Raw genomic sequence first — 121896 nt, 5'->3', positions numbered from 1 at the left:
CCAACCTAAAAGAGGTCCAAAGTTTGAACGGTATACTGGTCTTTCTAGCTTGCTTTTTACCATGCCTAGCATAAAAGCAAAACCCCTCTTTAGGATATTGAAAGGAGTTTAGAACTACACTTAGACCGAGGAATATGAAACCATGAGAGTTGTTAAAGTAGGAGGTTGGAGAACTCCCTATCCTTAGCATTGGCTTTGTACCTAAGGATATCTCACTCAACGATTCACTTAATCCTCGTCATGGAGGAAGGCAAGGACACTATTCGATATATTTCACAAGTCAGACCCTTCAACTTGAAAAAGAGTGATACCTTACTATAGAAGAGTCTGTCTTAACTATAACCTCTTCAGCCCGACGACTACACCACCACTTAGCTTCAACATTTGTGTCTGTAAAGACTATCCTACCTAGCATATCCTATAAAAGCCCAAGCTTGTAGGACACATGTTAGTTGGTATAACTTTTCGAGTTTGGACTAACCTACCAAAATTAAGGACCAATGAAATCATAATTCCTCCCATATTTCCTCACTAAGCTCCCATCTAAAGGGAACAACTCGCATGGTGGTCCCTCAACGTCGATGGGTCCTCTAACAATGAGGAAAGTGACATAGGAAGGATGACAAAAATATTTGTGTTCGTCGATATCTGCGATGGATAATTGGTTCCCACGATTATTTATTAGCTGCACATAACGAATATTTTAATACCCACTATCATATTATCTGTACTTGCAAAAGATTAAAGTAAATTTAAGGCTTAATACCTCTTTTGGTCCCTCGAAAGAGGGGGAATGTTCATAATCATCCTACCTTTTTTAAAATGTTCAATACGGTCCCAACTTTTAAAAAAAATTGGTCAAATTAATCCTTTTTGGTTACGCCGTTAAATTTCTAATGATACAGCTGCCACCCTGGACAAAAGTTAATGACGTGTCCAGTTTATCTGACTGCGTGGCAACCCTAATTCCCAAACCCTATCTTCCTTGTGCCGCCAGCACCATGGGCGACCATAGGCCGCCGTCAGCCACCCTGCCGTCTTGCTGCAACCTCGACATCACCCAACACCAGCGTCGCCGTCGGTAGCCACCACCGCACCAATACAGAACGCGAACGCCAAAGTCGTGAGTCCTCTCTCATCATCTTTAGCATCTTCCTCGACTTCCATCTCCACCATGAGACACTTTTCAGGTCGCCGTAGAGTTGCAAGGACCGCCATCCACCATGACCATTGTAAGAGCACTCTCTCGCACACACCTGTAGAAACCCAAACGGAGAAATCCCCAATTCCAAAAAACTTTCAAAACCTAAATCACCGCCACAGCTCTTCAATTCATCTCCTCATGAGTTTCACCCAACCTTGAGCTAGCCATCAACGCCTCCACCAGACCTAAATCGCGTCATCTCCCACTGCGATAAAAACCCACCATGGCCAATGTTCATCATCTTCTTCGCACGGTAGAACCATCACGCCGCACCTCCAGATCGCAACCTGTACACCATGATTTCTCCACCTTCGCAAACCGCGAGCACTTGCAAGAAAAGAAATCCAGACAGAGATTCCATATCCAAATTGTAATCCTGATCGCGCAACCATGGTTTCTAAATCACGACTTTAGGGAGCCTGAAACATGAGGCGAGGTTGCGGCAAGATGACAGGGTAGCTGACGGCGGCCTACGGTTGCCAATGGTGCTGGCGGCACAAGGAAGCTAGGGTTGCCACGCAGTCAGAGAAACTGTACACGTCATTAACTTTTGTCTAGGGTGGCAGTTGTACCGTTAAAAATTTGACGTCGTAACCAAAAAGGATTAAGTTGACCAGTTATTTCAAAATTTGTGAGCGTTTTGAACATTTAAAAAAAGGTAGGACAATTCTAAACATTCCCCTCTTTCGAGGATCAAAAGAGGTATTAACCTCAATTTAATTTATATTATATTAAGATAAATTGAATTAAAATTTAAATTAATTTATATTTTATTAAGTTGAATTTAATTGAAATTAAAATTAAAAATTTATTTTATCTAATTTATATTATATTTTATTTTTTATAATTTTTTATATATTTTATTTTAAATTTTTATAAAATAAATTTTTTAAATATTCGTAAGTATCACATATATATATATATATATATATATATATATATATATATATATATATATATATATATATATATATATATATATATATATACACACGTGAGTTTTAAAACTCAAATATTTTTAAATAAATATCCGATGAACATCAAATGAAAGTTTTTATTATAAATCGAACAGTGTATAGATATGGTTCCTGTGCAATCCAACCCCATTCATTGTCATCTTAGATAAATAAATTTAATTTCACTTTGTACACAAAGCAAGTTGAGATATAAGCATTGGTATGTATATGCTGTTGATAAAATAATATTAATTTTGCAATTTAAAAAATTATAATTATCACTTTTAAAGAGATTTGATAGGAATTGATTCACTTCAACTTAGTTACTGTATTTTTAAACTTGATTTATTCTATTCATGGACTATTTGAACTGATTTATTAAACCAAATATATTTTCGTTAGCTATATATTTTATAATTTATTTGAAAAAATAAAGTAAAGCGAAAGTATTACTAAATACAGCAAGGGTGCAAATAGTAAAATATTGTTCTTTTAAGAAAAAAGGTTTCTTTGGGCATCCATCTTGCCCCGTTCTCAGTTTCGCAAATCCCTTCCTCCGCCGCAGGATCTCACTCTCAATACCATCCACCGCCAAGAAGCCGTCACCTTCTCTCTGTCTTTGGTCGTTGAATCTTTCTCTCTCCCTCTCTGTTCATTTTTTCCCCTTAACCTTTCTTCATCAATAATTTAATTTCTGTTTCTATCAAATTTTAATCACTCACATTCCTACAAAAAGAAGGTTCAGGATTGGAGATTATAGAAAATCATCTCAAGTCATGGAAAACAGTGCGAAGCATTTAGACGAGGACGTTATCAAGGAAGAGTAGGTTTTTTTGAATTGTTCCTCTTCCTTGAAAGTGCATCAATTTATGTTTGCTTCAAATTTTCTGATACGCAAGAAATAACCTTTATCTTTTAAAAATCTTGTCGTTTTTCGCAGAGAATCGCCTAAACTTGCGGCGTTGTTGAAAGAGATGAAGGAAGGGCTCGATACTGTGAGGCTTAAAGTTCAATCTCTAACTGCCAAAGTGAGTGGTCCTTTTTTCAATTCAAGCAATTTTTTTTAAGGACTCCGTTAACGTCATTTCAAATTCATAATATTAAGATTTAAAAGAAGTTTTTCTGTTGTTTGGACATGAAGTTTCGCAATTTGGGCCTTTTTGGGGATTCTATTAAGTTTTCTGTTATAGCTAAATATACCCTGATATCAATGAATGATATGATTATTATTATTGTGTCTCTCGATGCTTCTTATACCAGGTGAAAGAAGGTCAGTATCCTACAGCAGATGGATTTAGCTACCTTGAGGCTAAGAATTTGCTGCTTTTGAATTATTGTCAATCCCTTGTTTATTATTTATTGCGGAAGGCTAAAGGGTTATCAATAGAAGATCACCCTGTTGTTCGAAGTGTTGTAGAGATAAGATTGTTTTTGGAAAAGGTATAGTTTTATCCTTCTGTGTGTTGATCTTAAAGGGCTTCCATGTGTATATTTACATTGTATTATGTGTTAAACATTTGACTTCCTGGTTTCCATTGCAGATTCGGCCAATTGACAAAAAACAACAATACCAAATCCAGAAACTAGTGCAGGCTGGTGAAAATGCAGCCAAAAGTGATATTCAAAGTACGGAGCCAGATGCGTCCAATAAGAGTGAGGATGCATCAAAGTATCGTCCCAATCCTGACATGCTAGTTAGCAAAGTAGACTTAACCTTGCAGGTCAGTCAGTGTATATGTGATATTATAAATGGTGTAAAATTTGGTATACGCAGGGTGGTAATATCTTGAAAAGGGTATTTTCCTGGTCTATCTAACTTTTATTATCTGATGTAGGATGGACATGATACATATCAACCTGTAAAGTTTGCCCCTACTTCTATGGATCTAGAAAAACCTTCTAAGCATGAAAGAAATGCCTTGCGAAGAGAAAAAGAAATTCTTAAACAAGCTAAGCAGAGTGATTATATCAGGACATTGATGAATGATATGGAGGAAAGACCTGAAGAGGTAAAGTTATTTTTAGTGCTGAATCATTATGACTTATAGTATGCTTGGGTTTCAGTTAAACTCCTTTCAAAAGTATTTTCAGACTCAAATGTACAAAGAGAGCATCCTTCTCGAAAGTACTTTTAACTCCTAAGAATATTTTTTGAACTATTATCCGAACTTGCATTTAATGATTTTACGTAATGGTTTGTTTTGGCTGCTCACTACTCTACTCAGGTGAGGGATTTTGAGGGAGCTAGCAAAGAAGTTGATAGATTTGTCTCCAAGATGGAGAAACGTGCTCAGCAAGAGGAGGAGATGTTCACTCGTGTTCCTCTTACGAAACAGGAGAGGAAGCGAGAAAAATACTTGAAGAAATCAAGAAATGGGTATGGGAAGTGTTTGGAATGTTTTCCTTTTGTTTCTCCATTCCTAACAAGTAAAAAGAATTAAATGTGTGATAGTATTTTTGTTTAAATACATTTTTTTCTCTCTTAGCTTTTGTGCTTTTTCTATTTCAGGTTGCAAGGTCTAACAGAAAGTTTCTATGATGAAATCAAAACATTACCCTTTGAAGATAGAACTGAAGAGCAAGTAATGGGATCTGGTAAAGGTAGCAGCAGAAAGAGCCGAGTACACAAGCGAAAGGTATGACATTTTATTCTTTGAAATTATTATGTGAAAATTGTAGACTACTTTTTTGAACTTCATATACGAAATTTTGTTTAAGTCGAATTATGTGGATGTGGTTTATGTATTGTTGCATCTGCATTGCATATGATCAACCAAATTATTTGATGATTGCTCTAATATCCACTGTGTGTAATAAAAAATTATTTAAATAAACTAATGTCTTATTCCTCTGGAATAAGCGTGTAGAGTTGGTTATTTGTCTGACTAGTTTTGTAATTTTCGAACCAATTTTTGGTCATGGAGAGTTATACTATATGTACAGTTGTTTACTGATAGTTCTGAGCTGTGTGCTGAACACAGTAATAAAAGTGATACTATGATACCCGCACAATACGAAATAAAGTTAAAAATGCCCCTTGAGGGAATTTGCTCACCACCAACACAAATTTTGTATGTATTTGAAAATTTGAGTTTTATCCATCAACAGATACACACTTTCCCTTCCCTTATGCTTGGCTTTTAATTTGAAAAAGGACTTTTTAGTGTATGCATTATCAACCGACGTGATTGCATTGTACTGTTACAGAGAACTAACAATTTTGGCTTCTTTGCAGAGGAAACACTGAAGGAGGAGATTTAGGATTTTGACCTAAAGGGTTATGGGAGACTGACCACCGCATGCTGTTGGAGGAAGTAATATTAGGTTGAATGCAAAGGAAATGTAAAAGCTAGTGTTGGGTATTGGGGAATTCCTTCATGTTTGTAGATTTATGTTTGTAGGTTTATTTTTGTACTTTATTGCCATCCTAATTAGCTGATGCCCAATGGGGAACGTGGATTGGAGATTTTGGAAGCGATGAAATAGTGTTTTTTGGTTTATTATTACCATTGCACATCCAATTATGTGATGCACGTCTTTTTTGGTTTTACCTTTATGTCCGAGTGGAAAAATGCATAGATATTAAACTGAATATATTTTTTAATTTGTTATTTCACGGGTCTAGGCCATTGGTTGGTTCTTTTGTACATGACCCAATAGTCTCTCGTATTGTGCTAGATGATAATCAAATAGAAGAGTTAGTTTGATAGTCATGAGAAGATAACACCATATAATAAGATTTTGATAAACATTTAATATTTGATGTATATCATAATTAAAACACAAATATGTTGCAAGATTGGAGGCAATAATAATGGTGGTTATAATGATAAATATAAAGTTTAATTAAGTTAAAAGTTTTTTTTAATTGTTTTCATAAATAAAATTGTTAAATATTTAAAATTTTATATTTTTGAATTAGGTGACTTGATTGTTATTTAGTATTGTCATTTGTTTGGTTATTTGTGTTAATGTATTAATAAATGTGAAATTTTGAAGTTAATATAATATGATATTATGATTAAGGTAAAATTATAAATGATTTTTATTAAAACTCTAATTTAGAACATACTGGATGATGAAAACCCGTTGTTATTACTTACATCAATAATCATAGTAACGATGATTTTTGTAGGTTATGAAAATCATTAGAGAAAATTACAACTTCATTATTTAACATGTTTTAATGAAAATATAAAAGTAACTAATATTATTTTTAATTAATTATAATAACTAACATTTCTTAACAGGTAGACATAAATAAACAAAATAGTGAAACAATATAACAACTACATTATCTAATTAACCAAAACTTAAATAACATTCAATTTAAAAATATATAGAAAATTTGATCACATAATAAATCGGACTCAATTGAAAATTCTCCTTATGAGAAACTAATATAATGAGAAACTAATACTAATAATAATGAGAATAGTGATGATAATCCTAAGGATAATGATGAGGATAAGAATAATTATGGTGACAATGAGAAAAAAAGGGTGAGAGTGAGTGTAGTAATGTTGATAGATTTGATGGTTATTGCTTGTGGTCATGATATAGTGACAGAGGAATCATGGTAATACTGATAGTTAAGATTATACATGAAATGACAACCTACCATGCAAGATAAATAACAAGACAATAAATTGGATAAGGTGATTATTATCCTATCATATTCTATCTGGACCTAAAGTATTGCATTGTATAACATGGCAGCTAACAAAACTTTAGCTTGGAAGTCATATATAATTATTAACTGGGTGGCTTTTCATTGAAATACCTGTTCGGACAAATTTTTCTACACATTTCTTAATGGAAAAATAGGAAATAAATAAATAAATTTAATTTCTCTTCAACTAAGATTAACTTATACACAAGTTACAAGTAAAAGAATTAGATACAATATATGGAAAAAGTTATAAAATTTATAACTTAGCTTACCACATAAGCTAATTTAATTTGTAAAAAAATCTAATTCCAATTTTCCCTTTTATATTTGTCTCCAAGAAGGAGCTTGTATTGAAATTTATATAAACATGCCTCAACTCTAAATATTGTGTTAAAAAGCGAATTTAAAAAAGATCACTTAAAAATGTTCGCACCTTGCATTTCTGTCAACTGCATTTTTCTGTTATGTATTAATGTACATGAAAATATACCAGAACAAGTGATCAGAGATATATGCATAATCTTAAGTTACAATAATCCAGTGGAAGAACGAGGAAGTCAGCCATCATAAAGCAACTAAGTGACACTCAAAAGTGGAAACCGAACAAATTTTCGGCTCAAAAGAATAATCGCAAGGATAGTGAGTATGTATAATTCGAGCACGTTGGAGAAAATGTATTTCACCGTGAACAGTAGTACCTCGAGGCTGCTGATATTCTTTTGGGCAGGGTGCCCAGCCGATAGTTCATCCTCAGAACTGGGACGGTTTCAGTCCACTTCAGAGCTGTTCCTCACAGGTCGAGATGTGTTGTACAGTAAGAGACCACACAGAAGAATTCCACAGCCAAGCAAAAAAAATGGGCTCAAGCTTGTTCCCTCGGGAAGATATGGTAATGGTAGAGAAAGAATATAAACAGATATGGGCACTGCAAAAATCATAAGCACACGTAAGCTAAAAAACTATTAAGAAAACCTGAGGTACAAAAGACCTTACAATTCATAGTTTAGAATGCAACAAAGAAGAGTGAGATGCAATGATAACGAGTACCTGACAACATTACTAGAAGAGAAGATACAACTGCAGAAGAAGTTTTTACTGCATTAAGGAGGGATATGTTGAATGCCAAATTGGTAATTATGTAAAGCAGTGGAAGTAGGGGAGCGCCATCACAACCTAAGCCAGAAATTGAAGAGGAATACACATTATATTAAAACTTAAACACAAAAGAAAGTTAAACCAAGGTTCAAAATCATCTAAAGGGTACAAGACAAAAACTATATATAAATTTATTGATTTCTTACAATTATGAGTTTTAATTGTTTTATATAAAAATGTTAGAAATAACTAAACTCCAAGTAATCTAGTTATAGACGGGGTTAAATCATTGCTTATATACTATTCGGCCTTTTACCTGAAGGACTAAAAGTATCTATAATCCTAGTACATAAAAGGTAAGGTATCGAATATGACATGAACCTTGTGATAGCCACAAGATCTACCCATCGAGATAAGAAAACCCAATGACATATAGACCCACTTCAAATTCCATACCATTAATTAAAACCTGCCCTTGTTATTTTATTTATTAATGCAATTTTGAAAATTCAAGGTCATAAACCCAGGAAAGTAATCATACATACATAGTAACTAATCTTGATAGTGTTTTAACAACAGAAGGTGTAATAAGAAACGCAGACAAGTACTAGAAAACCACGTGAGGATATATATGTATAATTGCATTGCTACCAATTTATTAGATCTTACCTGGTTTACCTAGAAAACAACCGGCACCGCTTTTAAAATAGGAAGGAAGTTCAGCAAATGGTATGCCTTTCAATTTTGAAAGTAAAGGCAGAGACAGAAATACGAAAAGAGCCTACAACAAATATCACGTAAACCATAAATGTACGTTTCAATAATTAATCAATTAATAAACATAAACAAGAGACTATCTGGAACTTGCGCCAATAACCATTAGGAAAATTGCCTTGCCAATAAACAACTTAAGTAAGGACCTAATAAATAAGTATTTATTACGTAAACATTTAGGTGTAAGTTGTACTTACAATTGAAGAAGAAATAGGAATAATCAGTTTTCAGGAGCTATTCTAGAAGTTTGTTGTCATAAATTGAAAAACAGCTTATGAACCTATCATCTCATAAATTCTCCAAAACACCTATATGCTTATATAAGTTATACCCAAATAAGTTTCAAATTAGCTCTTCCACCCTAAAATGAAGTAGGGCTGCTTATGAAAACTTCAGAAGAAGAAAAACACACTGCCAAGTATCGAAAGCTGACAGAGTATCACATCTCCATTTTGATAAAAATTAGAGATGTGCACAAACTAATCCAAATGAATTCAGACAGAAAAAATTGAACTAAAATAGAAAACCAACTTTTCCATTGAATTGGATATAAAGTCTGTTTTTATTTATTTATTGATTTTTTTTTTCATTTTTATCGTCCCTGTATGTTTTTTTTTTTTTTTTCATTTTTATCGAAGTTAGAGGTGTGCATCATATAAACCAATCCAATACATACAGTAAAAAATGAACTAAAAGAAAGAAAGCCAACTTTTCCTTCGGTTTTTAGATAGTCTCTATTTTGATTAAGGTCAGAGATGTTCATATACCAATCCAACTGAATACAGACAGTAAAATGAATTAAATAAAAAGAAAATGAGCTTTTTCATTTGGATTGGATCGGTATTCTGTTCAAATTTTAAAATTTCATCTTATCCAAACCAAAAAACTTAACTTGTGCATCTATATACGTTTATTTATTTAATTCTTAAATTACCGTATTTAGAAATTTTAATATTGATTTGACTAATGTTTTATAATCTGAAACTAAAGTTTATATATTATGACGAATGTGACGAACACTTTGAATTACTTTTACAAAATCTATTGGGTATTCTGCGGATTTATTTACGGCCTCCTAATAATACCAAAAGCTTGATCCGATGCAAACCACTTTAACTAAAACAAACAAACTTTGGATAGAATCAAATGACTTTTCTTCTGATTTAATACAATCCACATAAACCCTCAGTCAAAATGTATATGACTAATGCACAGAAAATAGATGAAAAGAAAAGGCAGGTCAAGCAGAGTCCAGAACTTTAAAATAAATGAATAAGAATACTTAGTCGTTCATGTCTATTTCATCGTGGACAGAAGCAAATGGCAGCAACTCATGCTTTAATGTAATTCATGGTGCATTGTTAGTATTGGGAACTGAAGAATGGAACTTTGGGATTATTGTATATATCTTTTGTAAGAAAGATATTCAATGTTTTTGGGATAGTGAATTCAAATCTCTAGAATTAGCAATATAACTCTTACCTATAAGAAATGTTTTTGGGATAGTGAATTCAAATCTCTAGAATTAGCAATATAACTCTTACCTATAAGACAAATATTAGCTAATGTTTCCTTCATGTTCTTTTACCATTATATGTTTTGTTTTGGATGAAGGAAAAAGAATATTTAACAAACATGGCCCTGAAAATTCCTGAGATTTATTATATAAAATATAACCAGATACTAACATTTTAGGGCAAGTTCACATGTACTACAACTAGTACACAAATAGCTTACAATACTCTAATATAATAAGATTCATAAGACTACAACAATCCAAGTATTCTAACAGTTAGTGTTTGCCGTTTGTTGGGGACAAAAAAGAGCAATACATTTTGAAATCATATAAAAAGATAGAAAGCAAGCAAATAATTTGAACTCATGTAAGTTGTTTCACAGTCATTATTCAATTAAAAGAGGAAGCAAAGCAACTAATAAGAAATCAGTGATAAAGAAAGAAAAAGCTAACAAAATACTGGAAATAAACGCCATTTGCAGAATTTGAAAGGTACACTTAGTTCATTGCAATTTATGTTGCAAGATGTACCTGAAAGCCAGATCCAAACGAATTGACCACAAATATGTCCAGTGACTTGTGCTGCATGTGAACATGTAAGGGACACCAAATCATGCCCATGAATAAAATGTTAATGGAATATGTAGTCCCGTGACCTTATATCCTTATATACCACCTTCCCCAACCCCCACCCAAAAAAAAGGTAAAGGAAAGCATACCTTTAATCGAGTAGCTGAGTCAATGAAAATATACTCCTGACATACAAGAAAACATTGATTATAATGTTCCCCAAGAACGATTAACTAAAAGTCAACAGCTGTTATTGACTAACCTTGATTACAGAAGCCAAAGCTTGAAAAGCACATGAAATTATCATCAATGCTGGCCAAAAGAACTGAATATCAGAGAGCATTTGACCAGCATTTGAGCCACTGCAGTGATGGGAAACAAATTATTAGATGGGAGCCATTCCATTTGAAGTGAAAAAAGGAATTTCCTATCAACTAGCATGAGAATTTTACCCCAACAAGAACAACAAAAAATGTATGACAAACATCACAGCTTTTGAGCTTCTACAGACTATTACAAGCAGCTACTGACCTAGGCTGCTTAACGTTTTAATGAAAGCATGCTTAAAGTTTTACATGGAACAATATTACTCAGAAGGTTAGAACAAATGAAGCTTTGATATAAATATTTCAAATTTAAAGAAATTGTTTTGGTGGTTAATCAATTCAATGAGTGGTTAACCATTCCTAAAATGGAAATATTTTGCCAAGAAATTTGGTAACTTTCCCACAATTATTTACCCCTTCAGACCAAAAAAGGGACAATAAACTTACAATATTTTACACCAAAGGAGATAATGTACATAGTAAAATTCTTTCTGTTTATAACAATTATAAACTGATCACAAGTAACTAGTCTATTATTTAAAAAGTAAACTATTTCAGCTCAACAAAAAATGGGACACCAATCGGTCCTTTAGAGGCCCAAATTGATGTTACACATATATCTAAGGGAATACAATGACAGGTCCCTCATTTTTTTTTCAACTGGAAAGGGAGATTAGAAGTTTAGTCTGATATTTTCAAGTCAATATCTTTTATCAAAGTTCATCACTGCACACTTTTGGGAATACTTGATTCACATGGGAATCTGACCTGATTAGTGACCTCGGCATGAGAAACTGAATATTGGAGAGTACAGATAGGGAATATTGAATTTCTCTGTATTATAAAGTCAAATTACCTTGTAATAGCCACTATGACACCGGAGGCTACAAGTAAACACCCAATCAATTGATTGATTGTGTACTTTCTTTTCAAGAGAAGGCTGGAAAACATTAGCTGCCAAACCAAAAATGTCTGCAAAAAGAAGAATTCATAAACTGGATTTTGAGAAATCAATATTACACATAATGATGCATTAAAATAACGTATGTAATAATAAAGTCTCAGCCAATGCATAAGTCACAAATAGCCACCAGTGATGAAAGGGAGAAGATACCACACATTTTACAGCAATATTATCATTCTCTTCCTTCTTAGTTGGAATAAAAGGACAGGCCCAGAGCACAAACCACAAATGTAGCCATGCCATCAGACCATACTGAATAAGTTTAAAAATAATAAGCCCCCTACACTTTAGAAGTGACTGCTACGTGATACTATAAATATGGCAATGAAATGCTTTATGTGCGATGCCATCAGAGTGAGAGATAGGGCAGCTCAATCCATGAACAAGAATGGACTGTCCTTGAAAAAGTAAACTGGAAGATGCTGGCTGTATCAAAATATTTTTGAAAGACAAAAAATGAGAGTGATTGGTTTTAGAAAACCTTTGGTCAGTAGTGAGAAACAAAAGTCTTAGTTTCTATGATGCTACAAGCTAATAAAAGTCAACTCTATGATTTATTGTTATTACCAATAAATTTACCGGTTTAAATCATTGATCAGTGCTATAAGGTCCCCTATTCTGAATATATTACAAAAAACCATCATGCTTCTCAGAAACCATTGACTACACTGAATCAATGGTACATCATTTCAATCAAATTCTCAAATCTTAACTGCTGCTGTGTAGTATGACATCTGCGTCATGTAAAACAAAAGAAGATTTTCTCCAACAAGACCTTACCAAAAGTATGCCAAATGCAAATCAGAAAAAAAAGTACACTCCACAGCTACATAAAATAAACGGCAGATGTATACTATTTAAAAGAAAGACAAACATGTATTTTTGTTTGTCACCCCCTCTCATCCTTCAATGAAAAGGGCTGCTCAAAATATTTCAGATACCTGATTCAATATGGGTATGACTGGTCCAGGAAGTAAGGCTGCAGAGGGTAATCAACATTCATTTCAGAAACATTGAAAACAAACACGAAGGGTATGTTTGGCAGAAAATTAAGAGCAGAGTTAAAATGGAAAGATGTTGATTTTAATTCATTGTAGCTTGGCAGAAGGTGGAAACTCATTTTCAAAGTACTCATCACAAAAAAATTGCAACCTCCGCTTTTGTTCCTTCCTCTAGAAACATTTCAAACGTCCCAGTCACTTTTTTCATTTCACACTCCTCTATTACTGACTATTAACACTATAAAACCTAACATATTATTTATTTAGTCAAAAACTCAGACAACTCCAATGGGATGTGCGACCATGGTACTCCCTCTGTTCCACAATGGCTGCACTTTAAGGTATTGCACATCTATTAAGAGCAACAATAGCTACATCACCTTTTTAAACAATTTTACTGAAATAGCTTCGCTCTATCCAATAAATATATTATTTTTAATAAGAAATAGAAACCAATTAATTTGAAGAAAAGAATTAATACTTCATTGAAATGTGAGAACATAAGTTAATTTATAACTTTTTTTTTAATGTGGCTAAAATTGCAGTCATTCTACACGCACACCCTCAACATTATAAAAAAAAATGGGTCTTATAAATAGGAGTGCGGTAAGGACAGTGAACACTCAATAGACACCATTAAAAGCTTTTAATCAATTAAAAAACCACTAGAAGGAGTTTAATTTCATTCACACTGTGACATTATAAAAATATTTACATTGCCATCTACAGTCAAGTATAGAAAATTTGTTGAGCTTTATAGTAACTATTATAAGATCATCTCTGCTTGATTGAAAGTATAAAAATCTTAGTGGCATGGAAATAAAACACGGTTAAAGACTAAAACACAAGCAAAGTCAGTACCTCCAGCAGACATTCCAGCAACCAATCCCAAAGCTTCCAGAAGTCCAATGGCGACAAAACGCAATTTCGGAATTGCCATCATCTCATCGGTTACTATTCTAGCCCGGTACCGAATATACAAGATGGAGAAATATATAACAACATACCTACGTTACACAAAAACTACAACTGTTCAACGCACTAAGAAATCCCCAAAAAGAAACAGATTCTCCTAGAGTTAAAACAGCAAACAAATGCATTTACAAGCAGCGACAAAGAGGTTTACCCAAAAGTTATGAACTGGGCGAGAAAAAAAGGGTATTCTTTCATGGGAACAAGGGCCAATTTGTAAAGCACGCGATTGGCTACCGCTGTTGTAACGGTAACAGTGGAGCTCAATAAGACGAGGTTGGTGCCACTTCCCGATGAACTTGCGTTTGAAGCACGAATTCTGAGTGCGGTTGGGTGGTGGTGGACATGGTTGCGGTTGAATCGAGCGTTGCCGGAAAAGTGCAACGGTAGCTTCGAAGACAGTGACATTGAAACGAGAGGCTGCAGCTTCGGATTGCAGAGCGCGAAACTGCAACGGAACGACGACGTTGAATAGAATGCCATGCCAAACAGTGTTGTTCTTACTTTCAACCAACTTGAGTCATTTCTGCTAAGTAAAATAAATGCTCCTAGTATATATATTTTTTATAGTAATTATTGGATTATTGTTGGATGAAATTTGTGAAAATATTTATAAAACAACTTCACTCTATCCTTTTTATCTATGTAAATTTCACTGAAAAATAATAAAAAGTGAAGTTTTCTTCAAAATAGTGCTGTTAAAATTATTATTCGATAAAATACAATAGTATATTAAATTTTTAATAGTAAAACACAAGATCTTCAATTTTTAAGTGATAGCAATATCTTTACTTTTATAGTAATACATTTGAGGAATTTTATTATGAGATTTTAATTTACTTTTTTGTTGCTGAATCAAATGTATTACATCACTCTTAAAAACTATAAATTTTTACTCTAAATAAAGTTCTTCGTAATTATATTTTCTGTTGATTATTGGTATTTGAAAAAAAATCATTTTTTTATTACTGGATCTTAAGGTTTTATTTAGATGCAGAGTTTTAAATTTTATGCATATCAATATCATATTTAAATAAGATGGTTTTATAAAGTTTAAGTTTTAAATTTAAGAACCAGATACTATCTTTATAATAAAGATATGCTAGTAGATGAAAATGATAGTAATTTAAAATGTAAGATTTAAGGAGGGTATTGTAGTATTCGTTTATGTATTTTCATTTTGCAAGCTAGTGTTTTAGTACTGTTAACATATATAATAACGATTTTCTATAACTGAATTTTATTAAAAAAAGATATTTAAATATATTGTATTATTATTAAAAACCATTATAAATAAATAATATTTTTAACACATAAGTTGTGTATCAAATTTATACTATGATACGCGGTTATTTTAAACTAATTGATGATATATTGAAAATTAATTTAGTAATATGTGCGAAAAATATATATTTAAAGAAATAAATTGTTAGTAAAATTAAATATATAAGTAGAATATCTGCTTAAAGTCTTTTTATTTAAAAAAATATCTTAAAACCATTTTCGTTTTAGATAACTATTCTTGTTTATATTTAAAAAAAAAAGGGTCACAATATACTATGTCCTTAACAATTTCTTAGTACCTGCATTTCCGATCTATTAGTCGTCACTGTTTTCTTTTAGTTTAATTTTCATATGCAATTAAAAAATAACTACATTACCAATTTGTTTTAAAAAACTTAAATGCGATTTTTGACTAGTAATTATAAAAACTAACAAAGTTTTCACATATAAGTATGTTTTCGAAAATAAAATAAAAGTGGTATTTTTAATTGGAAAAAAATTCAATTTAGTAAACGTATGTATGTATTATCTTTTATAATATATTTATTTATGTTGACAAAAGGAATGTATAATCTCTTATAATAAATGGTATTGATTGATATAAACAAAGTTTTGACTTATTCTAAACAGATAATATAATAGCCTTTCAAGAAAAAACAAAACATTAAAAAATATAAAGAATATGAGAGAAAGCAAACTGAATGCAGGAAGATTTCTGATATATTTAATAACGAACCAAAAAATGTTTAGCTTGAGTTTCATCATCTGATCAACAAAATTATCCTGTACTTTCTTATATACCTGACTTGAATTTATCATAATTCTTTTTCTTGAAAAAACTATAAAGGACTAAACAAATACTTTCGTTTTCAATTTTATATAAAAGAAAGCACACAATTTTAAGGATGACATTTTAATCTAACTTCGATATTTGAAAAGGTAAATAATCAGTTTTATTCATTTCTCCAATCGAGAAAAGATTAAATAACCTTACTATATTTTTCCGTTGAATGAAAAGAACAATTTAAGATGATAATAGTATACAAAGAATTAATGAATTAAAAGATAATTAAATAGGAAATGTAATCTAAGATTTTCAATTAATTTCCAAGGTTATTTATTAGATATTTTTCCACAATTTTAATTGATATAAAAACATAGTAGTTACAAATATTCAACATAGAATTTGTTGCAACGTTTAACCAATTTAAATCAATACTTATTTTTTTCCTCCATATTAGGAAACTTTAATATTAAACAACAATTAGTAGTAGTAATCGTAATAAATAAAATAATTCATACAAAACAAAATATTTATATTCTTTTGTTATTTTATAATATTTCAAATGCTAAGATTTGAGGAAAATGGAAATAGAAGAAACGAAATGAGAAATTTAATTTTATTATGAATTTTTTTCATTACTATATTTCATTTCTAAATAAGTAGAAATAATCACAAAAATGAACGCGTATATTATATAAAATACAAGAAACATTCTAATTATGGTATTCAAGAATAAAATACCAACACTAATCGTGAATCAATAATATATTTTAAGTTTTCCTTAAATCAAATTATACACAACTATCTACATTATTCAACTTTATGCAAAATAATGTTTTTAACACACACACACGTGGAATTCCCAATATTAAAATTTCTACTAGCAAAAAAAATACAGAACAAAAATATAGTTATAAAGCAAAAATAAGAAATAAAAAGTAAAACAGACAAAGAATGTGGTGCTTATCTTCCAACTAATAATAAATTTTAGGAATGATGGAAACATTGAGGAGATCTACTTGTCTTTGTGGAAAAATGAGTCACCCGTTGGTGCCAAAGGCACACTGAACAGGTTATTGAAAAACCGCCGAAGCATTTCCCATTGCAAATATAGAACTGTACAGCATATTAACATGATATAATGTTGAAAATCTTGTCAACCCCCAGTAAAAGCTTTTAAATAGCTTGTAACCTAAAATTTAATACAGTTTGATTTCGTCCCCCACCCCTCCCAAAAAAGAAAGAAACAAAAAACTTGTCAACCAAATCCGAATCCCTCGTTTGCTTCATGAATGGCAAGCAGTAACCTCTTTTCCAAATGTTGTTTAGAAGGATATTCTGGCAAATCTAATTGATTGAAACTGCAAATAAAAGACTTCGTGTTACTACTAAAGTCAAGACGTTAAAATAATCGATCCATCAAGTGATTAAATATAGTTCAGAACTCTTAAAAAAATGCCTGATTGAAGCTACAATAAAATGAAAAGTTGAAAAAAGGTACCAAGTATGTGCAGAAGGCAAGTGATCAGAGCTGCCATATGCCTTATGTATCTGGAACCTCTGGGAACCTGAAATTCCTTGAAGAGCGCTAAAACCCTCTAAAGGCACCTGAAATTTTGGTAGCGAAAATAAGACCCCTTAATTATATAATGCATGATAAATAAACAAAACAAGGAACCATCATAATTTGATTATTATAAGAATGATATTGGATACTGTCTTTTGATGTAAACAAGTATAGATTAGATCAAGGTGTATATTGACAGGAACAAAACAATCAGCGCATCTTGTCTCCATCACAACTCAAATCACTAAATTAATAGTTCTCATGAAAACAAAGTCAACTACTTATACTTCTCCCTTAAGTTGTCTGTTGGAAACTTATCCACAGGAAACTTGATTGGGAATGGCAATTGCTGCATTAAAAGGTAAAGCCAATTGTGAATCAAAAACTTAATTAATTCTGAAATGTGTATGTTGAATTAGGAGGAGATAATATTAATTATTGTGTCTATTGAGATATCGTAAGGATACAAAGTTTTGTCACCAATTATTGTATTTATTTTCTGTGGTGGTCGAATTCTATAAACGTATCCTCTTGTATTATTTAGACTAAGAACTTGAATCATAATTTCCTCCATATATAGAAAATCTGAGGAGTGTTTTTTCACTAAAGCATTTCCACTGAAAAACAAGTATTCAACATTCTCATTATTGTGAGACATGATTCTCGATGTTTTGAAAAAAATTCAACGCACAGAAACTGGATTTGATTAAATGTTGCTAATATTTAATTGAATTCATCTTTTGCATCCAAAAACCAAGGTATTGAGAAGGAAAGAAAATTAATCCAATGTAAAGGCACATGCAGCAAAGCGGCCATGATTCAAGCTGGAAAATCACTGAAAATTGTTATTGTAAACAAGACGTAAAGATCATAAGGTTTAAAGCTCAAAACCGATACCTTGGATGTGCCTGTCACAAACTGCAGCAATCTAGCTTTGTCTTCTTTGCTGAAACTTTGAACAACTTCCCAAAACCATTGTATAACTGGTGATGCGCCACTGTACCCAGAATATTCTGTATTTGCTCTCAAGTCATCCACTGAAATGAAATGTAGAAAAGATTGTTAAATTTTCTTTTCCAGAATTTGAACACTATTAAAGATAGCCAGCATTGAGAGAAAATAAATGTGTGGCATCAATAAAGGTGATGTATACTGAAAAAGACGCACAATCAATATCAGGAAGTCCATTGATCAATAATTCCAGCTCTTTGTCATTGAATATAGATATCAACTCCCTGGGAATCAATTCATTGAACCCTTCCAAGAAAGCATTTATTTGAGGACGAATAGCAGTAGTCAATCGATGCTCAACAACCAAATCAACATATTGGTGCTTATTCTCCTCTGTAACTTTTATATTCCGTCCACCAGGAATCAGCTCATAATCAGTTACCTATACAAAGCTCATTAAAATTAGATCCTAGATAATGTGCAAGTTTAATACATAAACAAAATCATCTCAATAGTTTTGAAATAAAGTCAGAACCTCTGTTCGCTCATACAAAATCAACTTTTCCTCATCTGCATCAATGCTAAAAGTAAGATCCAGAACATCACTGATATCATTCTGCAGTTATACCATAAACATGAGACAATTTTCACAACGAATACAAAAGTATATTCCAAAGACTGAGAAGGCTAAAGGAAAAACTACAAAAGGACACTTGCCTCAAGCATCCATTTCAAATTTCTGAAATAGGCAGGGTCAATAGCTTCAATATCATGGTATGTAACTTTGACCCCTAGGATGTGCTTATAGAATGACCGAGTAAAATGGACATCCAAGAGCTGACCATCAAATAAAGCTTTTCCAACCTGGATAGTGTAGAAAGGGATAAGTAAAAGGTATATGCGACCACTAAACGCATACATTAAGAACATTTGTAAGAACTCACCACTCTACCAACAAATTTGAAATAAGATAGATGTTCTGTTTGGTAAACAGAGTTAGGGTTTGGCTGAAATGTTGATTCATTGCCTACTGTAGTAAAGAGCAGTGCTCCTCTGTCAAAAATAACTCTGGACAACAATTGATACCATTCCCGTGTAAGCCCACCTGCATCGATACCTTCTTCACCTTGGAAATGAACAGTCAACCTTCCCTTCAAATCTTGAGTTGATCTCATGCGAAGCTGGTTATATGAATCCTCAAGAACATACGCCCTTCTCACTGATATTCTTAATGGGCTGTGGTGATGGTCATGTTGATGTTTAATTTTTGATCGGAAGTGGGATCTCTTGTTATCAAAATCAATAAATCTTGGAGTCTTCAGCATAAGAGAAAAAGATTTCTCCAGCAAGCCAGGATTTTGCCTGATAAAAGCATTCAATAATTTCCTATGCTTTTCTGAAAACTTGGCAAAAGCAGCATGTTTCTCATCTAGTTTTGTAGCAGGTCCAGATGTTTTCTGCCGATTACCAGATGTGCTGGCATCTTCCACATCAGATATTACAGGAACACTTGTAACAGTACTAGCATTTGATTGAGCAGGATGTAGCTTCTCACAAAAAACAAAAAATGACTCTATGTATGGTAAAATATTTTGAGAACCAGCTGGAAGTGGAGGCATGACACTGGATGGTTTGGACACAGATGTTCTAGATGGGGTAATAGACTCGGATACTGACTCAGAGTAGGCCTCTATCTTGCTTATACAACTGCTCAGCTCATGCCACAAGGGCTCTAAGGCTGAATTGATTCCCCAAACTTCAGAAAGGGCAGGAGTTATTCCATCATTCTCTTTTTCAGCCAATGAGGTAACAAGGGAACTCAAGGCTTGCAAAACTCTTAAAATTGCAGCACCATCAGAAGATGTTGTACTGAGAAGAGCTTTCATTGCCTCACTAAAGGTGCGCAACTCGTCCATTGCAGATGAAGTCAAATTTCGAACTGCTTCTGCCAGATGAGTGACAAAAAACTTACAGTGAATTGGAGCAATGGCCACCAGTTTTTTCATTACCTCCGCAACAAGACCATATGCATTGTCAGACAAACTGGAACAAATACAAGAAACATTAGATGAAATCTACATTGCCAAATTCTACAACATTGCTTTTAGAACAGTAGCCAGACCCAATAGACTTTGAATTATGGAGTAATAATAAAATAAAACATAAATTGGAACAAGTGTCAAGACCCAGGTAATGAATGGTCTAATTAAAAAACGGAACCTCATGCCAGGAAAACTTATGACTCGTACCACTCTCTCAAAGTAAGAAGTTCAGATATCAAAAGAAAATACATCAAATTAAGGCAAACTGAAAAAATCCCAGATAAAAGAATTAACTGTAATCTAAAATCATATTCATAACCATACCCTTCTAGAGCAAGCAACGAGCAAAGAAGCTGAAGTTCTGCTTGTGGTAGATCACACAATACTTGCTGAGCCTGACATTCCTTATTACTGGAAGCTGTGGGTTTAGAGCATTCATTGACTTGAGGAGACGCCTCTGGAGCAGAAGATATAACTGAATCAATATTCACGTCAACCACCATTGCAGAAATTTGCGGACCCGATACTGGCTCAGTAGATATTTGAGACCTGTCAGATGAATTAGACTTGCTTCTAGCACTTTGAATGATAACATCCAGCAAATTTAGCAACTGAAAACAGAAAATCGTGTCAGCACTCCAAGCATGTACACAATTGGATGTGCTAAAGATATCAATAAATTCAAATCATCACCTGCTCAAGATGAGCTATGCTCCTCAAATAAAGGGGTTGTTTCAAGAGACCCAAAAGCATTGCAATAGATATGTATCCTGCATTTGTTTCATCTTCAACAACCATCACAGCTTTGCCACGTGCAACATCAGCATTATCTGGTTGTCTCACTGCAGGATGATGCAGCCTAAACTGAAGCAAAATCCTTGCCACATATGGATGATGGCGAGCAAGATAGGTGAGTGTTTCAAGTATTCGCCGAGAGAGTAATGGGGGAACTCCTACACAATTAAAAATATACAAAGTATTAATAATTACCCACCATTGGAGAGTGGGAGGAGGGTGCGAGGAACATCTTTCAAATAACATCGACTGTGACTAGTTAAAACAAGCATGAACAATAATAAAACAGAAGTCCCTTTAAAAAATTAAAACCAGGAAGATAAATTCAAAAGCTGTGCACTGACTAAATCTATAACTGTATATACAAACAAAAATAAAAGTCAATCAAGTTTTCTTACCATCAAAAGATTGAGGACGTGAGTACATTACATTGCTCTGACAACCATATAATCTGTATGGAGGTTCAACTGCACTAAAATAACTAGCCGGCTTTCTTACATCAAGCAACAGTAAGTCCATCAGAATTTTCACCAGGGAAATTCTGGTTTCACTATGGGCACAAAGATTTAAAAGAAGCCTCTGCAATTGACCTTTATATAGTGGCTGAAAAAATTAAGAAAAAAATGTGTAACCAATCAAGTTGTGCTTATTTTGAAAGTGCCTATTCAAGAAATACCTGAACTATGCGAAATAGCCTAATCATGGCATGCAGAGCTTCAGTGTCAACTAGAGGTGCTCCATCAGCTTCAACAAATTTAGCTCCAGCAGACCTGCGTGAAGTGATGTTTCCCCCTGCCCCATCTGGGCCAGAACCAATACCTTCACGCCTAGAAGTTTCACCTCTGCGACTTCTGGGATACATACCAAAGAGGGTGCGACTGTATCTATGTGCAAACCTTTCCCGCAACATATTTGCCTCAGCAACAAGGGCAGGTGTAAGGTTGGCAAGGATAGCATCAGAGGATGTTAATAGAACCTGAACAAAAAAAAAAATCTTCAGATACATGCTCAATTTTACCAAAAAACTGGATTCAACAGACAAGCTTGCCTCTTCTCGTAATTCTGAAGGAAATGTTGCAATTATTGAGACAGTATCCATTTCAACAGGTTGCCCTTCCAACTCCTGAGATTGATGTAGTCTCTGTGCTTGTTGCTGAGCTAGAACTTCAGCTCGAATGTCTGGGGGAAGTGCTGCAAGGAACTCAGGATCAATATCCCCATTGTTTTGTGACTCAGCATTTGATGGTTGAGCTACTTGACCCTGCTGGGCTGAGAGAACTTCCGCACGCAGCTCCTCAGGAAGAGCATCCAGAAAAGCAGGATCAATTGCTGCTGATCCAGCATCACTGTTCACCTGCTGCTCAGCTGCTGGACCTTCCTGATCTGCATCTCGGCTTGAATTTTCTGAAACTTCAGTAACACTGTGGAGGGATGCATCCCTTACACCTACAGGAGAAGAATGACCAAAAGGCACAGTTGCTCTTCTTGTACGTGCAGCCTGTGAATCACCTGCAATCCTATCTGCAGAAACCTGCCTTTCTCCACCGTCATCATGACCATCAGCACTTCCAATCTCAACATCTAGGCTCCGAAGGCTTTCACCAAAAGTTGCCCCACTACCACTACTCTCCTGACTCACAGCTTCCACATCTCGCACGGCTGCGTCATTATTATGCTCAAACTGCATCTCAACTGCCTGAGAGTGAGTGTTTGATACATCTGTTTGCAGAGTTCCATTCCCTACAGGTCTGATATCAGCATTATTATCAGTGTTATCAATTGATGCAGGAGTCACATTACCACCTCCCTGAATTACATTGTTTTCTACTGGAATTTCTAGCTGTGAACTTGCAGAATTGTGCATCTGGCTGACCTCAACTTTATTCTGAGGACCTGCTTCTGCTACATTATTATCAGATGACTTGTCAGAAGTAGGTCGCCTCAATTGAGAGACAAGGAACTCCTCAAGGCCCTGCGGTACAGCACCAGGATTTGACCCACTGCTTTGCGGGTTAGTATCACTCCACAAGTTCAAGCGGTGTCCATGACGTCCACTTCGCAGTGATCGAAAGATATTATCCAACCCTGTTGAGCTCTCTGTTATACTATCTGTAGATTAGAAAAAATAACATAATTGTGGCATTACTGAATCGCAGAACAAAAGGAAGGGGAAGACATTATTATAATAAAACATCAACAACAATTTGATAAAGGAAATGACCTGATTGAACAGTAGATGGGTGGAATGAGGAAGGACCAACTAAAAGTGGATGACGTGAAGGAGCAGCATTATCACCACTCCTGCCCAAAAGGCTGTAAATAGAGGTGGTACGCCCTGGACGTCTAGATCCAAAAACTTCAACTGGCATCACATGAAGAGATTCATTTGGAAAACTGTCTCTTCCAAAAACCTCAATATGATCAAAAACATTAATTCCATTAATTCCCTCCTCAAGTCTTAGTATAACACCATCTTCATCATCCTCATCCTCATCTTCCTCCTCCTCCTCCTCCATCACTTCATCAAAATCATCATCAATTTCATGATCCTCATGGTCAGTGTCAGGATGTGGTAAGTGATGGACTTCATCTTCTTCCAAATCATGGTGTTCCTCATCATCTTCATCATCTTCATCTACATCTTCACCCTCATCTCCAGACATGTCACCCTCATCCTCATCGTCAAGATTTTCTTGTCCATGAGATTGGATTTCAAATTGTAGCCCCACATTTTCAATTCCAGTTTGATGGCCTCTAGCATCCTCACCAGTTTCATGCATGAAGTCATCTTCGTTAGCGGGAGCACAGCTCCCATCAAGATCATGATCCTGATCCATATCATCAGTAACAGCTTCAGACCCACCATAAGACTGGATCACATTGTACGACCCAACACGGTCAACTTGAAGGGAATCGTGATTGGCCTGAGATATTGTTTCCATGGACTGAGACTGAGATGTGTGATCAATATTATCCATTCTTCCAGATTGACTAGGATCAGAAGGCTTTGTTTGATTATCACCCTTTCCTGCAGTCAATTCAACTGAATGAACATGCTCCTTGGTTACTAATTCAAGAGCTTTGATAATACCAGTAGCAACTTTAGACGAGTCAGCATGGTCTAAGTCCAAAACCTGTAATGTATGAGTAAAAGATTTAACTAGACCAGCATCCATGAAAGTTACAGAGGACTCAGATGATATGCTTGAGCCAGCAGGTGTCCGGGCAGCCAAAATATCATTAAGTAGATCAACAAAAACCTGAATTTCATTGCCTGGAGGCTTTGGCATAATGCCATTACATGAATCAACAAATTCATTAATTATGTGGCTAATCTCAGTAAAAACCCTCCTCCTTGCCTCTGAAGACCGAACACAAGCAGCTACCATAAACTGATTGGCCCTGGTTGCTAGTTTCTGCCTCCAATCACCATCAACTTTCTTATCCTTTTTTGAATTTCGAGAATAAGGAAGAAAATTCCGAAGAATATGGTAGAATATACCTCCCGCACCAACACTAGAATGACTCTTTTGATTAAAGCCCCTATTATTGCTGCTCATTTCAGCATCCCGCCGAAGCAGAACATGAACAGATGATGAGTACATCAACAATATCTCCATCAGAAGCTTCAAAATAAATACTATCTTTGCAAGTGACGCAGATGCTTCCTCGCTGCTGGTTTCATTTCCCCCAGACACAGTGGCAACAGCTTTTCCTTTCCCCCTAATTGCAGAAACGTCAATGTCCATCTCACTTGATGCAGGGGAGCCACGGGTGACATTTGAAACATTATCATCCTTCAGAGGTGGGGCATCAAATGTGCATATAGATTCAAGAAAAAGTTCTATCACATTAACAAAACTTTGAGTGGGCTTTTTGTATTTGACATTCTTTGAGTTTGAATCGTGAAGTTTTCCATGCACATTCCCAGGCGCTGCTGAGATTGTACTTCCCAAAGAAACTTTTCCATCATTATTATGTGGTTTATCTTTCTCCAGTGATTTATCCTTCTCCTTGGATTTCTCTTTATCCCGATCTTTCAACAAGACAATGTAAGGTCTTTCACCCACCATTTCAACTTGACAAACAGATTGAGCAGCTTCCATAAATATTATTGGATCCCGGGAAATTACCGAAGCCAAACTTAAAAGGAAATTTCGTGGATTGACCCTACCATTTGGATGGCGGTTAGATGCAGCTACAAGACTGTGTTTTATCTCAGATTCCATTGCTTGCTGGAGAGTTAGTGGATCTTCAATAACATGACGGACAATACCAGCAGCAACATTGTCAAAACCAGGAAAGAGGCTACTGGTTGGCAGAGAAAGAAGTGAACTTAAACCACCAGCATCAAAAAAGGTAAGAGCAACAGAATGATTCCTCGTAAGATTGGAACAAAGTAGCAAAATAGCATGCATTGTATCTGAGGGAACTTGGTTCTTCATATAACTACAAGCTATCTCGACAAGCCTCTTCTGTTCATGTACATCTGCATACTTGGTAGAAAGTCCCAATGCAGATTGTAATTTGTGTTGCTTATCCTCATCAATGAGAACTGATGTCTGCTGAACATTCACAGCTTCCTTCTTCAACAACTCTGCAATTTCAGAATTCAATTTTTGGTCAACTTGCAAAAGCCTCTCCAGTGCAAGAAAGGCAGCTGCAACCCATTTTGGCACCTGATGTTTCTCCCTGCTACCAAGACTAGAATCCCACTGGCAGAGAAGATCTGAAGTAATATTTATCAAACCACTCTTTGAAGCAGCTTCCCGTGAAACAACATCCTCATTAAGAATCAATGCAAGAACATGAAATAAAGCAGCAAGCATGGTATTATTTCCATTACCAGAAACCAATCCGCATTCCTTGATCCGATCAACAATAAAAGTGACAACATTGGATCTATATTGACCGTCATTCTGAGAGCAGATCATCATGAGCAAGTCACGGACAGGAAAAGCAAGAGGCTCCTTTTGAAGAAGTTTAGTACAAGTTGATAACAATTCACCAACAGGAGGAAGATGGACCACCTCTTCCTCAAGTTGAGGAACGCAGTCACTTGCAGCCGCATCCTTGGGCTCTGATTCAGAGTTTCCAAGGGACATGGCTAGTGCACGTGCAAGTTCATCATCTTCTTGAGTGTCCTCTGGATGGGAGAACAACCACTCCATTGCCAATTCCACACTATTTGATCCAACATGCCTCAAAGCTTCTTCAGCTCTTGCCCTGGAAAATCCCATCTCTACAATGGTTGAAATTGTTGTTTCATTAGGAGGAGGCCCAGTAATACGAGCATTGCCATTTACATTTTTTACTTCAACCCCTGAATAAACATGCCTAATGATAGAGATAACATTAGAAATAAATTCATGACTACAATCAACGAACTGGGAATGAGTCCAAACTGGGAGCACAGCTTTCAACACCATAGATTGGAGGACTTTAACAAATATCTCGGCATCTCGTGGAAAGGGGGTATCACCACTAAGGGGTTGTGCAAGTAAAGGCTTTGTGAAAGAAGATAATATGAAAGAGGAGGTCACTAGATGGTTCATAAATTTACCATAACTAGCTAAAGAACCATATATCCACAAATGATCTGTATCTTCCTTGTCATCATCCTGCTTTCCATTCCCATCATCAGTTTCCATTGGCGATGCAGGAGTCCGATTAACTGCAAATAGCAACTGACTAGTGGCTTCAAATGTAGTCAATACTGATTGAATAACTCCATGCCCATACAAGCAATTCAGTAAAATGGGATTGCAGGACTCGGGCCTTTCCATTAGAATCCCATCTATAAAATCAATGACTTTACCAAAATAGCGACATTTTGTTGATATGGATGCTTCCTCAACATGGCCACCAAAATTCATGTGATCTAAAGCAATGATAGCAAAAGTAGAAGCCACTGATTTTGAAGCAGGGCTCACACTCACAATATCATCACGACGGCGAGAAGGTTGCAGCATTACTTTTCCTAACTCTTGGAACAAATGTGTTATGTGAAATGAAAGTGATCTAACCATGTCACAACAGGAGGTATAATACGTTCTCTGCTTGTCACATTCCTTCTTATTCACAGTTCCTGGAACATCTGCAGACTCAGAAGAATGCAACTGATTACTGGATCCTAACCGCCTGTTTGTAGCACCAACAGAATTTGATCGGTGCTGAGAACCAGGAACACGTCCTAGATCTCGATACAGGTTAATAAGGTCAAAAAATTGTGATTCTACACTCCATCCTGAAGTCCTCCTCCTGAGTAAAGGATCAAGAAACTGCCTGATAGAATTGTACCTTTGTTCTGCACTTTCATTTGCATCAACATCTGCCTGTGGTGAATCAGTAGTAGAACAAGAAGCATCATCTTCTATATCAGGCTTTACATTTTCAAGAAGAGCAATTTGCCACAAAACTTCACGGTGGATGCGTCCAATGTTTTCAAGAACATCTTTATTACCATTTCCAAATTCGGTAAGCAAAGCAGTCACCCATCTGTTGTCTTTGGATGCAGCAAGAAAGAGAAGAAACTCAACCAGGAAAAGTGAAGAAAATATGTTATCAGTTGTCATCTTTGGATCCAGTAACAAAGGTCCGGAAGATGCACCAAACCCAGTTAATGCTACATTCAAGTGCTCTCTAAGAGAGGTACAGAAGGCATGTGCCAAAGGAGTGGAGTGATGTTGAGCAAAACCCTTAAAGACCATGGTGCTATGCAAAGCAATAGACATGCCATCCGAGGATTGTGCAACTGTAGGTCGTAAAAGCAACTTCAATAAAGCTTCAATTCCTGATTTTTCTACAAATAGCCGACATGTTTCAGAATTTTCCATAGTACGGTGAATCAATACCATCAAATGAAAAATGCAAAGCTGAATGAATGTCTCATCATCTATCCCTTCAGCAGTAGTTTCTGTGGTACCTACAAGGCAACAATGACTTTCATTTTCTTTGTCTTCAGAATTGGTTTCCATTGCACTGTCCTCATTAGCTTTTCCTGAAGAAGAACCTGCATCAATCCCATCTCCAAAGGATGCAATTTTATGGATGATTTCGATAATCATGTCAACACCAGTACTTCTCAAAGAAGACACATGTCGAAGAAGTTCCTCCACAGAATTTGCGAGAGGAACAATAGCTTCGTTCATGGCAAGAACATACTTTCTGCTTGTAAAGATGTTGGAAAGAAACTGCAGTGAAGAAGTTTCTCGAACAATCTCTAAGCCTTTGGCATTAAGACAAATAGCCCCAAGGCCATTCGGAATGCATGTTAGAGCCTTTGACGAAGGAAGTACTCCAGATACAACTGAAGATAAAAAAGCATTGGGAAGACCCATTTCATGTAAAGAAGAAAAGCATGTAGGATCTTTGTGAATTATTTCACTCATAACAGTAACAGCTGAGTAATAAATGTCACCTCCAAACTTATCTACATTCTGAAAAATCATTACTAAGGTTGCAGGTAATGAACTATCATGGGAGTGTTGAGATCTAGTAGAGTTTGTAGGGGCATACGTTGCAGAACCAAGAGCCTTAAGAGACACTTTTATCAGCCTCTTCTGAGAGTAAAGCTGATGAGTACTAAGCCTAGAGCTTTCACCGGTGAGCATCACATTATCATTCTCTCCAACCAACCCAATGACTCTATGAACCTCTATCTGCAATCTTTGAGCCAAAAGCTCGACACCTCCCAACTCTTTAAACAAAGATACAGCTGAACTACTGCAATCCATAAGTTTCTGAAGGGTTTTCACTGCTAAACAAACAAGATGAATATGAGCAGGATCAGAATCCTCCAAAAGAGGTAAGAATGTGGGTACCATGCCAGAACCTCTGATGTTACTTCCAGAAGATGACGTTGACACTGCATGCAGCAGATAAAATTGAAGAAGTGCCTCAACAAAAGCAAAGGAAGTTGGATCGTTTGAACTCTTCAATGACAAAATAGCCCTTTGAAGTACATTCAGTAGTATCATGCGGTTCCCTCCGGTGAAGTTCATACTAGATCCACTCAATATCCGTGCACGTTCATGAGATGAGGTGTATGCTGCTAATTGGGCCCCTAATGCAAGCATTACAAGTGTTCTTATAGATCCAGATATGGTTTCTTCAGATCGCACAACTCTAATTAATTCATTGGTGTATTCTGGTTCATTAGCAAAAAAGGACACAAGCTCATCATGAGCATCACTTGACTGAACCAACACAACAAAAGCAAGAAGACAGATCCTGCTATAAAGCCTGCTTATTCTCGCAGACCGAAAGGCCCGAGCATATCTAATTCTTGTGAGTAATGAAAATCGGAGCTCTGGGGGAACATTATATTGTTCAATGCATTGCTTCAACATTGTCAAATCATCTTCTTTGCGCAAATGCATATCTGCTATGTGAATAACTCGCAAACTTGAGGAAACTGTATCAACACTTTGTTCCTTGCTTTGAGCAATGGGTCCATGCAATTCAAAATAAAGAGTAGAACCCATGCAGTAATTGGATTGGTCACTACCATTCTCTACATCTGAAGGAAACAAACAGAGTGCTTCATCCTGAGCTTTCTCATTTGCCACAATACACGAATACAAACCCATGCCCTCCTCCTTGCTTCCCCACCCTTGTGCTAGGGACAGGAGATAGCTATTCACTGAACCACAGCCAACCATTTTCGCACTTCCATGAAGCTTAGAAGGATTTATTTTTACAAGTGCTGCAAGAGTTTCTAATGTTGCAATAATAATCTCAGGATCTGTTGATGCTAGTAAAAGCTTGAAGTGCTGAAAACGAAGGGAGATAAATCAGAAAACAATAGTATCAAATAATACACAAAAAAATCACTTGACTAAAATCTAATGATAGAGTGAAACATGAAAATGAAATAAGATTATCTTAAAATAGGACCCAATTTCTCTTCAGATTACCTCCAAGCCATCAAAAGAACTCTTGTTTGGACAGTTCTCTAAAATTATTTGTATCACCCGCAGTATTTGTAGAATTGCATGTTTTGGTAATGGAACGTCAACTTCTAAATTATCAGACAATGTCAGGTCATTTCGACATGATAAATATGTCTTGAAATATGTATCAAAATGAAGCAGCAATGGTCTCCAGTGATGAAAATTCCCCTGATAAAACAAATACATAAGTCTATGAGAAGAAAAAGAAGAATACTTTCTGCAGCAACTCGTCATTCTATTACCTTATTATACTCCCACCGAAAGCCAAAGAGGGGTATTGCTATATCTTGTAATGGACATTGAATGACCTTCTCAATGAAGGCTTTGATCTTGAGAGGCTGAAATCAATCAATCACATAACTTATAAGTTAGATAGAAAGAAGGGAGATAAAAACAAAAAATTTAAGCCAAAAGAATTTCTGAGATGCAGAACCATGAATCATCAGGACATGTGAATAGATAGAAGTGAACATGATGAACATATATATTAATGCTAGTGCATCTAAAAATGGAATTTGTGAAGCGATGTTGAAGCAAATTCCTATCATACTTATTACATGTCTACAAACCATTCATGTTAATCAATTTCGGAAAAGGAAAAACAGTATTGATCAATTTAGCAGAATAATCATAATAATAATAACAATAGTAACACTCAGCTTTAGAATATAAAAAAAGGGCATTGAGATATTAGTTTTACCAAAATGAGCATCTGCACACTAGCATGCAGCACACAAAATTTATAAGAACCCAAAGGACATTGTCACTCAAAACAATGAATGCACAAGAAAACAGAACGTCAAAATCCAAACCTGGATAAAAGCTAGAAGATGACATACTTCCTCATATTCTAAGTAGGCATGTTCACACTTTCACATGCATAAAGTCACAATCACAAAATGTAATCAAAACCAAAATTTCACTCAAACGTGAAATGCCACCATTAAGTTTAAGAAATATATGCATGAAAGGTTAAAAATCCCTACGGCCACCACTTCTATTGGTAGTGTGGCACTCCAATTCATACACTGACAATTGACTACTGCTTGGAAGCATAAAAATGAGGCTATACCCCCATCAATCATCAATAATATTCAAACACTCTATGGACGAAATTTAGGCCACGCAACAAAAAATGATATAGAAGGCTCCATTGCTAATTTATTATCTACTATGTAAGTTTAAGCCCCTCATCACTTATTTACATGCTGTCAAGTCAAAAATAGTATGTGACTGAATGACTAATGGAATAAGCAGCTAGTAGCATCAACAACACACAGTTACAGTATATCAAAATCAAATTCTAAGTTGCATAGCTATTATATGCTAGGCAATCATACTGTAACTGACACTTTTGCTCTAGTGGATATTTTAAAAACATCTTTATTAGATTTTCTACTTTCCCCGAAGTAACTGTTTTATAGGCATCTTGTATAACATTGTTCTTTGTTGTGAAAGAAAGCTAAACCAATTTTATAAATAATGAATACAAGAAAATGAAAAGACAATATGAGATGCAAGTTTTGCAAAACTTCTTGAGCGAGCTCAGAAAAAAAGCAAAATTTACCCATAATTTTTTCCACACATGCACTATGGTGGGAAATAGATGGTTCCTTTCCTTTATTCAGAATAGAGATCTTTTGAGAGAGAAAAAACAATCATTTCCCCCAAAATTAGCCTTTCCCATAGCAGTCTAGATTTTCTTCTGAGATTCTAGTACTGTTTTCCCGGTAAAAACTTTAAAATACATAATATTAATATATTAAAAAAGTTTTTAGAATATTTTAAACATCAAAATTAGTGTCCATAAGTGTATTTTAAAGACTCAATAGAGAGATAACACAAAAAACTCAGCAGAGAATCTAAATTTTTTCCACACATGCAATTGAGCAATTCAAACTTAAGTCACAACAAGTTACGCTTGTTAGGGAAATCGCCCAAGTTCCTGTTAAGTCTATATTCAGCCAAAGTCAACTACCATATTCTGCTATTCAAATAGAACTAAATTAAAACTAAAGCAGCGTAATGCAACAGCATATAGATTTCTAAAACACACGCTGTTGATTTGACAATATTTTTATCACTGGCTACAAATCAGGCTAAATCTGAACCCAACATCTTCACTTAAAATATCATTTCACTTTCCTAAAAGCTAACAAGTTAATCTTTTCTCGAAAATACTCCTATTAAACCAGAAGACTTTAGCCAAATGCTCACTTAGGCTCCGTTTGATTCCACCAATGACAAAGGGAATGCATGGAGTGTGAAAATGGGAGTTTGGATGGTGTGATGTGCATGGAAAGTGAGAAAATCAAGAAGGATATATGCAATAAACTTTCTGCACGAAAGTTGAAGAAAGATGACATAATAGATTATGTAGTAAATATTATTTTATTGATATTCACATTCATTTTAAACACATAATTGATTATAACTTCTGACACAATCGATAATGCTATTTTTATTCATTTTTTTATTATAATGATTACAATAATTAATAACATAAAATCATCTTGCTTTCTACTTATTTTCACTCTTTCTAATAATTGAGAAAAATTCATTTCCCCCTCTTTTAACTCTCCTTCTTTCTCTTTCTTTCCTTTTTCACTCCTTTACTTTCCAACACGCCATTTCAATTTCTAACTATAGCACATGCTATCACAGGTCTACCGATGCTAAATGCAAACAAGGACGCCACCAATTCCTTCAATCTCTCTCACGCATGCATAATACAGCCTTTGAGGACTCCAAATCAACGAAATAGTGAGAACATGAAAACCAAAAAAAATAAACAACCAATAAAAAAATCCACAAACGTCACCAGGTTACAACTGCTTCTTTGCAGAATAGCAAAATAGACACACAATCAACTCAAGACTGAACAAAACGCATTTCCCAATTATGATAACAGTTGAACGAAAAAGAAAAATACACAAAAATAAACAAAGAAAGTACGAGTGATAGAGAGATAGAAGACTGACAGGGTCATAGTCGAGTTTGACGGAAGGGCCAATGGAACCCTCGCTCGATAGAAGTTGGCGCAGCCTCGAAGGCAAACTCGATCTCAGGCTTGCCATCTCCCCTCAGTTTCGCTACTTTGAACTGCAGATTTAATTACGATAGAAAAAAAAAAAAGCAAAACCACAAAACGAAAACAATTAGCAAATAAAACGACACGGCAGAATCCACCCATCCCCCGCAGTGTTTACAACCGGCGCAGAAATTGAAAGAAATCGAAAATTCACCATGGAAAGAAAACGCAGATCGTATTGGAAGAAGAAGAGAGAGAAAAGTACCTGAGAGATGAGAGAAGAGAGAGTGAGAGCATACACATAGGAGTGTGAGAGAAGAAAGGGTTGGGGTTGGGAATCGGCTTTGTTAGAATAAAATTGTTGTGTTTTGTAGAAGAGAAAAAATTAGCCCTTTTTTTGTGAAGCAAAGAATAGAGTATAAATAGTGGGAAATGGTGCAGAGGCTCTTTGTATTGCTTGCAGGTGCAGGCGGTGTTCCAAGAATGGACTGCCAGCGTTTTCCATTATTGCCCCTCCATAGTTTGTCCGCTTTTCTTTTCTTTTGCCATTATGCAATGTTAATAATCTTATATCTTTCTACGTCCTATTTAGCCTATGTAAGACACTCGGTAAGATATATTCCATAAGATTTTTACATAAAAATGTTAAACTATTTATTTAATATTAATTAGTTATTTTATAAAATAATTATAATATTAGATGTTTTTGTAACGTTAAGATCAGTTGCATTTTGCATGTGTTATTTCTCTACATAAAAATCATCTAAACTAATTATTTATTAGAAGAAACTCATGCATCCCATTATAAATTTATACTATTATTTATATTATTATTATTATATAAAGGATTTTTTTACTTTTTAATATTCCTTTTTAAATTATAATAGTTAGTGTTATTGTTTTTAAAAATAATAATTATTTTTTATTTTATTATTTACTTTTAAATTTAATATTTTAAAATCAAAACAACTATTTATAATAAAATTATAAAAAATATTTATATTATATTATATATATATATATATATATATATATATAAAATGACACAATATTTTCATTAATATAGAATAATGATTTTTTCTTTTTATATTACTTAATACAGTATTAGTTTTTTTACTGAAAATAATAATATTATTCAACTTTATTTGTGGAATTCCTTCCTCCCTTTTTTTTCACAATATTTTAACCCAAATTCGGAGTCACAGCACAACCAAACATTCTGATGTATTGCATTTGTTTTTATTCTTATAATATTCTTTTTCATCATCCAAGATTTTTCTATCATCTTATAATTGTGTTTTTTTTACAGTAATACTTTTCTTTTCGAAATTCTGGTTTTCGATTATTTTAATGTTTTTATATTATATTATTCATTTTATTTGTCATCAACCAAATGTAACATTGTTATATACTAATTTATGATACAATATTACATTAAAAAATAAATCGGAACGTATTCATAATTCAATGGCGAAAATAACCAGAGAAATAAATATACAGTGAAAATGATTTCTTTTTATACATTTCCAAAAATAACAGCATCATTTATTCATTTTGTTTTAAATGTAAATTCAGCAACACTGTTTTACTATTTGTTACTTCATTTTGAATATTCAATTAACAGTTTGGTATTATTTCTGTTTTTATTTTTCATTTTTCCTCCAGCTGTTTCTCTTTTTTAATGTTGTGGATATGTACATATCTTTACTTCTTTTGTGTTTATGTAATTAAACAAAAAGTAACGATATTATGAGTTTATTTTTTAAAAAATCTGACCTTGGTTGGTTTAAATTTGACGGACGACATATTTTAAGTATGGAATTAATTGTGATATTTAAAGTCCTAAGATACTATTCCAAGTTGTAATATTCATTTTTTACCTTCTAAAAGAATTTCAATGATAAACAACAAAATTTATTCTAGATAAATTATAGTTGCCACAATTAGATTAATGATCAAAATCTCTTTATTTTTCTAATAACTAAGAAAATACTCATGGATTTCTTCCTTTACCTACTAATAACACCACACGAGCCCTTAGGTTTTGTCCTATAAACAATGCTAAGTTTTAGGAAAATTTAATTCTAGCAATAAGTATACACATTCAATCTATTGAAGTTAGATTATATTTTTATACAAATAGAAATTTTTGTTTATTCTTTGTAAAAAAATAAAAATAAAAATGATAAACTTGGTTACTAATATGTTCAATTTTGTTATGAGAGGTCTTTAACATAAAGCTTATCCTTTCAGCCATTATATACTTGCTATCAAATAAATAAGGTATTTTTTTCCTCTCCTGGTTTTACAAACTAATTAACCATCTAATATTTATAGTTTTAATCAATTTTACATAATAACAATATTAGGTAAAGAAAAATGCATACCATAACTATGAAAAACTAAATTTTAAGTATGTCGAATTAAAAATAAATATTAGCTTTTGGTGAGCACCATGATAATAAAATGAAAATAATAATAATAATCATTAGAGTTAACAATGGAGAATATATTCAAAAAGGTTTCTAATTTACCAAAGGATCGGGTTTCCAGTGATTGGTGTAAATATTGTTTCAACCTGAAAAAAAATTACACATTTCAATGTAAATTTATTGCATGCATTGAATGTGACCACATTTGACCAATCATGGTTTAGTTTTTGGTTGAACTGGTCAGAGACACTAATCTGATTTGAGTTTTGAAATTTCTTGTGAAATTAATATGTTTGAACAGGAAAAAAAATTAGCATTTTTTTCAAGAAAATAATATATGTGTGTGCATTGAAAAGATGATGAAAAGCTCATTTACTGTATTCATTCCTAAATATTGTATTTGAACTAGATATTTATTTGTATAAGAGTCTTTTCAAATTGTTATTAGTATTAATTAACCACTGACCTGATCTAATACGTTAAAAGTGGTCAAATTAATGGATATATCAATTTGTCTCAAGCGAATATGACATTTTGGTGATCTAATAAACAAAAGTTGAGGCAAATTTTTTAACATATGCAAATTATTTTAAAAATTATTAAAATGGAAAAAAATTTCAAAAAATTATAAAAGTAGGTAAGTCGTAATACTAAGGTGAGACGACTTCGTTGTAAAAAAATCATATACTATAACACGTCTTTAATTAAAATATTTTTAAAGTTAAGATTGTGTTAAACTAATACGATTTTAATTTTATTTTAATAAAAATCGTACTATTTAAACTAAAATTGTGTCAAATTAATATGAATTTAATTTAAAATGTTTTAAATTAAGTCGTGTCAATTTCGCACAGTATCAACTTTAAAAATATTTTGAATTAAAATTGTATTGTTTTGATATGATTTATTCACACTGAAATAATACACTACGTATCCATTTTTGTAAAAAAAAAATTATAGATCTATCTTCATTTTAGTATTTTTCAAAAAAATATAATTAAACCAAAATGGTGATTTTGTATTGACCTATCTAATTCACCTATCTTTATGGCATCATCAATTTATATGTTTAATATAATTAAAAGAGAATAAAATGAACATAAGACAAAATAGTTTATATATGCTAAAGTTTTTAATTGCTAATTTTAATGTTGTGGGTTTTTATTTGGGTAAGTCAACATGTCATTGCCTAAACTGTATTTCTTCAACAAATTCATTAAGAAGTCACTAACCCACCATGATCACCTTTTTCTTTTCATGTCGTGACACTGTTTTGTTGTAACATCACTTAGATAATAGTGATCAATCTAATAATATTACTTAGACAGTGTGAAAAAAAATATATAATATTACATTTTTATTAAATATGAAATTTTGATTATTTGATCTTGCAACATATATTTTAAGTTTTTTTAATACGTGTTTACAATATTAAACACAGTATTAGTGACTGATTTGATATTTACACTACATTAACAATTATTCATGACATGATTGGAATTTTTGCACTAGTAAAAGGATGATCAGATTTTATTTGTCTAGAATCTTACAGATAGAATCATACACTTTCTTTTGAATTGTTTTATTCATTATCATGGCATTATAACGACTACGTATATTACAATCACAACAGTATTTTCTAATCAAAAAGCCTAATCAACACACAAAAATTAGGAATAACTTGGTATACTTTGTTTTATATATATATATATATATATAGGTATGTTAACTTATGTAATTTATTAAATTGTATTAAATTTTAATTGATAAATTTTTTTTTATATAATATGAATTCTAAATTTTAAAGTTAAAAGTATTTGAATAATTTCTATTTTATTTTAATTTAAAATTAAAAGTTATTAAAATACTCATGTATTTAAAGTATATTTTTCTAATAGAAATTTTGTTGTCAATTAAAGTTTATTGAGGTTTTATGAGTTAGCAAATCAATATATATATATATATATATATATATATATATATATATATATATATATATATATATATTATTATATTATCTATATATATATATATATATATATTATATGCGTATGTTTATTTTTTTTATGATAATAAAAATTAATTAAATTATTATTATAAGATCAAATATAAATAATTTTTATTTATTTTGTATTTTAAAAAATGGTCCATTTTACAAAATAATCAAATAATTTTAAAAAAGTTACTTAAAAATATATACATTGATAAAATAATTATTTTAATTTGAAAATGTTATTTAAAAATTAAAATTGGAAAATGAATATGAAGAATTTTTTATATTTAGATTTAGATATAGATATAATTTGGAGAGGAGACAAGTCTTGAGTGTCTCCATGATCTGCCACTCTGGTATATAGAATTGTTGAAAAATGTGATTTTTTACAATTAAACTTTGTGATTTAAAATCTGTAACATTTAGACTATTTGAACAGTTAGAAAGTTATTTGATAATACAAACTGAAAAATAGTTTATAATTTAAATTAATGATTTAAGATAATATTATAAATATGTATTTATTTATTGAATTAAAATTGAAATTTAAAATAAATATTAGAAGGGCTATATATTAAGAAGATAAGAAAAACTCAAATTTCAAATTAGAAACAGTAGTTAATAAAAAATATAAGGTAGACAAATAAATTCATAACTTTATTGAAATAAAATTGTACTAATTTATTAGTTTAATAAAATTGTACTGAAAAAATAATGTTTTTGCAATCAAAGCAGAAAAAAAAAACGAAGTATTGTATAGAGTTAGTGTACATGTATTAGGGTTTAGGACATTTGAAAGAAAAAATGATATTAAATTTCCATAAATGATGTTTTGTAGGCTTAAACATTTGGGACCATAAGGTACATTTTACAGAAACAAAATTTACTTTATAAAAAGTTTAATTAACTTATACAAAGAACAGCTAGGCGACAAAATAAAGAATTTAACGAATTAAGGTGGACATGGTTGTGTAAATGTGAGGGTGCATTGGGGGCAGAATTGTAACTTGGAATTTGCAATGAATTGAAGGCTTTGACACGAAACCTTGAAAGTTGAAATTGTGTGCAACTCAGTTTCTCATTCTCTGAAATATTGAATTAATTTCTTGGGGTTTGCAATTTCCGTCTCAATGTCCACCAATCCTCACAAAGGTGCCTCCTTCTATGGTGATGCTGTTCATTATCGATCCAGGTTTGGTATTCTCTCTCTTACATTCATCACAAAGATTTTTTGCATTAAAATTGATTTTTCGACAATTGCAGTGAGGGACTTAGCACCCGACCCGTTGCATCGTCGGATGAGATCCAATTGAGTATCGACCCAGGCATCGACTTCGACGACGAAATCACCGGTCTTCGTGGCCAAGTTAGAAGATTGAGAAATGTATTTCACTATTTATCTATTTCCCTATGCCCCTTTTGTCCTTTCCGATTCTTAAATGATGTTCGCGTGAAATGAAACTTCGTATGTTTCTGCCGCAGGTTGCTGAAGATATTGGTACAGAGGTCAAGTATCAGAGGGATTTTCTGGAACAATTGGTATGTAATTTTGCTGTTTTTTGTTACTTTTTGCTTGTTTCGAATTTTGGGCGGAGAGCAGAGTGCCGTTGAAGGCCCAGGACCCCAGAGTTGTCTGCTTTATGATTAAGGCAATACTGGAACTATGTGCTTTAGACGTTTTAAATTCTACAGATATTGAAATGTGAAATGATAGGTGTGTCTGGCAAGAAATGTTTCTCAATAAAAAAATCTTGCTTCTAGGTCCAATTTCTTATAATGTTGATGATCATAGGACATGAAATGGAAAACCATAGTGTTAATGCTGCTACTACATTTTGAACCTCTGACCTGAAAAACAATTCTGGATAAACATGGAATGGTGGTTGCTCGAGAAGAGGACGGTGTGGAAATCCTGCGGCAGTTAAACAGTGGTGAGGGAAGCCAAGCTCAACCGAAAGACCACAACGTCAAATGATTTCTGAGCTAGTAATAGACATAGCTCGATACTCAGATTCGATTGAGGACTTATAGACCCGGGAATGCCTTTTACACTTCCTAGAGATTAACACAGAACCAATAAACACACACCAACTATTGACTGATTTCCATGTATCAAAACAACCAGCCCAATTTGTATCATTATAGCCAACCAAACTAAGAGATTGCCTACTAGTAAAGATTAGGTCTCAAGTATAGGTGCCTTTCAATTAATGACTGATGCAATGAGCAACAACCAAATGAAGACGGTGAGGACTCTACATAAATTGACTCACTTGCTGGATAGAAAAGGCAATGACAGGACGTATGATCATTAGATAATTGAGGCTACCCATCAATTGACCGAGGAATGAACATCTCAAGCATGAGATTACATATTTGTGGGTATTCTAAAAGGAGCCTAATAATGAGTAGCAAAACAATCACAATGGATTTGACTAAGATAGGCTTTGAATGATTTTGATACTATCTTAATAAGTAAGTTTATGCTTAACTCAATTTTATAAAATTGACTTGTGAGGTTTGCACCCCACTTATATACTGTAATTTGGTCTTATTCATAGTTAATGTGGGATTTTCAGCACAACTCCTCACCTCATGGAATGAACATCTCGAGCATGTTATTAAATATTTGTGGGTGGTTCAACAGGAGCCAGTCATTAGGTAGCATAACAACCCCAATGAACTTGACTAGGACAAATTTTGATACCATCTCAGCAAGTGGGTATATGTCTGACTTAATCTCCTAAAACCAACTTGAAAGATGAGATTTACATCAAACTTTTATATATATGTATGTGTGTATATATATGTGTGTGTGTGTGTATATATATATATATATATATATATATGTATGTATGTATATATATTATGATTTGATTATATCTTTAGTTGATATGAGATCTCTAACAATTTTCAAGAGTAACCAAACGGGCTTTACAATGATGATTAAGGGTGTTGTCAGAATTCAATGAATAAACCCATTTGCAACCAATGGGCTTAAACTCTTGATGGTTTGAATTAACCATTCATTGTTGACCCAATCAACATCTTTAACTATCAGGGGATAACATGTAGGAATAATTGTGCCAGATTAAATAATAAGAAAATAAATTGGTCCAAATTCGTACCTATTTAGCCACGAGAAACCTGCTGTGAGCGTTACAAAACTACTGGAGCAAGGATGGGTGATCGATCAGGTGTGAGAAGGGACATACTAGGACTTCACTTGGCATAAACTTTACCCAGTTTAGATAATTCTTAAAATGAAAAACACCAGAAAAATCAGAAAGAGAAAACAACATTCCAAGAGATGTGTAAACAATTAACAATAGTATCATAACATAAAAGCCCTTTGTGAATGGTACTATAACCTAGAAAAGTACACTTGACATGTTAAGCCCCTAGCTTATTACGTTCAAGAGGGGGAAGGTGGACAAAACATAAACAATCAAAATGGTGAAGATTAGTGTGATTAGGATGTGCATGAAACAAACCAAAGAAAGGGGAATCGTACCCAATAGCCTGGGAAGGAAGGTGATTGATTAGAAAAATAGTTGCTGATAGATCTTCAACCCAAAACCTGGGAGGGATAGAGGCTGCAAGAGGCAAGGGATGTGTGATCTCAATGAAATGCTGATTTTTATGTTTGTCAATGACATTTTGCCTAGGCGTGTAGGGACAAGACTGCCAAGACAAAATGAAGCGGTTATTGTAAAAACTTCAGCTTTAGAATGAAGAAAGTAAACCCAGGTGAAGGGGTTGTTGTCATCAATAAACGTCAAAGTATTTATAATTGGCATGGGATAAGACAGGAGAGACATCACTTCGAATAATTTGAAAACATTTTTCAGCCGATGAGCATGGGTGAGAGAGAGAAGAATTTTGTTTTTGGTATGTTTGCACATAAAACATTGAAATGATAAGTTAGAAGTTATATGTTTATTTTCCAACAAACCAGATTTTGTTAAATGGGTTACAACAACAGAGAGACAGAGAGAGAGTAAAACCTTGGGTTTGATGGAGATTATATAGTTTTGAAGCATTATTTTACCTTTTAGATTGCCTAATCCGAAAACTTCAGGATTGCTCAACTTGTAATGTTTCCGGATTAAACAAAAGATATTTATGTAGTTCCGGAAAGCTTATATGTCCTCCAAAGTGTGTTTTGAAAATCTTATTAGGGAAGCATCGTTCCAAAAAGCTTGTTCTGGAAGATTTTCAGAATAGATAATTAGTCACCATTTAAATATACCATGGAGAGTAGAACGGGCATTTAAAAAGTTATGTGGGTGCAGATAGTAATTTTGGGGATGTAGAAAGTAAAAGCCTTTTTTTAACCATGTGTCAGATGGGCCGGTATTGCTTTGGGCCGGTCACTAAGGATTATTCTGCTTTAAATTGCATTAAGATAACTGATTAATGGAAGAAGGAAAGTTACGAGTAATAATGGTTTTTCATAAATTGATGAAGACTTTTGTCCAATATTTTTATGATTTTCGTAGTAGTATGATTTTCTACTACCGAAATGAGTACAGATGAAAATCTTTTGGGTATTTTCTGTTGAATGTTGTTTTATAGTAATTGATCAGACATTGACACATTCTCTCCTTTTTGGCAAGGAATTATCCAATCGTCTCATTAATATTTTGATTGTCTGTTTCAATACAGCAAATGACAATGTTAAAAGCTCAAGCTGGAGTGAAGAATAATTTGAGAAGATTGAACAAGAGCATCGTCCGAAATGGTGCCAACCATGTTGTTCACGTGATTGTTTTTGCATTACTTTGTTTCTTTATAGTATACCTCTGGTCAAAGGTGTCCAGAAAATGATGGCTCGTACCTGAAAGATTGTACTCAGGGCCTTCCTGGGATTACTCACCAGTCACTCTTATGCCTAATCATCTTGTACATAAAAGCTACATTACCTGTTCCAGTTTACTGATAAAAATTCTTCGATTTCCGAATTATGTTTCTTGGTCGAAGCAGTAAAGCTAATTTGTTTGCTTAGTGGATTGCAAAATCCTCTTTTCTCTTCAAAATATATTGTTTATATTTGATAAATGCAGTTAATAGCATCCTTGAACTTCACTGAGTTTATGGTGCGACAATAGATAATAACCTATTTGGATTGAAATCCCTCAAAATGGAGCTATCTTGGTTTGTTTTTGTTACCAAGTGCACTGTTGCATGCTAAAAGCAAATTGCGAATCTTTGTACCACGGGAATGAAATCTTAATCTAAGACTTTGAAACACAAGTTTTTTTGTTTAAAATAAGGTTTATTATTTCTCCAAATAGAATATAAATAGATGGGACGTATTAATATATTAAAAGACGTACGAAACTTGTACTTACGTTTAAGTACATTACCTATGTATTCCCGGCATCACAATCTTGATCTTATTAAATAAATTTTGATCGAAGGAAATTTAAAAAAGTAATGTACTAATGTCATAAAACAGTTTTAATTATATGTCCATACGTAACTGTTTAAAAAGTTCTAATAATAGTTCTTCTAAAATACTTAATAGTATAAACATGTATAACCATCAAATTCGGAAATCATTGGATAATACTGCAATCACGGCAAAAAGTATTATAGCAATTTCTTGCCTTAATAAGAACTTTATAGCAATTCAATTTTGTCATATGTAAAGAAGATATGTCAATAGGTTTTAATAATGAGAAAGGACAAAATATTCAATTTGCTAAAAAGTAGCGATTTCAAGAAAATGATACATTACCATTCTATTCACAAATGCTGTACAATTATTGCAGTTAATCATTATTAGTTTATCAAGCAAAGGGACAAAAAAATATTGCAATTAGATCTCACTATAAAGCAACTTGGGGAGGAAGCGGCACCCAGGCAAACCTTCCATAGGAGTCAGCATGTAAAATTCAGTTAAGCCCACTGTGTGATGCGTTGAGGAAAGTAGATTCTATAATCCCAGCAAGAACAGTCAAGTGGTATATTTGGTGTCAGCCTGTCAGTAGGTTAAAATGCTTTACAAAGGTTGTTAGGCTTCATGTTAGATGAACCTTGTTGAACTATCGGACCTGTGGGACCACACACCCTGCTCCTCTTTGGTTCAGATATCCTCACATGCGAAATTGCAGAGGCAAGCACATCAATCAACACCGATTCATCCTGATCATCTGAAGTGCAACTTTCGGAGAATGAACCCTCGCTAAGTGAGTAATTATCTATTCTATTTCCTCCTAATCCTGGTTCAGGAACGGCAACAAACTGTTGAGTTGTTGCGCCAATTTGGTTCTTCAATTTTGATTTGATGGGTAGCATCGTCAATGTCTGTGCCGTGTAGAACAATATCCATGGATGTCCTGAGAAATTAAACCATAAGGTTAATATAACACGCAAACAGTCAACTTAAAACTATCTCAAACATTGAAGGTATTGTAACTTCTTGTCCACAAAATATTAGGGTACAATCTTTTAACAGCTAGTTAAAGACTGATAAAACAAGGCTATTTACTTAAAGTCATTGTGATAACAAAGATAAATTTGAAGTAAACTTGCATATACTGAGGTTTGATTATTTCAATGAAATAACCTGTGAAAGATAAAACAGGCAATCTACAATGCATTCATAATATATAATGAACTTACTAAGTACTTCGTCAGCTGATATCCTAGCTGAGATATCCCTTGTTAGCATTCTCCCAATAAGATCTCGCGCAGGTTTAGATATTGATTCCCACATCCCAGTTTGGAAATCTATTTTGATGGTCTTAATAGCCTCAAAAACTGCTTCCAATGAATCTCCTTGAAATGGAAGACTGCCAACCAACAAAGCATGCAGAAGCACTCCAGCACTCCATATATCCACCTTCTCAGAGTATCTGCCTAACAATACTTCTGGGGCAACATAGGCAGGGCTTCCCGCCAAACCAGTCAAGTTCTGACCTGAGATAATACAACTATTTAGAAAACAAGACATGGATAACTGTTTGATGTGTGAAGCCAGACTGGAAAAAAATTGCCAAACAAAAAAATGATATTGCATTTAAATGCAAACAATGTGGATCCTATCGCTTTCAAAATTCGTCTGTTTTAAGATGAAAGTTCATTATGATGAATTCCTTCGATTAATGCACGGAAACGGGAATAACAAACATGTGGTAGGAACAGCAGCATATCTACGTAAGCCCTATACATTTTTTTTTTCTTGATAGATACTGAACTGGATATATTTTCACAAAAGTCAGATTGGAATCGAAGTTAAATAATCAAGACAAGTTTCACATGTTACCTTCGGAAATTCTCATGGCCAAACCAAAATCTGCAAGCTTTATTTTCCCAGATGCGGTGAGCAGTATATTTTCAGGTTTGATATCTCTGTGCACAACTCCCATGTCATGACAATAGTTGATGACCAACATCACTTCCTTGAGTACATTGGCAGCCCTCTGTTCTGAATAAGGACCATCCTTAACCATCTGATCGATCAGTCGTCCCCCGGAGCACAATTCCATTACAAGATGAAAGCAATCAGCTTCCTCATATACTGCTTGTAGTGTCACAACCCCAGAATGACCGGACAAGTGTTGCATTATCTCAACCTCTCGGTGAACCGTCTCCTCCCCCTTCCTCAAGGTCTTACATGCATATTCTGCTCCGCTAACCCTGGACCGACACAGCCAAACAGACCCAAACTTGCCTTGTCCAATCGTCTCACCAGTCAGATAATCATCCTCAATCTTCTTCTTCCTGCCCATCTGGGTAGCAACATCGATGCATCCAATCTTCCTCTTAAGCCCTCGCCCCGGCGTGATCAACGAAGACGTCCCACAAGGCGGGGCAGTGGCAATGCCGGCAAGCCTCCTTTTAAAGGAAGCAGCAGGCTCAGTGGCAGCATCCTCCTCCTTACAACACCTCTTCTTCAGCCTAGAACAATCCTCTAGCGAATAATGGGACTTCAAATTCGACGAAGCAGAGCCAAGATTTGGAGACAAAATAACAGGCAGATCCGCAGACGCATCAGCCTCGCTTCCTTTCCTTTTCTTCCTCATTACATCGGTTAACGTTAACAAACTATCACCACTCTCAAAAATCTCAGGATCACAACAACCCCATCCGCAAGCAAACCCCTATTTCACACCTTGATCAGTCTTCTACAATCAATACAGAGAGCATCAACAATAATCGAAAACCCGTCCGATAAATACATACACATATATATGTATTATATTCGCAATCACATCCAATTTCAAGAAAACACCGTCATTATTATACGGCACGCAAAAAGGGAAAGGCAAAGGGAAAAGGGAAAACCCCCGTTCCCCCGCCACCAGAATGAGGAAGAGAAGAACCAGAAACTTTTTGGTTGCGTGTGAGAATTAACATTTTCCCAATGATCAAGCGTGGCTTACTAATAATAAAACAGCAATAATTGGACACAAGAAAATTAGCGCGAAAAGAACGAACCTCTTAGGTTTAGTTAGAGCGAAGGAGGGTCTCCACTGGAAGATTAGAGAGAATCGGAAAAAAAAATGCGCTGGAGAAAGAATAAATGGGAAAAGGAAGAATGGCGAAGAAGATTGGTGCAGAAACCCTAAAAATCTTGGATCCAAGAATTGGGGGAAATAGGTGAATAAGAGTTATCTTGATGGTGTTATGTTTGGTGAAAAAGGGAAGTCTTGGTGTCGTGTATGGTGTGGTCAAGTGTCTTCTTTTTCTTTTCTAAAAACCAAACCTAACTTGGTTCACCGTAGGGTTATCTTATGCTGTGCCCGCATCCACGCTAAGTTCATGGAACTGCTAATGCCACTGTTCTTGGGCCCACACCTCACGTGACTCCACTCGCTCCACCTCCATTCATGCGTTTTTCTTAATTACTCACGATATTTTACAAAAGGGTTAAATATGTTTTTAGTCTTTAAATTATTGGTCGTTTCTGGTTTTCGTCCCTCTTTTTTTACAATTTGGTCCTCATTTTTTTCGAAACGTTCGTTTTAGTCCTCGGAATTTTGGTTTTAGTCCTCATTTGTTGCTAAATGAGGACCAAATTTTTAAACAGTGTTTAGTTTTTGATGACTAAAACGAACGTTTCAAAAAGAATGAGAACCAAATTGTACGTTACTTTGAAAGAGGGACGATAACCAAAAACGACTAATAGTTTAGGGACTAAAAACATATTTAACCCATATGCCAAGATGAATTAATATATTCATTTTTAGTATTATTATATATTCATTTAGTTTTATGTTTTCACGATAAAATAACAGTCAACGTCTACATTAAGCTATACTTTATAATATATGGACTGTAAGATTGTTTGGTTAATCACAAACCAGAACATTGTACAATTTACTGTAACTTAGATAATTGACATCAATCCTATATTCAAAAGAGTATACTATTTTTTTAATCCAATTTAGTTCTTATAAAATAATATTTATATTCGAAGCTTGATTCAGACAATTATACATTTAAAAGGCTAGAGTTAAGAGAATATTATATATTTTTTTTTGTTAAGTATTCAAGTTTTTTATTATCAACAAGTAGGTGATGAACTAATTAACATAAATATTATTTTAACGGTTTTCATGTATGCTAAATTTGACATTTCTCCACTTCTTAAAAAATATCCGAATAAAATTTTATGTGGAATGTAGTTTCTATTGAAACGCCACACATTTTAGCTTAAGTTGATGGTTCTTAATTGTAATCGAGGGTTGAGCATGTTAATTGTATTGGTGAATACATCATTAAATTTGAGAGTAGCCTTAATTGGCATAAACAATCCATATGGACAACACATGCCTAAAAGAGGTAAAATTATATTCCCATGGAGTGACTCACCCTAGAAAGAAATAGAAAGATTATCAATTAAAATAGAGAAAATAAATAAATAAAAGTGAGCTTAAATAAAATAAATCGTACGTTATTCACAAGTTGGATTTAAGAAGTTGTAGTCAGGGAGTTTCTTTTCTGATTTGTACGACAAATGTAGTGAAAAAGATATTCTGATAATGTCTTTAGTATTGATTGTGAGTATATTTTTCAATCCTAAGTTCAAGTCTTCTCTAAAAATAAATGTAATTGTGAAAATTTGGTATATTTTGTGTTATTAAGAATTCTACATCTTAAAGAATTTAAAATCTTTTAAATACTTCAGGAGGAATTAGTTTTAAATATTTTTTTAATTAAAGTGTGCTTTACTTTTGATGATATGACACTTCCCTAAAATTGTTGTGCATTTCATGAACTTTCTAAAATTTATATATTGTTTGGGACTAACTTTTAAGCTCCTATTCAGCCACGTCGTGTTCAAGAAAAAAAAAAAGAATAGAAAGGGAAAAGCCGAATATGGAAAGAAACTAAAAGATGAAATGTTAGGTCCACCTAAAATCTAATATAATTGAAATGTGACGAGAAATAGAAAGAAAGAGAAGCTTGCATGGTTCAAATTTCTCCATTGCCATTTATCGTACAGTATTTTATTTTACACTACGTAGTGTTCAGAATTATATATAATTTATGTGTATATTATAGAGTAAATAAAGGAGTTTATAATTTAACTTTTTTTCATATATATATATATAATGTTTTGGGTGTGAGATCAATTTCCGATGTTTAATTACCGACATATTGTCTAAATTGTTTGAATAGTATTTATAAAAAATACTTCTTATTAATGTACTGATGCATGTGTTATATATTTCATGCTCGCCGCTATGAATAGTTGATACCCGCGAGAAATAGGTAGCGAGTAATAGATCTACAGGTAATGAGAATTTAGTACTTACTTATTAACTAGTCGGATTCAGGTATCATACTACATGTACCCGTTAGATATTCATTACGCATTAAGAAAATGAAATTACATTTGTATCCTTATTAAGTTTAAATTGTTATTGAGGTTTTACCCAAAAAATATTTTTTTTCTACTAATAATTCATAAAACACCATCAAGCAATTACAAATATTTCAAAAAATAGAAATAAAAAATTACATTATTGTAACATATAAATGTCAAAGTTACTTCCAATGTATATAAATCTTTGCGTTTTCTCATCAAACTCATTCATTAGAGGACATAGGAATTAGAGAGATATATACCCTTGTGCTTTTCCCCAACAAACTCATTATTCATTATATGGTATAAGAATTGGAAATTCACACATTTAACATATCTCATGCATACATATATGTGACCTTTGCACTCTTTTTCTAAGTGAGGTTGTTGGTTTTTTCTCATATAGTTTAGTATTATAACCAAACTTCTCCTTCAAGATTCTATCATTTACGGCCTGAAACTTATTTTGTTTTCTTGTGAGATTATTGTCACTCAAATAATTATTTAAAACTTTATAGTTTTGCTTCTTTCTATATTATCTTTATTTCTTACAATTTAATTTGAATATCATTTAAAAACTCTCTCGTAAGCATGAACAACTTCCCATGAGTTTGGTAAGCCCTCTAATTAGAATTTTTTTTAAAGGAGATTTACATTTAAATTTAGAACTATCAATGAGTTAAAACTCGTGAGTCAATTTAGCCACTACAGGTTCGAGTCGTATTGGATTAAAAAGTTACAAATTTTGACACGGGTTAAAAGTGAACTTGACTGATTAAGAACTCGACTCATCCGAATTGAATCTGTAATGAGCCAAATTGACTCACAACTCATGCATAAATTCTAAACATTAAATTATATTAAACAGAAAAAACTATTATATTATATTTTTGTAATTTTGAATAGTATTTAAAGTTTTAACATCATTTTGGACTATACGTAGATTTAAATTAACTCACTAAGTGACTAATCTATGATAAGACAAATCGAGTCGGATGACCATTTTTTACAATCCTAGTAAAAATCCTATGTAGAAAGCATGAAATATCTTACTAATTAACATTGACATCAATTATAAATATTAGGAGATAAATAAGATCCACAAACGACCATTTTGGAATTTCATTATGATTTTATATATTAAGGCATTCAATAGTGTTGTCAAAATAGGTTGTAACCCACGAGCCAACCCAACTCACCACGAGTTTGAGCCAAGTTGGGTTTAAAAGAATGTAATTTTTTTATGCAGACTAGTTTTCAACCCGGCTTACTTAGAACCCGACTCACCGGGTTGAACCCAACTCACTTAGAACCCGACTCACCGGGTTGAACCGGTGGTGAGCCAGTTTGGCTCACCAACCTACCTAATTTAATTTAATTATTTATTGTTTTGTGTTTTAATATTATTAGTTAACATTTTTTTATTATATTATAGATGGTGATAAAAAAAATGTTTCAAGAAAGAAAAATATTGTAGATTTATCTATTCAAAGTTCTAATATTATAAAAGGACAAGTGATACAAAAATTATCAATATTAAAAACTTATTTATTCGTCTTTTATACATGTTTTTGGAGTATGCTTGAATTGTATGATATTTTTTTTATTTTAAATTATCTTTGGAGTTTAACATCATTTTAGTATAATATTTATTTATATTTGAATTAAAAAATATTTTATTTTTTTATTTTAAAAAAAACTTATAATTAAATAAGCCAGTGAACCAATCCGTTTAACCCACCAACCCGTAATGGATCGAGCAGAGTTCAAATTTTTTCAACTTGCTAATAGGTAAACTGGGTTATATTAGCTACCAACCGTGGTGAGTGAGATTAAAACTAACTTAAATTCAAAAACTGTTTTTAAATCATTACCAATATATCCCATTTCAGAAACTAACTTTTGAGATATAATTAATGTTATTCAACTTTAGTCCTCGGGACGAGTTGTCTTTAAAAAAGAAATACAAAAACGCTAACGAAACTAAGACAAAAAAGATTGAAGGTTGTAGATAAAACCAGTTGATACACTTAGTCATTTTTTTCTTCCAATATCTACTTTCGTTTACTCTTAGATAATTTATTTATTTGAACACTTATCTCAGCCTCGTTGTGATAACTTTTTTTCTTCTGAAATCAACAGAAGATCCCTCAACGTCTAGGGATGTATGCTACTTCTAATTGATTGGTTTATAACAAATAACTAAATAATATCTATATAGACACAAGAATGAGAGAACTGCAAGTGTTTGGATTTTAATTCGGAAGTCAAAAAGAGAGGAATACGATGGCAAAAGAAGAATTAGTGACTGAAAGTGAACTTTAAGCCTGAGTTAACCCTACAAAACAAGTTTATAAAATAAGGTTTTTACCAACTTATAATTTTAAATTGACCTTAGTTTTAGTCGATGTAAGAATTCCAACATATTCATAAATATAGAAATAGGAGAAATGGATTGCAGGCAGAAAACTCGAGAAAAAAATGTGATCAACATAACGGTAGAAACAAATATCTACACCATGACTGGCCTTGTATCTTTATACAGTTGGTGCAATCTGGAATGGTAAGATAAAAACAATTGGTGTAGCAAATATTGGTTGTTTGCCATATAATTATTAATACCGTACGCATATAATAAAAATTTAACATTTCAATCATACGGTAGAACCCTATAAAACCACTATGATTGGCAAGCATACCAATTAGCACAGTAATATTCAATAAGTAAGCGATAATCTCCATGGAGACTCGCACACACCGTTCACTAACTACAGTCATGAGAAATATGATTTCAATTGATTTGCTAGAATTTAAATAAAGAAATAGATCAATAAGCAAAAATGATGATGTAAAGGTTATAAAGGTATTTTGTAAAACATGTGGCAAGTAGCAAAACACGAATTGACCATGGTAATAACATGTTATTGTTTAATCTTACCAAACCCTTTCCCTGTGCAGTAAACCAGTTCTAACAAGTTTACAGTTCACTTTAGCATCAATCCATAATACATCCAAACCTAATGCCTTCGTGAGAAAGCACAAGTTTTTAAATTAAATTGTAAATCTCTTGAATGGCGAAACCAAACAACTTGCATTAAGAATAAGGGTTTTTCAAAAAACTACTAAAGTTTTGCTGTATTCCTAGATGGAAAACCTATTAGGTACTCTTCATCAATCAAGATATAAACACAATTTTCAAACCATAAGCCATGTAAAGGACATCAACTAAATACAAACAAAAGAATGAAATCTGATAAAGAATACTAAATCTAGACTAAATCTTAGAGTAGATGTATAAATGATGAGTGCATATTTATACCTTTATTTGGCCTTTAATATTGGATTCTTAATTGAATTTTGTACTCTAATAGAATATTTTAATTAGGATTTGTTATAATTGAGTTTATTTAGGATGAGATAAAAAACATGTTAAAAATAGTTTTTTAGTTGCATAAATACTCTTTGAATATTTTAAAGTGTGTTAGTGCAGCTCCAACTAAGTTGAGCTCATTGAGTTGTGAAAATAAATTGGTTAAAATTTCATGACACTTTAAAGATAAATCCAAGAATAGCAAATAATCAAGACTACAAGGAGTCTATCCAAGCATAACATGAAAAAGTGAAGAAATTTGGTTAAGCCAAGAAGAGAGAACAAACAACAAAATTTGGATCTTACAGTTTTCTCTATTTTTTCTTCTAAAAGGGATTTGATAATTGATAAATGTTTATGATTAAAGATAATTTGGAAAATATATATCTTAAGATATTTTATTTGATATTGTTAAATAATTACCTTATTTAACTATCAATAAATATCAAAAGATAATATTTGTCAAATCTTTTTTAATCTAACAAATATTTTCTCAAATATTTTTAAATCTCCACAACAATCAAATATATCTTAAAGATATTGTATTATTTAGAAGATAATGGAAGGAGATTAGGTTATCATAAAAAAGATTATAACAACATAGAAACATGAAAGAAAGCCCAATCCAATTTCTATATAAAGAGGCCTAAGAAAACACATTAGGGAAGTTAAGGAATAAATTTGTTTGTTCTTTTTATTATTGCTGTAATTTATTTTTATCTATGTCTTTTACTTTTTAATCAAGTAAAAATAATGATTTTTACATTATAGCAAGTTAACATGGTCTTAAATTTACGTAACATATCAATCATAAGTCCAAGAGTTTTTAATTTTAATTGAGAATTTATTTTGATTAAAGTTAACATGATAGTGCAATTGCATCAGTATTTTTTAGTCATCCCAACATCAATGACTAGCTACAGACAAGAGTGGTTTTTGCAATCTGGTTAAAAACTTCTCAAAAAATTTTGTGCTTTTCTACTAAAAACACAATAAATGGTGAAAAAAAAGCCATTATGAAAGGCTTTTTCTTCAAAGTATAAAGAAATGGACCTCAGTCATGCCATACTGAAACTACTGTTCTATAATTACGAAAATTATATTTCAACAAGTTCGAAAATTATGGGAATTGAACATCAATGTGATTATGAAAAAGCTTGCTACTTGTGGAACTTACAAAAATATATAACTAAAGATGTTGGGTATCTAGTAAGCAGCTGTATTAAAAAAGAACACATGTTAGTTTCTTTGACTGATTAAAAAATGGTCTTATCTTCTTAGGTACGAAAAAGTTAAACTTGTTTACTAAGGAAAGGATTACCAAGAATGAAATCAACTTCCAGGTTACTGCTTCACCTCCAAACTTTTCAGCCTGAACACATTCACAAAACAAGAATTATTCTTAGGAGGGAAAACTGCTCAACTTGTAACAAGCAATCAGGAAAACGTAATGGAGCAGATGTTACCTACAAAGTGAAAGCTTTAACAATGGAACGTGTCTCATCATCCATCTCAATCTTATCTTCATCCATCATTTTAAGGATATGTAAAGGTGGTTTGTTGGCATAAATGTGCATTCTTAGCAATATTTTATACAATGGTAAACTAGCAAGACCAAAATTATTGATATATGTAATATAATTGTTTGCATATTCAAGATTCCCATCTTTCTCCAAAATCTCCGCAATGGCCAGCACAAGTTCATGTGGTGGCCTCCAATGACAATTTTTTGTCATAGCCAAAGCTTTTTTCATTGCAATAAAAGCCTCGTCTATTTTTTTCCTATTCACGTATCCTTCTACAAGAATTTCCATTGTCTTATAGTTTGGACAGCCACCCTTTTGCAACGTGTGGAGATGTAATGATTCAGCTTCTTCCATTAATCCATCCCTCACATATGCACCCAAAAGAACATTAGAGACTCTGATATCATACTTCTGACAATTAGATTCCCATTCTGAGAAGACTCTCTCGGCTTGCAGAATGTCCCCGAGCTTCACCAAGGATGTTAGTATGCAAATGTAGTTAGCACAACTGATTCTTTTATCAACTGCCTTACTAGCTTCCCATAACCGCAAGACTCCCTCCTTATCCTTCAAAGAAGCATATAGTGTTATGAGGAAGAAGTAACCGAAGTGATTACAGGTAGTCAGTTTCTTTTCAGCATCTTTGAGAACCAGAATGGCTTTCTTAGGTTGCCCTGCTTTCTTGTAAACATTGGCCAATGTAGCAAGACTACTCCATCCCACTTCAACGTTCTTGTCATTTTGCATTTGTCTAAAAACTGCCTCTACTGTTGCAATCCCATATCCTTCTTCCTCACTATAGGCATTCATCCAAAGATTGTAGGAGAGAACGTTGCAGGGTATTTTATTCCGCTTCATTTGCTGGATAACAAGGGGCACCTTCCTGTACTCACAGGTCACTAGATACAGCTTCATCATCTCATTAAAAAGGTGAGGACTCACCACTAGCCCCAACTCATAGAGCTTCACCATTAAAGCCTCAGCCTTAGTAGTATCCCTATATCTTACATATCCACAAAGAAGTGTGAGACAAGCCGCCTTCTTTGTAGCCGAGTCGGGTAGATTCATAAAATATTCTTCAGCTTCCATTAAACCATAATTTTCAATGATTAACTCCAATTTCATAGCATGATCAACTGGGATCATACGGAAATTCTTCTGATTTTCTATCCACTTAAATAACTGTAAAACAATAATTGACAAATTTCAATTGCTAATCTAATTTACTATACACTGTCTCAAAACCTAATTGCATTGTAACGACATGCTTGCCACAGAATGAAAGAATCCCTTATCGGAAAATGTCGGTTATGAAATGCCTTGCACAGTAAATCCTTGAAAGTGGAGCAAAGTGGCTGGCCCAAAAGCAGTAATGGTACAGTGGAATGCAGAGCAGTCAATGCAAAAATAGAAGACTTAATGCAAACAATTTATACTATATGCAGACTAATGCACTTTAAGACATTCTCACCCCTAATTCTCAAAACGCATTATTTAAAAGGCACAATCATAGTTAACCTATGGCATTATAAAAACAATAAGTCAATACAACAAGAGGCATGACAAATAAAGAATGCAGCACCAAATCAATTGCTAAATAAGTTTAGGCCTCTAAGGCATAACCTATAGATTCGATGCCTAAAAACAAATATAAGCAAGAATTATCCTTATTTTTCAATCAAACTCATCATCTCCAATATATCTTGAGCTTTCTTAAAGATTATTGCTATCATCAATAATATAGTCATATCTCATCCTCTTTCTTTTCATTTCTCTCCACTTCTACATTTTGCGCCCCTTTTTTCCGCTCCATCTTCAATAATATCCCCTGCCCTAGAGCTTCAATGCCTCGAAGTTGCTCTCTTCAATTTTGTTTGAAGTTTAGTAAAGGTTGTACCCTCCCTAGCCCCAATTATGTGAGCAAAAACTTCCCAAGACAAAAGTATTTTCACAAAAACCCAGCTCCTCTTTATCAGTGTCTCCGTTCCACCCATTTCTGCAACCGGTCACTCATAATAACCGTAAACAATGTCATTTATTAGAATGGGACCATTCACATCAAGAACGTCAAATTGTTGTGTTAAGAGTTTTGCTATACTAGATGAAAACCAAGTCTTCCATCTGTTGCTGTTCAAACTTGCTTCTCTTCATATGAACCTATTGTATAACTTCAAGCATATTTGTTTTACTATTACTATAAGAAACTTAATAACTTAGACTAATTTAAATCTAGCTATATTCTCAAAATCGGGTGCCCAAAGCGATGAACAAAATTGGAAGCAATAAACGGCAGAAGAAAATCGAACCTCAAGGGCGTGGTGGTAGCGCTTCGATTTGACTAGGGTTCTGGCGATGCTTCTGAACTGGGAGGGTGAAACATCGTTGCCTTCGTCCACCCAATTTTGAAGCACCGGCAATGGATTCTGCTTTGGGGATTTGAGCTTGCGCAAGAACGACACGTGCAACGTCGAAGCGCGTGAAGCAACTGTGCTACAAAGAGTTCGTGTCCCGACCACAAAACTGATGCAGTGAAATTTTCCGTGTTTAGAAGGTAAATGGTAATGAGGAAAGCTGAGAGCGAAGAAGGGGTTGCGCGTACCGTCTGACTCCGGCGGAGAGGGGGTGGTTCGCCATCACCGGGCAGATGAACGGACGGTGCTGATTCGTTCTATAGGAATCGATGGGTTTGCCCAAGTAATTTCCTTTTCCTTTCCATTTAATATAAATGTTAAACCAAAATAATGTTTTTGTCCTCAGGATACATTGATTTTAAAAATGTTTATTGTTAAAACTGTTTTATTAACCGAAGTGAAACATTTTTAATGAAATTTATGGAATAAATATGTTATAAATATTTTAATGATTATTATCATGTGTTCATAGTTTTATTTGTTCTCATAATTATAAACAAAATACTTAATTTCATAGTTAAAAATGAAAATACAGATAGCTAGTGTACTTTTAATAAATAGAAATGTATTCTTTAATTACAAAACAAATGAAATATACTTAATGCCAAAAATCTTATATTTATTATTTAAAGGGTTAAATATGTTTTTAGTCCCTAAACTATTGGCCGTTTCTGGTTTTCGTCCCTCTTCCAAAGTAAGGTACGATTTGGTCCTCATTATTTAGAAAAACGTTCGTTTTAGTCCTCAAAATTTTGTTTTTAGTCCTCGTTTTAGTCCTCAAAACGTTCGTTTTTTCGACTAAAACGAACGTTTTTTAAAGATTGAGGACCAAATCGTACCTTAGTTTGGAAGAGGGACGAAAATCAGAAACGGTCAATAGTTTAGGGACTAAAAACATATTTAACCCTTATTTAAAATTATGTTTAAATATAATAAATTGTTTTATTATTAGTTTTCTGACATTAAACTAGATCACTTAATTAATATAAAAGTTTAAAAAAATGGATTTTGATTGATATTTTATTTTTTATTCTTTTCATGCAATTCATTATAAACATCTCTAATAATATTATTTTTAACCAACAAAGTTTACTGAGTCTTTCGTTTTTTAATAAAATTAAATATTATTTCAATTAAAATATAAATTCATCATATTAATTTTATAAATATAATTAGTATTCTTTAAAAAAAAAATATTTACTTAATACTCATTGAATATTTTATATTCATATTCATAAAAGATTGAAGGGATATGCTACTATAAATAATAAATCTTATTTATACCATAGAAAACATTTAAGTCATAGTTATAATCTTATTATTTCTCTTCGTATCCACGTTTAAGATTATGATATTTTATTTTTTTATAAAACATTGTTTTCATGTAAGCAAGAGTATGTTATTTATGAGTAATAAAAAATAAATTTAATTCATATTAAAGTTGAACTTATTTAATAATTAATATATTTAATATGGTGTGTTTGTTTTGATTAGTGATGTGGATAATGAATAGTTTTTTAGTTACACTTAAATATTTTATATTTATTTGATATTATTCTTATTTATTTTTTATTTTTTTCTTTCTTTAAACAATACAAAAGTTTACACTTTTTTGATAATTTTATCCTTATAATCTGTATTAAATTAATGTAAAAATGTGTCGTAGTGTTATTACTTTTGAACACAATAGATGCATTTATTTTTTCTTTTCTTTTATTTTGCAATGGTATTATGTAATGTAACTCATTGTGAAGAAATAGAGGTGAAAATGGTTTAAATTATAGGATTTTGAGTTGTGGACCAATGGAAGATTTTGCATTAAATCTAGTTGTTTGAGTTACTAGCAAAGTCTTTAGTTGACTGTTTTTTTTAATGCTCCTTAGAAGTATAAATGTGTGTGTGTGTGTGATGATGGGACAATACGAGGAAACAATCATGCAAAAAGGGAATGGAAACTTTTCATGCTAATGAAATAGTCCAAAGTTATAGCATTACTTATATATACCCTAATGCCTTCAAATTCATATAAATTGGTGCATATCTAAATCAACATAAACTTGCTTTATTTAGTTCAAATCTTACATAAACTTTGTATATGATAATAACAACATAGTAATGATAGAAAAATGAATTAAAAAGATATTTTTGAAGTTATTCTTGTTAAATGAAAACATAATGATTTTTGTCAAATAAAAAAAATTATAATTATAAAAAAACTTTATAAACCCGTATTTGTTAATTTAAATTTATTACTATGACAAAAACTATTTTCGAATATCCAATTAAATCCTAACATATTCTTTTGTCTTTTAGGGTGTGTTCACATGAAGTGATTTTCCTGTTCACGAAGAATGGCCATGACTGATTTGCGAGATCTCTCGTGTTCACTTTAGCAGATATGCGAAGAAGAGAGAGCGAAGAATTGCGAGATACGTTCCTTTTTCTAACCCGCGGAAGTGCTCGGATTTGGAAGGAATTATTTCAAAATGTCATATTTAACCTTTGCCATTTCTGAAATGACCAAGCCAAATCCAAAGTAATACTTGTAATCTTGATACCAAATTTTATGTATTCGATTCAACTCGGTTCACCCAGAATCACCCCTCTCCACCACCTACCAGTCTCACCTTTCCCTCACGCTCCACCACTGTGAAAATTCCTCTCCACCTTTTCAGCACCACGTTCCACGTCACCTTACCTCCTTCTCTCCCTCCTTCAAAACCATGTCACCGTCACACCTTACTCCAAAGAGAAACACCCCATCATCACCATGCGTAATGTCTCATCAGCTCTCACGCCGAAAGCCACAACACCATTGCGAGTGAAGATGAAGATGGCAAACACAAGGTCCTCGAGCGACCAGCTTCAGGGGCTTCTGACTGCGAGCTTCTAGCTGCAGCGTGCGGCAACCGCGTGGCCCATCATCATGACCCACGACAAAGGGTGGCCAGAAAGGAGAAGATGTTAAATGATGGTATATGTTTTGAGGTTTCTGGATCATTGTTTGGAAACCATTAAAACAAAATGATGAAGAACACAGATGGAGAAAAATTGTTGTTTGCATGACTTTGTTATGCCACCTGCCTAGTTTTTTTACCAACATTGAAAAGGTAATAAAAAATAATAAGTTTTATTTTATATTTTAAATGCCTGCTATTATTAATTAATATTTCATTTATTAGGATGCTATTATTAATTAATACTTCATTTATTAGGATTAAGTGAATAATTCATTTTACTAAATTATTATTGAATTAATTTTTATAAATTATTTTTAATAATTATTTTTATTTTTTTTCTCTTAATAAAGATTTTTACAAATAAATATAACATAAACAAATATAATTTTATATCACCTTAATACCTAGGGACATTTCGGTAATCTTTAATTTCTACCAATTAAACAAATTTTTTAAAACTGTCATATCAATAAAATACTACACTAATTTTCACAAACTTTACCCCTAAATTCACTCTCAATTACCTTCAAATCCACTCAAATAAACACACAAAAAAATCACCCTCAAATCCCCTCAAATCCACTCAATCACTCTCCCCCAATCACTCTCTCCCAATTACCTTCAACTAAACACACCCTTAAAGTGTTATAGTAGTATGACAATTTGTGAGGGTCTAAATCTAAATTAAGATTATTTTTTTTATTTACTAATAAAATAATTTTATTCAAATTTTTTTGTTAGAATGTTTTTTTTATATAAAATTATCTATTAGATTGTTATAATTAATTTTATTTAATATAGTATGGCTAAAATGGTAATAACAAATTATTTTTGTTTTCTAAACAAAATTATGATTTATCGAAAAAAAATGTTATTAACTCATTAAATATACTTTTCTAGATAAAAAAATTAACAATTATTCATAATAATTTAATTAAGTTTTTATCTCAAACATAATTTACAATTAATTTAAAAGAAACATATTAGTATTAATTTTTGTTTGGAGTTTTTTATTCTTGAAGACCTAAAACAAAAATTTTACTTACCTAACCTTAAGTCGATCAAGTACAGCTATTATAATTTCTTTGTAGATGATCTAATCATAAGGAAAGATATTTTCTTTAAGAAAAAGCAACTGCAAAAAGACCACTGAAGACCACTGAAGAGTTTAAGAATGTCAAATATATACGACGCGTGATTTTATCATATCATCACCTTTTTCATTAACCTACGGACAAAAAAGCACGATGACTTTTCTTAGCTCGGTGACGATAGTTATTTTGATATTAATCTTAATTTATTGATAAGCTAAAGTCGGATCCAAATCAAAAAGTACAATAATCAACCATTATATATATATATTATAGTAAAACATCATACCTTAACTTTTACTATAAAGATAGTCAAATTGATTCGAATGAAACTTTTGAGCAGGAATAAATGGGTTGATGGAGTAGGGACGTTAAAGTCTGGTTGAATAAAAAATTGCTAATATAGTGTTACATTTCATCAGTCAAGAGATCTATCAGTTTAAATATTTTTTTTCTATTTTCTGAAATATTTTTTAAAGACAAATCGTGTAATAGAATTCCATGCTCTGTATAAACAATAATTGATGTGAGTATGTCCGTCGGCATACTTGGAATTCGAATACATAGATTCTTATCTAGTATTGCCGTATATGTGACCATACTTTTTATGAACAACACCACAACCAAACATAGTAGAAAAATCTATACTACCATAATGTTCTCCGAGATTTCACAACAACCAATAACATAAACAGTACATTCTCATTTTTCAATCACTCCCATTTCAGGCATCTCTGTTGCTTCCATGTCGCTGCTCTTCTTTTTCTTCATCTTCTTCTCATGTTTAATCTCCCCATAGAAGTAAGACACCATGCCCCAGAGCGACAGAAACAGAGAAACACCCTTCTCAGCTTGAAACTTCTCTTTGTAGAAAATAACCGCCAACACTTCCGTTACGGGTAGCAGCACCGCAATCAAAATACCAGAAAACAAAGACGACGCACAGAAAATAACCCCAATAGCTCCCAAGAAAAAAGCTTGCCATATAATTGCACTCCCCACCAACACAACGTAATAATTAACTTCCCCGTGCTTGAATGTTTTAGCTTCTCTCGGAATCACCTGCCATAAATTCAGATGATTAATAACAAAATTAACTATTTTTACGGCTAATACGTTGTTAAGTATACCTTAAAGTCGTTGTTAATGATCATGCCGATGAGGCAAAAGAGAGTGGCGGAGAAGCACATCACGAACTGAATCTCCATGACAAGGGAATAGGTAATGGGTTGTTTGGTTTTTTTGTACACCAACTCCACCATGGGTAACACGAAGCCGTACAATGCTGCAGCGATTACTGTCATCACGAACCCCATCACGTAGGCCTTCACGGACTCGCCGGGGGGGCGGTCTCCGCTGCTGTGGAGCGCCAGAACGCCGGCGCCGACGGTAAGCAAAACTACTGCGTTCACGGAGTACGAGGTGAACTTCTGGCGCACCAGCAGGAACGCGAACAGGGCGGTGAAGCCGAGTTGTGTGGCGATGATGAGTGATGACGTGGACACGGGGAGGCGCGCCACGCCGTAGGCGTAGAGATAGTCGTCGAGGCCGGTGAGGACTCCGATGAAGACGGAGGCCGCGAGGAGAGGGGGTTTCATCGAGACCGGACTGGGTTTAGCGGTCCCCGCCGCTACCGCCGCTGCGCGGCGGCGTAAGTAAGAGACGGCGAGGGGGAGTAGCATGAAGGGGAAGCCGGCTGTTTCGAGGAAGCTGGAAAGCCAGACACGGTTGCCGCCACGGAGGAAGTAGAGACGCATAACGAGGGGGCCGCCGGCGGTTCCGACGGCGAGTAAGAGACAGTTTATTATGAGAAGAATCCGTTTCATGGTTCTGTTTTTCTCTCCTTCGCTTCCTTCGGCCATATCTGCAGTTCTAACTCTTCTTCTTTCTCTTCTCTACTGTTGCCAATGCCAGAACATCTCCAACAATGTTGAATGCTGATCGATATGTTTGAGGGTTTTATATTGAATAATTTTTGTGTTTTTAATAAAATTAGTATTTTTCTTAAATACCCATTTTTGTTTTTCTTTTCTTTTCTGGACAAGTACGTACAACTACTAGAATAAATACTAGGTGTCTAAATTATGGATCTGAATCTTCATATTCTATGTTATCTGTTTATTTGGTTTTTTCTGTGGTTCTGCTTTTACACTGCATTCATTCGCCAGATTAAATTGGATATAAACTATTTTTTGTTTGTAAAAAATGTTAGCAGATAAACACTAAGTATTATATATAAAATAAAAAATGTATTATATATATATATTGATAATTTATAAGAGAATGACTATGTTAGTGAGTACATTAATATAATTTTACATATAATAATCTATTCAACAATTTCTTTATGTATAACTATATTAAATTGAGACACTAGATTATATATTCAATGGTTACCAATACTAATAGATAAAAAGTGAGTTGAGTTTAATTGAAAACTAAAATGTGATTTATTTTTGTTTGTTGTTTGGCAATTGGCGACCTATTGTGTTTGATGACAGCTGCTGTAACCCTGTTATGCACATTGACAGAATGTGACAAAAAGAAGGGAAATAACGATATTTTGACATACATTATACTTATTTCATGCATATTGTAATAAAAAAAATTATACTTGTAAAGAAAAAAAAAGAATGTAATGAAAAATAATGTTAAAAATGAGTGTGAAAAAAATTGTCTCAAATACTATGGTTTGTTTGGTATCTGTTGGATCTACTTCGTCCACCAGACAGGTTTTGCAAAGCCGGACAATTGAATTAGAGAAAATAAATTAGGCATATTGACTTTTATGATAAATAAATGGAAAATGCAATTTATAAACAACTAGTCTTCTGACCCCGCATACGCACATGCTTTTTGTTGCTTATATGTGTTTTTTTTAATAATAATATATTTGAAAGATAATATATATGTATAAATGAGTTTATAAGTATAGGTAGATGTGAATGTTATAATTGTATATAGTATGTAGGTATGTTATTAAAATGGATTTATAATTTTGTAAAGGAATAACTAAATTATTATCTAGTAACATTTAATAAATTATTAATTGTAAATAATGAGAGAAATGAATGTTGTTTGATATTTCTTTTTATGTATAAGGCTTTTTGAATTAAACTATATTATTATAAGTTGGAAGTAATAATTCTTAGAAAATTTAATAAAAAAAACCAATGTAATTCATATTCATTTATGAATTTTTTGTTTTCACTTAAGAAATTAACAGAATAAATGGAAGCTAATGGCTGAAATTTGAGTTGACCTGATATTATGTATTATGTACGTAATTTTAGCTTGAAATATAATTAAAATTCACAATGATATGATAAATGTATAATATTTGCAATTTTTTATATCTTATGTGTTAATAGTAAGAAATCATATTGTCTTAATATATATATATATATATATATATATATATATATATATATATATATATATATATATATATATAGATAGATAGGTTTGCTAATGTAAGTAAGTTTTTTTTAGTTAGTACATTTTAGCAAAGTTTATCAAGTTTTAGTAGATAAAAGAATCTTCATATATTATAGATATTAAGTTTTAAGGTCAATGATATTTAAATAATTTTTATTTTCAAAAATTAAAAGAAAAAACTCAAACCTTTACTCACCTCTCTCATCGCTCATTTCTCTCAACTCTTTCTCTCTCACTCCAGCCTTAACCTTCTCGCTGTCATTCCTACATTATTCTCATAATATCGTTATTTATCATGCACTTATTTACATAAAGAATAAATGATAGTTATTTTTTTTATTATACCTTCATTAATCACAATCATCCATGTATGTCAAACATTCATCACAATCATCATGTATGTCAAATATGTTAGCTTTTAAGATTGGATAACAATTAAAGTTTATGTTTTCGTTACATATGCCTATGGAACTCTAAAGCAATTATTCTTTTTGTGCTGTAATATTTTGTAAAGACAACATTTGTTGGTCTGAATTATAGCGACATGAAGACATGTGTCCTTTGCTATTGTGCTACCAAATTCTGATTAGATGTTATCTATTTCATCTAACTTCCCAAAATATTTCATATCTTATCAAATTGAAATTTGGACTTTTGTTTGAATTACGTCACACGAACTTGTGTTTCTTTTTCTGCAAGTTTCAAACCTACAAAGGACAACTAAGGTGTTGTTTTAATGGCATTATGTGGTTTTTGGTTGTAATATCATCAAATAAAGGAAGTCACAGATAAGGTGGCCACATAATAGTCATAATAGTCAAACTTTCCTGAAGATAAACTATTGCTTCTAAAATTAAAAACGAAATTTAATAATAATGAGAAGGGAAAAGATATAACATGACCCTCTAATAAAAAATTAACATCAACACGATCAATTATTTTGTTATTAAAGTGACAAACAGTAAGAGCAACAAATTGCGGTGTGGTAGATGACCTTATGTGGGTGAGAGTGAGGATGAAGATGAGAGAGAAACAAATTGGATAAGGGAGGGAGGTGGGTTAAGGTTAGGTGAGTGTTTCTCATTTTTTTATTTTTTTTATTTTAAATTAAAAATAAAAATTATTAAAATACCCTTGTGTTTAAAGTATGTTTTTTTTATAAATGAGAATTTTTTTGTCTATTGAAACTTGATACACTTTGCTAAAATATACCAACGAAAAAAAGAGCTTACATACTTAGCAAACCCCCTCTCTCTCTCTCTCTATATATATATATATATATATATATATATATATATATATATCATTAATATTGTTATTTTAAAAATAAATAACCATAATAATAAATAAATATAAAAGAACTAAAAATAAGTTCGAGTTTTTGAAAATTTTTATACCATATAACTATATGTTAACGAAGACTATTCCCCCAACGTTACCAAATAAAGTGATCATGTAAAAGAAACAAACAAAACATAAAAAACACAAAAGAAACGACAAGGTAAGCTAGCATGCAAAATGAATTATTCTAAAATGTTTAAATCATATCAATTATAATCTAAGTATGTATAAAATACAATAACCTATATATATTCACACAAATAGTTGACACTAAACTCAATTATCTAGATATATACTTTTGACATTGAGTTTCACTGTAGATGTATATAGTTAACAACGGATCGAGTCGAGCAAATATGTTTTATTTCATTTAGACCATCCAGCCACTCCCTATAATCTAATGTCGTCCGGATGTTAGATACATTTACTATTTCATTTCTCTATATATTATTAGTATTCTCAAGGTTTAATTAGGCTAATTTTTTTAATTTTGAATTTTTATAAATATTATATATATATATATATATATTATAATATTAATATTAATATTATTGTTTATAACTAAAGATATGCATCTAAGTATTTGAAACATAAATGAGAGATTTTAACAGAAGAGATATGTAAGTTTGACTCATATCACACAAATGATTATCTCTCTCTATATATTCTTTTAACATCTTAAATATTATAAATTTTTTAACACTTTCTTTTCTCTTCCACGCTACTCCTATCTCTTTTATTAATATTTTCTATACAATATTAAATACAATTCGATTTGGATGCGTTGAGGTGCATACGCAATACAATCTGTACCGTTATATATAGATATCATTTTTCTCATTTCTTTTAACATTTCTCTAATTTCTTTTTAACATAACTTAGATGCAAATTCGTGTGCGGTATTATGTTTAATCTATTATTATAATATTTATTATTTTACTCTTTCTACGTCCACAAAAGGTGCATGATACAGTCAGCTTTATGATAAAAGGTCAATACCTAATAGTCATGAGGAGATAGAAAAAAATGTTATTCAAAGTAGTTATCATGGCTTATTGATGGATATATATATATATATATATATATATATATATATATATATATATATATATATATATATATATATATATATATATATATATATATATATTCTGAAATAAAGTAAATGATATTTTTCATATATTCTAAATATAATATTTTGTAAATTTTTTTTTGAACTTCTTGTATTTGTTTATAAATGAAAATACTTAAAAAAATATATAGAATTTATTAAAAAAAAAATCTCGGGATGACAACAGGTCGAGTCGAGCACGGATAGTACTTACCCGCAACTCGATTCGAAAAAAAAAATTCACTTGCTACCTGCACGGATACCCGCTTAAAGATATCTGTGGATATTTTAAAACCTGCGGATACCCGTAGTGTAACATCCCAAAAATATAGTATAAAACCATATACGAGAGTAATCACATATTAACAATACTACAGATCAGTTCAACACTAAGTAAGATAACAATTACGGCCGAACGACCTTACATAACATCAGGAAATTTAAAATCGTACGCTAGCTATCACTAGACCAAACGGTGTACAAAATAAACTATTATCGAACGGTCTTACAAAAGATAAAGCTAACAACAAACCGAACGTTCCTAAGGTTCGACCTTCACTTATGTTGCATCTTCCAATACTTCTTCCAGCAGCTCTTCTCCTTCTGCTCACATCCACATGGATGATCATTGCAACAGGACAAAGACAGGACGCACAACACAAACAAAAAGGATAAACACGGTAAGCTTATGTAATTGAATTTATTCAATAGCAACATACAACAATCATACTTAAACCAACAACACTCAAATCATCATTCCTACATCAAGGCATGCAGTTAACGACCACTTGACTCTGACTGTCCGGACTGTATGAATCTTGTGTAGCTACGACGTTCGTGCATCCGGGTGATGTAGTAAATGAGATACCCTCAACAGCTGCCACCCGAGGTTGATCCGTTCCATCCAAGTTAACCTTATGGACTAGGACATCCTGTCATTCCCACACATGACTTACTCCTCTCTACATGAGAACGAGTAATCATGGAATATCAGGATGAATGCCCGCTAAGCTTTGCCCACATTCATACTTTACAAATCAATAACTACTTTCTGAGATATTCCTCCCTGGAATACTCGTTCATAATCAAACTATTTCATTCATATCACATTTCAAATTCTCTCATACTTTATCATCCATATATTCAAATGAAATAAGATTATACGCTCTTATCATAGCCCAAGTATGACTGGAATAACGCTTCTTAGAAACTAACATGACTAAGCACTACTCATCCGCTTCAATAAACAGACCCCTAAGAGTTCAAACCGGACGCCACGAAGCCTAGACCAAGTACTAAAACTCTAGGCCAAACATCTTTTAAAGACCAACATTGTTTAACACTAAATACTAATACTGATAAGAAACTATGAAGTAACGAACGCTATCGAGTTTGAATGAATACTCTTATTCTAAGAACGATAATAATATATTACAGAAAACAAGACCCAACGCTTGGTTTAAGATCGAGCCCTGTAGAAACCAAACACTATTATACGAGCGCTGGTACAAGACCAAGTACTTATTAGGAACGAGCGCTACTGAGACTGAACGCTGAATACGTCGGTCATAGTTTATCTAATCCTATATAATATTATAGAAAGACTCTTAGACATTATCCCTAAAGCATGAGAAATCAGGTAAGACCATGCACTCCCAAGAATAACCGAACGCTCGCTAACAACGCTCGACCACACTACCACCTTTACTCAGAATACCACAGTTTGAATATCAAGTCCTCTCTCAACTCAATTCACAACGTATATCAGTCATCCATCCACCCATCCAAATGAGCAGTACATGCATATTTCATACTCATCAAATAATTCAAACAACATATCATGCAAACATACCAACGTTCAAACAAGAATATTAATCAAATTATATAAGCTTCCCTTACCTCTATATGTAACCGAACGTTCAACAAGGCAGAATAGAGCTCCCCACCACCAAAGGCCTAACGTTCGACAATCCCATTTTAGGAGTATTGAATCAAACAGAAAGACCAGAAAAACTCATAATTATATGATTTACTCAGGCGACCAGAAATAGAGGGTTGCATGTGAGACTAAAAGAACGTGCTTAAAGAGAAAGAAACTCACCGACTCAGAATCACAAACTGATCGGTTTAAACGAAAGCTCTTGACGCTGGGAGTGTTCACACGGTGCCTGAGAGGTGATCTGAAGAAGAAAATGTGAGGTTTTTTTAGAGAGAATGTGGAGATTTTAGAGAGAAGGAGGAGAAAATGGTTTCAGCAGTTTGGAGAAGAAGGAAGACATGCAGAAAAGTGGCACGACATTTGAAATTTTGCATTAAGTACTACCGTCACCCAAACCGAACGGCCATTCTCCTGCAGCCACCTGTTTTTCACTAACTGAGACACTCACTCTCTTCTTGGCACATGGATCCCACTACTTGGGGTTTTGAGTGCATTTTAAATGGGGTCTGACACGTAGATACCCGCAAATATCCACAAATATTTAAAAAATATAATTTAAATATGTAACATCCCAACATATAGTAATTTACCATAATCAGAATTAATTACATTAATCATATAAAACAGTGCAGTCTTACAAATCTGAACTAGCGTCTAATTGCCGAACGGCATAAACATAAAGAAATAACGAACGCTTAAACAAGCAAGAGTTCAGGGACGAACGGTCTTACAAAACTATGACCGAACGTTCACAAATAACATAAATAAAACTAACTACCAACACTCGCGAGCGCTCTAAGGCTCTGCTTTAACTTCTACCTCCACCAGGTTAGCGTCTTCCAAAATTTCTTCTTCTAACACTTCTTCAAGTGACGCACCTCCATCTGCTCACATCCACACGGATGATCATTGCAAAGACAGGACGAACGTACATATACAAGGCGACAACACAAGGAAACGAAAGGGTAAGCTTATATAATTTAAATTATACAACAACATATTCAATAAACATATCATTCCACGCAATCACTCATGTAACATTATATGACTATATATACATATATTTAAGACGACCGTCCGGACTGTATGATCTGTGTAGCTACAAGCGTCCTCACACCCAAGTGGTGTAGTAGCCGGGATATACCTAATCAGCTTCCACTTGAGGTTAATCCTTCGCCCCTGCTAAGTGAGAGATACGAAGACCTCCTGCCATTCCCACACATGACTACCCCCTTCTACGTGAAGTTGAGCATCACGGAATATCAGGATGGACCAAGCCTGGCTTAGCTTATCCACAGTCATACTTTACCAAATTTAATATTCCAATATATATAGGAGACGTCCCTCCATGGAACGCTCGTTCAAATTTCATACTCACAGAATCACTCAATATAGTGTTCGCAAGGTAAGATCTTATAATTTATCATCATTCTCATATTTAACTTTAAGAGCATAAAATAACGAACGTTCAGTCCTTTGAAGAATTAGGACGAACGTCTAAAATAAGTACTGGATGGACGAACGTGACTTTCTGTTGGGTCAGTTAAATGAAACGACTCAATTTTGAAGGAGTACTGATACTTAGAAAATTTTATAATAAAGATCTTGAACCAGATTCAATATATATGCAGGATGGATAATAATACTTAGAAATTTTCTTTGAAGGAATTTGCACATGGAAGACCGAGACTAGTATTAGAACGAACGTAAGAATGTGGATATTCAAATACTTGAACGAATGCTATTTACGTTCGTCAGGGAATAATATTGAACGTTCGGTTTAAGACCGAACTCTTTATTAAAGCGGACGTTCGGTATATGACCGAGCACAAATCGTGACGAACGCTTGGCAAAAAGGCCGAGCGTTCTTTAGGACGACGCTCAATATGGAACCGAGCTCTCTTTAGAACGAACGCTCAATATCAAACCGAGCGCTCTTTAGGACGACCGTTCGACATGAGGTCGAACGCTATTAAGGACGAACGTTCGACATAAGGCCGAACGTTCTTATTTCAGCATTGTTTAAGTTAAGGCATACGACACTCTATGTTGAGCCGAACGCTCAACATAGTAACTCAATAAAAACGCTCGCTCTCACACCGAATTCTTCCCAAATGAAAGAATTCAATTCTAAGTCTTTTGCAGGGAAACCGAACGGTAAAAGACCGTACAGTGACGAGCGTCATTTATCAAAGGAAAGATTTAAAGTTTCAGATTTTTCAACCTTAACGAAATTTTCCAGATTTCAAATTTATAAACTTTTATAACTTTCACTCCAGATTTAATTTACCTTAAACATCATCATCATATAGATCTCAACATTTAAATCATTCTCAATATACAATATCCATTCTTCATTCATACATAATCAAATCAACATGCATTTCAAACCATCAACAACATATATATTCCATACAACCAGTGATCGTTCATGACAGATAAAGCAAACCAGAAACCATATCAGATCTCAGTAAACTTTCATAACAGCTAAATCTTCAGATGTATCACACATGCAAACCAAAGCATATAACATACCGTATAAATTAAACATATAAGCTTCCCTTACCTGGTTAGCAGTGAACGTTTAACAGTATATCTTGAATCTGCCCAACTATGACTTTCTACCCGCTAAGCTCTTCCTTACGCTCCTTAACTAAGTCTAACCAAAGAAAACTCAGAAACTCAGATTTTATCCTTGCATGCAACTGAAACAGCGTTCGTAGTAACTCCAGAACTAGGATATGGTTGGGAAACTTACCGGTTACAGGATCAAAAGAGGTTCGGCTCAAATTGAAGCTTACTGGCCCGTGAACGTTTCTACGGTTTCAGAAAGTTGATTGGAGTTGAAAGGAGTGAGTAATGGTAAAGAGAAGATGAAGGTTCTTAGAGAGAAGTTGGAGAAAAATGGAGGTTTTAGGTTCTGGGGAAGACGAAGAGTGCGTGCAAGTGAGAGAGAGAGTTTCTCAAAACTCAGATTTTGTGGATTTCCACGTCAAAACGGACGAGCGTCTCCCAGCCTGCCACCTGCACACCGAACCCTGCTTTGGAAGCTTCTCCCGCGACACGTGGCGTGCGTGCATGCAGAGATTGGTGCGTTTTTAATGTTTCCAGAGAAATGATTTTTGGCTCAGTTTTCCGTGCACAGCAGAGATGAAATCAGAGTTGGGAGTGGGTTTTTAAAGGGATTTAAACATTGATTGTGGTGCAAATTAATTTGATTTGACGCAGAATTATTATTGCTAATTATAGAGGGTTTTACATTCTCCCTAACTACAAAAATTTTCGTCCTCGAAAATTCATAAATTACAAGTAAATAAATGCGGATACAAATCCTTCATTGCACTCTCCACCTCCCATGTTGAATCACCAGTCCTAGCGTCCCACACCATCTTCACCAAACGAACGTCCTTGCCTTTATAGTACTTGGTGCGGCTATCTTCTATACGGACTGGATGCAGCTCCAACGTTCGGTCTGGACGAAGCTGGACGTCCTCCAATTCCAGTACATGTGATGGATTCGCTATATACTTCCGAAGTTGAGAAACGTGGAAAACTGGGTGAAGGTTTGACAGTTGAGGCGGCAATGCAAGCTCGTACGCTACTGGTCCGATCTTCCTCAGAATCTGGTATGGTCCAATGAATTTGGGAGACAGCTTCTTTGGACGAACGGCTCGGCCTACACCAGTAATTGGGTTGAGTCGAAGGAACACATGATCTCCAGCAGCGAACTCCAACGGTCTTCTCCTCTTATCAGCATAAGATTTCTGCCTGCTCAAAGACGTCTTCAACCTCTCCTGAATATGCTTGACTTTCTCTGTCGTTTGCTGGATAAGCTCGGGTCCAGTGAGCACGTTCTCTCCTTCCTTGAACCAACAAAGTGGCGTTCGACATTTTCTCCCATAAAGTGCTTCAAACGGTGCCATTCCAATGCTCGCCTGGAAACTGTTGTTATACGTGAACTCCACCAGTGGCAAAACTTCATCCCATGCGCCCAAGTGATCTAGGACGCACGTCCTCAGCAAGTCTTCTAACGTTTGGATAGTTCTTTCAGACTGGCCGTCCGTTTGTGGATGATATGCTGAACTCATTTGTAGTCTGCTTCCTAACTCACCTTGTAGAGATTGCCAAAACCGAGATGTGAATCTCGTGTCTCGGTCAGAAACGATGTTTGAAGGCACTCCATGCAGACGGACGATCTCCTTAATATACAACTTAGCCAGATTCGTCATCGACATCTTCAAGTTCACGGCCAGGAAGTGGGCGCTCTTCGTTAGTCTGTCCACAATCACCCAAATCGAGTCATGATTTCTGACCGTACGTGGTAGATGGGTCACGAAATCCATGGATATGCTATCCCACTTCCATTCGGGAATTTCCAATTGCTGCAGTAGGCCGCCAGGTCTTTGGTGTTCCGCCTTCGCTCGTTGACAGGTTAGACAAGATGCCACAAAACGAGCGACATCGTTCTTCATTCCAGGCCACCAGAACGAACGCCTAAGATCTTGGTACATCTTAGTCATTCCGGGATGTATGCTAAGACGACTATGATGTGCCTCTTCTAAAATAATCCGCTTCAGCTCTCCATCATTAGGAATGCACGTTCTACCAAGGTAGCGTAGCATACCGTCCGTCCCAGCATTGAATTCCTTAGCTTTATCTGAACCGAGCGTGCTAAAGATCTTCACCAACTCTTCATCCTCACGTTGCTTCATCCAGATACGGTCAAATACATCACTTGATATTCTAAGGTTACAGCACTTGATACTGTTCGGTTCTAACTCAAACTGTAACCTTAGATTTCTGAAACTCTCTACTAAGCTCAACTCGCGCACCATCATGGACGACACATGCACCACCTTTCTGCTTAGAGCGTCCGCTACCACGTTAGCTTTCCCAGGGTGGTACAGTAGCTCAAAATCATAATCCTTCAGAAATTCTAGCCAACGCCTCTGTCTCATGTTCAACTCCTTCTGGTCAAATAAATATTTGAGGCTCTTGTGATCACTGAAGACTTGGAACGTGGATCCGTACAAGAAATGCCTCCAAATCTTCAGCGCAAAAACGACCGCTGCCAACTCCAGGTCGTGCGTTGGGTAATTCCTTTCGTGAATCCTCAACTGACGAGACGCATACGCCACCGCTCGCTTCTCTTGCATCAAAACACAACCCAAACCTTGGTGAGAGGCGTCGCAATATACTTCGAAAGGTTTAGACGCGTCTGGAATAACCAACACTGGAGCGCTCGTCAATTTCACTTTCAACTCTTGGAAACTGGCTTCACAACGATCGGTCCAGGCGAACGGCTGGTCTTTACGAGTCAACTGAGTTAGCGGCACCACTATCTTAGCAAAACCCTCAATGAAACGTCTGTAGTAGCCCGCCAGTCCAACAAAACTACGTACCTCAGTGACCGAACGCGGACTCTCCCATTCCAGTACCGCTCGCACTTTCGCTGGATCTACTGAGATGCCTCCAGCCGACACCACATGACCCAAAAACTGATTCTCCTTCATCCAGAATTCACACTTAGACAACTTGGCATATAGCTCCTTCTCCCGTAACACTCCAAGTACAAGTCTAAGATGTTCTTCATGCTCGTCTTCGTTCTTGGAATAGATGAGAATATCATCTATGAAGACGACCACAAACTTATCCAAATAAGGCCTGAATATGCGGTTCATATATTCCATGAACACGGCTGGAGCGTTCGTTACTCCAAAAGGCATCACCACATATTCATAATGCCCATAGCGAGACCTGAAGGCTGTCTTCTGGATGTCGTCCTCCTTCACCCTGATTTGATGATACCCGGATCTCAAATCTATCTTTGAGAACACTGCAGCCCCATGCAATTGATCCAGCAGGTCATCTATCCTTGGCAATGGGTATTTGTTCTTGATGGTCAGCTTATTCAATTGCCTGTAGTCTATACATAACCGAGAGCTGCCATCCTTCTTCCTTACTAACAGCACGGGCGCTCCCCAGGGTGATACGCTCGGCCTAATGAATTTCTTCTCTATCAACTCTTCAATTTGCTCCTTTAGTTCAGCTAATTCAGCAGGCGACATCCGATAAGGCTGAACCGAGATAGGAGCCGCTGTCGTCACCAAATCAATGGTAAACTCCACTTCACGATGAGGGGGAAGTCCAGGTATCTCTTCCGGGAAAACGTCCGCAAACTCTTGCACAACCGATCGTCCATTGCTGTCACTAGTGGACGATCGTCCTAAATCCGCATTCTCAACTTCTCCATCTTCATGAGTCATAATGAGAAAACAGCTGGCGCCTTCCACAATGTCTTCTTTCAGTTGGCCGAGCGTCACTGAAAGAACTTCTTCATCTTCACCAGGGAAGATTAATTCCTTCGCTCCACAATCAATAAGAATGCGATTGGCAGCCAACCAATCCATTCCTAAAATCACCTCCAAACCTTGAAGAGGTAAGCAGATGAGGCTAACCTTGAACTTACGCCCTTCCACTTCTATGGGACACTTGACGCACATAGTGGACGTCCTAACCTCACCCGCTGCTGGTGTAGACACCACCAGATCAAACTGCATCTCGCTCACTTCTAATCCCAGCTTTTCAACACACGCCTTCGAGATGAAGGAGTGCGTTGCCCCCGAATCATACAAAGCACAACACGGTCTACCAAACAGCATACATTCACCAATTATAAGGTTACCTGAGCTCGCTGCCTCAGCGCTCGTTATTGCATACACTCGCCCACTCGCTTGGGCTCGTCCTCCTCTTGGCTGATTCCTCCCAGCATTCGGCGGCCTCATCACAGCACGCCCACTCATATTGCACTCATGATCCAAGTGCCCATTCCTTCCGCAACGGTTGCAGTGCTTTCCTCCCACCAACTGAGGGCAAGAGGACCTATAATGCGGTCCTCCGCACCGGAAACAAACCACACTTCCCTGTCCAGACTGTCCGACAGGGACTACTGCTTGCGATCCGCTCGTCTGAGAAGGCTGGTTTGGACGAGCGTATGGAGGTCTCCTCTGGACAGTTCCTCCTCTTGACACGATCGGTCCCCTACTCAGCTGTTGCTGCTTCTTCAACCGTTCCGCCTCTGCCATATTCTTCTCCAAAACCTTGGCTCGCTCAACCATAGCAGGAAACGACCGGATACATAAACTTGAAATCATCACTTTCAGGTCACTTCTCAGCCCATTCTCAAATTTTCTGCACTGCCACTCCTCACTGGTGGCCATCGTATTGAACCTCAGAAGATGCTTAAAGGTGTTGGTATACTCCGACACTGACTTTGCCCCTTGCGACAGTTGAAGAAACTCAACTTCCTTAGCGTAACGAACGCTATCTGGGAAGTATTCCTCATAAAATTTGCCTCTGAAAACCGCCCAGGTGATGGGATTCTGAGCGTCCGTTAAGATGGCTTTCATACTCGTCCACCAGTGGCTAGCTTCACCAGTCAACAAATACTCTGTAAAAGCCAAGCGGCTTTCATCTGGACACCTCTTTGCATCGTAAATACGCTCCATGTCTCTCAGCCACTGGTCCGCCTCATCAGGAAGGCATTTCCCACTGAATTTAGTCGGACGATGCTGGAGGAAACTCTCCAAACTCCATTCAGCTGCAGGCGGGGCAGCGTTGGAAGAAGACGCTCCCGGGGTGTGCCTTGTAGCAGCTAAGATCTCCATCAGCTGTCTTTGCGTCGTCTCAGAATTGGCACGAGAGGCCTCCAAACTCTGCATAGCGGCCTGATTTTGCTGCATCAGAGTTGCGTTCTGTTCCATTAAAGTGGTGTTTTGTTGATGCAGTCGTTCCACCACTGTTTCCAACAACCTGGCGTTGTTGGATGTATCAGGCTCGCTCGGTTGAGGAGGAGGAGGAAGTCTAGGTGCCATTAGTTCTCTGGATCAGAGAAAAACGAGCGTTAGTAATGTTCAAGAGTTAAAACAATAACTCATTAACACATAATAAGCACACAGCAAAAACGTAGTGCACTCATAACCTACAGTGTTCCTTAAAAGAACAAAACTGCTCTGATACCACTAATGTAACATCCCAACATATAGTAATTTACCATAATCAGAATTAATTACATTAATCATATAAAACAGTGCAGTCTTACAAATCTGAACTAGCGTCTAATTGCCGAACGACATAAACATAAAGAAATAACGAACGCTTAAACAAGCAAGAGTTCAGGGACGAACGGTCTTACAAAACTATGACCGAACGTTCACAAATAACATAAATAAAACTAACTACCAACACTCGCGAGCGCTCTAAGGCTCTGCTTTAACTTCTACCTCCACCAGGTTAGCGTCTTCCAAAATTTCTTCTTCTAACACTTCTTCAAGTGACGCACCTCCATCTGCTCACATCCACACGGATGATCATTGCAAAGACAGGACGAACGTACGTATATGATGCTTCCCTTTATCATTTTTACTTAATATGCGACATAAACTCACACTTAGAGTCTCAACACAGAGAAATTTTTTTTGAGATCAAAAGATAAAGATTTCATGAGTTCAAAAGATGAAGATTTCGAGAGATATGTGCTATGCTACATGAACAATAAAAGAGAAAGATGCACACAATGTTTTAAATATGTGAAAAATGTGAAAAGAGGGTTTGTGAAACAATAAGGGGAAAATGAATTTTTTCGGCTATTCATTAAAAAACCTTTGACACTTACATGGGTTTGAGAAAACCCTACTATTATTAAAGGTTATTCTAACATTTGTTAATAAATTTTCATTAAAATTAAAAATTTTAGTATTAGTATTTGTCAAATTAAGGTGGTACACAAGTCATCAATTTCAAAATTCACAACCGAAGTATAAGTAGATTAATTTAATGAATGAGCTTTAATATTTGGATTGGATACATAGTTTTAATGTTAACCAATTTTTGATATCATCGTTTTGTGACCTTTTACAAGTTTTAGTTTATTTCAAACGACTTAGTTGTTAAATAAAATCCAATAAATCAATGACTTTTCTTTTATTTTCAAATGAGTTATATTATTGTAATCAAATGTGTTGATTGCTTATTTTCAAACTATTTTGAATTGTGAAGACACTTTGTTTTTCAAACAACTTTATATTATTTTGATATGATGTAATGATCGTTCATCATCAAAGGGTCTTGGATTGTAATAATCATCTATTTTTCAAACAATTTTTATATTTTTCTTTGATATGATATGATGATTGTTCATTTTCAAACAATCTTGTATTGTAATATTCATTTTTTATTTTTCAAATGATTTCATATATTGTTTTGATATGATGTGATGATCGTTCATTTTCAAATGATTTTAGATTGTTTGGTTGTCATTTATTTTCAAATGGCATGAAACAACTTTGGATGTAATTACTTTATAAAGCATGAATATGAAAAATATTTTTGTTTAAGAATATGCCTCTAAAACCTTAATTAGAAAACCTTCTTTAAAAAAAATCGAGCTAAAAAAAGGAATATATGATTCTTATACATGATTCAACTATAATACATTACCATAAAACTTTGGTCTAAGAATAATTTTACCCACTTCCTATAGTAAGTGTCAAATACTTATAAAAAAGGAACACAAATTTCTTGAGGAGGAAAGAAACACCTATGAGAATTAATTATCAATGTTGATTTGAGACAAGAAAAATATAAATTTATAGAAGATTTATGATGCTCAAGTAAGTAATAAAATAATAAAAAACCAATATAAAAATAAGTATAATAAATGAGTAAGTACTTTTTATAACTTTAATATGTGTTTCGGTATAGATGTTTTCCGGTGTGTCTTTGTTGCTTCTAGACGCTCGCTTCTCCTCAATTGTTGTCTCAGCTCCTACAGCTCGTCTACTTTCACCAACGGAGGGAGAAGTTGAGGGGGAAGTTATGGAGCCTCAGCTCTCAAGAAATTGATTATATCATCATTATAGAATATTATCTAGAGTCCATAAAACGTAAGTAGAACGTACCTTGCCTTTGGCCCTGTCATTTATTTATGTGTTTCATAAGCCGAATAAAAACAACCTTACCTGAAAATATGGTTAGTTACTCATAAATATCTTAACCGCTTAAAATATGTTTAATTAGATATTTTATCCAATAAATATCTCTAATCAAACTATACAATATGTATTTATAAGCTTTTTTAAACTTTAATTAAAATAACTCAAAATATTTTAATAAATAAGATATTTGATTAGATTGTCTAATTATTTGTAATTACGATAAATTATATAGATATATGTTTATAAATATCCAAATTGAGCAGTTGTAAATTACAAGATATGATTAAATCAATTCGATTCATGTAATTATTATATGATAAATGCCTATTGTTATAAATATAATTATTTATTGTATTAACAATCTAACAATCTGGAATCCCTTATTTGTCCATTATTTAACAAGGCGTATAATTATCTCGATTTAACCACGAGCGATCATCGTTATGTTCTTTTAATTTATGATTATGGAGCACTTATTAATGAAGTGAGTTGTATCAATACATTAGTAATAATTAGGAATAGTATAATAATACTCAGTTGAAGTCCTTGTAACCAAAGCACAAAAAAGCTTCAAAGAGTTGTTGGTCGGTAAGATTTTCTAATGTTAGCAAGAAGAAGGGATTGGGTTAATTGCCATTTGTGTTTTTGAATAAGAATCATATGTGACCGTCCATATTACATTAATTTTGTTTAAAACAATATAACTAAATTGGTTTTATTAAACCACATTATAAACTTTTTAAATTATAACCATATTCTAAATTTTTTAAATTATAATTATATTATCACAAGTGTACAGTTCAATATTTTGAAAATTACCAAGTTCATTATTTATACAAAAATACTTACGTCAGCGAGTATGTGTGGAAATTTTTTTATGATGAATAATTAGTATTTACAAATATTTACTGTTTATGAATAATAAATATTTTAATATAAATAGAATAAGAGTGAATATTTTATTATTCATAAGTCTTTATTATTTACAAAATATTAAAATAAAATTTTTAATTTATATTTTATTAAGTTGATTTTAATTAAAATTAAAATTAAAATTATTTTATATTTTATATTTTATTAAATTAAATTTAATTAAAATTAAAATTTAATTTATAGTTAATTTAATTTATATTATATATTATATGTTTTTTGTAATTTTATTTGAAAAATTTATAAAATATCTTTTTTAAATATGAATATATACGAATTTTAAAATATTTATAGATAATTTTTAAACCAATATCCGTATAAATAATGGTTGAATTTTTTTTATTGTGAGTTAAATAATAAGAAGCACATATCCAACCGTTGTAATTTTTAATTATTTAAATAAAGATGTTAGATTAATGTATTACCGGTGAAATCGGTTAACTATTAATTAAAATGTTATTTTTTTAGAAAAATGTATGTGAGTAAAGTATATTCGCAACACACACTACGTTTATAGGCTTAAATATAATTTTCAAGTAATAATTGCATAGTGGAGAGGCAATAAGTATATAAGCGTGTCTGAATTCTAGAAAAAGATTTTATTACAAAAAAATTCTAGAAAAATAATACGGAAGATAAAATTATCTTCTAGATTACATATTTTGAAATTTGTTTTTATGTAAAAAATATGAAATTGGGGAGACACTGTTAACTTCTTTTGCAATCTGAATTGTACGATTTAAAAAGTTTTTTAATAACAAAATTTGAAATTTTTTTTTAACCCAAATGGACAAAAAAGAGATTTTCAAATTCCTGAGATGCATAAGAAAAATATGGAGCTGCAAAAAGAAATACCCAGCTACAGAATAAGGTCGGGCCCATTTACCAAAACCTGCACCATCACACACTATCACACACTGCTTCATACACTTTTCCATTTTTTTTTACCCTTTACTGATATTTAAACAAATATAAATATACCTTGATTCTTAAACGATTCTCAACATCCAGATATAAACGGACGTGGATATTCATTTACAGATGTCGATATTTGTCCAAAAACGTTGACATCCGTTTAAAAATATATATGTTAATCCTCCAATATAAAGTGTACACGCTCTGGTTCAGTAGGGTTTATGTGTCAACAGTCGTGAAATATATATGCCGGACGAAGAACGAAAAGATTGAACAAGTTGGTCGTTAAAAACACCGTGAGGTTTATGCATCAATAACAAAATTATATGTTTTCTCTTGAAATGGGCTTCTGAAATTTTACTACTGTGTTACTATTGATTAAAGGCGTGTGTAGAGGAAAACCTTTTCTCCGCGTCTCTCCGTCTTTCTTTTTGTGGTTTGCAGAACACAGCGAAAGCAACCATGGCGGAACGAAGCAATGAGGAAGTTCTAACGCTGGAAGCGCCACCGTCTTACAATAAACCTACCAGCTCGGACGCCGAAATTATCGACGCATTACCTTACATTGACAACGACTACACCTACCCCGGGGTCAAACTCGAGGTTGACCGTCTCGTCGAGGATGAGATGCGCCGCATCTTTAAGAAACCCACATATTTCCCCAAAGATTTCCCTCCTCTTCCTAGCTCCAATTTCGAGGTTCTCTTTTTCTCTATTCAACTTTTCTTTTGGAAGTTTAAGACGAGATATAACACTTGTAATTTCGATTCCTAACCTCACTGTTATTTATTTTTTATTTTTCAGTGTTTTCTGCGCAATTTAATTTATACTATTGTCCTTCATTACTCCAATTCTATCTATATCTATGGAGTTTATGTGTGTCATATATATATATATATATATATATATATAACTGGTTTGGTTTGGGAAATGGAGAATGATGTTGATGGATGTGGAAATGAAAAGAAAGAGGAAAAATGAAAGGGGATTAGAGTTTTAAAAATAGAATAAAATAAGTAAAGGTAAAAATAAAAATGATAAGATTAAAATTTAGAAAAAATTGAGAAAATGTCAGGAGAAAATGGGGGTGGTGAAAGGAATAAGATTCTAAATTAAAATAGTAAAAGTAAAAAATTTTAACCTAAAAATATAATTAGAATTAAAGAAAATTGGAGAAGTGGAGAGAGAAGGCATGGTGGTGGAGGAAACAACACCCTATAATTCTATTAGCAAAAAAATCATTACTGAGTCCAATGGTCCAAATCCTAAAATAAGAGAGGTACTTCTTTATTTTCATTTAATAATTAGGAATATTATTTTTCAAAGTTGAAAAAGAACGCTCTGTATTTTTTTTATTGTCTTAAAATATTAACTATAAGAAATTGAACATAACAATATTACATAACAGGAATGTAAAAGTGATTATATCCACAAAGATTGAACTGTAAGTAATATTAACATTGAATTTTGGATTCACAAAATCTTTAGAAACGATTATACACTCAAATATTTATTAAAAGTGTCAAAGACTCCTTTTGGAAATTAAACCTTCCGGCCCAAAGTATGAACCTAAAAATAGTTCCAACGTTCATCTCAGTTATCATAAAATAACTTAGTAAATGTTGAAGTGTGATTTTACAATTCAATTATCTTTTTAATTTATGTATTATTATCTTGTCAGTCCTTGTAACCCATATAACAATGTAGGACATAAATTATAATTTTAATTACAATACATATCTTTTTACAAGAAATTATCTTTTAACTAATTATCATGTAGATTTTTTCCTCTAAATTTTATTTTATAATATATATATATATATATATATATATATATATATATATATATATATATATATATATATATATATCACTAAATAGGGTATTTTGTAATTTATTATTTTTCTGGTCTATTGATAAGCATCAACTTGAAGGTTCGAAAAAAAAACAACGACAAGAAATAAATTAAAATTTAAAATTGTTGAAAATATGAAAAGTAAAAGAAAAACATGAAATAATAACATTCTAATGAAGATTTAAATGAAATTATTAAATTGAAGAATTTGAAAGTAGCAAGTGACAATTTAGTTAGTACTTATATACGTCATATTTTTGTTATTAGCTATGTTTTGATTTTTTTTTTCTAATAGTTCTAAACATATTTGTTTGTTATATCAACACGATGATTCAATGAAATCATAATGAGGCGATATAGAAGTTGTCTGTTTAAGAAATTTAATTTAATTGCAAAAGCAAACTCAACTGCATTCTATGTTGAGATCAGAGATTGGTTATAATGTAACGTAAAACAAACTTAACCATTGATGAAAAATGAAGAGAAAAACTACCCGAGAAACTGAATAATATTTATTCACTGTCATGATATGCAGTCTTCAGACACAGTGAGAGAGAAACCACGACCACCAAACCAGCGTCTATGTACAAGTGATGAGGTTTCCTACTATGTTTTATTTCAAAACCAAACATGCTAAATCATATACGTATATACGTATCTCCCAAATAAATGGAAAAGCTTGAAACAATCAAACAAACAAAAACAAAGACTTTAACAAGAACGTATCAAACAATTGCGTGCTGTCACTTCATCACAGTTCCCACTAATCTTCACGACACATATATGTTTTAAGGTTGTACGAGACACAAACTATGTGTCAAAAAAATTAGGTGAAACCACGGCAATTCTGAAGTAATTAGCTATTAGCCATAGTTGTGATGGGCATGATCATGAGAGACTGGGAGAGGTTCAGAAGGTGGGTCACCGGCAGCATCAGCAGCACCGTATCCAGGTTCTTCAATCTGAATGGATTGATAGGAAGTGGTGGCGGGTGGTGGTGGTGGTGGTTGGTTATATACTGGGGCATATTGATGTGGAGGTGAAGTTGTTGGTGGTGGCGGTGGTGGTGGAGGATAGTCGAGGGGCTTCTTTTTGAGTCTTGCAAGTAAGACAACACCAAGGAGAAGAAAAGCGACCAAGATGCCTCCTAGAGAAACGGAAACTGCTATAACAGCTTTGTAGTCGTGTTCCACTATAATATGAGGAGGAGGAGGAGGAAAGTAGGGTGTGATTGGAGGAGGAGGAGGAGGAGGAGGAGGAGGAATGATAGGAGTATAGGGAAGGCATGAACAGTTATAGGGAGTGGGTGGTGGAGGTTTGGTCGTGGTACAGTTTGGAGGTGGAGGTGGTGGAGGCGGTGGTGGAAGGGGTTTTGTATAGTTTGTCATGTTGCAGTGTGGTGGTGGTGGTGGTGGTGGTGGAGGAGGAGGAGGAGAATGGTATGGATAATAGGGTGAAGATGGTGGTGGAGAATATGGAGGAGTCATTGATTGGGATAAGAGAATGATGATAACACTCTTTCTTTTTCTACGATGGATGTTTGAAATTTTAGCTGTTGATATGAGTGTGATGCACTGTCTATATATATAGAGCATGACAACCTCAGCTCAAAGTAAACAAACTGTTCACAAACATACATATAAACTATATATTCACACTTTTTTTTTTGGAAAATGTTATTTGGACAACAAAAGTTTGACACAATTTTGACAACGGCGACGTGGCAGCTGTGCATTGGCTCAGTGAACCGGGGTGAGGGGTATTTTGGGTTTTTTCTGGTTTGTTTTCAATTCACTGAGCCAATGCACAGCTGCCACGTCGCCGTTGTCAAAATTGTGTCAAACTTTTGTTGTCAAAATAACATTTTCCTTTTTTTTTATCAATAATTAACACTTGCAATTGCGTCAGTCTTTACATAATATGAACTCATTTTTCATGGACTGGATTTAGTTTTATGGGATAATAATAGTTAGAAGAGAAAGAAATAAAGCAGCTTGCTTAAATGTTAATATACATATAATTTTATATATCTATTTCGATGCATATATATATATAGATAGATAGATAAATAAACAGATTAATAGATTGATAAATAGACGATACAGTTTTCATTAGGTAAGTTTGGGTTTTGAAATGATAGAAAAATATTAGGATTTAGGGTTAGAGAAACATGTGTAAGACTCTTTTTATATCATGATCTATTAATTATAGAAACTAAAAACTTATTAAATTTTATAATAGTTATTTCAAAGTATTGCTACAGTACTTAGACAAATTAAGGATAATTTTTAATATCCAGTCAAATGTTAACCATGTTTGTGTATTCAATTCTATGTTTCAGTTATGGTTTTCATGTTTATTATAATTCACCCAGAATTTTGACTTTTGAATAAAACTTTGTTTGAATTTAAGAAATTAATTTTTTTAGTTATTATCATAAAATCTTTATATTTGTTTTCTTTTACCCAATAGCGTACTTTTTAAGCTATATTAATTGTTTGGATAAAGAAAAGGATTATAACTACTACTTTTTTAGTTGAAATTATTTAAAATTTATCTATTATGTTTTTTCCCTTTAGATTCAAAATTTCAAACTTGTTTAGTATATATTCCACCACTTTTTGTCTTGTCCAAATCATTCTCCAACGAGGCATTAGCTTATCAGATGGTTTTTTTATTGTTATTAAATTAATAGCTATATGCGTGATATAAATTTTATATATTTAGAAGTTGAATTATATATGAACTTCTCCAAGAGGAATCATGGTTTTGAAGAGGGAAGGTTTATTAATTTTTAAAAAACTTTTACAAGAAACATTAAATTATAAAATCATTCTAATTCCTAATTAAACGAATAGCTGGAAAGAGACTGAAAAAAGAGAGTATAACTAGTAGAAGGTGCAATTAGGTGGTTAGAAAGGTGATAAAAAAGACAGTTTTATGACACGTGTGTCATTAGCCATTAAGGAATCATTCGATTAACAGTATTAAACATTTATATTCTGCATCAAACCTATGAATGTCTTGTTTGAGGAAGCTTCATGGATTAATTAAGCTGTGTTCATATTTCCGCCGCCAAATCAATAGAGTGACGTAAATTGGGCATTTAGAAACGCCATGCATAGCTAACTGATGACATTCCTTTTAAAAGTATAATACTGTGTTAATTTTTTGTAATAGTGGGCAACTACGAATAGATTAAAGCAGAAAAACATAGACAAAGGAATATGTTTCATGTTGTTTTAAACAACTCAGGAAGTGACGCCCACGCTAGGAAGCACCACCCCAGAAACATGTTTTCAATGAAATTCAAAGTAAAAGATGAGTGAGTTTCGTGTAATCACCACCAAAACTCAAATGAGATCATTACATATTATGCTTAGAAAACACTCACAAGAGGGTTATCCATTTTCAGAATTCTTCCCACGTGCATGCAACTTGCTTTGCTTTCATACTCATAATAACGTGCACCAACATTAATCACTATATAATACACACTATATTCCTTATTTGTTACATTTTACTTACATTCCTGTTTATAAGGAAATCTTGTACCAACATAGTTGGATATATATATATATATATATATATATATATATATATTAGTTTTTGGATGAGCAAAGACTTTATGTTAAAATTGAATAGTTTGATTAGAAGCATGTGTTCAACCAAATATTCAACAAATTATATAAGTTGGAAATCTCACCTCTAAAAGATAAAACTAGTTTAGATTATATAAATTAGTGTAAATCTTATTTTATAAATCAGTTTTGTGAGATTGAGTTAAGTTTAAACTTTAATTTTTAACATGGTATCAAAGTCGTGAGTTAGAACCTAACCTAGTGATATTTCTTATTTGTTCAGCTTATTGTGCCACATTTTATCAGAATATTTTTTGGATATATTGTTTCACTTGTTATTGGACTGCTATTGAACCATCCATTAATGTCTAGTCTCACGCACAAGTATCTTGATATGAGAGGGTGTACTTAAAATCCAATTTCTAACAATATACACCAAAGACAAAAATATTGTTCAGCGAGTATAGCGTGATACTTGTAGATATTTAAAGAAAAATTTATTTTATAATTTTTTAAAATAAAATCTAAATAAAACTAAAAAAAGATATAAACTGTAGTATAAATTAAAATTTAATTTTAATTAAATCTATTATAATAAAGTTTAAATTAATTTTAATTAAATTAAATTTAAAAAAATATAAATTTTAATTTTTTAAGATATTGTTGGTATATACCATCAAACCTATTTATAAATAGGTATTAAAATATCAGTCACTAAACCTAAAACTCTCATGAATTTGCTTTTGGTTCTACTCCAAAAAATCTCTTACCAATAGATGTATCTTATGTGTATATAAATCAATGATCATCTCTTGTTTTATCCGATGCGGGATTTTGTTTGTACCCAACATTGACACAATATTTTTGCCATCCTTAATCATAAAAAAATTGATTTTCGTGTTAAATTTCACTTAGTATAGTTTTTTTGTTTTTATTTTTAGATTCAAGTATTAGTAATGGTATACAACATTAGCAACAATATTTTTCGTATTGAAAATTGAACTATTTATGTGTTTATATATATATATATATATATATATATATATATATATATATATATATATATATATTATAATTTAATTTGTTATAAAAATATTTTATCATTAATAATGAAAATCACTTTAATACTTTTTCACTAGTTAATTATATTAATATAATTTTGAAATGATTATTTACCAACAAATTCGGCTAGTTATAAATGAGGATATTTGTAATTCATACTCTACATTCATTAAATATATGACACTTTAATTAATACAACAAGATATAGTGGGAATATGAAGCACGTGGGTTGGATATTATACAACACACTTTTGAATAATTTCATTACTACATAAAAAATGCATTCACAACGTTAATGAAAAAGCATTAGAACAGGGATTAAGTCCATATGTATAATTCAGTGTTATTGATTCTTGTATATATATATATATCAATAATAGTTAATATACTATTATATTGTGTATATGGTTTGTGTTAAATTTTATTAAAATTAACTAATAATAAGAAAAGAAAATCATATTTATTAACAATTTAGTATATTTTAATCAAATCTTAAATATTTTAAATTAATATAAAAGTTTAGTTCACGCAAAAGAGTCTTTAACAGATTTTAAATAACGAATAATTGGTATGTTTAGTTTATTTAAAAACAATTTTGAATCTCACAATGACTTTTGAGAAAAAAAAATGTTTGAATTGGAAGCTGTCAAATTAATATTTATTTCTGTATACCCATTTATATGGGAAAAATCATTAAAAAATATGATAACAAATTGGAAAACATGTCTTTAACAACTATATTTTGCCAACTTTTTGACAACGCCACATGGCGTTGTTTTATTGGTTGGTTTTAAAAGACTTTTTTAAAGGTGGAATTTGTTCAGAAGGACAATTTTGGAATGAATTTGGATAGAAACTCCTTTTGGCAGTTTATTTTTTCATATTCACTTGCAGTTTGGTTTTCTCAACTCTCTCCACTATTGAAGCTTCCATCTCTCTCCACCATTGAAGCATTCATCTCTCTCCACCGTTTGGGTTCTCTTCGTTCCTCGCTTTTCTTCACTCTCTGTCCACCATTGAAATGTTGTTTCTCTCTCCCCTTTGAGTTTGGGTTCGACTTTTCTTACTTCGTTTCTTGGGTCATTTGGTCACTGTCGAGGATTTTGTCTCTCTCTTTATCCATTTCCCCATTTTTTGATGGTGTGACTGTGGGCTCGTTGGCGGTATATATCCCTCGTTTTGGAATTTTGTTGATTTTGGCGTGCATTGTCGTTGGCGACATTTTCGTGGTTGTGTAAGTCTTTGGCTTTTGTCTCCCATTGTGGTTGGTGGTATTTCTCCCAAGGTTTGGGTTTTTTCGCACACCGTCGAGGTTGGTATCACCAAGGTTTGGGCTTTTTCGCACACACCATCGATTCATTACCAAACTTCACATTAGAAGTTGTAGAAACCATCAACCATGACCAACAAGGGTCCTTCATTCATAAAATCTTAAAAACACTCATAACAAACAAAAAACCAATCATGGGGAGCGCGATTGTCACACCTGGGTAGCACAGATCAACTTTCAGTACAAAACTGCAAATTTAACCTGGTAATCGATTACAACCTTTCTGTAAGCGATTACAAGTGCATGTCTCCAGTGTGTATGGTGCAGGACCTAACCTGCGTTGCTAGGACCACCCAGGATTGGTCTTCCCTACACAGAAGACTTACCAAACTTCACACTACAAGTTGTGAAAACCATCAACCATGACCAACAAGGGTCCTCCATTGACAATATCTTAAAAAGACACTCACAACAAACAAAAAACAATCATGGGGAGTGCAATTGTCACATTTGGGTAGCGCAGATCAACTTTCAGCACAAAACTGCAATTTTAACCTGGTAATCGATTACAACTTCTCTGTAAGCGATTACAAGTGCATGTGTCCAGTGTGTATGGTGTAGGAACAAGTTAGCTCATTGAATTGTTGAGAAAAAATGTCATTTAGGTGCTTTCATATAAGTTAGATGAGCTCCATAAGCATTTTTGGCCAATTTCTGCCGTTGTAATCGATTACAGGGGTCTTGTAATCGATTACCAGAGGAAAAAGGGTAATTTGTACACAAACGTCAACTGTACTCCCCAGGTAGATGAACACTGCTCCCCAACTCTGTTTTTCTGACCTTTGCTACTTGTTTTGTTCTTAACTTTCTCCACCGAACTCCAAATGACTTGATTCTTGTTTTTTGGAATCTAGACTCAAAGAACTTTCCAACAAAACAAGAATAAACTCATTTGGAGTTTGGTGGAGAAAGTTATGAGCAAAACAACCAGAAAAGGTCAAAGGTGGTAGAAATATATAAAACGTTAACTTTAAGGAATTAACTGCACCTACTTAGATGTCCAAAAATTATAAATTAGTAGTCATTGGAAAGATTTTTTAGTCTACTTTCTAATAAAAAAAGAATCACATCATTTGGAGGTCTGTAGAAAAAGTTATGATTAAAATAGTGAGCAAAGGTCAAAGTTGACAGCATGGGTTATGCACCTCACCTCAATTGGAGAAAACCACCTAAATGGACATTTTTATTTTGAAGAAATCAATGACCTAACCTCATTATTGGTGTAGGGAGCTCACCGAATAACATTGAACTCACTCACCCATCTCGAAAAAGGAAAAATTCAACAAAAATAGAGAATGGGGAGCAATGTTCATCTAGCTGGGGAGTACAGTTGAAGTTTCTGTACAAATTACCTTTTTCCCTCTGGTAATCGATTACAGGGGTCTTGTAATCGATTACCAGAGGAAAAAGGGTAATTTGTACACAAACTTCAATTGTACTCCCCAGGTAGATGAACACTGCTCCCCAAAGTCGTTTTTGTGTCCCTATAAGTGGTCTTTTCTATTTTTTTTTGCATGGATGACTCACCTTGCTCATCATTGATGGTATCAAGTGCATCAAAAAACAATTTGGCCCACTCAATTGTGGATGAAACACATGTTGCTCATCATTGATGGTGTCAAGTGTATCAAAACACAGTTTCCGCCCATTCAATTGTGGAGGAAAAAACTCCTATAGGTGTTTGAACCAAGGTAGTTCAAGTTCATGACAATTTTTGCACAACTCGTAGAGGAAGAACTTATTAACTTCCGCAATCAATTTGATCGACAACCATCTTCTTAGATTACATTTCATTGTATATTGTTATGTATCTTTTCATTTCAAAACTTGTTGTTTCATGAAATGTCATTACGTTTTTTTATTAATGTATGTGCTTTTTAATATTGTTATAATTTTTCATTACTCAATACCCTTCATTATTTTGTTTATATTTGTTTAATATTGAAGTATTCCAACTTGAAGTGTTCCATTAATGATCCATCCATAAAACCTTCAAAAGATAGTCATAACGAATCCAAAATATTCCTGGGGAGTGCTTAAGCCACGTCTGGGTAGCACTCTTCAACTTTCGGTACAAAAGGAGATTTTCTACTGGTAAGCGATTACCAGCTCCCTGTAATCGATTACAACAACATCAGTTCTTTGTCAATGGTGCAGGAACTCACTTCTCAACCCAGAAACACCTTAACTTGGTCTTTCAATGATGACGAACAAACAACTGCAAAAATGGAGGAGGGAGAACACTGCTATGAAGAGAGAAGTTGAAATGAAATTCAAATCCCTAAAATGGAGAGAGAAGACAATGATAAGGAGAGAAGATAGAGTTCGAAAACGAAAAGGGAGTTTCAAAATTCAAACTTCAACCCATTCCAAATGAGATTTTGAATTAAAAAAAACATTCAAATTCGACCAATTAAAATTTGACACATGGCGTTGTCAAATTTTTCTCTTGGCGTTGTTAGAATATCGCGATCCAAGAAAACTATAGTTATAATTACTACCATATTCTTGTTAAAAAGAAAAAGGAAAAAGCGGGTTTTCAATTACTTGAACTTTTGAAGTGTAATTTTTGTTTGGTTGTAGAATAATGAAAAGAACACGAACCAAGTATCTTATCTTGAGAGGGAACCTTTTTCGCGTTTGATTTCTCACACTCCCGAAAATCTACTGACGAAGCAAAGGTGTATGGAAAATATTTGTAACGAAGAACACAATCCTCTGATAAAGTCAAAATCGCAAAACGGATCTAACAGTAACATTCATTCTCTCCTCTACCGATCATGTTCCGAATACAACAACCTATGGAAAATCGCCGCCCCTTCAATCCTCACCCGCCTAGCCATGTTCTCCATCACCGTCGTCACCCAGTCCTTCGCCGGCCACCTCGCTGACCTTGATCTCGCCGCCATTTCGATCGCCTGCACCGTCCTCATCTCCGTCACCTTCGGCTTCATGGTACCAGCCACTTACTTATCATGTTTTCTATCACTATTTTTCGCTCTTATCTACCAACATTGTCTTCGTTGTGCTATTCCTTTCCTAGTTGGGTATGGCCAGTGCACTTGAGACGCTATGCGGCCAGGCCTACGGCGCCGGACAGCATCGGATGTTGGGCGTTTATCTGCAACGCTCGTGGGTTGTTCTGTCTCTTGCCTCGATTCTGATGCTGCCGCTGTTCGTGTTCGCGACGCCGCTGTTGAAGTTGGTGGGGCAGCCCGTCGCGGTGGCGGAGCAGGCGGGGCTGGTGGCGGTCTGGTTGATCCCGTTTCACCTCAGTTTCCCGTTTCAGTTCACACTGCAGCGGTTCCTGCAGTGCCAGTTAAAGACCGCTATCGTTGCTTGGGTTTCAGGGGCGGCTCTTGCGATTCATGTTTTAGTGAGTTGGGTTTTTGTTTATCGGATGAGAATTGGGATCGTTGGGGCTGCACTTTCCATTGGTTTCTCGTGGTGGCTGTCGGTTTTGGGAATGCTCGGGTATACACTCTTTGGTGGGTGCCCGTGTTCGTGGACTGGTTTTTCTGCTGAAGCTTTTGTCGGTCTCTGGGAATTCTTTAAACTCTCTTTGGCTTCTGGCATCATGCTTGCGTTAGTGTTTCTTAACTTATTTCTGTTTTCCACTTTTGGTATTGTTTGGATAAACGCGTCTGCTAAAAGTATATAAGAAAATGTAGCTTCTGGTCATGTTGTGCATAGAGAGGATCCTACTATAGCTTCAGGCTCCTCGGGTACATGGCTTGAGCGTGGAGTTGTGTACCTTCCAGACTTGTTGGGCTTGGATAGAATCTAGCTAAGAGAAGTAAAGAATGAATTTAAGGTTGAGCTAGTGTGTGTCTGATGTTACTCCACCCAGATAGTGAGATCTGATTATCTGAATCTTGGGACGGCAATGAGGCGATCTCTGGTGTCCGCTTGTTGGATTCTTATCCACTTCAGTATCCGTGAACTTGATATTTAAAGATGAACAAATGATAATTGACCATGAAATATATTCCACGACGCTATCTTGAGATTTCACTCTGATAAGTTGTGTAGTAAATGTTTGGATTAAAGAATTATGATGGTTCTTAACTTTGATGTCGATATGCTTATTAGTGTTGTTAATGTGACTTTGCAGGTTAGAGAATTTCTATTACAGACTGTTGCTTATAGTCTCTGGATATATGCACAACACTGAGATTGCAATTGATGCTCTTTCTGTTTGGTAATTTGTGCTTTCTTAGTTTTTTCTTTCTAGTTTAGCCCTATATTGATTTATTGGAATATTTGCTGAATTAAAGTCAAACCTGCCATGGCAGTGTCACGATATATGGCTGGGAATCCATGATACCGCTTGCATTTTTGGGTGCAACAGGGTAAGTCACTGGTTGTAAGTCCCCCTTTCTCACTCTCCCCGAATTGAGGTACATTATTGATTTTCGGTAGGATAAATGTTTAACTATATTGAAAAATTAGTTAGCTCAGGGGTGGGGTGGGGTGAGGTTGAGTATTCCGTGATGTGTACTCCAATGTAATTAATGTCCAGAATCAGGACCCTGCAAATCCTTACAAAGGATCTTGGTGTGATTTTGTTGATTGATTCTGACGAGACTGTCGACTGATAAAATTTTGAACTTTGATTTGCTTTGAGAGTGTTACCCCCTCTCCTCAGTGAAAATGCAGTTGGAGATAGTTGTATGTATTAGCGGGAACAAGGAGTAAGTTTTGTGATAGAATAATTCAAAAGGGTTTATACTTTGCCTTGTGCTGCCGTTGATCTCTACTTTGTTGCATGTTTCTGTCAAAAAGATGGAGACTTGTTAAAAATAATGTGGTGACTCATGAGATCTTGATTTATCATTTAATTTCGGTTAGTTTTCGAGAGTAGCATTGTTTTCTTTCCCTTAAATTTTATTAAGTCCTACCATATTCTGATATTAATTCTGCCTTCTGTAAACGTGTTATTAAGTCTCCAAATTGTTATAATCTCCCCAAAAATTCAGTCAGTTTATCGACTCAGTATGTAATTTTCTGTAGTCTTGCAACAACAATTGCATTGGTTGAACTATCGTCGTATGAACATACACATTTTTGTTGAAAAACTAAAGCATTTCTAGTTTTGAGATGCTACATAGGTCGCTTGCTTTATCCTCTAGAAAAATGAGGAACCTCATACTAAAGGACAAGAATGACAGATTGATATTCCTGCCTCAAGTTTTGTAATATTAGCATTAAGAATATTTTACTAGTATCCGAGGAATTTAAAAGCTTCCAAAAGCTTACAACATTCTTCTTATCTTCAATAACAAGTCCACAAGTATCTTTGGAAGTTTTCAAGATTTCCAATATTTTAATCTGAAATCTACCCACTCACCGTTAGTTTACATGGAACTCCTTAAAAAATCTTCTGGTTTTATTGGAGACATTGGTCAAGTTCAAGGGAAACTGTAGAACTGTATATTTGATTCAGTATATTGAAACATCAGCTTGTCTCGGTCGTCTTGGTAGAGGTTGTATCCAGTGTCTGTAAGTCAGGTAATAATCTGAAATATGATTTCTTCAATACTATGCCGAGTCAAATAAATAACCATACAAGAAAAAAGTTCATCTATTTATGTGAAAAAAGAACTCCCCCTCGATACAAAACCAACTAATTTTTCAACCCTTTAATCATGTAACATTCTTCAACTCAGGGTTCGTGTAGCAAACGAGCTTGGCGCAGGCAATGCAGAAGGTGCAAAATTTGCAACTTTGGTTTCTGTGGTAAATACTGTACTGGTGGGATTTATATTTTGGTTGGTAGTTGTGTTCTTCAACAAGAATCTTGCCTTGATCTTTACATCGAGCTCGTCAGTTATCCAAATAGTCAATGATCTGGCAATGTTGTTAGCTTTTACTGTTCTTCTTAATTGCATTCAACCAGTTCTTTCAGGTGAGAAAGTATATAACACACGTTATAGTATAAGCACTCAACTCAAATTTCAATTTGACATTGTCGCTTTTTGCTGGTATCTGTTGGTCTTCAGGGGTGGCAGTAGGATCTGGTCGTCAAGCAGTGGTGGCATATATAAACATTGGCAGTTACTACTTGGTTGGAATACCTCTGGGGATTCTCCTAGGCTGGTTTCTTCCTTCGAGTATCGTTGTAAGTTTACCATATCCTACTCTGCTGCAGACACGACTTAAATGTCCAATCCACTCTTACATAAATTAAAATAAAGGTCCTAATGAACTTTTTATTCAACGATAAACAAAATAGGATGACAATATGATTTGAGTAGTTTTTCATAAACTAAAATCAATTTATACATTTTAGGTTTTGATAAAGTCAAATGAAGATATTGCTGTAATCATTAATTTGATTTGGATTTATGTAATAAGTTTGGTTCTACTCAAGAGTCAAAGTTGTATTATTTAGTATTACTTATTTCTCAGGTTCTATCCTCAGTATTGGTTCTAAATTTGGTTTTTTCCTCTCGTGTCTATAATTAGCTTCTTCTTTAATGTTGTAATAAGTATATTCATCGATCCGCGAGTTTGTTTATGAATAAAAAGGGTGCCAAAGATGTTATTATACCTCGCAGTGGACTAACAAAAGTTTGAGACAGTCTTAAACTAGAGCATTAAGTATTCATCCTTTGTAACCATGGTAACAATATTTATTCTTGGTGTAGGGAATGTGGAGTGGAATGATGAGTGGAACGGTGGTTCAAACATTGATCTTGGCTACTATTACGATGAGATATGATTGGGAGAAAGAGGTATGCTTTACAACGCTTGGACATGAAATGAAACGGTTTTGTTTCACTTTCTTTGGTTTCATTTTCATCCATCAAAATTAAACTACATAATGCACTTCGTCTACTTAAAAAACGAGTCTGTAATATGTCCAGTAAATAGCAACTTTGAAGCTAATATACACTGTTTTCGTTTCTTTGGTGAACGATTACAGAAACTTGTTAACAGTTATGTGGTTACTTTTGGTTTGTAGGTTCGGAAAGCTCAAATTCTCATCAAAGACAAAGCAACATCCAACCAATAACTAAGGTGAAATTCATATTTAATGACCGTGAAAATCAACCAATAATTCTTAAGTCACAGAATTATTGTACTTAGCTAATTGCTACTATTTCACATAGGCGACTTGAAGAATTTGCTTAATGTTAATTGTTTATAGGTCCTATTAAAACACACCATTTCTTATGCTTTATACAATTTAAACAACTTTTATATGGTGGTGTAACTCTAAGTAGTTCATTAAATGAATTCTACAAGTTATCTTACATCTGTTTTCTTATTTTTCATTTACATTTTACGTTTCTTATCAGCTGGTGTTGGAAGAGAAGTGTTCAATTTTACACACTTTCTTTAGCAAGCAACACGAGCTTGTATTTTATTTTTATAAACTAAAAGCATATGTTAAACCCAAGAAAATTTTACGTCTACTCTACTGGTGTTTCAGGATGGATTTGAAAGGAGATATTACTGACAAGGTGGAGAAAGGTACAATTCTTAACTATGTAAAATTAGATCCGTTATAACGGCAAAAATTAGTGGATAATCTTGTTATCAACTAATGTTCACAGTTACATTAGACAGATGTATTTTAAGTTTTCAATTTACAAGAGAAGATAATAACATTTAATGAAGTATCCGCTGATAATTGATTAAGACTTATGTTTAGAAATAGTAATTTCTCAAAAGGATTTCAGCTGATTTATTCAATAAAGTTCAATACTAGTCCAGGGTTGCATTGGGACAATATCGGAGCAGCAATTCTTAGATTTAAGTTTAATGTGTACACGATATTATATATATATATATATATATATATATATATATATATATATATATATATATATATATATATATATATATAGAGAGAGAGAGAGAGAGAGAGAGAGAGAGAGAGAGAAATTTATATTAATTTTACTTAACGTATCAAGAAGATTTAAGGTTGATTTGACGGGAAAAGCATATGGAAGGAAAAAATATGTTGTAAGTTCCAATCCTTCCGTTAATAAAAACTAATTTATAAATAATTAACATTATTTATCAAAAATGATGCGATGTGATTATTATTGAGGTTAAAAAATTTATTTTCATACGACCACGTTTTCACTCTTATGAAAATTAATTTTAAATTTTAGAGAAGTTTGTCTGATTCTTTTCTTTTTAATCACTTTTCTATTAAGAAAATAGTTTATTATAAAAAAATTGTTATATCAATGGAAAATTGTAAACACAAAAATTCGTTTATAAAGTAAAATGCTTGTTTATTAATTTTACTGCTAAATTAGAAAATTTGTTTGTAATTAGTGAACAAAAATCTGTTAAGTCTAAAACTTTTAGTAGATATTTTTATTTTTCATCTTTATCATCTTTTGTCATTATTGCTGCCTCTACTATCTTTGACTCCTCCTTCTCCTTTTCTTCTTTTTTTTCTCCTTTTCTTCTTTTTTTCTCCTCTTTCACTTTATCTTTAGTATTATTGTCATCATTTGTTTTCCGTTTTCTGTTCTTTCTCTTCTTCCTATTTCTCTTGATACTTTTCTTTTTTGTTTATTTTTTATTTTTCTCATCCATTTCCATTTAAATGATAACACATTTTATTAGATATATGAAAAAATTGACGTTTATTTTATTAACATACCTATTGATAGACTTTTACAAAAAATACAATTATCGACGAAAATAATGATGGATTTTAAAAAATTCTATTACATATAGATTTGGTAATGAATTTAAAAAAAAAAATCATTATCAACGAATTTTATCATCACATGATCAAAACTAAAACTAAAGTAGAAACTTTGACTTTTATTTTATCGACAAAAATATTTGTCGATACAAAAACTTATGAATTACAAACGCATTTTACTCAAATCAATTACGACCAAAATATTTATCAATAATTAAAATTAATTAGTAAATTCTAATGGTTTTTTTTTGTAAAATTTGTTAATAAATTTTATTTTATCGGTATATCTTTTTAGTTAGTAAAATTTTGTTAGTATATAGTATTTTTCTTGTAGTGATTCAAAGTTTAGAAATGACTTTCAAAATGTATTTGACGTTAAAATTTTGGATAAAGTTGATAATTTTTGCTTTCATGTTTTCTTATTGAACATGGAGAATTATCTTATTTAACACTAGTGCAAAATAAGACTTTAACGTCTCACATTCAGCATCAACATATGAAAAAGTCAACATTAAAAATGATTGATGACATTTTTGTATATAAATGTTCAACTTATACGTCAAAATGTTACTTTTCATACGTTATATTATATGTTAGTAAAAATTCATTAAAAATTTGGGCAGAAGGGTAAAAATTTATTTACTTTATCTTTGCGCGAAACTTTCTTCTTTGCTTAAACTTTTGTGAGACGAAACTCTCGGCGTCTAACACATGTAATCTTTCTTTAATTTTACACAAATGCACGTTGATAAATTATTTTAGGTATTATTTTTTTTCGTTTTGATTGATTAGTTTTATGTAGAGGTACTTTTTGAAACATATTCGAGTTTTCCTTTTTTTCTTCACTAGTGTCAATATTTACTTTAACGATGAACCCACCTTAAAAAAAATTAATTTTGTTTCCGATTTCAATTTTTATGGATTGTGATAATATATGTTTTCTTTCTTATCTTTGTTACCTAATTATCATTACTATTTTAAATTCTGTAATAACAAAATTAAAAATAAAAATCACAGAAAAAAAAAACTATGTCATTAAGTTTATAATATGATGAACAAGTTAAAGTTAGTTATAATTTAGTCATATTGTTAAAGAATTTACTGTTATATATAGTTTTTTGTTTTACTTTTTAGTTGATCTTATAAATTAATTAATTATGGTTATTGGCAAAAGTTTTATGATAAGTTAACTCCCAATAATAACCTTAGTAGGACTTTGATCTAATTTAATTAAATCAAACTCGTCTATTTAGAGGCTCTTGAAAGTTTAATGTTATTATATATAAAAACTTGTTGAGAATGTTGTGTATCTATATCTATCTATATATTTTGTATATAAGCACGTAACTAGATCTAATGAATAACTACAAATTATAATTAATTTTTGTAAAAAGGAATTGGGCTAAAGTTCTTAAATCACTAAAATTCAATTATTTTTTTTCAATCATGGTCTTAATATCATGTTTTAATACATATCTTATGAAACTAAAAGACCAATGTCTTGCTCTCCAGTCTAATAATTTAATAAATTTAAAATTGATTATTTTTAATATAACTTTTAATATTTTAAAAAATATAATTATTTTTATAATGTATATTAAATGATGTAGATATGTCTTACGTTATCATTATTCATTACTCGTGTGGAGGTCCGTGAGAGAGAATTAAACGTGTTACTGTTTTTGTACGAATTTATCTCTGATAGAATCTTTGACACTTCCAAAAAGAAAGGATGTGTGGTAAGCATGTTTGGCATATAACTTTATTAACAACACTTTATTCTTATAATAATGACCGTCGACATCCTTTATTATTTTTTACTTTTTCTTTTTCTTTTTAAAAAATATAAAAAATACTTTTTATAGCTATTTTAACCTCTTATTATGTGTTAAATTAATATAAAACTATGTTAAGTTTCAATTTTTTTTCTCATAGCATAATTTTTTATTTATTTATCCCAATAACACTATAATCAATATTTACATGAATAACACAGTTTTGTAACAGATTATAATTTAATTTTTGAAAAACCGAATTTTGACTTCTTATTTTAATATTTTTTGTTAAAAAATATATTAGAATTCACTTTCTGGAAAATTGAATTCTGTTTTTGTTTTTGAATATAGTTGAAGATTAAAATAATTTTCAAAAACGGTTGAACACTATGTGAATTTTGAAAACTGTTTAATATACTTTCTTAAATTTTATTTTTTTAATTTAAATATTAATAAATAATTCATTTATATTTTAATATTTATTTTATTTTAAAATAAGAAGTTAAAATTCGACTGAATTCTAACCTCTTACAAAAATCCATGTAAAAATATTGGCCCGAGTGTGTTATTACGATAAATAAATAAAAATTATGCTATATGAGAAAAAAAATCGTTAAGTTTCTTTAGAAAATCTACAAATGTAAATGACTATTGAAGATAGAAAGCAAATGCAAAAAGAAAAGCACGTGCCTCTATTGGCTATACTGTTTCTTCATTCATGACTTTCTTTTTTAAACAAAATAAGAAAGTGAGCAGATTTTTTTATAAATATTTTCTAAATAAGAAATAAATTTGATTTAAATATTCTTTTATTTTGTAAATGAGTGTTTTTTTAGTAGTGCTTATTCGATAGTACAACCAGCCTTCTACCTACCAAAAGTTTGAACCTAACTACGGTGCGGTATGGCTCCTCCACTTTTGAAATTTTAAACAACATGGATCCTATTTTTATTGATTTCGATAAATTTTAAGGAAGGTTAATCTCTATTTACTTTAAATTTAAATGAATGATATCATAAAATTAATATAAGAATTAAATATAATAGCAACATTGACTTATGAAAATATTTTTATATAAAACTATAAGGGGAGACCCAGTAGGATTTTCCCCTACATATATGCGAAAAAAATGACAAAATTTCGTAATAAAATCCAAGCTAATCAAATATGTTGTAATTTTTTTTAATGAACTTTAGAAATGTTATATTTTTTTTATAGATTTTTACGATTTTTTTCTGCTTTTTATTTAACCAAATCTTGTTATTTTTACTGCAATTTTAACTTATTTATCTTATTTTCTCTTTAATGAAATAATTGTTATTTTCGTTCTATTTATTTTCCAACACTTTTTTCTCTTCTACTTGCTTCTTTTCTTTCTAATTTTTCTTTTTGTACCAAACAAAGCATTACTAAAAATAAAAAATCTAAAAATTCTATTATATATTGTTGCTGTTTTCTTATAAAATTTATATGATACTAATATTTCATTCTACTGTTTTTTGAATGGAGGTTTACAATATTTCGTTTTTCATTTTTATTTTTAAATTTCTATTAAATATATGAATATATTTAAAAGCTATTCGGTCAACACAAAATTATATTTTTATGTGTACATAGTTTTTCATTTTACTCAAACTATTCTCATTTTTCTCGAATTATTCAAGTAATACCATGCAAATATTTACAACATTATGAAAAATTTTCAAAATAATTGTATTAAAATTTCAAATTAAATACGTATATGCTCTTTTTTGTCTTTTCATGATAATCTAATTAATTATGAAGGTTCAGTTTTTTTTTTTATCTGAGTTACGAAGGTTCGATAATTTTCAGACACTTATTATTTTTCTTTTACCCCACATATTTTTATCATACAATCATTTTTATAGAAAACAATTGTAAAAATTCAATTTAAAAACTTATAATATCAAATAGCCACAGAATTTAAATAGCCCTTATTCCAGATATAATAAAAACTATAAAGTATACATAGGGAATTAAATATACGAGTTATATTATCATGTACAAGGAGAGATTTATTCAATAATAACTATAATTAATACTATCAAGGGTATAGTTATGATTGTTGAACTCTCATGAGGATTTTATTCTCAAAAGACTAGTAAAAAATTAGAGAAAAAATAAATAAACTGTTATTGATTTCAACTCTTAAATATTACTGATGTACCATAATATTATTTAAAATTAGAAAATATTTAATATTTATAATGTATGAATTGAATGAAAAATTTATAAGTAACGCTAAAGAAAATATTCTTTATTATGAAAACTAAAGAAATAAAAATTGTATTACTTTTTTTTTTCTTAAGAAAAGAGTTGTTTCAATGTAAAGATTATGGGATATATCCTCTGAAATTGGAAAAATAATAATTGGTGGTCATGAAAATTTAATTATTCATTTACCGATATATAATTATTTAAAGAAAAAAAATTATGTATGGATGAGATCAATCCAATTCAAATATCAATTTTTCACCACGTATTACAGTTTGATCCATTTAGAAATGTATAAAGTCAAAATGTCATATTCATTTTCCACACATTTTATATTACCTTTTAAACCTTTTTTTTTTTTATCTATTTCCTGTCATCAGTTATCGTGTCACATTTCTATTTCTCTTCTAGTGTTTGTCTTTTATTTTGCCTCTTAATGGTTAGGAATCAATAATTATTCAATTTGGAGACAAAAACCCGACTTTTAACATTTTCGTCTTCTTCCTGTTCACCATTTTTCGATGCTATTAAGAAAAAGGATAGTAGGAAACTGCCAGTATAACGTAAAAGGAATAATAGTAAGATGATATTCATTTATATTTATTTAACATAAATTGTAAATGTAAGATAATTATAAAATAATAAATTTTTATATTTAAAAGAAACAAAGTAAAAAAGAAAAATATATCAAATTAATGTAAAAATTATGTGTACAAAAGTTTTATTCTCAACATCAAATATAATTTATTTTTCTGAAATAAATATACCTAAAAAATAAATAAAGTTAGATAACCTGATGAATAAAATCGAACAACTTTATTATTATTAAATCAGGTCATTTTTCAATCAGTGAATTGTATGCAATACTTTCATGTTATGAATATAAATACTTACTGATTAAGATGTAGATATTAAGGAAATTGCAGTGGTATATATAGATAAGAGTGAAGAAAATGAAGCTACAGTAGTGTTATTTTAGGTTCTGCTTCGTTCCTCCGTAGGGTCATGGAGAGCTTCAAGGGAGACGACGAAACAGAGAAAAATCTTGCAGTAGCTCTCCTACAACCAGAAGAGGCGGTTATTCATGCAGAACAACGACACGGCCAATCGTACGAGGAACAAAGTTTCGGTAACAAACTCTGGGTCGAAACGAAGAAGCTATGGGTAATTGTGGGGCCCTCCATCTTCAGCCGCCTGGCGTCGTTCAACATGAACGTTATCACCCAAGCCTTCGCCGGTCACTTGGGTGAGGTGGAACTCGCCGCCATCTCTATAGCGAACACCGTCATCGTCGGCTTCAATTTCGGCCTCCTGGTAAGCTCTCCCTGACCAATTCCCTTTTTCTGGTAAAATCACATTCCTTTGATATCATCGATATTCATACGATTTGGTAATTACGCAGTTGGGGATGGCGAGTGCGTTGGAGACACTGTGCGGGCAAGCGTATGGCGCGAAGAGATACCACATGTTGGGAATATACATGCAGAGGTCATGGATTGTGCTCTTCTTGTGCTGTTTCCTGCTGTTGCCGTTTTACATATTCGCGACGCCGCTTCTGAAGTTTCTGGGACAGCCGGATGATGTGGCAGAGTGGAGCGGCGTGGTGGCGGTGTGGCTGATTCCTCTGCACTTCAGTTTCGCGTTTCAGTTTCCTCTGCAGAGGTTCCTCCAGTGCCAGCTGAAGACGGCGGTTATTGCGTGGGTATCCCTGGCGGGTTTGGTGGTGAATGCGGTAACTAGTTGGCTCTTGGTGTATGTGTGGGATTTTGGACTTTATGGTGCAGCTATTTCTTTGGACATATCATGGTGGGTTTTGGTTTTTGGCATGTATGCTTACGCTGCCTATGGTGGTTGCCCTTTAACTTGGAAAGGTTTCTCAGTTGAAGCCTTTTCTGGACTCTGGGAATTCCTCAAACTCTCTTCTGCTTCTGGGGTCATGTTATGGTATTCCATTATCATCTTCTTCATTACTTTCTTTCTTCTATTCATGTAATAAACACTAATCATTTCTATAATCATGCAGCTTGGAGAATTGGTACTACAGAATACTCGTTCTTATGACTGGCCAGTTGGAGAATGCCACCATAGCCGTTGATGCCTTGTCTATATGGTAAGTTCTTTTACTCACATTTCAGCTATTTATAATTGTAACAAAAGCATGAAATTGGGTGTTGTGATTTCTGTATTTTCACTATAACATTTTGAATTTTGTATTTTGCTTTGCAGTATGACCATTAATGGGTGGGAGATGATGATTCCCCTGGCTTTTTTCGCCGGTACAGGGTACTTTTCATTTACATTTATAGCATTCAAAAGTTATTATTTCTACATTAGAATTACTCTTTTTGAACTAGATAATCATTTTATTTTGTTATACTATCACACTTCACACCAACTTAGAAAAAACTCGTTTTTCCTTGATTCAATCATAATCATAATCTTCACTGTTTAACCTTAAAACACCATAATTATTACTGCACGAAAGTCATCTTCGTTTTCCTCTTTCTGGGAAAAAAGTTTGAATTATATTGCTTTTGTAAATATAGTGCTGAAAGTTTCTCACTACATGTTATAATTTTCATTGAAGATATCACTAGATTCCACGTAACTTAAAGGAAACAAGGTAAAACGACAGTAATTTATCTTGTCCGATCAGTCATAGGATTGGAACTCAATGTGACATTTATTTTTTATTCAGTTATCTACAACAAGACTAAAGAACTTTTCTTCAAACTGTAGCTTGCATCTTGGTTAAAAGTATGGTTTAGAATCCATCGTATCGTGGGATATTATATTTAAATAATATTATAAACTATTTCATCATATTACTATTTTATTTCTTACTCCCATCCAAACTTGTATCGGTAAGAGAAACGAGAGAAATAAATAGACTAGAATAAGTTGGTAGCATGAAATAAATAAAAAGTTCAAAACATATAAAAAAATTAACAAAATAAATTTTACCATTTTAAAAATTGTTATTATTTTCTTTCATCTTGCACCAGACAAATTATAGTATTTATATTTTCCTATCTTTACCTCTCATGTCATGTCACCCATACATTTATGATTATGGAGATATTAAGTACGACCATGGATTATGACTCCTTTTCAGTCCAATTTTTATATATTTATTTATTTTCAGTCGAATTTATGACTTCAGTTCTGTCTGTTCTTCGCTGTCTCTCACAGTCAAACAAACTATGCTGAAAAAACTGGAAAGTTACGTAGACAATTGAATAATTGAACAAGGGAACTATTATATTCACAATCAACATTTTATTACACGCTTTAAATTTATTATTTTATTTTCTAATTTCTTTATTCCTTTACAAATACAAAAATTGGCATTTTTAAATATAGTATTATTTTGATGCCCAGCAAAATTTTACATACATTTTGTATCCATTATTTTACCCTTCAATCTTTTCCTTTTTTTACAAATAGAAAGCTTAGGTTTTTTTTATAAAAATTTGCAGAGTAAGGGTGGCAAACGAGCTAGGTGCAGGGAATGGAAAAGGAGCAAAATTTGCAACGCTAGTCTCAGTGACAGAATCAATAGTGATTGGGGTTGTGTTCTGCGTTCTGATAATGATGTTTCATGACTATTTGGCTTACATATTCACCACCAGCTCTTCGGTGCTACAAGCCGTTGACGACATGTCATTCCTCTTGGCCATAACCATTCTTCTCAACAGTGTTCAGCCAATTTTGTCAGGTACACAAAACACATGCCTATGCTTTCTTAATAATATGAATATTTTAACAACTTTTTAACAACACATTATATATTATTATTTTATTGGTTCATAACGCAACAATCACAAACTAAGCTATTATAAAAAAGTTGTAAAAAAATTATTAAAAGAACAGTTTCCTTTCCTAATAATATACCATATCTCCCATCGTCCATGGAATCTTAAAATCCAACGTATGTGCAGCCAAAGCCTACCTATTTTATATGTTCACGGAACTCACATGTGACTCTCAACATTTAATAAGCGATATTGTTTTAGTTTGATAGATACCCCTGCAAACATGTTTTAACAATGATTCTACTATCATTCTTGATAAGGTTGCACTTGAAAAAAAAAACAAAATTCTTTAGGTTTTTCAATCGGATGTCGATTTCATTCTTAGTTGACGTGCTATTCTTACTTTACTCATTAAAATAAGACTTTTTAATGGTGTACTCTTAAAATAGTTTTCTTTTATTAGTTTATTTAATAAATAGATAAAAAAGTCTTAATTTCAAAGTCATGTTGGTTAAGGTGTGTGTCAATGTCACTAGTGCAGTTAAACGAATTGGTACCAGTTATTTTTTGTCATAGACAACCGAGGCATATGTAGATGAGGTAAAAAGTCACTGCATTTCGCCTCGGTTTTCTTTAACAGAAGCAATACCTAGGATTCGACTCGGTTCTCTTTGAACCGAGTCATATCAGTTCTTCGTAGTTTCAGATTGGGTTTCAGATTAGGTTTCAAATTGTTCACTTTCTCATACCAATTCTCCTTTCCCCCTTCAAGCTCTTTTACTGCAAAATACAAAAATCTGAACAGAAAACTCAGTCAAACAGAAAACCACCGGCCGCAACTTCGACGGCGGTTGCACCGGAACACCACCCAGCACCAGAAAGTCGCTGATCATGTTCCTCTGCCAGACGAAAAGCGAGGCCAGCGCCGCCACCCACAGGAACGTGAAGAGGGTCTTGTGAGAAGCGAAAGGTGGCATTTTGGGGTTGCGGAGGAACCACCCGAGTACCCGAGGAGGAGCCCTTCCGCCCTTGCGCCTCCGCCTCTGCCGCAAGAACAAGAACGGCCACCGCGCCTTTTGCCCCCGTCGCGTCTCCGATGTAACACCCCGATTTAGGCGTTACAATTTAATATTCCACAAAATACATATATAATTTTTCTTTAACAAATTTCAACACCCATAAAATATTAAGTTCTTTATTACAGCACAAGTCTTCTGAAAATAAAAGTCCACACAGTTCATAAACTTCTGAAATTTAAAATTTCTCACAGTTCGGAAATTCAAACACAGATTTATTTTAGAAATTCCCCATGTCTCCTTTTCCCCACAGATCTCTCATCTTCTAAGCAAGTCCAGAACCATCTGCTAATTCATCTGATATAGTTTCTGCTCCCGTATAATATCACACATTATACGATCATCGCATTCACATGCACAAACACAAACAGTAGGGTGAGCTAACCGATTCAAGAAATATACATCATCCACAATCTTACTAACATCACAAGTGTGGTAAATCAGTCAAATACATGTATCTCAAACATACTCAAAAACCAACTATTACACTGATACTTTATAATATTTCTCCAGTCAAAATCATTAGTCGATTCACTAGAGTCAATACAACATATTATTAATCTGCCTACTTACCAAAGCACAGCAGTCAACAATCCTTCTGTCTACTTACCAAAGTAGTATAACCATGATATACTGATTACTTACCAAAGTAATCTAACAAGGTGATTTTTATTATCTACTTACCAAAGTAGTACAACAAGGTGATATTGTCTACTTACCAAAGTAGCACAACACAAGATCTTCTGCCTACTTACCAAAGTAGCACAAACCAAGTTCTTCTGCCTACTTACCAAAGTAGCGCAGCAAGACAATACTGTCTACTTACCAAAGTAGCACAGTATAGTTAATCTGCCTACTTATCAAAGTAGCACGATTTATATCGTTCTTTTTATCTCTTCATTCATCATCTCATCCTGCCTACTTATCAAAGTAGCGCAAATCACCCTGCTTACTTACCAAAGTAACGCAGACCCAACATCTTCTCGCCTACTTACCAAAGTAGCGCAAACCAAGTTCTTCTGCCTACTTACCAAAGTAGCGCAGCAAGACAATACTATCTACTTACCAAAGTAGCTCAAATTAACCAAATTACCTTTTTCAACATATTATTTATCGACGATCTGAACCAATCAAACTAATCAACAACATGTTTAGATCATATGGTAAGCTTTTCAGTCCAATCCAATGGTTAATGAGGCGGAAATCATCAATTTTGTATAAATGATCCAAAAACATAAATTAACAATATTGAGATCCCTGAGAAGATACGAAATTAATATCTCTAATTCTGTAACTCCGATCTAAAATCCGAACGGTCGAAGTATGCCACTATCTCTTAGGATCAACATACTAAAATTTCAGATTAATCTAACGGTTATCTAAGTAGATATGGAGATTTTACCGAGGTAACTCAGAGACAGAAATTTAAGTGGTTCTCGGTTAAACTCAAAATGCGAAATGAATTCCTCTAATCTCATACATCTAATTCCAAATCTGAACGGTCAAGATCACTTAATATGTCTTATGAACTACATACTAAAGTCTGGGCTCAATCTAACGGTAAATGAAATATCTATGAAATTTTTACCATAATAACTTAAGAACAGAATTGCAGTGTTCATCAAATATTTCAAACTTTCGAAATTTCTTTCTCTAAACATAGACCTTCAATTCCAAATCCGATCGGTCAAACTGTAATAATGTATTCTAAGAATCATATATCCAATTTTCAAGTTGATCTAACAGTCCCATAAGTCAGAATCTATATTTTACCAAGGGAACTCAGTAATAGAACTGCAGGGGTAATTAATTCACTCAAACATGTAGGATATATATCTCCAAGTACAGACTACTAATTGCAAATCCGAACGGTCAAAGTGTATTAATATGTCTTAGGGATCATATATCAAATTTTGAGGTTGATCTAACGGTCCAATAGGTCAGAATCAATATTATACCGAGACAACTCAGTAACAGAACTACAGGGGTAACTAATTTACTCAATCTTGCAGAACTTATTTCTCCAATTACAGACTTCTATTTTCAAATCCGAACGGTCAAAGTTTAGTAATAGGTCTTAGGATTCACATACTAAAATTTTAGCTAAATCCAACGGTGAAAACAATTAATAGAAATTTTTCACCACAGTAACTCGAAAATGAGAGATTATAATCTTGAAAACCAAATTTTACACAAGTCAATATATAACTACCATTACCAATTTTAACACATGCATACTCATATTCATGATCATAATCAAGAAAGGATTAGCTCCCCTACCTCTTCTCCTTGCAAGAAATTCTTCACTCTTGATGTTCCTAGACCACACCTTTGCTTGATTTCACTCTCAAATTCAAAGCAAATTCTAACTTAAATCTCTCTTCTCTTTTCCTCCTCTCTTATGGCCTTAATAAGTTTTTATAAAGAAGAATAAAGCATCCCCGTATGCTGCTTGCAATAATACAATGCAAAGAAAAGAAAAACAACAATTGAAAGGGATGGGTCCCCTTTTACCAAAACATGCACCCATGTTTTACGGGAATCATCAACCTCCATGATTCAATATTGTCTTCTTCTTTCCATATTAGTAGTAATATTTTTTTTTTAATTTATAATTATGTCCCTCCTTTTAACCAAAGATGGCCAGAACAAATTGCATCAAATTTAAATAATTAACACAAGAAAAACCAAGCTAAACAAAATGGTAAAAAAATACAAACAATAATCTTTATCTTACATATGAATGCACACCATAATTAATTATTCAAAACCACAATATTCATAAAATTATTTTGATTTTTCTATGGGTCTTACATTCACCCCAACTCCAAAAATTTTCGTCCTCGAAAATTAAGATGTTACCCAAACAAATGAGGGTATTCTTTTATCATATAATCCTCTAACTCCCATGTCATCTCTTGGGTTTCCTCGTTCCAAAGCACCTTCACTGTACGAATTTCCTTTCCCCGTAACTTCTTTGTTTGAACTTCTAACACCCTTATTGGTCTCACTTTGATAGTAAGATCTTCACGTACTTGAATGTCATCTGTTTCCAAAACATGGGTCGGATCAGAGACATACTTCCTTAGCTGCGACACGTGGAACACATTATGCAAGTTCGCCAACTGTGGTGGTAATGCTACCTCATATGCTACTGGTCCAATCCTCCTAAGAATATCGTAAGGACCGAGAAACTTTGGTGACAACTTCCTTGATTTAATAGCCCTACCTATGCCGGTAATCGGTGTCACACGTAGAAACACATGATCTCCTTCGCTGAATTCAAGAGGTCTTCTTCTCTTGTCTGTATAAGATTTTTGTCGACTTTGTGTTGCACGCATCCGGTCTTGTATCAACTTGACTTTTTCTGTCGTTTGCTGTAATAACTCGGGACCTACTGAAATTGTTTCTCCATCCTGAAACCAGCACAAAGGTGTCCTGCACCTTCTCCCATACAATGCTTCATACGGTGCCATTCCAATGCTCGCATGAAAGCTGTTGTTGTATGTGAACTCCACCAAAGGCAATACCTCACTCCAACCTCCCAAATGATCCAATACACACGTTCTCAGCAGATCTTCCAATGACTGAATAGTCCTTTCAGTTTGTCCATCTGTGTTTGAGGATGATATGCTGAACTCATTCTTAACTTTGAACCCAAAGCCTCTTGCAATTGCTGCCAGAACCTTGACGTAAACCTTGGATCCCGATCTGAGACAATGTTATTTGGTACACCATGCAATCTCACTACTTCCTGAATATACAACTCTGCCAATTTCTGCATTGACATTCTTAGGTTGATTGGCAAAAAGTGAGCACTTTTCGTCAATCGATCAACTATCACCCAAATGGAATCATGACCCTTCAATGATCTTGGTAAGTGAGTTACAAAGTCCATCGAGATGCTGTCCCATTTCCATTGGGGAATATCCAACTGTTGTAACATTCCACCTGGCCTTTGATGTTCTATCTTAGCCTTCTGACATACCAAACAAGAAGATACAAAATTTGCCACATCCTTTTTCATCCCACTCCACCAGAAAGATTCTTTCAAGTCTTTGTACATCTTAGTCATACCGGGATGTATGCTAAGACGACTCTTGTGTCCTTCTTCTAGAATCATCTTCTTCAACTCATCCTTTGCTGGAATGCAGACTCTATTTTTAAAACGAATAATACCATCTAATCCCAAATTGAAGTCTTTAGCTTGATTCGTTCCCAACAACTCCATTGTATCTTGCAGACATGTGTCTTCCTTTTGTCCCACTTTGATCTTTTCTAAGAAATCATTTGTGATCTTTAAATGATAACACCAAAGGTGTTCTTGGCTCAGCTGCAATCCCAAGTTCATATCTCTGAACTTCTCTATTAATTCAAACTCCTTCACCATCAAAGCTGACATATGTATTCGCTTTCTACTCAAAGCATCAGCTACAACATTTGCCTTCCCTGGATGGTACTGTAACTCAAAATCAAAATCCTTCAAGTACTCCATCCACCTTCTCTGCCTCATGTTCAACTCCTTCTGATCGAAGAGATACTTCAAACTCTTGTGATCACTAAAGATTTGAAAATGTGATCCGTACAGATAGTGCCTCCAAGTCCTCAGAGCAAAAACCACAGCCGCTAATTCGATGTCGTGCGTTGGATAGTTCCTTTCATGCACCTTCAACTGTCTCGATGCATAAGCTACTGGTCGCTTCTCCTGCATCAATACACAACCGAGCCCATGGTATGAAGCATCACAAAACACTTCAAAAGCTTTAGAAGTATCAGGAACTGCTAATACTGGAGCACTTGTCAACCGTTTCTTCATCTCTTCAAAACTTGTTTCACACTTGTCGGTCCATAAGAAAGGTTGTTCTTTACGAGTCAACTGTGTCAAAGGACCCACTATCTTGGAGAAACCTTCGACAAACTTCCTGTAATACCCAACTAGGCCCACAAAACTTCTTACTTCTGTTACCGTCTTTGGACGTTCCCATTTTAGCACTGCCTCCACCTTCGTTGGATCTACAGAAATCCCTTTGGCAGAAATCACGTGGCCAAGGAATTGTATTTCCTCCAACCAAAATTCACATTTAGATAATTTCCCAAACAATTGATGCTTCCTAAGAGTTTCCAACACAATCCTCAAATGTTCTGCATGTTCTTCATGATCCCTTGAATATATAAGAATGTCGTCTATGAACACAACAACAAATTTATCTAGCCACAGTCGAAATATTCGATTCATGTAATCCATGAATATAGCAGGAGCATTGGTCACTCCAAACGGCATCACCACATACTCGTAGTGACCATAACGTGACCTGAAAGCCGTCTTCTGACTATCCTCTGGCTTGACCAAGATCTGATGGTAACCAGACCTCAGGTCAATCTTTGAAAACACACCAGCTCCTCGCAACTGATCCAACAAGTCATCAATTCTTGGCAGTGGGTACTTGTTCTTAATTGTCAACTTGTTCAGCTGTCGATAGTCGATGCACAACCTTGAACTACCATCTTTCTTCTTTACTAACAAGACTGGAGCTCCCCATGGTGACACACTCGGCCTGATAAACTTCTTCTCTAGTAGTTCCTCAATTTGTCTCTTCAGCTCAGCTAGCTCTGTCGGAGCCATCCTATACGGAGCCATAGACACTGGTCCAGCTCCTGGTACCAAGTCTATAGAGAACTCCACTTCCCTGCTCGGCGGCAATCCTGGTACTTCATCTGGAAAGACATCCTCGAACTCTTCCACTACCGGAATACCCGTCGTTTGAACCTTAAAACGTTTCTGCTCTTGAGCTACCAGTACAAAACACATGGCCCCATCACTAACATCCTTTAGAACTTCTTTGGTTGAGATCAGTTCTAAACCATCCGAGTCTGGAAAAACCAATCGTTGTTGTCCACAGTCAAGAAGAACGTGATTGGCGGTCAACCAATCCATTCCCAGAATTACATCTAAGCCTTCGAGAGGTAAGGAGATCAAGTTCACTTTGAACTTGCGTCCGTAGACTACAATCGGGCATCCAACACAGATCGAATTGGTTGAAATCTGACCCGATGTTGGTGTCGAAACCACCAATTCATACCTTAGATTACTCACCGGTATACTGAAGTCTTTCAAACAAGTAGAAGAAACAAAGGAGTGCGTAGCTCCGGAATCAAACAATACATGCACACATTTACCAAACAAAAGGCATGTGTCAAGGATGAGATTACCTGGCTTTGTAGCCTCTTCACCGGTCAAAGCGAAAACTCTTCCAGCTATCTTGGGCTTCACTCCTGAAGAACTTGGTTGTGGTGGTGCATATGCTATCTTCTTATCAGGACAAACATGAGCGAAATGTCCTGGCTTGTTACACACAAAGCACCTCTTCTCTTCAACCTTCACTCCAGAGAGCTTAGGACAATCCTTCTTGTAGTGCGCACCACCGCATTCAAAACATTTCACGGCTGTTCGCATAAGCGGTTGGGGTCGCTGATATGGCTTCTTCCATGGCTTTCCTCTAATAAACTTGTCCTTCTGAGTCTTGTCAACTCGGTTTCGGTTCATTTCTAGTAACTCCACCTTTTTTGTCTTCTCAACTAAGGCTGGAAACTTCTTGATTTCAAGAGGTACAATCATTCTCCTCAGGTCATACCTCAGACCCTGCTCAAATCTTTGACACTTCCACCCTTCCGTCATGTGCTGACTATAAAAACGGATAAGATACTCAAACCTGTCGATATACTCTTGCACTGACATCCCACTTTGACGCAAGGCCAAAAACTCTTGCTCCCTTTCGATCTTGGCACTAGTAGGGAAGTACTTTTCCAAAAACTTGTCCTTGAAACTGTTCCAAGTAATAGCCTCTTCATCAGATTCCATCAGTCGTTTCATACCATCCCACCAGTACTCTGCTTCCTCTTTTAGTATGAAGGTTGCGTAATCTAGTTTTTCCTCATCTGTGCACTTGATCACATGAAAGATCTTCTCAATGTCCTTGATCCAAGCATCCGCTTTATCTGGCGTAGTCCTTCCATTGAACCTTGTTGGGTCGTGCCTCAAAAAGTCATTCAGCCTCGAATAAGTCCTCGGTTCCTGAGTGGTATGTTGCCTTTCCATTGCGTTGATCATCCGATCAACAGCCCGATTAAAATCATCAATTGGGGATGTTTGACCAACATTGTTAGATCGACGTGCCATGTTCTACCATATACGTCAAAAGAAAGTAATTTAAACACAAGTCAAAACAATGCATATCTCTACCTTTCAAACCAACGCTCTCCAAAAGAGCTACAAAATAATCACAACAAATCACAGAGTCACACAACAGAAGTTAACGAGCTCACTTCCCAAAAGCCCCAAAAGATTTTCGAAAACCATTGCTCTGATACCAAACAGTGTAACACCCCGATTTAGGCGTTACAATTTAATATTCCACAAAATACATATATAATTTTTCTTTAACAAATTTCAACACCCATAAAATATTAAGTTCTTTATTACAGCACAAGTCTTCTGAAAATAAAAGTCCACACAGTTCATAAACTTCTGAAATTTAAAATTTCTCACAGTTCGGAAATTCAAACACAGATTTATTTTAGAAATTCCCCATGTCTCCTTTTCCCCACAGATCTCTCATCTTCTAAGCAAGTCCAGAACCATCTGCTAATTCATCTGATATAGTTTCTGCTCCCGTATAATATCACACATTATACGATCATCGCATTCACATGCACAAACACAAACAGTAGGGTGAGCTAACCGATTCAAGAAATATACATCATCCACAATCTTACTAACATCACAAGTGTGGTAAATCAGTCAAATACATGTATCTCAAACATACTCAAAAACCAACTATTACACTGATACTTTATAATATTTCTCCAGTCAAAATCATTAGTCGATTCACTAGAGTCAATACAACATATTATTAATCTGCCTACTTACCAAAGCACAGCAGTCAACAATCCTTCTGTCTACTTACCAAAGTAGTATAACCATGATATACTGATTACTTACCAAAGTAATCTAACAAGGTGATTTTTATTATCTACTTACCAAAGTAGTACAACAAGGTGATATTGTCTACTTACCAAAGTAGCACAACACAAGATCTTCTGCCTACTTACCAAAGTAGCACAAACCAAGTTCTTCTGCCTACTTACCAAAGTAGCGCAGCAAGACAATACTGTCTACTTACCAAAGTAGCACAGTATAGTTAATCTGCCTACTTATCAAAGTAGCACGATTTATATCGTTCTTTTTATCTCTTCATTCATCATCTCATCCTGCCTACTTATCAAAGTAGCGCAAATCACCCTGCTTACTTACCAAAGTAACGCAGACCCAACATCTTCTCGCCTACTTACCAAAGTAGCGCAAACCAAGTTCTTCTGCCTACTTACCAAAGTAGCGCAGCAAGACAATACTATCTACTTACCAAAGTAGCTCAAATTAACCAAATTACCTTTTTCAACATATTATTTATCGACGATCTGAACCAATCAAACTAATCAACAACATGTTTAGATCATATGGTAAGCTTTTCAGTCCAATCCAATGGTTAATGAGGCGGAAATCATCAATTTTGTATAAATGATCCAAAAACATAAATTAACAATATTGAGATCCCTGAGAAGATACGAAATTAATATCTCTAATTCTGTAACTCCGATCTAAAATCCGAACGGTCGAAGTATGCCACTATCTCTTAGGATCAACATACTAAAATTTCAGATTAATCTAACGGTTATCTAAGTAGATATGGAGATTTTACCGAGGTAACTCAGAGACAGAAATTTAAGTGGTTCTCGGTTAAACTCAAAATGCGAAATGAATTCCTCTAATCTCATACATCTAATTCCAAATCTGAACGGTCAAGATCACTTAATATGTCTTATGAACTACATACTAAAGTCTGGGCTCAATCTAACGGTAAATGAAATATCTATGAAATTTTTACCATAATAACTTAAGAACAGAATTGCAGTGTTCATCAAATATTTCAAACTTTCGAAATTTCTTTCTCTAAACATAGACCTTCAATTCCAAATCCGATCGGTCAAACTGTAATAATGTATTCTAAGAATCATATATCCAATTTTCAAGTTGATCTAACAGTCCCATAAGTCAGAATCTATATTTTACCAAGGGAACTCAGTAATAGAACTGCAGGGGTAATTAATTCACTCAAACATGTAGGATATATATCTCCAAGTACAGACTACTAATTGCAAATCCGAACGGTCAAAGTGTATTAATATGTCTTAGGGATCATATATCAAATTTTGAGGTTGATCTAACGGTCCAATAGGTCAGAATCAATATTATACCGAGACAACTCAGTAACAGAACTACAGGGGTAACTAATTTACTCAATCTTGCAGAACTTATTTCTCCAATTACAGACTTCTATTTTCAAATCCGAACGGTCAAAGTTTAGTAATAGGTCTTAGGATTCACATACTAAAATTTTAGCTAAATCCAACGGTGAAAACAATTAATAGAAATTTTTCACCACAGTAACTCGAAAATGAGAGATTATAATCTTGAAAACCAAATTTTACACAAGTCAATATATAACTACCATTACCAATTTTAACACATGCATACTCATATTCATGATCATAATCAAGAAAGGATTAGCTCCCCTACCTCTTCTCCTTGCAAGAAATTCTTCACTCTTGATGTTCCTAGACCACACCTTTGCTTGATTTCACTCTCAAATTCAAAGCAAATTCTAACTTAAATCTCTCTTCTCTTTTCCTCCTCTCTTATGGCCTTAATAAGTTTTTATAAAGAAGAATAAAGCATCCCCGTATGCTGCTTGCAATAATACAATGCAAAGAAAAGAAAAACAACAATTGAAAGGGATGGGTCCCCTTTTACCAAAACATGCACCCATGTTTTACGGGAATCATCAACCTCCATGATTCAATATTGTCTTCTTCTTTCCATATTAGTAGTAATATTTTTTTTTTAATTTATAATTATGTCCCTCCTTTTAACCAAAGATGGCCAGAACAAATTGCATCAAATTTAAATAATTAACACAAGAAAAACCAAGCTAAACAAAATGGTAAAAAAATACAAACAATAATCTTTATCTTACATATGAATGCACACCATAATTAATTATTCAAAACCACAATATTCATAAAATTATTTTGATTTTTCTATGGGTCTTACATCCGACGCGCCTCCCTCTCAACGACGCATAAGAGAAATCCCTCTTTGTGCTGATACAAACGCCCCCCCTTAATTTGGGTTATCTGATACAAAAATCAGAAAATAAAAAAAAATTAAAAGTTGTTTGTGCTGTGGAGGATGAAGAAAGCTCGTGGAGAAGGAAGAAGAAAGCTATCGATGCTCGAGGAGGAAGAAAAAACCTTATTCGCGTGGCGTGAGAAGATGAAGATGGTGGTCGCGGCCTCCATGGAGTTTGGACGAGAACGAAGGCGTTGTGGTGGCGGCTTGCGGGTTTGCGCGTGGTGGTCAGCGGCGTGGTTGAACGACGATGCTTGCGGCGACCGTAATGGCTGGTGATGGTGGCGGTCTGATGATGGGGTTTGGTGGAGAGGAGAAATCGTGACGGAGGGAGGCAAAGATGAGAGCGAGAGTGCAAGAGATGAGAGTGCGAGAGATGAGAGCGAGAGTGCGAGAGATGAGAGCGAGAGTGCGAGAGTTTGTGAGAGGTTTTTTGATTTTAACCTAAGGGTACTGCCTCGGTTATATTTAAAACCGGTGCCTAAACCCTTTAAATGCATCAGTTACACAGCGAACTGGTGCCTAAACCATTTAAAATTTATATTATATGCCTCGGTTAGCCTTCTACTCGAGACAGTAACATCTATAGGCATGAGTTCAAATATAATCGAGGCATATAACTGCCCAGTATTTACCGAAATGTCACCGGACTTTTATACGCTTCGGTTTCAGTAGAACCGAGGCGTATATAGCGCGTTAAAAAAGCCTTTTTTTACTAGTGTGTGGATTTGCTTCGTAATCAGATATCCAGTAACTTTTAAATCTTTTTTCGAATTGTACGAGATATTTAAATATTTTATATCAATTACAAATTAATTTTTATTATTTATATCTTAATTAAAAAGTACACATCCAACATAACCTAATTGGTTTAGTTTATCTAACTAAACTTAGATTCATAACTCGATTTTATTCAAAGTTGTTCGACTTCACTTAATTTGATGTGACTTAACTAGATTAGGTTTAATGTAAGACCTATTATATTAAACTTGATTTAGATTCAAGTAGACTTGGTTCAATATAGTTATAACAAGATTTAACTTAATATTCAACTCGACATAGTCTAATGTGAATCTGGCATGACTTTGCCTAAATTGTGTTTGACTTAACTTGGTCTTGATTAAACCAAATGAGTTTGACTAAGGTGTTTTTAACTAGACTTGGCTCAAGCTTGACTAATTCGATCTCATATAGGTTTAACTGAACTCAACATAAGGTGGGTCTGGCATAACTCAACCTAATATAGGTCAATTCTACTAAGCCTAATATGTATACAATTCGACTTGATTCAATATGAACAAGACTCTACTTGATTCGACTCAATCAAACGTGGGTCCTACTTGACTTGGTCTAAAATGTGTCCAACTGGACTCGACCTAACAATTGTCAGTCATGTCTTAGTTTAACATGGAAACCCAACCCAACATAGACTCGAATCAATTCAACATTATGAAATCCTATCAACCTTGACTAAGATCCATAGTCGTGGGTCTAACTCGAGGACCTACTTGACTCGAGTTTGATATAAATATATGCATCTTAATTGGAATCACTCAAACATACTTAATCACCATGAATCCAACCTAACTTAATCTCACATGAACATGAAGAAGAGAGAATGTTTGATCACAATGTCTTCATATTACAATGCATGCAACTAAAAATAAATAAAATATTAACTACGTTTTACAATTAAACCATGTATGATTAAATTTTCCTTTTGCACAAACATCACTCTTATACGAGTGAACTTATAAGAAATATAATAATATTTAAAAGATTGATTTTGTTTTAGTTAAACTTGAATTGGTTTCAAAGTGTTAAATCATAAACCGAACAGCTAGATTTAAGAGAAAAAAAATCCAAATCAATTAAACATAATTTAATTGCTTATTGATTTTTCATGTTGGTTTTATTTTATTTTTTTATTGATTCGATTATGAGCACCTCTCTGCTTTTTTTAGAGCATGCAAACATCTTTTTATAATGCATACTCATTGAATAAATTATTTTCTTCATTTGATAATTATGATTGGTTAACGTATTCTCTTATGTAAGTATAAACTTTAATAACTAAAGCAATTAGATAAAACTTTTAGTCCACAATTTACTATCTTTAAATTCATTAATATTAACATCGATAACAATTGAACTTAAAATTAACATTAACATTGATAACAATTGTGTGAACTTAATTAAACTAATATACAATAAATCTCTAACACACATATCTTGAAACACATGCACTTGCACAATGATTCAAACGTCTCATACCATATCCTTGAGTTGGTTGTCCATGGTTGAATCAACAACCTCCTCAATTTGACACATGCTTGAAAAATCTAACCATCCCCAAGTTGGTGTTTTTGACAAATTTATCACATTCCTCCTATTTATACAACATGCAATCTTTTTCATTTAAATAATTCACACAGCACATAATATTTGCTATATCATCCCTACCACCAACATTATGTTGGAAAATTGTACAAGCAGCACAAGGACAATTCAAACTACACTAGTACATTAAGAGGATATGACACCGGTTCCTTTTGGTTATAGGCACCGGTTCTACAACCGAAGTATATACCAACGAGGTAAAAAGGGGTAGGTTTTATGCTTCGGTTGTGAACTGGGTTAAAAAAGATAGTATTTATGCCTCGGTTTTTGAATAACCGAGTTTGTTTTCTGATTCTACGGCCTCGGTTAGAACCTGAACCGAGGTAGTAGGATTCTTTTTTTCATCAAATTCCAGAACCCCAAACTGAAAAACTGTTAAAAATGAAACAGAAAGCCAGAGATGAAACTCAGAAATGAAACTCAGAAATGAAACTCAGAGATGAAATGACAAATTACATAGATGAAACAGAAAATTACATACTCAGAGAAACAGCAATATTACAGATGAAACAACAATATACAATATTACAACATCCAATGTCAAAATTCTCTCTACAGAAGCAACAAAATTACATACTCAAAGATGAGATGAAACAGCAATATGCAATATTACAACAAACAACAACAGAAGAAACTCAGAGATGAGATGAAACAAGAAAGCCAGAGAAGCCAACAACAACAACTGGCCCGCCATCCCTCCACCTCTGCAAACGGCTTCTGTCCCGCATGCCTCTGCAAACGCCTCATCCTCCTCGACCCCAACAACAACAACAGCCTCGCCACTGCTCGCAAACCTCCATCCACTGCCGTCGTCGCCGCCCTTAAAGCCCTCTTCCGCCCTAGAAACCCTAGAAGAAAAAGGAAACTTAGTATGGACCGATTGATCGGTGTAAATCAAAGTTCAATCGGTGGAAAAAGTTTCTAACGATGAAAACAAGCTTTTAATCGGTAGAATCGAAGGAAAATGGTGAAAAGGAGAAGAACGCGGCTTGCGGCAAGGGTTGAACGGCGGCTTGCGGCGTGCCCTGATGTTGGGGTTTGGTGGAGAAGAGAAATTGAAGGCGAGAGGGCGAGAGGGAGAGGGCGAGAGGGCGAGGGCGAGGGCGAGAGGGCGAGGGCGAGAGGGCGAGGGCGAGAGGGCGAAAGGGCAGAGTGCAGAGTGCGAGAGCGAAATGGCAGAGGGCGAGAGGGTTTACCTATTTTTTGAGGTGTAGAGGTGTTTATGCTTCGGTTGTGAGAGAGACCGAAGCAGTATACCTCTGTTTCGTAGGGTTTATGCTTCGGTTTTCGGAGTAACCGAAATAGTAGCGTGGTTTTAGGCACCGGTTTTGAGGACAGCGAGGTAATATCATCATTATGCTTCGGGTGATCAGGAAACCGAGGCATATAAATTGAACTTATTTTCAATTTTGCCATCGCGTTTTATTAGGCACCGGTTTATTATAAAACGAAGCATAAAGTGCGATTTTAAAAGCAAATATTCTACTAGTGCTAGCAGTACTCCAGAAACATTATATCGAATCAAAAAATTAAGATTAATTTGATACAACATAATACGTGTTTCAAAAAATTATATAACATATTATACAATATTATAGGAGTGGCTGTTGGTTCGGGATGGCAAGCATATGTAGCATACATAAATATAGGAAGCTATTACCTCATCGGTCTCCCACTCGGAATTATCATGGGATGGGTCTTCAAAACTGGTGTTGCTGTAAGTATAACTAATCTACTAAACTTAATTACCACATCTAAACTCTCGTTAATTAACTTCTTTTCAAGCCTTAATGTGTTGTTGTTCATCTCAGGGTATATGGACTGGCATGATCTTCGGTGGCACAGCACTTCAAACATTGATACTCATCATAGTAACCATACGATGTGATTGGGAAAAGGAGGTATATATATTTATATTTAAACTTTAAAGGTTTCATAATGTGTAAATTATAACTAAATATGTCTTTTATTCTTTAATTTTCAGAAAAATTAAAATTAGTTTATTTTTAAAACTTTTTATCAATTTTAGTCCCTCAAATAAATTTAACAAAATTTGATTTAAAAAATTAAATTTACACATTTTAAAAATTAAAAACTAAATTAATCTAAAGTTTTGAAAAGAAACTAATTTCAATTTTTAGTATTTATCCCTATAAATTATTTATATAAATGTTGTAATATTTTGTTTTAATGGTGTTTTGTAGGCGGAGAAAGCTCGGTTTAGCGTGAATAAGTGGTCAAGATCTAATTCCAATGGCGCACTGCAAATCCCCAATTAACATTCCATTTTATTTAAATAAGTTGCATAGAAAAAAAAAATTAAATATATTATCATACAATACAATACTGGTTATCATGATTTTCAATCTATATTCAAAGTTTTAATTTACTATTTTTTTTCTTTTTTGTGATGATTTTGTAGCATTTAATGTTTTATATTTCACTATATTTCTTAAGGTAGAATAAAGTTACAATGTTCTATATTTAATGTGATTTTTTAAGATATGATAGTTAAAAATTGTAAACAAATATGTTGTCTCACGTGTGCAACTAATTCCTCTTTCTTTCGTACGTTTATAAGAAATCATGTCAAGACAATTTAATTTTTGGTTTAAACCCTCCCTTGGTCCTCAAGTTTATATGAAAATCTCAGTTGGGTCCTCAAGTTTTTTTCTGTCTCAATTGGGTCATATTTTTTGTAAAAGTGAGCACATTTTGTCATAACCGTTAAGTGTTGTGAGACAGCGTTAAAATGGTGTGAGCTGGATTTTTTCATTTACTGACGTGACATTGTGCATTAAAATTGAAAGGCCACGTGGTGCCAGATCTTCTCCTCCCTCCCCCTCTGCGCATCTACTCGGCGCAATTTTCCAACCCTAATCGCGTATTGGAAAACCTTGAAAAAAGGTTTTGTAAGAAAGAAACAAAAAAATTCACTGAATTCCAAAAGCTGGAACCCTGATTCACGTAGTACATGTTTTGAACAGAATGGGTGCAATTACAAACAAACAGAGATGGAGAATTGTGAGAAAGGCAGGGAATTGTTCAGATGCTGCATTTCATCATTCCTGTGGGGGCAGCCATACCAATTCACAATCTCTTCTTTCACAACCAATCACTCTCATTTGGGCCCTTACCAGTACAAATTTAATCACCAATCTCTTCTTATTCTCTTACAAGGTCCCACTCAAGCAAATCGATTGAATCACAAATCAAACCCAACAAACCAAAACAGTTTTAACAAAACTAACTTACACCGAGTCTAAAGGCGCCGCTTAACGGAAGCTCTGTTTGTGCCGGTGTGGTTATTTTTGGGGTTGGACAGTGCGGAACCGGCTTTAACGGCAAGATCGCAGAGGAGAGTGAGGGACAAGGGGGAATGAGAATGCGAGAGAGGGACGAGGAAGTAGATTCGGCCAGGAAGAAGATTCGACCCGCCAGGTTCATCACCATGATTGACGAAGGTCTTCGGAACGATTCCGATGCATGTGCACCGCCACCGCCATTATTCATCCATGCGACGGCTGTGTTGGTGGTTTTGGCGGAGGGAGAAGATGCGCACGCGCCCATTGCGCCGAGTAGATGCTGCTGTTTCGAGAAGATCTGGCACCACGTGGCCTTTCAATTTTAGTGCACAATGTCACGTCAGTAAATGAAAAAATCCAGCTCACACCATTTTAACGCGGTCTCACAACACTTAACGGTTATGGCAAAATGTGCTCACTTTTACAAAAAATATGACCCAATTGAGACAGAAAAAAACTTGAGGACCCAACTGAGATTTTCATATAAACTTGAGGACCAAGGGAGGGTTTAAACCTTAATTTTTTTATATAACTAATGTTCATTATTAGTTTACTATAATGTTACCAGTCTAACTATTTTTTTAGATTTTTCATCCTTTTTAAAGATTTAGTTAATGAGCGTGAGTTTGAAAAATAAATAAAAATCATATAAAACCGTTGACTTTAGCATGCAGGTCAAAAGATAAATCTCAAGGAAAATAATAAAAATAAGTTGTATTCTTGGACAAAATTTAAATATATCATCATACATGTTATGCTGTTTTTCAATCATATATTCAAAGTTTTAATTTACAATTTTATTGAGTTTAGTTTTTGTTTTTTTGGACGATTCTGTATGATTGTTGCACATTCAACGTTTTATATTTC

At 33.7% G+C, this 121896-nt stretch overlaps 10 protein-coding genes and 2 long non-coding RNA genes across 21 annotated transcripts; 4 read left to right on the top strand and 8 right to left on the bottom strand.

The window, feature by feature from the left end:
* Positions 1–2641: 2641 nt before the first annotated feature.
* Positions 2642–5660, top strand: LOC148204078 (uncharacterized). Of its 3 annotated transcripts, none has more exons than XM_088106936.1 (9): positions 2642–2782; positions 2897–2983; positions 3101–3188; positions 3421–3600; positions 3702–3881; positions 3996–4169; positions 4386–4537; positions 4670–4796; positions 5396–5660. In XM_088106936.1, the coding sequence occupies exons 2-9, from the start codon at positions 2937–2939 to the stop codon at positions 5405–5407; spliced, it is 960 nt and encodes a 319-aa protein (XP_087963062.1). In that variant the 5' UTR covers positions 2642–2782; positions 2897–2936; the 3' UTR covers positions 5408–5660. The 3 variants fall into 3 exon arrangements, with proteins under 3 accessions (XP_087963062.1, XP_087963061.1, XP_087963063.1); XM_088106935.1 differs by having other exon boundaries at positions 2652–2782; positions 2900–2983; XM_088106937.1 differs by having other exon boundaries at positions 2672–2782; positions 2906–2983.
* A 1589-nt stretch (positions 5661–7249) lies between these two features.
* LOC124839808 (protein CLT2, chloroplastic-like) lies at positions 7250–14572 on the bottom strand. Of its 2 annotated transcripts, none has more exons than XM_088106932.1 (10): positions 14205–14572; positions 13940–14085; positions 13019–13056; positions 11970–12085; positions 11050–11149; positions 10937–10972; positions 10749–10799; positions 8597–8708; positions 7880–8005; positions 7250–7757 (listed from the first exon to the last, which is right to left on the bottom strand). In XM_088106932.1, exons 1-10 carry the CDS (start codon positions 14531–14533, stop codon positions 7600–7602), a joined length of 1212 nt encoding a protein of 403 aa, XP_087963058.1. In that variant the 5' UTR covers positions 14534–14572; the 3' UTR covers positions 7250–7599. The 2 variants fall into 2 exon arrangements, with proteins under 2 accessions (XP_087963058.1, XP_087963060.1); XM_088106934.1 differs by having other exon boundaries at positions 8606–8708.
* Positions 14573–17075: 2503 nt separating this feature from the next.
* Positions 17076–33882, bottom strand: LOC124839806 (E3 ubiquitin-protein ligase UPL2-like). The gene is made up of 17 exons (XM_047315732.2): positions 33724–33882; positions 33409–33529; positions 30670–30765; positions 30392–30595; positions 23695–30247; positions 22522–23582; positions 22150–22449; positions 21872–22076; positions 21372–21631; positions 21003–21289; positions 19581–20679; positions 19354–19500; positions 19172–19252; positions 18853–19078; positions 18583–18722; positions 17620–17726; positions 17076–17479 (listed from the first exon to the last, which is right to left on the bottom strand). The coding sequence occupies exons 2-17, from the start codon at positions 33502–33504 to the stop codon at positions 17377–17379; spliced, it is 10965 nt and encodes a 3654-aa protein (XP_047171688.2). The 5' UTR covers positions 33505–33529; positions 33724–33882; the 3' UTR covers positions 17076–17376.
* A 5023-nt stretch (positions 33883–38905) lies between these two features.
* Positions 38906–42890, top strand: LOC124839811 (bet1-like protein At4g14600). The gene is made up of 4 exons (XM_047315741.2): positions 38906–39075; positions 39147–39267; positions 39366–39422; positions 42552–42890. Exons 1-4 carry the CDS (start codon positions 39014–39016, stop codon positions 42711–42713), a joined length of 402 nt encoding a protein of 133 aa, XP_047171697.1. The 5' UTR covers positions 38906–39013; the 3' UTR covers positions 42714–42890.
* A 714-nt stretch (positions 42891–43604) lies between these two features.
* On the bottom strand, positions 43605–46563 carry PEPKR2 (phosphoenolpyruvate carboxylase-related kinase 2). 2 transcript variants are annotated; one of them, XM_047315735.2, is made up of 4 exons: positions 46332–46563; positions 45157–46018; positions 44514–44810; positions 43605–44227 (listed from the first exon to the last, which is right to left on the bottom strand). In XM_047315735.2, the coding sequence occupies exons 2-4, from the start codon at positions 45914–45916 to the stop codon at positions 43881–43883; spliced, it is 1404 nt and encodes a 467-aa protein (XP_047171691.1). In that variant the 5' UTR covers positions 45917–46018; positions 46332–46563; the 3' UTR covers positions 43605–43880. The 2 variants fall into 2 exon arrangements, with proteins under 2 accessions (XP_047171691.1, XP_047171692.1); XM_047315736.2 differs by having other exon boundaries at positions 45157–46015.
* A 4601-nt stretch (positions 46564–51164) lies between these two features.
* On the bottom strand, positions 51165–56345 carry LOC124839810 (Tetratricopeptide repeat (TPR)-like superfamily protein). 6 transcript variants are annotated; one of them, XM_088106931.1, is made up of 5 exons: positions 56201–56345; positions 55908–56121; positions 53546–54783; positions 53397–53447; positions 51165–51260 (listed from the first exon to the last, which is right to left on the bottom strand). In XM_088106931.1, exons 1-4 carry the CDS (start codon positions 56233–56235, stop codon positions 53420–53422), a joined length of 1515 nt encoding a protein of 504 aa, XP_087963057.1. In that variant the 5' UTR covers positions 56236–56345; the 3' UTR covers positions 51165–51260; positions 53397–53419. The 6 variants fall into 6 exon arrangements, 4 of the variants coding, with proteins under 4 accessions (XP_087963057.1, XP_087963056.1, XP_047171695.1 ...); XR_015784377.1 differs by having other exon boundaries at positions 51242–51260; positions 53542–54783; XR_015784376.1 differs by lacking the exon at positions 51165–51260 and adding an exon at positions 53137–53292 and having other exon boundaries at positions 53542–54783.
* A 4207-nt stretch (positions 56346–60552) lies between these two features.
* On the bottom strand, positions 60553–62006 carry LOC124839809 (purine permease 1-like). Its single transcript, XM_047315738.2, has 2 exons — positions 61194–62006; positions 60553–61125 (listed from the first exon to the last, which is right to left on the bottom strand). The coding sequence occupies exons 1-2, from the start codon at positions 61923–61925 to the stop codon at positions 60766–60768; spliced, it is 1092 nt and encodes a 363-aa protein (XP_047171694.2). The 5' UTR covers positions 61926–62006; the 3' UTR covers positions 60553–60765.
* Positions 62007–70321: 8315 nt separating this feature from the next.
* LOC148204077 (uncharacterized) lies at positions 70322–75655 on the bottom strand. The gene is made up of 7 exons (XM_088107846.1): positions 74578–75655; positions 73830–74232; positions 73650–73728; positions 73331–73498; positions 72517–72862; positions 71220–72003; positions 70322–70385 (listed from the first exon to the last, which is right to left on the bottom strand). Exons 1-7 carry the CDS (start codon positions 75653–75655, stop codon positions 70322–70324), a joined length of 2922 nt encoding a protein of 973 aa, XP_087963972.1.
* Positions 75656–90133: 14478 nt separating this feature from the next.
* Positions 90134–95207, top strand: LOC124833160 (protein DETOXIFICATION 27-like). The gene is made up of 9 exons (XM_047307562.2): positions 90134–90515; positions 90604–91145; positions 91675–91761; positions 91856–91912; positions 93230–93468; positions 93563–93681; positions 94211–94297; positions 94528–94583; positions 94999–95207. Exons 1-8 carry the CDS (start codon positions 90246–90248, stop codon positions 94576–94578), a joined length of 1452 nt encoding a protein of 483 aa, XP_047163518.2. The 5' UTR covers positions 90134–90245; the 3' UTR covers positions 94579–94583; positions 94999–95207.
* A 5979-nt stretch (positions 95208–101186) lies between these two features.
* Positions 101187–120116, top strand: LOC124833161 (protein DETOXIFICATION 27-like). The gene is made up of 8 exons (XM_047307563.2): positions 101187–101561; positions 101650–102191; positions 102271–102357; positions 102474–102530; positions 103727–103965; positions 119323–119441; positions 119536–119625; positions 119929–120116. Exons 1-8 carry the CDS (start codon positions 101253–101255, stop codon positions 120001–120003), a joined length of 1518 nt encoding a protein of 505 aa, XP_047163519.1. The 5' UTR covers positions 101187–101252; the 3' UTR covers positions 120004–120116.
* On the bottom strand, positions 105144–107671 carry LOC148204076 (uncharacterized). The gene is made up of 2 exons (XR_015784374.1): positions 107359–107671; positions 105144–105387 (listed from the first exon to the last, which is right to left on the bottom strand). It is a non-coding gene; the product is annotated as an uncharacterized LOC148204076 (long non-coding RNA).
* LOC148204075 (uncharacterized) lies at positions 112498–114961 on the bottom strand. The gene is made up of 2 exons (XR_015784375.1): positions 114713–114961; positions 112498–112741 (listed from the first exon to the last, which is right to left on the bottom strand). It is a non-coding gene; the product is annotated as an uncharacterized LOC148204075 (long non-coding RNA).
* Positions 120117–121896: the final 1780 nt, after the last annotated feature.

The sequence above is a fragment of the Vigna umbellata genome, chromosome 2 (genome assembly GCF_029865625.1).
Source record: "Vigna umbellata cultivar VRB3 chromosome 2, Vumbellata_1.0, whole genome shotgun sequence".
Taxonomy (NCBI): domain Eukaryota; kingdom Viridiplantae; phylum Streptophyta; class Magnoliopsida; order Fabales; family Fabaceae; genus Vigna; species Vigna umbellata.
Note: the sequence above shows the minus strand (reverse complement) of the source record. Positions and strands in the feature narration are given on the sequence as shown.

What these genes read in the sequence shown, in the direction of transcription:
- LOC124839809 (XM_047315738.2), bottom strand. Translation starts at nt 61,925, where the DNA reads ATGGCCGAAGGAAGCGAAGGAGAGAAAAACAGAACCATGAAACGGATT. An exon ending in TCATTAACAACGACTTTAAG is followed by an intron (nt 61,126 to 61,193) that starts GTATACTTAACA and finishes AATTTATGGCAG; the next exon opens with GTGATTCCGAGAGAAGCTAA.
- LOC124839810 (XM_088106931.1), bottom strand. Translation starts at nt 56,235, where the DNA reads ATGGCGAACCACCCCCTCTCCGCCGGAGTCAGACG. An exon ending in CTCTCCGCCGGAGTCAGACG is followed by an intron (nt 56,122 to 56,200) that starts GTACGCGCAACC and finishes TCACTGCATCAG; the next exon opens with TTTTGTGGTCGGGACACGAA. An exon ending in ATTGTTAAAGCTTTCACTTT is followed by an intron (nt 53,448 to 53,545) that starts GTAGGTAACATC and finishes GAATGTGTTCAG; the next exon opens with GCTGAAAAGTTTGGAGGTGA.
- LOC124833161 (XM_047307563.2), top strand. Translation starts at nt 101,253, where the DNA reads ATGGAGAGCTTCAAGGGAGACGACGAAACAGAGAAAAATCTTGCAGTA. An exon ending in GCTTCAATTTCGGCCTCCTG is followed by an intron (nt 101,562 to 101,649) that starts GTAAGCTCTCCC and finishes GTAATTACGCAG; the next exon opens with TTGGGGATGGCGAGTGCGTT. An exon ending in GTTGATGCCTTGTCTATATG is followed by an intron (nt 102,358 to 102,473) that starts GTAAGTTCTTTT and finishes TTTGCTTTGCAG; the next exon opens with TATGACCATTAATGGGTGGG.
- PEPKR2 (XM_047315735.2), bottom strand. Translation starts at nt 45,916, where the DNA reads ATGAGGAAGAAAAGGAAAGGAAGCGAGGCTGATGCGTCTGCGGATCTG. An exon ending in GGCCATGAGAATTTCCGAAG is followed by an intron (nt 44,811 to 45,156) that starts GTAACATGTGAA and finishes GTATTATCTCAG; the next exon opens with GTCAGAACTTGACTGGTTTG. An exon ending in ATCAGCTGACGAAGTACTTA is followed by an intron (nt 44,228 to 44,513) that starts GTAAGTTCATTA and finishes TTAATTTCTCAG; the next exon opens with GACATCCATGGATATTGTTC.
- LOC148204077 (XM_088107846.1), bottom strand. Translation starts at nt 75,655, where the DNA reads ATGGAACAGAACGCAACTCTGATGCAGCAAAATCAGGCCGCTATGCAG. An exon ending in CGCTGAGGCAGCGAGCTCAG is followed by an intron (nt 74,233 to 74,577) that starts GTAACCTTATAA and finishes TCCCTGGTGAAG; the next exon opens with ATGAAGAAGTTCTTTCAGTG. An exon ending in ATCCAGCGAAAGTGCGAGCG is followed by an intron (nt 72,863 to 73,330) that starts GTACTGGAATGG and finishes TTATTTGACCAG; the next exon opens with AAGGAGTTGAACATGAGACA.
- LOC148204078 (XM_088106936.1), top strand. Translation starts at nt 2,937, where the DNA reads ATGGAAAACAGTGCGAAGCATTTAGACGAGGACGTTATCAAGGAAGA. An exon ending in TAAGATTGTTTTTGGAAAAG is followed by an intron (nt 3,601 to 3,701) that starts GTATAGTTTTAT and finishes TTTCCATTGCAG; the next exon opens with ATTCGGCCAATTGACAAAAA. An exon ending in TGGAGGAAAGACCTGAAGAG is followed by an intron (nt 4,170 to 4,385) that starts GTAAAGTTATTT and finishes TACTCTACTCAG; the next exon opens with GTGAGGGATTTTGAGGGAGC.
- LOC124839808 (XM_088106932.1), bottom strand. Translation starts at nt 14,533, where the DNA reads ATGGCATTCTATTCAACGTCGTCGTTCCGTTGCAGTTTCGCGCTCTGC. An exon ending in GCCCAGTTCATAACTTTTGG is followed by an intron (nt 14,086 to 14,204) that starts GTAAACCTCTTT and finishes TGTGTAACGTAG; the next exon opens with GTATGTTGTTATATATTTCT. An exon ending in TCATACCCATATTGAATCAG is followed by an intron (nt 12,086 to 13,018) that starts GTATCTGAAATA and finishes TTCTTTTTGCAG; the next exon opens with ACATTTTTGGTTTGGCAGCT.
- LOC124833160 (XM_047307562.2), top strand. Translation starts at nt 90,246, where the DNA reads ATGGAAAATATTTGTAACGAAGAACACAATCCTCTGATAAAGTCAAAA. An exon ending in GCTTCTGGCATCATGCTTGC is followed by an intron (nt 91,146 to 91,674) that starts GTTAGTGTTTCT and finishes GTGACTTTGCAG; the next exon opens with GTTAGAGAATTTCTATTACA. An exon ending in TTCTTCCTTCGAGTATCGTT is followed by an intron (nt 93,682 to 94,210) that starts GTAAGTTTACCA and finishes TTCTTGGTGTAG; the next exon opens with GGAATGTGGAGTGGAATGAT.
- LOC124839806 (XM_047315732.2), bottom strand. Translation starts at nt 33,504, where the DNA reads ATGGCAAGCCTGAGATCGAGTTTGCCTTCGAGGCTGCGCCAACTTCTA. An exon ending in ACGTCCTCAATCTTTTGATG is followed by an intron (nt 21,632 to 21,871) that starts GTAAGAAAACTT and finishes TTAATTGTGTAG; the next exon opens with GAGTTCCCCCATTACTCTCT. An exon ending in GCATAGCTCATCTTGAGCAG is followed by an intron (nt 21,290 to 21,371) that starts GTGATGATTTGA and finishes TTCTGTTTTCAG; the next exon opens with TTGCTAAATTTGCTGGATGT.
- LOC124839811 (XM_047315741.2), top strand. Translation starts at nt 39,014, where the DNA reads ATGTCCACCAATCCTCACAAAGGTGCCTCCTTCTATGGTGATGCTGTT. An exon ending in GCTGTTCATTATCGATCCAG is followed by an intron (nt 39,076 to 39,146) that starts GTTTGGTATTCT and finishes CGACAATTGCAG; the next exon opens with TGAGGGACTTAGCACCCGAC. An exon ending in AAGTTAGAAGATTGAGAAAT is followed by an intron (nt 39,268 to 39,365) that starts GTATTTCACTAT and finishes TTTCTGCCGCAG; the next exon opens with GTTGCTGAAGATATTGGTAC.